Raw genomic sequence first — 144,179 nt, 5'->3', positions numbered from 1 at the left:
AATGAGGATAAACATCTCAAATTGTAGTAAAAGAACAAATAAGGTGAAGGAATCCAAAGAACAAGGTGACGCTATTTTTCTTCTAAATGTTTGCTAATCATAAGAGAAAACATGTTGAGTAGGACATAGTATGTAAGAGTTTTAGCTGGGCAGTGGTGGTGCACGCCTTCAATCCCAGCACTCGGAAGGCAGAGGCAAGCGGATCTTTGTGAGTTCGAGTCTAGCCTGGTCTCCGAAGCAAGTTCTAGGAAAGGTGCAAAGCTACACAGAGAAACTCTGTCTTGAAAACAAACAAACAAAAAAAAAGTTTTAATATAGATGACAATAACCATGTATTCCTAAATACGTTCCCCCAGAAACTGGCCTAAAAGGATTAACACTTATGAACAGAATGTCTTATTGTTTGGCATGCATGCTGTGATGGAAGGCGATGGATGTTTGATGATCGTGATTAGAGGAACCTTTATGTGTCAACTTACAAGTTTAGTTGAAAAGGAAACAAAAGGCTACTATGGTTTCCCTTCCTGTTGAACACACTTTTTGAAAGATTTTCTGTCAACTACTTATTGACTTTTTTATTCTTTGTGTATACCATTGCCATGTTACAGTAGCTGTGTGCAAGACTACATGTGTGATATATACTTACGTTGCTGTTCACTAAATGATAAATGAAAACTGCAAACTGCATCAGATAACAGAGGAAGCAGAGGGAGTTATTTGTGAGCTCTTACCTATGCCATGTAACTTTCTGAATGTGTAAGAATCATGCAGGCTCTAACTATCTATTTATTGTCTTCTGATGAAGGGCTGCTGTTTAAGCACAGTGGGTTGCCAGTTCTCAGAAAATTAAAAACAACAGGTTTTCAGGGAAAAAATAAACTAAGGAAAGGAGCTATCGTCAATGCCTGGAACTAGTAAGTGCTAAGCTGCACTCATCCTCTACCCTGTAAATTTCCGATAATATCTTTCATCGTTGGCCAGAGCCGCACTGATATAAAAGGGCCTCATCAATGGGTGTTTGCTGAATGTCTGTGCTTTGGTGAAATAACAGTCTTTTCCCATCAAACAGTCCTTAATTTCCTACCCTTCTCAGAACATGGACTCCTGTTTGGGGGGCCATGTTACTTAAAACACCAGAACTTAATCTAGAGCCAATATAAAACAGGCTGCATGCTATTAACTAGATTTTGCTAAATCCAAGGGAAAACAAAATAGCTATGAGACGATTTCTTTACAGAGAAACTGAAAATAAAACACGTTATGAAAAACAATATTCATTATTTTCAAATGAAAGTCAACCACTAAAAGTAAAAAAAAAAAAAAAAATTGTTTTCACGGCCTGCTATATTAAACTGAAAATTTTGAAGAATTCATGACTGATTCCAAGATTCTAAACATTTATCAAACTTACACTTAATTTCCTTTCAGCACAGTAAAGGAGTTCAGTACTCCTTGAAATTTCTAGTACATCTCTTTAGAGTTAGTATCATTTTAGTCAAGCAAAAAACTTTCATTTATGGTGAAAATATTGGTTTTTATATGTATTGATTTTTTTTACAAATTGACTTATTTTGTACAATATCTATAAATAATTAGCAAAACAGCATTAGTACTACTAAATCACTATTCTGAAATGTGGATAAAAAATTTGAAATATTATTCAAAAATGAATTTTTTTAAATTTTATAATTTGATTTAATTTTACACATCAGCCACGGATTCCCCTGTCCTCCTTCTTCTGGCCCCTCCCTCCCCCCAGCCCACCCCCTCAGTCCCATCTCCTCCAGGAAAAAGAACTCCCCTGGGGATTGAGTTCAACTTGGTAGAAGATTCAGTGCAGGCAGGTCCAGTCCCGTCCTCCCAGGCTAAGCAAAGTGTCCCTGCGTAGGCCCCAGGTTCCAAACAGCCAACTCATGCACTAAGGACAGGTCCTGGTCCCACTGCCTGGGTGGGGATCAAAAATGAATTTTCAAAGCGACTTCAGGATCGTGTTTCACTTCCACAGACCTTGTAGCTCTGCTCCTTGTCGAAACCATCTTCAGCTTAGAGCAGGAACACGTACCTCGTGACATTTCGGGAAATGCGTTTATGACTCTATTAGAAGGTGTTTTTCCCCAAAATTTGATTTATTTTTGAAGATGTCTGGTTTATGAACAAAACATAACCTATGAAGGTCTCTACTTACTTTAAAGAAGACTTCCTTGATGGCACGATGTGGAGGTCAATTGATCATGAGTAGCCCAGCCACAGGGGATACATCTTTTTCATGACTTACGCGTCTGTAGCTCAGGGACCATAGCAAAAGGGTGGAAAGAAAGATTGTAAGAGCCAGAATAGGAAGCCTGCTGTGAAACAGTTTCTCCTAGAAATGGCTGCATTTAAAAAAAAAAAAAAAAAAAAAAAAAAAAAAAACTGTAGAAATGACAATATCAATGGACATGTTGACATGGAAGGGGAAAACTTGGGGGCTCCCACCACTATACAAAGAACTGAAAATAACTGATAACCGATAGAGAAGGAGAATTAGCCTTCCCCTTGGACAATGACTCTTGTTAGTTGTCCAGTGCAGAGTGGCCAACCCTGAAATCATATACAGACAAATAACAAAATGATCTTAGTAGGTTTTATCTATTTGTACATACATATACATAGATATAAGTATGTAACAATAATAATCAAAGAAAGTAGACTACTAACTTGATAGTTGTGGTGGGACAAGAGAGGGGGTAGAGGTGGGTACCTGGGAGGGGCAGGAGGGAGAAAAACAGGAGAGGAGTGATTAAATTATATTTCAACTAAAAATACTGTAAAACATAACTTACAATAAATTGAAAAGTGCCACCGAGCAATAAAAACCAGAAATAAGGCATTGAAGGATGCTTACAAATTTGATAAATTCTAAGAGTTCACCTCATAATTTTGCCATCCAACTGGTCAAAAGAGACTCATTACAGGATAATCTTCTGAACAGGAATTTATATAAAAACACTTGCGGAGGACATAAACCCCCATCTCTTGTTAGCATAAGAGAAAAGCAGGTGAGAGTCGTGTAGCAGCAAACATTCACCCTTTCTGTTGGTTTGCCATCTGGGTCCAGGGGGATGGACTCTGTCGCTACAGTCAGCAGATGCAGATCAGCCAACTGAGATGGTTCTTATTCTTTGAACAGTTATGAGCCATTTTCAGTCTACTTCCACATGAAGACCTATTTCTTTTTGTCAGCTTATAAACCTACTGGGGACTGGAGTCACATCATTGTAAAGCAAAATTTACTTTCATCCAGAACAAATTCTCTTCCAAATAGTCCATCCTTTTTTTCAACTGCTCTTTCATGTGTTGCTCTGACCCATATGTACATCTGTCTGATGCTCTCCTTACTAAATTCAGAATGCTGGGTGTCTAAAAAGCCTGTCGCTAATTGTGTCTGCCCAACCTATAGGTTTCCAAAGACCTGTAAAACAAGCTTTCTTTAATCCCTCCATTTCTGTAATTTCTTTTTTATTTATTTTATAATTTAATTTAATTTTACATATCAGCCACAGATTTCCCTGTCCTCCCTCCCCCCCGCGCTCCCCACCCTCACTCCAGCCCACCCCCCATTCCCATCTCCTCTAGGGCAAAGATTCCCCTGGGGATTCAGCTCAGCCTGGTAGATTCAATGGAGGCAGGTCCAGTCCCCTCCTCCCTTAACCCAGGCCGAGCAAAATGTCCCTGAATAGGCCCCAGGACCTGTCCTTAGTGCATTTCTGTAATTTCTACATTGAGAAAGTGACTGTGCTTTTACTTGAAGTTCTTATGTTCAGGAACACTTCAGCTTACATTTACCATTGACTCTGTATCTCATTCTATTTTTTATTAACTAAATTTGCTTTTTGACAGTTTCATATACATATGTAATACAATCTGATTGCTCTCACCTTCTTTTATCGCTCTCCATTCCTGGTCAGGCCCCTTTCCCATGTTTTTGTCTTTTGTTTTGTTTTGTGACCTAATGGTTTAAGCAGATCCATCTGTGTTACCCTAAATATGTAACCTTGCTAGGCAACACACAAAGAGATTCTTGGCGTGTCTCATCCATAAGCTCTGACTAAAGAGAGGTTGATCAAGACTCTTATACTTTTTTTTCTGGCTTAAATAAATTAAAAGGTTGAAGGAGAAAAATCAAATAATCATTTGGGCACTTAAAGTTAGAGTTATTTGTGAAGCTTTCAGAGGGAACCGCCCTCTTATTGTCACAACTAAGGTGGTGTCAGCATGTAGTATCGAAGCATGCTACACCAGCTCAGAGAACATCCTCAGGAAACAGTGAATAGAATGGCGTGTCTACAAACAAAAGGATAGCTGACATTTAAAGTGTGGGTTGATCAATACCATACCATTAGGCACAGGGGCAAGGCCACTGCCAGGGAAAGGCAGTAGCAGAGTGACCAGATGGAGAGTTTCCAATAATGATAGAAGGCTCTGAACAATATTCACTGAAATCGCTGACAAGGATATTGTCGATAAATTACCAAACAAATGACCCTCCCCTGTCCATTTAAGCCAAGCATGCTGAGTAAGAAGGCTTCATCACTATTCTGTTTAGAACCAGTGCTTTACTCAGACAAGGGGCATTCCAGAGTAAATTTCCCACTTTAGTTACATCTACTGTAAGCATGGAGAGAAGTTTTAATGTAAGAAACAGAATTACAGCCTAAATGCATGAGGTCTCACTTTAAAAAGAAGAGGATGTACATATACTCATCAGTGAATTTGCCCTGTTTAAGTGAAATTCATATTCACAGTATGTGCCAGAATGTTCACAGCAAACCTATGAGGAAAATTCCCACACAGCTCATTGAACATAGAGAGGTCAAGCTGATGCCTGCATGAAGCCTTCACCCCTACATTCTGTCTCCTTGGCATGAGAAAGTACTGTGCAAGGTATGGGAAGAGAAACCCGGACATCAACCCAGCCACAAAACCCTCAACCTATAATCTGTCCTACCTACAAGATGTGCTGGGGCAATGGTGGTGCAGAACTTATAGGAGTCTGAGGGGCTGGAGGACACCAACAAAACATGTCCCACTGAATCAACCAAGCAGGGCTCACATGTGTTCACGAAGATTGAAGCTGCAATCTGGGGCCTTCAGGTCTTTGCACCAGGTCCTTGTGCAATGGCTGTTAGCTTGATGTTTTTGTAAGACTCTTGTATTAGTTAGGGTTTCTATTGCTGTGAAGCATGACCACAGGCAACCCTTGTAAAGGGAAACATTTAATTGGGGTAGCTTACAGTTCAGAGGTTTAGTACATTATCATCGTAGCAGGATATGGCAGGCATGGAGGCAGACATGGTGTTGGAGAAGGTGCTGAGAGCCCTATGTCTTGATCTGTAGGCATCAGGAACTGAAATGTTATACTGGGTGTAGCTTGAGCATAGGAGACCTCAAAGCCCACCCCCACAGTGACACCCTTCCTCCAACAAGGCCACACCCCCTAATAAGACCGCTTCCCTTGAGCTTATGGGGCCCAATTACATTCAAAATACCACAACTCCTAACAGTGAGAGGTGTATCTCTGATTCTTTTGCCTGCTCTTGGGATTCCTTTCCTCCTATTGGGTTGTCTTGTCCAGTCTCCAGATGAGAACTTTTGTGATGTCTTATTGTATCTTGCTCTTTTCTGAAGAGAAAATGGGGAGGCTGAGTTGGGAGCAGGTTGCGAGAAGTGGGGTTGGGGGAACTGTAGTAGGAATGTATTGTATGAGGGAAGATTCTACTTTCAATAAAAGTTAAAAGAAAAAATGTTTAAACTAAAAAGAACAGAAATGCTCATTTTCAGCAATAAATACCTTCTTTATAATTGATGGATACCCATTGTACAGCATGATGGATTCCATTAGGTCATATACATACATAGATCATGTGTTTTAATCTCATCACCTCTCCATCATCCACTCTTATTCCCCTGTTGGTCCATTCAACCTTCTGAAATTACCCACAGTAGTAGGTGTATTCTACATATTGCACACATGTAGAGTAGTGAAAACCAATGGTCCTTAATTTCACACATTAACATGAATAAAACTCAAAATTAATGTAGAATTGAAAGGGTCATGACCAATATTCCTATTAAGCAAATTCCCCAAATACGGTAACTGAAATGGTATATTGTCTTTATTTTACATTTTATTCTCATATATATATACAGATGTGTGTGTGTGTGTGTGAGAGAGAGAGAGTTTAAGAAATTTAAAAGAAAATAGAGACTAAAGAAATTAATTAATATAGAGATCACTGGGAAACAGAAGAGAACAGGACTGAGTTCTTAGGGGGAAAGCCAGTCTTAATGTTGCTGATAATTTCTTTTTTACCATGTGTAAGTACATTTATGCCCTTTTATTATGATTAGCTTAAAATATCTCTGACATATTCATGTATATATTTATACCACAGAAATGTAGCAGATTGGAAAACACGTGGTAGAAATGTACTGTTACATGCTTATATTTTTGTTACAGAAGTAATTTAGACTGATAGAAAAGTGTGAGATGTGAAATGAAAACACACAAACTGTCTGTGCCTCAGACAATTTGAGTGATGGACTTGGATTTCATTATTTGGAAAACCATCTCCCAGTTCAAGGTGGCTCTGAGCACACATAAAAACATATATCTGTGACTATGAATTACAGACTTCACTGTGCTAAGGGCCTCTCCAAATCATAATTTCTTTTAGAGTCTGAACAGCTGATGTTTTATGTAACATCCTAAGGACAGCTCTTAAGAAACACCCACCCAGCCTCCTTTCAATTATTGCCTAAATTTCCATGAAATTGCAAAATATCTCAAATGATTATCATATTAGAGCTGGCAAACAAGGGAACAAAACCAAACAACATTTTAAATTCATCACTTAAACTATGAATAAAACAGAACAAAACTGAGAGAAATAAATATATTTCCACCACCTTTCCTATCTTAATAGATTTATTAAAATGAAAGAAATTTAATATTCCCTTGCAAATGCTTAAAGGAAAATTGGTAAAGTAAAGCAAGAAGTAATCTAGTTTATATTAGTTAGGGAATTCTAGAAATATAGGCCATCGTTTTAAGACACTACTTAATTTTGCAGCATAATCCATATAATTCAATATCTAATAAAATAAAATCAATTTATGGCTGATCTCCTTTGGGCCTATTAATTTGGGAGATACTTTTCTACTTAAATTTAAGGACTTAAGGCCAGTTTAGCCAAAGGCTAGAAGATGGAATCCCAGGTGAATGATCTCACATATGAAACTCATAATTTAAAATTTAAGGAGGCTGAGAGTAAGGAAATTGAGGGAAGCCTGAATTGGGAGGATTCATCGTATCATTCATAAATATGAAACTGAAGTACTGTGCCAAGCCAACTGTACATTTTCACATAGTTCAGTGTTATTAAAGTTAACTCTACCAGCAGCACACCTGATCCTTCACAGGCAGACGCAGTATTGTCCAGTTTTTAGGACAACTGAGAACCAATCTCTCAGTACTATGTCAATTAACTGGACTCCACTTTCTCCATGCTCAAGACTCGGCTTTTTTAAGAACTCAGTAACCACATAGCAAGCACTAATGCAGAGGGGCAGTAGATGGTCATGATTAGGAATTGAAACTCTGTGGTTACAAATCTTGCTCCCTCAGTTCAAAGCCTGGAACATACTATTTATCCTGCCTTGACCCATTTTTACATGTGCATAAGTAAGTGAAGTATGACTTATGTATTTAATAGTTGTTTTCCTTAATATTTACTTACAACATGAGTACTTATTCTGCCTTGTACTAAATGAAGAGACACAATAAACTCTTTTTGAAGTTATAGTCCCCTGCATGCATTTCACAAGAGAAATAAGTTTTGAAACTTGATGTGATGCACAATGGGTGCTCCAGCTAGTAAAGACCTTTCTTCTAGGTCTTGTACTAAATAATTTTAAATACTGGATTAAAAAGATTCATCATTTTTGTCTTATAAAATGACATCCACTTTTTAATTTCATATCACTATTTATAAAAGTGAATTGATAAACATGTCTCTTCCCGGCATTCGAACAGAAATTCCTTTCTAGAATAAGAAAGTGAAAGTCATTTTTGGAACTCCCATTAAATCTTGTTCTTCACTGTCAGGGATGTCTTCCTCACACTTTGACCCTTTTATCCATTAGTCTTCTTCACTGGTGTTCAGAGGAGCAAACCACCTACACAGCTTAAGAGATGTCAAACCCATCATTTTAAATAGCTGAACAAGTAATCAAGCTTTGGGGAATATGTGTTGACTTTTTTCTGACTAGAGTCTACTCCAGGTTCACGACAGATCAACTCATTTATTCCTATTACAAACAGGTAGAGAAGTACTCAGTCACTTTTTTTTTAACAGCTGACTAAAAGTGTAGAGAAAGCAGGAGACTTGTTAAACATCACACAACTGATGAAGGGTGGAATGAATATTTGAACCTAATCGATGCAGCTCCAAGATCTATCATATTGTGTTACCTTACGTGCTGTGGTTAGACTACAAAGTTTGGATATTTCAAGGATGTGTGGGAATAATATATAGGCTATCCTGCTTAAGATCTAAATCAGACATCTCTGACTAAGTCAAGTTATTCTGTATTAAAGACTAGCTTACAATACAATGTCTGCTTCAAATGAAACTTTAAAAATAGTTTCCATGAGCCGCGCAGTGGTGGCACATGCCTTTAATCCCAGCACTCGGGAGGCAGAGCCAGGCAGATCTCTGTGAGTTCAAGGCCAGCCTGATCTACAGAGTAAGATCCAGGACAGGCACCAAAACTACACAGAGAAACCTTGTCTCAAAAAACAATAGTTTACAGTATGTTCAGCACTAACTAGAACTACAGTGTTATTAAAAATGAACAAGCATAAAGTTTGGAGGGTGTCGTAGCTTGTTTTTCTGTTACTGTGATAAAACATTGGCCAAAAACAACTTAAAGAAGGAAAGTGTTTATTTCATATTACAACTCCTATCACTGAGGAAAGTCAGGACAGGAACTGAAGCAGAGACCGTGTTGGAACAGTATTTACTGGCTTGCTCTCCACTGGCTGCTCATTCAGCCTGCTTTCTCATACAACAAGAGACATCTGCACAAAATATGCTCCATCCATAGTAGGCTGAGATACCATGTCAATTATAAAACAAAAAATGACCCACATACATACCCATAGGCTAATCTGATCGGGGTGATTCCTCAAACGAGGTTCCCTCTTCCAGGATGACTCTAGTTTATTTAAAACTGCTTAAAACTAACCATCATCGATGGGGAAACTTTGAGGTAAGATTGGGGAAGCTGGAGGGGGAAATATATATATAATATTTCACTGTATATATTTATGAAATTATCAATAATAAAGAAAAATAAAAATACTTATAACTAATTATTATTAATATGATACTTTGTGGTATAAGGTATAATGTTTTCTTGGATCCCACTTTCACATAGAATTCACTCTTAATCTGTCCAGCCATCCAAAGACTACAAGATGACAAGTGTTTTGTGTTAGGAATTCCCTAGTGAGTAACAGTGTCAGGTACTACCTTTCTGTATTTTATTTGCTATTGGTAATATTCTAAATTCCCATTTCACCCATTTTGAGTTTTTGTTGTTTATTTTATTGAATTTTTTGAGCTGGAAACTTTGCCATGTTGCCTATGATCCCAAACTAGACCTTGGACACTTGAGCTCAAATAATCCTCTTGCCACAGCCTCTTGAGTACCTGAGAAAATAGGTGCATAACACCTCATCTATGTGGTATTTTATTAAACCGAAATAATGTGTAGAGTCCAGAGTAGCACTTAGCCTTTTATTGTGGATCTGTTAAACAGCTAAGATAACCTAATCTGAGTAAGAAAATATAAGGTAGGAAACAGATCAACTGGGGTGTGAGAGAGCACGTCTTAAAACAAATTACATAATATGTATTTGCACGTTCCAACATGAAAATTCCCTTTGTCCCTAGCTACGGCACCTTAATGGAGTGCCTGTGAAAATAGTTGGCAGAAAATTCCATGAGATAGTGAGTGAAACCTGGAAATGGAAGGCAGGGTGACCAATGAGCTATAGTGGAATCAATGAGAGGGATGGTTACTACCAGGGTCTATACCACCTCTGAAATTACTGGCAGGGTCTGTACTGCTTCTGAAATTCTCTTAGAAACTGGGGACACTTTCAATATGTCTCTACAGAGTTATTAGAGGCATTTCTAAAATACCACTACCACTCCAAATCTCCTCAGCATCTTTTCTTGACAGTTTGCAAACATTAACTTCTATACCATATTCTTCCTGAGTCTCATTTTTATCTGCAAGGTCATGGTTTTGTGGAGTTATGACCAGATTTCATTTACCCCACGCACTGGATGCTTGTTGAAACCTCTATAGGAGATCAGCTCTAACCATGGTCATCCAGCAAGCCCTTGCTTTCCTGTCTCCCAGTTCTTCAAGGAATCTATCCTCAGAGTGAGGTCTGAGATAAACTGGATTAACAGACATCTATTGTAAAAGTCTCTTTGTATATATCCCAGCTACAATCTCTCATCCTTCAGTACAAAACATTCACCTTGAAGTAATAGACTTCCCTTGTTTATTTTGCATTTTAACCTTTACTACTTGTATCCGGCTTCTCAAGGACTCACACATATTTTTAATAGAACATTGTATTTAATTTTGTTTATATTGCATTAATTTCACTGAATGGAATTGAATTTTCATGAGGCCTGTGGATTAAAATGCAGTTCTTATAAACAGGATAACCTCCCACAAAAGTGGCTTGACTCATTAAGTCTGATGTATGAGATTGTGTATCATAGAGTCTCACACAAAATGCAAGATCTTTTTCCATTGCAAACAAACCTCAACTTTTGTCTGTCTGTTCTCTGTCCTTCACTGAAGAAATGCTAATAGCACAAACTGGGGGTATCTGCCTTAGGGAGTGGGAGCTGTCCTTTGGTCTTTTTACACACACACACACACACACACACACACACACACACACACACACACACACACACACGCACACGCACACACACACACACACACACACACACACACACACACACACAGCATCAGCTAGAATTCCCTCTTGAAAACAGTCTTGAGTCAATTTTGGCTTTTCAGCATGGTCAGAATTTTTAATCAGCTGTACACTCTGGTCATTAGAGAAAGCAGGATTTATAATGTTCCCTCATCTATAACCTCACAAGCAGTTAGAGCTTGTCAAGAAAGACTAGGTTGACCTCTGTCCAACATACATGCATGTATTGTCCAAATGCATTACAAATGTCTACCAGTCTTTCTTTATTCTGGGAAGTTTCCATACTTTCTTCAGGCCCCTTAAACACATATTATGAAATGAAAAGCTAAGTTTAAGATATGACATATACCCAACACCCTAATGGCAGGCGCAGCCAAATGTCTTGTGGTCATCTAGCAAGTGACAATGTCTTAGGTAATTTGAATTTAAATGAAACGTCAAGGTTGCATATAAGAAGTCATTATTCTCTATCTGGAGAACAATGAGTAGTTCTCCAATGACAATTGAACCAGTATAGTGACTCACATGCAGGTTCTCTTAATCCAAACGCCATGGACTGAGAGCACATCATCTACCCCATAGGACCAGTCCAGATAGTAAGCAGATGAAGTATAGCAGCCATGGACAGGATTTTCTGAGATCCTTAAATACCTCATTCTTGCTTCTATTTGGAGGCCTCACTCTATGCCCTAGGAGTGCTTAGTTGGAGTTCCTAGGGTCACACTAATGCCCCTTCCTTTCCTTCCCAATAAAATAACATGTGTTTGCAAATACACAGCTTTCTTATAATAAGTTAGGAGACTGAAGACCTCTGTAGTTTGATTTGTCTCTGGCTTTTGTGTTACAAGTAAGTGTAATTCTTTTTAAAAGCATTGTGGATTTACCCTAAATTGGTAAGTGGGTAAGTGAATAAGAAATCTCTCTAAATTAAATCATCCCTATGCTGGAATTTAACCAGTCACCATGTGATAAGATTCTTAGAAGCCATTTTGCTTAGAAGAGAGGTTATAGGAAGTAATTCTTAATGTATTCCTGAACACATTCTGCTGCTGAGAGTGTCGGGAAGTACAACCTTAAGTTACTCCAAGGTCTCCAAAAATTCAAACTTTTGTTTTGATACTTACTCTGTTGTTGTGTTTTACTGGAAGCACTCGGGTTTTGACCTGAAACCATGTCTTGTTTTCATAATCTCTTTTTTCCTTCCTAGGCAAGAATGAGAGTGGGAAACAGTTTTGTTTTGAGACTGAATATCTCTTGGCTCTTTTGCATTGCCATAAAAGCTGCCTAAATACTGAAAGCCCTTTTATTCACATTGTTCATTCTAAACCTCATCAGTCAAGTGAAAGAATGCAATTCATGTTTTGAACAGTCTGGCTGGAACTTCTTGACAGAGTCATAGAATCATTAGATAGCTTTTCTATTTTTGATGTTGCCACAGTGACAGTCTTGAGGATTTTTCTGCCAGTAAAAAGAACTCCCAGAGTCCCTGCTCTCCAACTTTCAACAATTTCACTTCATTCTCTCAGTCATACCAATAGCTGCTCTTTTAAGGGTATCAATGGTAATTCCTTTTCATACCATGACTCCACTTTTAGATATCAACTACTACAGGATCAATGACTATGTTCTTATTTACACAGTCATTAGTTTTATTATATATTCTAATAGTGATGAAAACTATTTCCTATATATCATCTGCTATCTTTCACATGTATCTGACAGCCTACAGCTGATGATGATGTTGAATGAGAAGATAAATCACAACTTCAATTCCAGAAAATACATTCTGGGTATTATGTTTTGTTTTGTTTTTTTTCTTGCTTTTGATGCTATCATTCTTAGTTCAATGTTCAAACAACTCCATGTAAGTAAAATAAAGCATGTTTGCTAAAATAAAACTCAGTAACTTAAAACTAACAGATAATAAAAAGCTCAACTCAGTTCAGATAAGTGAAAGTTCTCTTGAGAAATGCTTATGTGTATATGACATAACAAAAGCATGGCCACCCTACATGTAACATCTGTGATGAGTATACCTTACTTTTAAAATTATAGCTGCCATGAGAGAGTAGGAGAATACAAAGAGCCCCAGTGTTCAAAACAGCAATTAGTCAACTTTGTGAATATGGTGTTTGCTAAACAACTCTGATGGAAAGGGGAAAATGCAATTATTAATGTAAAATCTTGTCACATTTTCATCAAATCCAAGAAAATATTTAGTTATGATAAGCTTCCATGAGTTTATCTTGTGGAATTGTCACTTATATTATAAAATTAAAAGTAATTTTTAATTAAATAATTAGAAACTAATGTGTACAAAATAAAATTTTTAACATCATTTATATATATGCTGCATGGATTATATCTCAATTCTTCAATTTATTAAAAAGGTCACTGGAAGACACTATCTTCTATCTGTATTTCTATAGCATCATTAACCTCTAATCTTCAGTAGCTATCATACTGCTTAAGAATATGTTCTCTGTCTACATCCCCTGCTAGATGTAGTCTTCAAGAATTGTCACACCATTTTATTTACATTCCCAGCTCCAGTGTTTTATACAAAGAGTGACACACAGTAGATACAAATAACATTCTGTGATAAAAGCATAAGAAATGTCTTTCATAAGACACATGTTCCTCTTCTTAACTCAATGTTGAGATAGCCCAAATGGTAATTCCATGTTCTTCAAAATCACATTTCTCAAAAAGGGGTCGCTTATTGGATGCATTGTGTCCCAAAACTTGGAGAGACATTGTTTTTGCCTGAGATTCATTTCTTTTTCTGAGTTACTTCTAGTTTTGTCAAGAAAAGAACACTTCCGACTCCCTTTGCACAAAGAGCTGTAATCCACTAAGCTGTCTTTTTTGGTTTGGTGCACGTTGGAGAACCTACAGGCTTAGGAACAGAAAAACACATGCATTGGAAACTAAGTCCCTTCAAATCTGCCTTGCTTAAGACTGTCACTCTCTCTGGCTTTCACTAGCCTCGCAAGTGCATTTTATATAGTATAGGAATACTGGTTTTCTATTTGACATTCAGCAGACTCATTGAATATAGATATAGAGCTATGCCTTGTGCCTTGATTTTTTGATGCTCTAGCTAATGTGTAATAAAATGAATGAGGATGAAGGAAAAGATAAAGAAGGGATGGGATTGGTTTTCCTTTCATTGTTTCATATTTAATTTCTACAATTTAACTGTTCTCATAGTTGAATTTATAAATATACAAACCTGGAAAAATGTAATGCATTCATCGGTGGAGAAAATCACAAATAATAATGAATAATGCCTCTTGATTTTCTCTTTACTTCCAGGTCAGGATTAGCACTAAATGAGAGGGTACAAGAATATGTGATCCAAGAAGTAGGTCAAGACTTTATGCTTTAACATGAGTTGTACCTAACTTTCAGCTGAGCTGTTTCCTGTGATGAGGATGTTCCTGTCTCTGGTTTAGGTTTAAAGTCTGACCTCTTAACTATTTGGTCCTCAGCAGTTCTTTAGAAGATTGTAAAACCTTGAAGAAACAGAACTAGCCGAGGAGAAATGGGTCAATAAGGGCAGGCCTTGAAGTTTTACATCCTTGCCCTGCTTCCTGGGAACCTCTGTTTCTAGATTGCAGATAAAATGTGATCAGCCATCTCACCTGGCAGCATGCCTTCCCCCACTGTCAACTCTAAGCCAGAATTAAACCTTTCCCCCCTTAAGCTGTTCCTTTTGAGGTGTTGGATAACAGCAATTAGGAAAGTAAATCATATTGGATCCATCAGGTTTTTGGAAAACTTCCACAAATTTCTTTACTATCACCTTCACAAACACAAATTTAAAATGAACAGTATTACACCCTCGTTTGAACAGCCAATGGAAAGTACTTCCTTGCCGGGCTCACTTCGTCAGTCTTAGCATGGCATCAGAGATCAGCCCCTTTAGCTGGGACATATCTGACTTAGTACCTGTTTCAAGATGGAAGTCACTAGGATGCTCACATCCTCTTGATTATTCATTGTGAAGGGCTGGCTGCAACAAACATGGTCAGAACTGAGCAACTCAGAGAAACACTAAGTGCTGTGGCCCTAAAGGCCAAAAGTACTTGTTCTCTGTCCTCACAGAAAAAGTGTGCTGGGCTTAATATTATAGAAATAGAATCGAAACAGTGAGATCTAAACCACTTCACTTTTATCTACAACAGGCTTCCAAAATTTGCTTGGAACACATCCTCATTGAGTGCTGTGAACCTAGAAAAAGGGTAAGTTAGAAAGTATATAGGGCTGCCTTGAGCATTTCTGCTAGAACATTCAAGAAATATCTCCAAGAAGTAACAAAAGAAGATCGGATCTCTCTTTACATCTCTTTCAGGTAAATAATAAAAATGCCACTTGCTTCATATCTCTGTTATTTGCTTAAAAATTAAGATTTACATACAGTCTCTAAATTACAAACAAGTACCCACCTATGAACAGGTGATTGCTATTTATTAATTATTATTGCTCTTTGTATGATTGATAATCCCCAAAAGGAATATCAAAATAGTCACAAACACTTGTAGATGTAATTATTTCATTAAAAACACATGACACATGCCTAGAGTCTTAATTCTAACATTTATCACTCTCCCTTTAGGTGTAGTTTTCTCCACTGCATATTATTTTTCTTTTGTTTTAGTTCCTGGGATTTAATGTCACCCAAGTATTAATTGGCCAAATAGAACCATTGAAGAAATTCAAATTGATTCTGCCCCCAGAAATAGATGTTGAATAATCCAAGTTTAATGAGCCTCAAAATAGCATTTTGAGTACACTTTTTATAGACTTTAATCATATTTGTCTTTGGGGCTTTGATGTAGGAATATTCTGGGCTAACTATACTTGCCCACCTGACAGGTTTCCAAGGCTTGCCTGACTCTGCTCAGGGCAACATCAGCAGATATACAATAGAAAAGTGTGGTGATATATTGTGTACCCTAATATACTTGCTTGGGGATTGGAGGACAGAGCCAGCTACTAGATTAGACATAAAGGTCAGGCAGTGGTGGCACACACCCTTAATCCTGTCTCTTGGGAGACAGAGATCTGTCTGGATCTCTGTGAGTTCAAGGCCACACTGGGAACAGAGCCAGGAGTGGTGGCACACACCTTTAATCCCAGCATTTGAGATCTCATGTCTTTGCTTGGGAAGGACACACGCCTTTAATCCCATGGAAGTAATACAGCAGGACACAAAAAGGTATATAAGGCATGAGGAAACAAGAACTCAAGGTATTGAGACTGAGGATTTCGTAGAGGTAACAACTTGTGGCTGGCTTGTTCTGTTTCTCTGATCTTTCAGCTTTCACCCCAATATCTGGCTCCAGGTTTGTTTTTATTAATAAGACCTTTTAAGATTCTGTTATAGAAAAGGTAAAAAGAGATTGTGTAGAGACCAGTTTTGCCAATACATAGGCAACTCCATCCTGTGAACTTCTAAAGATCATCACATACTACTTCTCATTTGTGTGTTTGGCAAACATTGGCTAGCCATGTCCTGTGTACATCAGAACCTAAAGCCTCTGAAGAAGGCTTCTCACCAGTGAAATCTTCTCATGCATGAGATGGACAATACGTTATCATTAAGAAGACTAAGAAACTGTGGTGCTTAAGATATATTAAGTCCCAGCTAAGGTTATTCTTTTTTTAGTTGAATTTTGATTCAAATATTAAGAAATATAGTTTTTTCTTTATTTAATTCAACACATTCTCCTAATATATGCTCTTTCAGAGGAGAGGCTATATAGTTTGGGAAGCTGTGCCAGCTCTCATGGGATATCAATGTGACATTTAGTTTTCTAAAGAAATAAATTACTGGAGTAAATAGCATTCAAACGGGAAGCCATCAGAAGCCGATGGAACACAGATGAAACGATGACTCCTAAGCCCCACATAGAGCTTTTTCATTCTCTTTTATGAAGGCTGGATAAATACTACAGATACAAGCAAATGCTGTAATATGTGTCCTAGGGTGAAAGTTCACTCTGCCAGGCTGGTAAGGATGCACTTCAGTTTCTGCTTTCCCAGAGACAGGAAATTTACTGGTGTGTGTAAGGAGCAGACAATACAGAGCTCGTGCACTGATTGGAAGTATGTCTGAAACAGCAAGATTTCTAAGAAAAAGCTAACATTTTCCCGTTCTTCCCCAAGTTTCCATACCATCTCTGGGGACCTGTCTGGGTCACTTGCCACCGCTCTTGTCAAATAAGTATCATTCGTTAGCTCTACTGGGAGAGGTCTGCCCAGTTCCTGTCTGTATCCTCTTCATGATTTCTGTTTTGTACAGAAAAGTCAGCCAATAAATATTTGACTTAAAGTTTATACTGATTAATGTATGCTTGAAACAACGTTGATTCTCCGAGGAAATAAACTACTCAGCAAAGTGATTTTAGATTTGTTTAGGAGTTTTAATGACTCTATTGGGGACATGGAGAAGATCAAATAATCCCTGCTTTGTTCTTAAGTTAATAGAGTAATGCCTATAGAGAAGAGCTGATGAATGAAGTGGTTATTCCATACACTTTATTAAAATTAGCAGGAAGCCTAGATGTATCACATCATGTGTGAAACTTCTGATTTTTAAAATATGGTATCTCTGTTGCAGAAGAACTCCATGATGTAGATAATTTATTACCCCCATTTACTAAGGAGGATACAAGGATCTGGAAGTCACAGTTAAGCAGGAAATTCCAAATTTAAATGGGGATACAATGCCTCTGTTTCCCCATATGTTATATACATATGACTAGGGGATTATAAAAATAACTTCCTGCATCCTGTAGTCAAATTATTTGTGTGTTTTAATTTTGTATTAACTTCAATGTGGTTTGATGTGGATTAAATTCCAGGAGTAAATTTTTTTCACACAACATTGGAGTGCATTGTGGTGTTGGTCAAAGAAACATGTCAAGTACATATCACTGTCTAAGGTGCTGGTCTACAGCAGCAGTCATAAGGTGATTTCTGACTGGCTTAAGATTAGTGACCCACATTGAAGCACAGCCTGGCAAAGTGCCTTCTATACTAAAACTTATAACAGTACATTTGCCTTCTGGGATTTACTAAAGGAAATGATTTTAATCATGTGTACTATATATACAAACATATACATACTTAAAATTATATATATAGTATTATACTATATATATATGTATGTATATATACATACATATACTTAAAACTATATGTACCTGAAATTTTTCTGTGTCCCTCCTGGCCTACGGTCAAGACAAATCTCTCTCACCCTCCAGGCCTGCAGTCGCTTGGTCAAGTAAACACACAGAGGCTTATATTAATTAAAACTGCTTGGCTATTAGCTCAGCCCTACCACTGACTAGCTCCTACACTTAAACTCAGCCCGTTTTTGTTAATCTATATGTCTCCACATTTTCCGTAGCTTTACCTCTGTGCCATTACATGCTGGTGTCTCCTGACTCAGCCTTCCTCTTCCCAGAATTCTCCTTGTCTGTTTATCCTGCCTATACTTTCTGTTTAACTACTGGCCAATCAGCGTTTTATTAAACAAGTGTACAAAAACATTATCCCACAGCAATTATACATTTATAGTATTACTCGTGGCTTTGCTACATGTGTTCATGTATGTGAATATTTCAATTGAGTTTGATAATAAAGTGGTAGAATTGTTAATGGCAAAATTGCACAAAATTTATTTTAAAAAATTCCAAAATAACCTACAGAGCATGCACAGACAAGGTTTTGGAAAATTTGAAGCTACCAAGTTTCTCTCTATCTCAAATTAATAAATAAATAGAATTTACAGAGAGGGAAATGTGTAAATGGAATTTAAAGATGAGTATTTATTGCCTACTTCTCAATGCTCAAATCCTAGACGACAAAAGACTGCAAAAACTAAAATGCCTAGTGTACAGCTCTCAATCTAATGAGATAACACTCTGAAGTAAAGTGTCTTCCCTATTTCTCACACGCACCTCCAGAGCCAACACGTGGCATTTGTAATTAGCACATATATACCCTATACAAAAGTTAAAACTTCAAAGTTAACAAATAATGAGAAATAGCAGTGAGGGTGTTTGAGACAGTGTTGGGCTTTGCTGAGCTAAGCATAAAGAAATTCACTTAAAATGAAGAGTCTTAAAAAAAATTAAGAGTCTTGGGAAAAGCTTGGTTTTCTTTTTATCTTATATAACGAGTACACGTTTGGTTTTCTCTGCCATGGACCAAAACTATGTGTTTCCATCCTAGGTAGTTTGCTCAAATAGAGCAATCTATTGTTAGCCACATGGCTAATATTCTATTTCTTATAAGACTTTGTTTCTAGGTCAAGAGGGATTGTAAATTGAAGCTTGTGCTTTTAGTTGCTTTAAATAAGCTTCTTGTGGACTTTTTAATTGAAATATAATATTTGTATGTGTTTATGTGATGAAGTACTAGGAAATACAATAATTTGAGATTCTCAAGATTGTCTGGCTGGTAAAGGTGATTTCTACACAAACCTGACAACCTGAAGCCAATCCACAGAACCCATAGTAGAAGGGTACACCTGACTCCAGAAACTTTCTGCTGACTTCCACACATGTACTATGGCACATGTACTCCCAAACATGCATCATACATCCACAATAATAAATGAAATGCATAATAAATCTAATAATTTGATATGTATTACAATATATAATAACTTAATCTGCATAATTAATAAATCCATATCATGCAATTTCTATTTCTCTGTATTTATGACATTCACACTCTTCTTTTGTAGTTATTTTAAAGTTTGTCATAGCTTTCTGCAGACTACAACTATGTCACCTTCCTATACAGCACTGAAACTAATTACTACTTATAGGTTACACAGGGCCCATAGCAATATCACATATTTTCTTCTAGTTGTTTAGTATTGTCTGATCTTACAGGTAGGTCTTTGATGCACTTATGTATTTGCTGAGAAATAGCATGATGTGGTACCTTTTATTTAGACTTTCTCCACCCCATTCCCAATACTGGCTAATTATAAGAGATGATTTTTTTTTCTTTAAAGATTCCACATACAGGTGTGAGCAAGTAATATTTATCTCTCCTTGTTTATATTTCAATCCAAGTTCATGGTATTATGTACTTTGATTTTTTTTCCATATGAAGTTAAATAACATTCCATGTGGGTTCATGCCATGTTCTCTTTATTTACACATTCAACCATGTACAGATAGCATGGTTGATTTTCTATTTTGGCTCTTGTTAATAGTTCTGTAACAAATATGGAAGTAATTTCATTTCTGTGAATATATGCTCAGTAGTAGGACCACAAAGGTCTCTCATAGTCTTTGCAAATATGAGCTAACACAACCAAGTTTGGCATATCAAAATACTCCATTTCAAAGCATACTTCAAAGTTATGGAAACCCAAACTGCAAAGCAATGGCATTGTTAGGCCAAGAATATAGAAGAGGGATTCTAGAAATTAATCCATATATTTATAGTCAACTCTTTGTTGACAAAAATATACAGACCAAAGGACAGTCTCTTCAATAAATGATGGTAAAGAAATGATATTTATAGGCAGAAGAACAGAAGTAATTCATTGCCAGTCACCACATACAAAACTGAATTGAAACACATCAAAGACCTAATTAGAAGCCCTGAAAGTATGGAACCATTAGCAGAAAGCATAGAGTTAATACCTCAAGAAACTAATGTTGGCAATGATTTTTTAAAATAACCATTTTAGTGCTTAAAATCTGTTTGGGATGGTTTTTCTTTTTCACCAACAACAGTCAAACTCAGTTAAGATTTCCCTGCCTTTATTCCCATAGGCAAACTCTACAGGTTCAAAGTGACAGTTGTCCTTCTCCATATTTATGAATTCACTTTTGATAAACTAGATCCTAACCCTATCAACTCTGCAGCTCAACACAGATGTCCACATCCCATCAGGATGAACAGGCTGGTGATAAGTAACCTTGAAGGACCTGCCATGCTGCCAGCCTGGGATGCCCTCTGGCTTCTTAGCCCTCTATTCTAAGGCCGCAACCCATACCCACTGGTAATTCACTTCCACTAGCCTCTTTCAGTTCATAATCTCAAAAAAGAATCTATTTGAGCAATTAAGATCATTGAATCTGTTTCCCTTCTTATGGATATCTATATTTCATTGAGCTAAAAGCATTTATACAATGCAATAAACTACAGAGGATGAGATTTATGAAATCAATAGCCCAAAGACAAAACTGTATTCAATTGTTTCTGAGCTTTTCTTACTGACCTTGAATTGTCCAAAGTTTACTTAAGCTCAATGATGGGAAGGCCCCTTAAATTGCCCAATACTACAATTTATACATGAATGTTCTTCAGACATAATTTAGAAGGCACACAGGAAATGATGTGGAAAGATGTTTTAAAGACTAAATTCTGTTTGTATGGGGCTTGTGTGTTCATAAATGTGCACATGCATGAACACAGGTAGAGGTCAGAACATAACATCAAGTGTCTTCCTCAATCATTCACTACATTATTGCCTGCAGACAGGGGCACTCACTGATTGGAAGGTTGACCCATTCAGGTAAGTTTGACCGACAAACTTTCATAATGCACCTGCCTCTTTCCCCAATACTGGAGTTTCACACATGCACGGCTATGCACACCTTTTAGATGAGTTTTTTCCAGATCGCAGCCACGTTTTAAAAGACATGAAGCTTTTAGGAACTGCATACATTCAACCAAGTAAAATGTTCCAGTCTTTGTGAATATGGAATAAAGTCCACAAGTTTTCTTATTTATAATTGAGTTTTTGACTAATGTTCATACAGATATTTACATACCACTAATATGCTATGACCAATGTAACATATGTTTTGATTTTAAAATATAGATCATGGACAGAAAATATCAGTTGAAGCACATCTTGAATTTACTTGTTTATTCTATTCGCTCGCTTTATGTAGGAATATGTCTTGTCCAGTCATCTGCCTAAGACTTCACCAGATTCCAGTGATCCCGAAAGTCTTGCAAAAGTTTGTTGAGTGAATTTTAGAGAAGTGTTGTTTGCTGTAGGATTTGAGAAAAATTTATCTGAAAGGATTATATTATATAAGTGATTTGGGATGGAGTTATATGGGAAAACTAACAATAAAGTTAGTCTTTCTGAAGGAACAAATACACAATTAATTAATTAAACACAATTAATTAATGAAAGTATTTGATTTTTTTTTCTTTTTGTCATGGATATTTTAAGTTATTAGTTACCCTTCAGTCAGTTAGTCAATAGACACTTATGAAGGAAATACTGATTAAAAACACTAAGAACCCTGTACTCACCTGCAAACATCTATACTTATATACACTTAATTAAAAATAAAATCAAAATTCTTTTAAAAATCATTTATTTGTAATTTTCTGAGAAACTGCCATACTGATTTCCAGATTGGCTGTACAAGTTTGCATTCCCACCAACGGTGGAGGAGTGTTCCCATTGCTCCACATCCTCTCCAACATAAGCTGTCTTCATTGTTTTTGATCTTAGCCATTTTGAGAGATGTAAGATAGTGTCTCAGAGTTGTTTTGATTTGCATTTCCTTGATGACTAAGGATGTTGAGCAACTCCTTTAAATGTCTTTCAGCCATTTGAGATTCTTCCGTTGATAATTCTCTTAAGCTCTGTAGCTCACTTTTTAATTGGATTGTTCAGTATTTTACAGTCTAGCTTTTTGAGTTCTTTATATATTTTGAAGATCAGCCCTCTGTCAGATGTGGGGTTGGTGAAGATCTTTTCCCATTCTGTAGGCTGTTGTTTTGTCTTATTGACCATGTCCTTTGCTTTACAAAAGCTTCTCAGTTTCAGGAGGTCCCATTTATTACTTGTCGCTCTCAGTGTCTGTGCTACTGGTATTATATTTAGGAAGTGCTCTCCTGTGCCAATGCGTTCCAGAACACTTCCTAATTTCTATTCTATCAAGTTCAGTGTAACTGGTTTTATGTTGAGGTTTTTGTTCCACTTGGACTTGAGTTTTGTGCGTGGTGACAGATATGGATCTATTTGCAATCTTCTCCATGTTGACATCCAGTTATGCCAGCACCATTTGTTAAGACCCAGTTATACCACTCTTGGGCATATACCCAAGGAATGCTCAATCTTACCACAAGGACACAAGTTCAACTATGTTCATATCAGTGTTATTCGTAATAGCCAGAACCTGGAAACAACCTAGATGCCCCTCAACTGAAGAATGGATAAAGAAAATATGGCACATATACACAATGGAGTACTATTCAGCAGTAAAAAACAATGATATCATGAAATTTGTAAGCAAATGTATGGAACTAGAAAATATCATCTTGAGTGAGGTAACCCAAACTCAGAAGGACAAACATAGTATGTACTCACTCATAAGTGAATACTAGGTGTGAGGGAAGAGATGGCCAGACTGCAACCCACAACTCCACAGAGGTTAGCTAACAGGGAAAGACCCTAGGAGGGACACATGAATGACCCTGCAAAGGAGAAGTGGATGAGATCTACATGAGCGGACTGGGTGTGGGGGCGGTGGCAGAGGGCAAAGAGTGGGGGATGAGAACATAGAGAAATGGGAGGGTCAAGCTACAACAGGGACAGAGTGGGAGGGCAGGGAGGAAGATACCATTATAGATGAGGACATCATGGGAATAGGAAGAGGCAGGGTGCTGGGGAGGCTCTCAGGAATCCACAAGGTTAACCCCACCTTGCTACGCCGGCAGTGGTCCAGAGGGTGCCTGGACTGGTCTACTCTGTTGACGGATCTAGTGAATAACCTAGCTGTCATCATAGAGCCTTTGTCCAGTGACTGATGGAGGCAGATTCAGAGATCCAAGGCCAGGCACAAGGCTGAGCTCCAGGAATCCAATTGATGAGAGAGAGGAGGAATTCTGCAGGCAAGGGACATTGAGATCATGATGGGAGGACATGCAGAGATGACCGGCCACACTAGTGGAAGCCCATGAACTGTGGTCTGGTGGCTGTGGAGCCCCCATGGGACTGGACTAGGCCCTCTGGATACAGAAGATGTTTGTTTGGCTCGAAATGTTTGGGGGCACCCATGCAGGGGGATCGGGATCTGTCCTTGGTCTATGGGCAGGCTTCTGGGAATCCAGTGCCTATGGTATGACGCCTTGCACAGCCTTGGTGCAGTGGGAAGGAGCTTGGACCTGCCTAGGCTCAGTGTGCTGGGCTCTGCTGACTCCCCATGGGAGACCTCGATTTGGGGGATGTGGGCATGCAGGGTGGCTTGGGAAAGAGGGTTGGGAGATAGGAGGAGGGGGATCTCTGGATGGTATGTGGAGTGAGTAGCAAATTTCTTAATAAAGAAAAATGAAAAAAATTAAAAATAAATAAAAAAGAAAGAAATTTAAAAAAATCATTTATTTGTACTTCTTTATTAAAATCACACAATAAGAATTAAGTGCTCTGGTACTTCTCTCATTTTACAGATAAAGAAAACACCATGTCGACAGTTTCACCGCCTGGTCTATCTTTAGGTAGAAAGTAGAGGCAATACATCAACACCCTTGCTATACATCATAATGATAGCATGTGAACAGACATGGGATCACTGAAGAATTGCACTTAGGGATGGAAATGATTAAAATTTATTTACATGCAAATTGAAATGGCCCAGTAGAGAGAGATGGCAGTGAATGTACACTTTCCTCTTGCAAATATTTACTGCCATCATTTTAAATTGGAAAAATTAGAGGGGTTTATTCTCTAGAACTTTCTAATCATTTAATGAATTTCTTGTCAATTGCAATCTATTCCTATTTCAAATGATTACATGGACAATTAAAATAAAAATTTTTGTTTCTGCATGATTATATTCTTTGAGATTAATAAAAACCATTCATTTCCAGGACCTGATAGTGAAGGCTAAAGATGGGACTAGTAAACAGATGGGACTAGTTGTCAGTTGGTCACAGCTAAAATTCTAGATACAATGTATCTTTATGCAGATATCTACACAAATATTAGGCAAATGTTTAGGTAAAAATAAACCATGAGAGAGTTTGACCCAAATATGCAATATTTGAAAAAGACAGAATTACTAGAATCTGTGACTACCACTCAGTGTAGTCAGAAAAATTCCAGTGTTACCACATTTGAATATTTATAACAAATAAAACAGATCTTGCTTTGGCCAAAGTAAAACTAGAAGCATTACAGAATATTTAATTCAGCTGTTTTCATGATTAGCTTAAATTCGAGCCAATGGCCACAACACTTAATCAGTCTCCACTCAGTTTGTTCCTATGTGGAACCTGAACTACTGATTTTCAACACATTGTCTTAACCTGTACGTATGCAAATTCAGCACTGGGAGATGCTGGCCTTTACCCAGAATACTGTAAGAGCCTTACACGGAGTCCTGCAAGCTTAAATGGGGCATCTCTTCTCTTAACTATTTTCTTCATTGTATTTGTGAAAGATAAGGAGAGACTCCTGAGGGAGGAAGTCTGAGGGGTAATGTGTAGCTTGCCAGGGGAGAGTAAGGTTGAGGTCAGTCTGAGTTTACCAGAGATGGACACCTGGCTTTTTCCTCCTTCCGAAGCCTGAACAAACAACAGAATGGATTTCAACAGCTGGACAGTGGATAGCAAGAAACTGCTTTAAGTTTGGAAAAGATTGGAATGTTTGTGGATGGATTATCTTGTGAAATTTAAAATTTGAAATTTGATAAATTCAATATTTCTTTAAGTAAAGACTTAACTTTATCATTATCATGCCTTTTACATTTTCTATATCTGAAGTCTTCCAATGACATTTATTTTCATGAAATTTGTCTCATTTACATTCCAACATTCTGGATGAGAGTCTAAAGGCAGAGCATGACCTGAAGAATAGTAAGTACATCAAGAAACATTGAACTGTGTGTGACAGTCTGCAAAACTGTCCAATAGCTTCTTTTTGGACGAGCATGCTACTGAATCTAAAACTGCTGGGATTCTAGAAAATGAGTTAGTGGCTGGTGTTAATGTACTATAGTCTCACCTATTTACAAACAGCATAAAATGCAGAAGCTGCAACATTTGATTTAAATTTTATTTTATTGCTGACATCTTAAAGTAACTATTTCATCTCATGAAACTATGTATTTACTTGTGTTTTCAAAGCAAAGATAGCATTAGCATTTCCCTAGACTGTGCTCCAGCTGTGTGCTCTGTCAGGACTCACTCAACCACCAGGTAGAGCAAGTAAAAAGTTAGCATGTGTATTTTAAATATTTGTCAGTTGTTGTTTTAAAACTGAAGAAAATAAAGTCTTCCAAGTGATGTTTCTGTACTTTTCACTGAAAAGGAGAGAGAAAGAGAGAAAGAGAGAGAGAGAGAGAGAGAGAGAGAGAGAGAGAGAGAGAGAGAGAGAGAGAGAGAATCTTGAATTTAAATAAAACACACAGCATTTAGACTCTAGTCTTTACAGGGTCACACACTCTTTCCTATTCATGAACAATTTTGCATTGTGCAAGTCTATATGTCAGTGTTTTCCTGATTGCTCACACTTAAAGGGAGTGATATCTTATTTTGACATCTATTATGGTTACTTTTCATAAGATAGGTGGTTCAATAAATATTTTACTCACGACACAGTAATATTAGGATTTATATAATTTTCACACAATTAAACTTTAATTGATGTCCTCCTACATTTGTTTATGATTTTTTGTTTTGTTTTGGTTTGGTTTTTCGAGACAGGGTTTCTCTGTGTAGTTTTGGTTCCTGTCCTGGCTCTCGATCTGTAGACCAGGCTGGCCTCGAACTCACAGATATCCACCTGGCTCTGCCTGCTGACTGCTGAGGTTAAAGGCGTGTGCCACCGCTGCCTGGCTGTTCTCCTACATTTGTAGTCTCTGAAAATACATCTCAAAACTCAAAATATTTGAAATTTACAAATGAGTTGAGAAATAGATGTGTTCTATCCTATAGCTTGTTGCCATGACCTTCAGTCATTGGCATGCTTTCATTCTGGGGCTCACCCAACTGCAAAGCTTAATCAATTAGTGGGTTCTCATAGTCTGAATCTCCTGTCAAACAATGCTGTTTAGTATATATTGATAAAAAGAATACATCATTCAAAACCTTTTCTCATTTACTTTGTAGAGAATAAAAAAAATCAAGGCATAACCATAGCAAGGTAACAACACAATGTTATTTCATTTCTATTTATTTTATTTAGTTCAAAGTCATACCATATATTTCCCTTGAAACTTTCCTTGCAACATTTCAATATAATTATCCATTTATGTATAAATACATCTCTACAGAATTTGCACCTGAATACTTACATTAATATTTTAATGTACTGTATCAAGTGGAAATATACCAAAAGTCTATCAACTGTAAGGAAACACTATCATATACCCATTTATTAGTCTATTATTAAGTAGTAAAAGCAGATGAAATGGTGATACTGCATAATATGTGGAAATAGTTTTTTTTTTTTTTTTTTTGGTTTTTCGAGACAGGGTTTCTCTGTGTAGCTTTGCGCCTTTCCTGGAACTCGCTTTGGAGACCAGGCTGGCCTCGAACTCACAGAGATCCGCCTGGCTCTGCCTCCCGAGTGCTGGGATTAAAGGCGTGCGCCACCACCGCCCGGCGTGGAAATAGTTTTTAAATTACAATAAAGAATCCAGACACAAAGACAACAAATTATTTTTGTGTTTTATGGAAGTTTTATAATACCTAAGTCTTAGATACATGAAGTACCATTTTTGGAGAAAGAGAAGTGTAGAATATCTTTCCATCACCTTGTATCTTCTGTGATTTTCTATTTAATATCTTAAAGTTTTCATTGTAGCAAAGTCTTTTACTTCTTTGGGCAGATTTATTTCTAAATATTTAAATTTTGGAGTTATACTTAATGAAATATTTTTCCTAATTTCTTTCCCTGAGAATACACTGTTGGTATAAATGAAGGCTACTGTTTTTTGTTTATGTTGTCCTTGCTGTTGCTTTTTAATCCTGCAACTGAGTAAATAGTAATGAATGTTTACTGAGTCCAGTAATTTTGCAGACTTGATAGAGTCTTTAAAGTAAAAAAATCATGTCATCTACAAATATGAATAATTTGATTTCTTACTCTCTTTTTTCATCTCTTTTATGGATTTATCTTGTATAATTTCTATAGCTAAGACTGTGAACACTATATTAAACAAAAGAGGAGAGAGTGGACATCCTTGTCTCATTCCTTATTTTAGAGGAAATGCTCTCAATTTGTCTCTAGTTAATGTAAGGTTGGCTATAGGCTTCTTGTAAATAGCCCTTATTATTTTGAGATATGTTCCATCTAATCCTAACGTCTCTAGAACTTTTATTATAAAGTCATGTCAGACTATTTAAAATTCCTTTTCTGCATCAATTGAAATAGTTATGTAGTTTCTGTCCTTAAGTTTATTTATATATTATAGAGCATTTATTAATTTGTGGATGCTAAACTGACTTTGACTTTCTGATATGAATCCTTACTTGACTGCAATGTATAATCTTCTTAATATGTTCCTGAATATAGTTTGCAAGTATTTTACTGAGAATTTTTACATCTATGTTCATAAAAAAAATTAGTCTGTAATTTTCTTTCTTTATTTTTGGGGTGTCTTTACCTAGATTTGGTATCAGGATGATCCCTACTCTTATATCAAGAAGAATCCATGCCCTATTATAGAGTTACTTGCACCAGCCTGTCCATTGCCGCTTTATTTACTATAGCAAATAATTTGAATCAACCTATTTGTCCATCAACAGAAGACTTGATAATAAAAATCATGTTTTGTGACTATATGTATGTGTGTGCTTGAATACTATTCAGCTATAAAAAATTTGTCGGAAAAATGCATGAACTTAGAGTATGTAATACTAAGTGAGGTCACACAATCAAAAAGGAACGCCTACATGCTCTTCCTCATGTGCAGAATCTATTTAATATTATATGAATACAAGTAAATAAATGTACATTTGTGTATGGCATAATATACCATAGAAAGAGAACAAGTAAGGCTAAATATTAGGGGATGAGGAAGGACTGAGCACAAGTGATGACTATGAGTTATGAAAGAAGACATAAAGCTAATTGTTTTTCTAGTCTTATCTCTGTCATGGATATTTAATCTTTAGTGGTAGATAAGAGCATAAAATACAGTCATTAGTGAAAGTGTGGAATCAAATGTGAATTTCCACAGCTTCCATTTCAAATGGCTACTCTAACTGTGTAGATATGTATTAAGTCACGCAATTTTTGAATCTGGTTAATGTTGGTGTGTGATTTTTTTATTTGCAATTTTTTATAATAAAGTTAAAAATAAAAGACAAAAGAATGAAGCAGGACTTCAAATGGGTAGGGCATGGAGATGATAAAACCTTAATCTAAAATGATTTGTAGTAATGATTGAACACTCCCATGAATATGACAAAATCCTGAACTGAACATTCTAAATGGATACATTTTAAAACAATTATTTCTCAATAACAGTGTTCGAGTAACTTACAAAAAGAAAGATACATTCAAACGCCTCAACACAGCCGCATAGAAATGGCATTTGTGAACATTTAGGGTTTAGGAGGTTTTTCAAAGACTGCAGTGTGCAAAAACACATCCGATGCTGCCGACAGGCCAGTGAAGAAAAGCATCTACTGCTGTTCTGGTATTGTCTACTGGACACTTTCCTGCCAACGCTTATAGTGAAGAAATCTTGAACAGTATCATCAGTGATACAAATAGGCACATTGAGGAAGATCTGAACCCCGCTGTGATAGATTGAATGAGAAATGCCGGGCGGTGGTGGCGCACGCCTTTAATCCCAGCACTCAGCCAGGCGGATCTCTGTGAGTTCGAGGCCAGCCTGGGCTACCAAGTGAGTTCCAGGAAAGGCACAAAGCTACACAGAGAAACCCTGTCTCGAAAAAAAAAAAGAAAAAGAAAAAAGAAAAAGAAAAAGAGAAATGACCCTGTGTCGTCTCTGGCATTGAATCCTCAGTTGATGACCACGTTTAAGGAAGCTGATTAGGAAATGCGGCCTTGCTGGAAGAAGTATGTCACTGAGGTCTGGGGTTTTGGGGTTTCAAGAGCCATGTTCCTTTCCAGGACACTCTCTCTGATTCTGGTTTGCGGTTTAAGATCTGAGCTCTCAACTGTGACTCCAGCCACCTGCCTCCTACGACTTCTGATTGACCACTATGGACTATTTTCCCTCTGGCACTACGAGCCAATACCCTCTTCTATAAGTTGCCTTGGTCATGGTGTTTTAGTATGGCAACAGAAACTTTAACTAGTACACTTGCTCACCTGAAAATTTTCAGCCTCTCATTTTCTTGGCCCTGGCATGCTGAGAAATGGCTGTGTTCTCTTCAACTCAACGTGGTGCCTTCCTGTTTACCACCACCACATTGAAATTCTTTAGATGGAGTAGTACATTAGCCACTTGTACTCTCAGAAATCCCAAGGGAATATCCGGAGTAATGCTCTTTAATTAAGTTCTCTCTAGAATGTTTACCTCAAATCTTTGTTTCCTTTACACTTCTCAACTGCCTTTGCTTCCTTAGGTTTTTATCTAAAGTCTATTTTTTTTCCTGAGGCATATGGTTTCTAGGTTATTATACCAAAAGAAACACGTATCCATTGTTATCTTTTGGTTCTTAACTAAATTCCATTTGATTTTTATTCATATTGCTTTTTTATTCATATTCATACACTGTGGTTGAGCCTAGATTCACAGATGCTATATGGCAACTCTGTCTGAATGAGAAAATGGAAGCCCTGTGGGTTCACAACTGAATTTAAACAGATTGGGAAGGGCTCTGTGAACTAAACCAGGGCTTTTCTCCACTACCCCAGTGAGGCTCATGTCTGCACAGTCTTATTTGTCAATCCTGCCACTTACATGGTAAAGGCACAATAAATGCTCATTCAGTTACCACGTAATTTCACTCTCATAGAGGAATTAGAATCAGTTAATTTCGACTTTCCTTCTATATGTAGACTATGCGTACATGAAACTCAATAAATACTACAAAATATACACAATTTAATGAGCAATGCAAAATAAATTTAAGAACCACAAATTTTATACCTAGACTATTCCCTTTTTATACAGTCAATTTGTCATTATGATGAAGAGGTCCCACATTTGAAATAGAGATAATATACCCTGACACTATAAACCATACAAAGTTCCCTTCTGATTTACTGTTGTTCTTCACAACAGCTAAATATAGGCACAGTGCATGTCAACGTGTAAGTTCAATGTGTGTGTGTGTGTGTGTGTGTGTGTACTTGGTATTAGAGCTTTCTAACAATGGAGTTCTTTTTCTTGACCTATTATTTTTTCAACTTATCCAGCCTTGGAATGATTTATGAGAAACTGGTAAATAGTTAATGCACATTTAATAAATATTCATAGCATTGAATTTTCTACTTCTTTATTTTTGTCTCTTGTCCTTTAGTACTCCACATGCATTTCATCAAAGTCATTAATCCCTTTACCACAGTATTGCTCCCATCCAGTCCACTCTTCTACCTACTAAAAAATATAAAACTAAATTGCAACAGTCCTGAGTTACTTCGTCATCCCTAAATTGTTTCAGACAGTTTGAAACTAGTAGTGATGAAATTTAATCATATAATCAATGCATATATAAATAAGAGAGTAATTTAATTATGAGGAGCAGACAGAATTCAGGTGAGAGTATATTTTTCATTGAAAAGCAATAGGTGAATCTTGAACGTTTAGAGCTGAAACTTTGTGGAAATTAAGATAGAAGAAAAGCTGGGTGTGGCTGCTCGTGCCTGGAGTCCCGCCACTTAGAAGGCTGAGGTAGGACAATTGCTGTGAGTTTATGGTTAGCTTGGGCACATGGTAAGCTAAGCTTCAAGGCATCGTGATCTACATAGTATGGCCCTGCTTCTCCCCCCAAAAAAAATGTAAGACCACAACCAAAAAGAAAGTAAAAAATAAACAAGCCCTCACGCTCATGTAAATAGTCCTGGGTAAAATGGGTCACAAAATAACAATAACCTAAACAAAATGAAAGGATGAGGAAGACATATTGGGAAGACTAATTCATTGGAAGTTAGAGAAGCATAGGCAAAGGCAATCAGGGGAGAAAATAACTGAAATATGTTATATCCATGCCAAATGATTGAAAATAAAAATGAAAATTTAATAAATATTTGTGATATTTGAATTATCATTATTAAATAATTAAAGCAATAACTATTCAAATATCACATTATTTTATTGTGACAAATTCTCCTGGGATTGTACACATGGTCCACCATTCCCAAAATTATAGCATTATTAGGGGAAAAATTATCCTTTGATGAGGCTAAGTGGCATGTAATGTTAACCCATTGAGAACCTATAAAATTGAATGACAAATTCAAGAAACTGCAGTAAGTGTGATAAAAGTAACACAGTCCTCAGAATCATACTTACCATCATTTCTTTAAGAGTGAAAGAACCCATGGAATTAAAGATGAAAAGTACAGGTAATGGCTGACTACACACTGTGAACTGCTAATTAGGTTGCTCCAGGGAGGCTTGCTCTTTTCTCAATGGAAATGAAGGAAGAGTACATCTGGGGAGGGGGAAGATGGAGGAGATTGGAGGAATAGAGGGAAGGGAAACTGAGTTCAGGATATATTGTATGAGAAAAGAATTTTTAAAAAGGGATTCTTTCTTGAAACCTATAGGCAGCCCTAAGTCAGAACTACTTCTCCAGTGGAAGTGAGGCAAGATGAGTTAGAAATGTATCCAGAATAACCAATGAAATTAATATCAGTTGAGAAACTACTGCTAAAATTTAGTTTGGGAAATATAAAATACTACCTTAAAGTTTTGTTTTAGAGACAAAGGAAAGTTAATAAAAAATGTTTTAAAATCAACAAAAAATTAACTATTAAGGAGAAACTGGTGCAACTTCTAAACACAAAATCAATGCATCTGAGTTGTACTGGTTTAACAATAGATTACATGCCACAAACAGAAAAGGTTCTCAGTGTATAGGAATAGAAACTCAAACAGAAAAGAAACTGGAATAGAGAGATCAGATAATCCCTCTTGACCAAGACTGGAGAAGTTTAATCTTTGAGATGACTGTCAGCCTATTAAAAGAAATACAAACGCATACATATGCTATAGTACAAATTGTTCTTGACTCTTTTCAAAGTCCAACATGAATCAATTAATGTTTACTTTTAAGTCATATGTAACTGAATTTGAAACAGAATCTTGTAAACATCCCAGTGAGATAATCACATACGTGTCTCCTTTTAAAGTATTTGTGTGTGTGTGTGTGTGTGTGTGTGTTACCTTTGTGCATGCTTTAAACACTGTAACCTTCTTCTGATCCTCATGAATAACAAGGATCAGGATAATGAGAGAAAAATGTCTGCTTACATATGCACACACTTTTTGCACTTTTAGATAATGACAACCTGTGCCAAAGTCAATTTCCAACATTCACAAGTACAATCAGAAGCATTCACTCTAAACAAATTCATAGAAAGCTACAACAATTCACATAGTGGTGTTTGCCTTTAAAATTTAAAACCCAGGTTTAGGCATAACTGAAGTAAAAATAAAAATCAAATTTGAAAATTCACAAAGATTGATGAAAACTTTAAGCTAACCAGCGCAAAGCAGTCTGCTCCCATTGCAGCACAGAGAAGCCAAATGTTTCCATTTGCTTTGGAATCAATTTCATTTCTTTGTAAACTTTCTGCATGAAATATTGCTTTATTTTCTGGTTATGTCACTTTGACATTTGACAGAATGTTACTAGTTGAGAGTGTTCCCAGTACATTTGAGAATCTATCAGGAAAATAAAACACAATAAATGTAACAGTTTTGAAACTAACATTATTACTTCAAAGATGAAATGAAACACAAAATCTTCAATTTTCGAAGCAAGGCAAAACATCATTTTATTATTTATCTGCTGTAGGATGACCAATGTGAAGCGAAGTTTCAAGAACACTAGTGATACATATTTTATTGAAAAACTCAAGTTCAACAGCTTGTTTTTCAGTGCATAAATTTAGTGGTAGTCTTGGTCATAGCTTGATGCTTTTCCTGGTCTGAACATTTGAATGACATTGAGATCACCAATGGAAAGACCTAATAAAGCTCCTTTCTAACTAGTGAATTCTAAGCCACACCTCTCTTTTAATGTTTCCCTTTTTTTTCAAATAAATGTAAATTCAGATAGATAATAGATAGGTCTATTCATTGATACACTTCTATATATTCATGGTGAATTTAAAGGAAAAATCTATATCTTGTGTATTTTTGCCCACCAAAATACACTTGTTGGATATCTTCATTTTTGTTATTGTTTGGGCCCTTTGTGAACATTTTTATACCATTTTTCCATACTTGTCCCTAAGGAACATGGGTCACACACCAGAACACAAAGGCCATGAACACTACTTTAGGACTTCAGGACATGAGACATGTCTGCAGCATACTGTTTCCATGGACCCTGGGAGGGTTCTTCTCAAGGTAGCTACAGATGGGGAAAAAAAAGGGGGAAAGAACACAGACAGGAGAAAGCACTACCTTGTTAAGAATGAGTCAGTGTTCTTTTCTAGTTTTCATCAATGCTTTGCTATAACTACGAGGACTTTTCTTTATCCCGACATCCGTGACTGTGTAACTCAGAAGACCATCTACAGAGTCCTAGTAACTTTGGGAAACTAATGTAATTATCCCTTAATAGTTTTGAATTAATTTTATTTTGAATATCTAAAGTATATATCATGATGTTATGAGACACACATGGACGGTAAAGTGGCTACTATAGGGAAGCAAGATGACATCCATTATTATACCCTTAACCTTTCTTACCTGTAGCAAACCAAAACATTGAGTTATTTAGAAAAACCTCCAAATACAATACAATACAGTACTGCTCCACAATAGCCTCTAGACCTAATTTCTTCCCTACCTCAAACTTAACCTGATAACCAAGGAGTTTATCTTTACCTCTAGGTGTTTGAATTTTTTTTTTAGATTCTACATATGAATGAGGTAGTAACCTGGAAAGTGGGACTCTCAGCTGAGAAATCGACTCTATCAGTTGGTCTGTGGGCATGTTCATAGAGCATTTTCTTGATTGTTGATTGATGTGGGGAAGTCAGGCCACTGTTCTCAATGTCATCTCCATGTTGATGGGCCTGGACTAAAGAAGAATGGTACTTGGCAAACCAAAAAAAACAAGCCAGTAAGCTGTGTTCTGCCATGGCCTTTTTTTTAGTTCCAGCCTCCAGGTTACTGCCTTCAATTCTTGCTTTGGCTTTCCTTGGTGTTGGAGATCTACATAAAAGTATAAACCAAATAATCCCCTTCATACCCAATTTACTCTTGCTTATAGGGTTTAGCATAGAAACTTAGATCAAACTTGAACAGGTAGGATTCCCTTATTCACAAAGGCTGAATAATATCCTATTGTTCCTGTATGTATCTGTATTAAACAAACTTAACAGTTTGTTTACACAAGTTTATTGCAAATACTGCCAATATGAAAAATGTGCTACTGACCATGTTATTTATAAACAGAATTGTCTGTTGTACTACTACTGGTATGGTTAAGTAAACCAGCTTAGACCTTAAATCCAGCCTCATGTCCTTACCATGTTATACCAAAAATAATGCACTGAAGAATTTCATATAAATTCTATGTCCACTCAGGTTTTTATACAAGTAAAGATCTTTGCTAGCTGTATAAAAGTTATGAAATCAATAACTGGAGATCTTTCCATCCATCCAAGGCAGTGAAGAAAATCAATTGGCAGCTACAAGTAAAATACCACTATTGATTTTTCAAGTAACTTGTTTAAGTATTCATACTAAAAGATGTCATTCACTTAAGATAATCTAGTCATACCTAGACTATATTTCCTCCATTTTGTTTTTTTTCATATTTCCATATTCTACATTCTTCCAGAGAATTCCATATAATTCACATTGAGAAATGTATTGACATTGGTAATTTTTCAATATGATTTGACAATAATGTGAATTCCATTTATGGGTAGTATGTTTTTGAATAGCTGTTTGATTTATTAGATTATTGTTGTTATAGCCTTCATTGTTTTACTTCTCCCTATATGGTGTCAATACAAAAGCTACCACTCTCATTTTAAAGACCTATTTTGAGAGACCATGGCCCAAGAACAAAGATTTAGGCTGCCCCAAATACTGTGTTACAAAATGGAAGCAGCTTCATGAAGTTTTATAATTTTACAGAACAGAGAATGTCATAAATCAAGTCACATTTAAAATGCATTGATAGGTACATCAGAGAGGTTGGTACAGCAAGATGGAGGAAGCTTTACTACAGACCCAAGGTGTTCTTTGATGAGATTCTTAGCTTTTAGATTGGAACGCTAGTAGTCTACTAAGCTAATAGATTGCAGAGGTTGTAGGTATTAGTCACAGGATATAGTGGACCTTATATATAATGAAACAGTGTTTTGTTTCTGCCATAACATTTGAGCCACTGCTGCACCAGTATATCTTACAGGCAGGTTGTTGTAGTAGCTCCCATGGTATGTGGCTAGATGAGACTGATAACTAATTTTCTTTTACAGTAGTGTACATCACATGTTAGAGTACCATGAACACTAGGTTTGACATTTCTAGTTGAGCTTTAGCTTGAGTTTTAGCTTGAGTTCTCTGTTCAAATATATAAGGATGTGGTATCTTCAGCAATAGTGTTTTACTGTCAGATTATAATGAATAATCAATAGTAAAGTAACAGCCTGCAATGTTTTGGGGTGGTCTACAAATTATTTTCTAATGAGAAAAATGAAAAAAGTTGAAAGCAGTTTTGCATTTCCAAATAGTTCAACATGTATTATCCTTTGAGGGGGTGATTGTAAAAACTATGATTTCTTTTTCATTCTATTGACTACTAGTGAAATGGAATTAGACGTGGTTCATTACTGAATATATTTGTCATATTGACTCACTTAGACAAAATGATTTTTAATAATGAAAAAGAATCCATGAATTTTAAGGAGAGTAAGGATGAGTATAAGTGAGGTTTTAGAAGGAAGAAAGAGAATGTACTTATAATCACCAAAATTAAAAACAATGGAAAACAAAATACACCTCAGTAGGCTACACATGAAAGTATATAGGAATGTCGGGGGTGGGAAGTATTGTTAAGAAGAATGACTCCAATAAGGAAGGGAGAGGATAAGAGGTTTAATGGAGATTAAAAATAACTAAAGTTATTATATAAATATATGAAACTGTCAATAAAAATTTTAAAAATATGTAAAAAAATTCAGTTGAGTATCATCTTAAAATTTTCATTTTCTTACTGTTTAAAACTGTATCAAATCATTTTATTATAATTGTTTTAGTTTGCTTCCTATTTCTGTGTTACAACATCATGATCAAACGCAAAAGGATTCGTTTCACCTTGAAGGTCACAGTCCAGTACTGAGGGAAATCAAGGCAAGAACCTGGAGGCGGGAACTAAGGCAGAGGCAATGGAGGAACACCGACTACTGGCTTGCTTCCTATGGCTAGTGCAGCCTGCTTTCCTAAACGACCTAGTGCAATCTCACCAGGAGGGGTGGCATCACCCACATAAGGCTTGATCCTCCGCATCAGTCATTAATCAAGAAAACACCCTACAGATTTGCCTACAGGCAATCTGATGGAGGCATTTCTTCTCAGTTGAAGTTTCTCTTCCTAGGTAACTCTCTATCTGTGTCAAGTTGATAAAAAGCTAATCAGGAAAATAATGTTACTTAATGTTAACTGTATTACTATACATAAAGTTTGTTGTGTTTTTTCATTAAAAGGAGCATGCTAGGTCATTTTGAAACAAATTGGATACATCTGGAAATTATAATATTTAACAGTTTCTAGAAGATAAAAACATATTTTTGTGGAGTAAAATTATATATTCATACATAAAATCATGTATATATTTATTTCATGACAGAGGAAGTGGAACTGTGTCAGGGAACAAAAGGCTGTGAGACAGATATGAAGAGAAGGTTAGGAGAGTGTGGAGAGAAAAGCTCAAAGACACTGCATAGTCGTATGAAAATGTCTTTATGTAATGCAGTACTACGTTTGATAATTTTTTTAATTACTGCTAGACAAGTATTTTATACTACTGTCTTATAGTGAAAAGCAATAACTCATAACAATCCACCCCTTTGCAAAACATTACAATAAACCAGTCATTTTGTTGTCTGAGCAGACTTATAGAAAAAGAGTTCCTACACCTGTGATAAATCTAAAATTGTGTTGAAATCTGTCTCCTTATGAGTCAGCAATGCTCAAATATAAATTATCATCATACTGCCTCATACCTTCTCTATCACCTTTGTTCACCTCCTAAGTGATAATCTTATCAATAGGAGAGCAGAAAATCTTATCAATAGGAGAGCAGATAATCTTATCAATAGGAGAGCAGAGACACAGCAGGCCTTAGCACAGGCGTTAGAAAAGTATAAGGATGAATCAAATCTGGAGAAATTTATTTACTTCATCTCTACTTCATTTTAGATTATACTTGGCTATAATCTAAGACATGAACAATCAATGTAGATTATTTGTAATAATGAATATTTGCCCAATATTAATTTTTCCTCTTCTGTGGTACTGATGTTCAAATTCACTACAAATTCATAATGGTTGGCAAGTGCTGTACCACTGAGATGCAAAACTCCTCCATTCCATAATACCACATCTTAAAGGTATATTAGGTACTAGAAATTTATAATGAATTACTTTGTAGCATCCAAGTCTAATTTCTGTTATTAAGGTATTAAAATCTATATTTTTAAGACTTATATTCATATTGAATTAAAAGGAAAGTCTTGGGCTTGGGAGATGGTTCAGTCAAAAAAATTCACAATCTGCAGGATTTTTTTATTACACAGAGAAATTTAGAGTTATCATGAGCTGTAAGATGGTTGTCTGAAATTGTATAATTTTTCAAAGTAGCATGCTTCTTTGGGCATTATTTGTTTACAAAAGCAACAGTGTATTTTAGGAATTTTGCATATTGGTATGTACGGGTAGAATTCAGTCCTTTCCATTTACTTAAACATATTCCACCATATAAATAACTCATTTTGACAACCATTTTTCTACAATGTTCTAATCTTTTTTCAACATAATATTTTTTATTGATTATTTGGGAATTTCACATAATACATACTGATCACCCTCACTTCCAAGTCCTCCCAGGTCTAGTCCCAACCCTTGTGACCTTCCCCACCCCACAAAAAGAGAAGAAAAAAAACCTTACAAAACACAAGTCCAATTTGTGTTGCCCACACTCACTGGAGCATGGCCAAACCTCTAGTGGCCAGACTCTTAAAGAAAACTGAATTCTTCCCCAGTCACCCCCCCTCCAAATCAGAAGCCATCAATCAATCATAGATAGTATACTTCAGCATCCTTATCCCTATTTTTAAGAGCTCTCTTTGATGGCTTCCTGTCTAGGGTGTTCCTTTTAGAGGGAGGAGGTGGACTAGGGGGTGGAGTTGTCAAAGAAGCCTTCTATGACTTCCTTTCTCAACTATGAGTCTGCATTCACTGACACCGGTTCAAAAGTAGCTTCTTTGCCCTTTACAGTCAGCAGAAGCACAGATCATGGACTTCCACATGGTTTCTGTCAACAGCAAGAACCATGGAAATTCACATCCACTCCAGTGTCAGCACGGGCCACAGACCTCAGCATGATATAGATCATATACATCAACATGGTCTTCTGCCACAGCACAGGTCACGGACATTAACATGGGTCCTGGCTACAGCAGGACTTCCAACTCCTATGCAGCCCTCAGTGGAAGCACAGAACATCCCCATCATCATGGCCTCCTAGTAGTAGCATGACCCATGGACATCTTTATGGCTTCGATTAGTGGCACAAACCATAGACATGTGCATGGCTTAGTGGTAACACAGGCCACAGATATGAATACTGACTTGGCCTCCTGTGGTAGCACAGATGACAGACATCCACCTGGCCCACAGTGGTATCACACTGAAATGAAAGGACATTGAAATGACCTCCAGCAGCAGCCCAACCATGAACATCCACATGAACCCCAGCCTTCAACATGGCCTGGTGCAACAGCACAGACCACAGATACCAACATGTCCTCTGGAGGCAGCATGAACCATGGAGGTCTTTCATTCTTCATCTCGGATATCCTGGTGTTGCTCAGAGCCAGGGTGATCATACAGCTGGGTAGTACATTCAGGGGCTGAGACTGAGCCAGCTCCAGGCTGCTGCACACTTCCTTGCCAACACTTCTAGGCCTCATGTTCCCTCACAGATGATGACAGTCTTCTCTCACACCTGTCACTGCCTTTGAGTCTCTAGTTCTGCTTCTCTCCACCACACAAGCACTGCTCCATTCCTCCATCTTTCACACCTCTCCATTGCATAGTTGTTCATCATAGCGATATTGGAAACTGCAGTATATATATATATATATATATATATATATATATATATATATATATATATATATATATATTCTTTGCGCTCAAACAGCAAATATTCACTGCAACAAGTTGTTGGTTTGGTGCAAGGTTTCTTGTTTCTGAAGCACCATAAATACTGGACCATTACTGAGACTTGGTTAGGATATCCTACTCTGGCTAGGCAGAGCATCTGCAGGCAAGTACCCTGCAACTCCAACCTGCAACACACCTCCCTCCCTCAAAGTCAACTGCCTGAGGCTCACTGGGCTCAACCTTTGTGCTGGTAGCCTACAAGCAACACCACTGTCCCGCCTCTGTCTCCCAAGTCATTAGCTCACATGTAAGTGCTTTTTTTTAAAGGCAAAACTAAAGTGTATTCTTCACTGATTTGGCTTTTGTTGATGTTATACTGTATTGAAATCTCTCAACATTCTTTACATGGAAATTAAATCTTTCACCCTCTGAGTACAGGCTTGAAGTAGTGCATACTCATAAAGTTTCACTCTGTGAAGTTTAGTCTATCATGTAAATAAGAGTACAGATAAAGGAAATGTTTATAACTATTGAATTATAAGTAAGACATAGAAGTAAGCATAACTGGAAGAAAATGTAGTGAAATAATTTAAGCAAACAGAAATAATGCATGAATGCATTACTCTGGCAGTGCAATGTAGAAAGCTGGTGTTATGTCTTCTTAAACTACCAGATTAAAGATAATCACAGAAAAAGAAACTAAAAGATATGCTAAATATTTAAATCTTTTAGTAAATTTATTAAATACACGACTAAAAATCAAGTTGGGAAAGTTTCACCTACATTTATGTGTATAGACTAGGAGTAGCATAAATTAATGCTGGTACTCAACAGCAGTGTCTTTGTGCTAATTTACCATCAAATGGGAGGTTATCTGTGCACAGATAACCTGTAACACCTTTCTGTGGAAATCACCATCGGGGTACAGGAGCTTTGCTACTTAATCATTAAAACAAAGACCCATCTAAAGAATAGAAATTCTCACAGTGTGGTGGGGTCATAGAGTTTCTGTTTTGATGTATGGTTTGTGAGGTTAACCTATTTCTAATAATTATAAAATGTGATTTGGCTATTTTTTTTTACTGTTTGCATTTGCACTGATGGTTAGTTAATGAATGAGACATAATTTTCTTAAAATATAAAAAGAACTATTTGAGCTACATTTTTGTGGCTGTGATAAAAATTATGACCAAAATCAGCTTAATAGAGACTCTTCTTTTTCTTATGACTCCAGAGAAGAATTCATACAGCACAGAAGACATGGCAACAGGCAAGAATGGTGGCAGAAACACACAGGAAGCAGAGAGAGACAACAAGGCTGCAAACCCTTAAAATCTTCCCAAACTATGTACTTCCTCAGCAAGGCTGAACATCCTAAATGTTCAATAACCTCCCCAAATAGCATCACCAACTGGGGACATGGTTTAAAATACATGGAACTTTAGGGAATATTTTTCATTTAAACCACCACAGGTATCAAATTGTGATAATGGGAATAATTTGATCATTTATAATATAAATGTTAATTTCTTTTCAAAATGTACTTGAGGAAGTGATAAAATTATAAGTGTTACTGAACCATAATTTATGAATTATATTACTTTTTAATAATGTGTATAATGAAAGGGGGAATGTGCATGAAATACTTCCGCTGAATGCTGAATTATTGTGTGAAATTAATGATGCACCTTCCTTAGTGGAACACAATTCTACCTGAATTAATCAACTGTCATTCAAATTGCAATTATGTACCTTTTAGTAGAAAGGACACATATTCTCAAAATTCAAAATAGTCTATAGTTTCCATGAAACAACTCTCATTTGATGCCAGTGATAAAATTTGAGTTTTCAAACAAACACCACTGGGAGCCTGGCAGCTTCGTAACACGTACTTTCTGATGAAATCAGAGTGGACATTACAAGTGCAACTATTTACTGTTTTCTGCAGATGTATGCTGACATTTTGAATTGCTGAACAACCTCCCCAAAATGGAATTAGTATTTTGATAGTACAAAATTATACACGAGTGAATAACCTACTCAAAATGAAATATAGAAATATGGATTTTAGCCTAACAGAATATTAAATTTTCAATAGCTATGTTTCACATTCCACAACACAGCAAATATTTATTAATCTATTGCTGAATTTATTAAAATATTGAAGAGTACTCTCAATTTCTGAAACCAGCACACTTCATGTGTGCATGTATTTCTGGTGCAGAAGAATTTTCTCCAATTATTTAAACAAAAATAATTACTGAACATACTGGATTCAGAAACACATATTAGAATACAGCTTTCTTCATAAAAACCTGATATAAAATATATTTGCAAAATATCATCTTTGTTTTTAAACTCTCATAAATCAAAGTTGTTTTGTATGGAATATAACATTGAAAGTTATCTGTGTGTATTTATAATAACATATTGATTCCTTGTTATATTTACTGCTTTCATATATTTATGACATATTAATTTTATCTATAATAATTGATAATTTTAAGATGATGGAACAGAAAGCACTAGGAGGCTGTTTCTAGCTACACAGCAATTATACTGTTAGAACTTACCTGATAGGAGTATTTTGGAACATGGAGTCTCTTGAAAGGCATGCAAAATCAGATTAAAAACTTATTAAACTGCAGTTAATTTTAGTAAATGTCAGCCCCTTTTCTTGCAATCCACATGTGGACAGCTGTATGTGTTTCTGATGCAGTGGATACTTACTTCTCAGAACCCAAGATAGACCATAAAGTTCCCTTCTAAATGTTTGGCTTTCTGCTCCAATCACTCATTGTTACTTCTGATCACAAACGTATGTGCTGAAAAATATACGGGCACAATCGTTTTCTTCACCATCCCCATTGTTGTAAGCATTTTCTTAAAGCAACTTAAAGGGTGGCTATATTTTCATCTCTTCTTCTTGATGGCCAAGCATCAATGACTAGGATATTTAAAATCAATTGCATACAAAGAGTGATTTGGAGAATGACTATGCACACTCAGAGGAAAGTTCAGAAAAGACCTGAGAAATTCCTAAGTTTGGATCTCTGTGTGGTCCCTGAAACATAGAAAGAACAAGGCAACAGCAGTCACCAGAGTCAAAGATGAAAAACTCTCATAAAAGCAAAAACTCCAGTGATGATAAACATCCTCATTTCCAGAGTTAATACATTATCAGATTCAGATGTACCATTTTCAGCAAATGCCATGAGACTGCAGAAAACAATACATGCCAAGTTCAAAGGTAAATTAAACTATTTAGTCCTGAGAAGACCTAAGGAAAATATACTAGACAAAAGATAAAAGAGTTTTCTTAAATATTTTCAATGAATTAAAGGAAAATGTAGAGAAAGTCCAGAAAAAAATCAACAGAACTAAAATATGAATAAAAATAGAAAATCTGAAAAGGAATTTCCCTGCATAATAACTGCAATGAAAAATTCGCTAGAAGAATTCAAGGGTAGATTTGAGCCAGTAGAAGAAAAGAATTGAGAAACATGAATATGAGACAATTGAAGTTATCAGGTCTGAGACATAAAATTAAATAGACCGAAGTGTGAGTAGAGTTTAAGAACAAAGTTAAGCAAGGTGGGAGTCTCAGAAGAGGAGAAAAGAATGGCGTAGAGGAAAGATTTGAAGAAATAATTGCTGAAAGAGATTTCCATGTTTCACTTAAAAATCAACTGAACACAAAAGAAAACATTAAAACAGGAAGGAAAGGAAAAATTGTCTGCAAGACACACAAAAACCCAGCTGAACATAGGAATAATAAATACCCCAGATAGCCGGGCGGTGGTGGCGCACGCCTTTAATCCCAGCACTCGGGAGGCAGAGCCAGGCGGATCTCTGTGAGTTCGAGGCCAGCCTGGACTACCAAGTGAGTTCCAGGAAAGGCGCAAAGCTACACAGAGAAACCCTGTCTCGAAAAACCAATAAATAAATAAATAAATAAATAAATAAATAAATAAATAAATAAATAAATAAATACCCCAGACCAGTAATCACTTAAATTAACAATGTCATAGACTCTCCAGCCAAAAGATGTTGGAAGAATGCTTAGAAACACCCAATGTAACGGTTTGTTCCCAGCAAGAAACTGGGACTTAGAACCTCATACATAAATGGATTGAATGTGAAAACACAGTGAAGGTGACCCCATGGTTTGGAAAAACTGAAAGAGAGAATGCTGTTATTTTAATATCAGGCTGAAATACTTTTAAAAGCCAAATGAATATTAAGATGATATATATTAGTGACTGAATATATCAAGGATACAATAATTATAAACTCTTGAATACCCAGTGCTAGATCACTATCATATGTGGGTAAAAACTGATGGAGCTGATGGAACTGGGAGATAAACAGATATTTACTATTGGTGCAATTATTAAGGCCACTCCACATAGTTAAAAGGGAGGTTTATTTTGGGGGTAACTCACAAGTGAAGGGAGAGGTAACAGGGTCTGGGAAAGGTGTAGCACAGTCCGGCGGTGTTCTCTGGAGGACTCTGCTCAATCTACCTCCAGAGTCCAGGGTCCAGGAACCAAGATAGGCGGCCCATCCAGATCTCGGGTCTTCAGGGTCCTCTCTTGGCCCTGTCTTGGAGGCGTGACAGTTACCGAAGCCTCAATGGGGGTTGGAAGTTCCAGATCAAAGCTGGGATGCCTACCCACTACAATTTATGCAAAACAAATGGAAAATTTGAGTATTCTACACACAAGCATGGATAAAATGTCCCTTGTGAATGAGATTTCCTGGAATAGGCTGTGTCTACAGAGATGACTGACTGCTTAGAACTGGAATACTGTGTAAGACTGGGATATTGCTGGTCAATAGGCTAATTACCTTATATGGGGATAGTTCTAGCCCTCTAGAGCAGCCGCTCCTTGCCCACCTCTGTTTCTTTTCTTTAGCAATGCCACACCTGGTACGGCACTGCTAAAGAGCCCAAGATTTATATCTATAAGATCTCATTCTAAAAAACCTTGAGCAATCTCAAATAAACGACCTAATGGTGAACCTCAAGGCTCTAAATAAATAAATAAATAAATAAATAAATAAATAAATAAATAAATAAAACAAGAAACCAATCACAAACCCAGTGGATGACAAAAAATAACTAAGATTGTGGTAGAGATTAATGAAGTTGGGGATAAAAGAATAGCATCAACTAAACAGAGATGGCTCTTTGGAAATGCCAATAAGATTAACAAACCCTTAGTTAAACTTTCAAAAAAGAAAGAGGAAGACCAAATACTACAGACACAAAGAATGTGTTACAAGAGACTCCAATGACAATATCGTAGAGGAAAAACCCAAAATAGGTGGTTCATGGCAAATTATTATCAAGTTTTCAAGAAAGATCTAATATTAATCCTTCTCAAATTCTTCCATGAAATAGAAATCTAAAGAACACTGCCTAATTTATTCTATGAAGCCAGTATTAGCCTAGTACTGAGGTAAACACACACATATGCATGCACATGCGTGTACACACACACACACACACACACACACAGAAAGAGAGAGAAATAATGACTATTTTCTCTAACATAAATGCAAAACTTCTCAATAAAATACCTGCAAATAAAATTCAGGAGTGAACATATTAAAGAGATGTTCAGTGGCTTCATTTCAGACATGCAAGATTGTTGGCTTGTTTTAGCATATGTAAATCAATAAATGTAATAAATCATATAAACAACCATAAATCTCCTAATTTGTACCTTTGATATTTATTTTACTTGTACCTTTTGGATATATTTAAATCTGAAGACTAGGACTTAACTCAGATGCATGAACTGGCTTTTTGGAGCCCATTCCCTAGTGTGGGATACCTTGCTCAGCCTCCATAAAAGGGTGAGGGGCTAGGGCTTGCTTCAACTTGATATGCCAGACTTTGTTGGCTACCCAAGGGAGGTCTGACCCCCTCTGAGATGTGGATGGGGTGGGATGGGGGGAGGTGGGGGATACAGGAGAAGGGAGGGAGGCTGATCTGGAGATGGTATGTAAAAGGAAAACATTTAATTAAAAAAAAAAAAAGAGTTCGTGCAGCTCTTCCAGAAGGCATGAGATTAGATCCCAAGTACCCACCTCAGACTTCTCACCACCTTCTGTAATTCCAACTCTAGGATGTCTTCTGGACTCAGTGAGCACCCACATACATGTGACATACAGACACATGAATTCACACAACTAAAAATAAAACTATATTTTAAAGAAGAAACATTTGAATAGAAAAGAAATATCACTCCAGAACCATACACTGAAGCTTTCACTAATTATTTTCTATGTAATTTGGTGTTTTACATTTGACAATGTCAGTGGCAGTGATGTTATTGGCCAAAGTACTAGTATTGTTATAGGACAGATGTGCTTTGGTAGATATCTGTTCAGTCCTTGGAAGAATAACAAATAGACAGCATACATTTTATTGTCACTAGCTATTGTTTCTGTAAATGTTCTTTATATCCAAGCAATATATATATATATATATATATATATATATATATATATATATATATATATAAACTTGGACCAAGAAGCGTTCAGGAGTTTTAGAAAATAGCATAACACAGCAATGATATTAAAATTGGAAAATTATTCACACTTGGTTTTAGAAATTCATCAACTATTCCTACCTTTGATGTTTTCCCGAGAGATATTCTTTCCTATAGTTCCTACCTTATTTCAAGTTCTTTGCCCTGTCTTTATTCTACCCCCATCTCCTCATTTTGCTCTCTAGAAATTCATTATTTTTATTAGCCATGATAAGAACAACTAGCTTCAATAACATAATTTGTAAACTTCTGACCATACTCTGTAGCTTATACATTGTTTCCAATTAAATGTAGATGATCATATTTCAAAATCTGAAGGCAATTATCTACCAAAAAGCAATTAAAAATATGCTTAGCTTCCTCATACAGATGGCCATAACCATACCTGATTACTATGCTGAAGCCCCAGAAGGGTTTTTTCTGCCATGTCATAAAGATGTAAACATGAAAGCCTAAATGCTGTCTTTGTGGGCATTTATTTGAGTTAAGCTACTGTGCTCCTGAGTTAATAGTCAGATGCACCAGTATTCAATGCTCAGATGCATTTGTTAGTACTGAGGTGACCTTGGAAACATTATATAATTTCTCTATACTTCTGTTTCCCCACCGCTAAAATGAAGAACATAATATTGGTGTCATCATGTTGACATAGGATTAAATAAAACTGGATATAAGTTGTGATCTTAGCGCAGAGTCTGGACAAGGGATTTGCTTCCATTTTGGTTATCATTACAGTTGATTATCTTCACACAGGCTTGTCTGACCACATTTTTAATGATGAAAATAGTCACCGTAGGAAATAATTTAAAAAGGAATCTGCCCAGGCATGGTGCATGCCTAAAACCCAGGCACATGGGAGATGGATGCCAGAGGATGAGGCATTCACAGTCATCCTCTGCCTCATATGAGTTTGAAACCAGCCCAAGTTACATGAGAACCTATCTCAAAGAGTGTGTGTGTGTGTGTGTGTGTGTGTGTGTGTGTGTGTGTGTGTGTGTGTGTGTTTGAAGCCAGCCTGAGTAACATAGGAACCCATCTCAAAGAACATATATATATATATATATATATGTGAGGGGGGAGCAAATAAGGAAGGAAAAGGAAGAAGAAAATTGGTGAAGGATGAAAGGAAGCAAGAAGGCTACATATATTTAAAAATACTATGTTTATTAATCTACAAAACGCAAATTAGGATAATATGCCAAAATAAGTCAAAATAAATAAATGAAAGCTAACCTAAGAACCTTATAAACTGAATACAAATACAGAATTCATAGTTGTTTTTTGTTAAACTATGCATTTTATTCCAATTTGTCTTTTATCATTTTGTATAACTTCTTTTAATTTTACTATACTTTTGTTTGCCTAAAATACTTTGCCTAAAATAAAAATTTTCCTGGATCATGTGTTTTCTTGGCAACTAAAAAATACCAATATTTGTATTTTAGAATTCATTTCAAGAAATAACCAAGACAAAGTAGTCATTTTTAAGTTTTATAATGAAATGAGTATAGCTAGATATTATTAATCATATATAGCAGAACTTGAAATGAATCTTCATCAAATGTCCTATTTGAGGTTCTGATCATGTCTAAGACGATTTGTATGAAAAGTATAAAGATCATTTATTTTGGAGCAAGAACACTCATGATAGTGTTTCTGATTAATGATGGCTCTGCTAAAACTAACTCATATTGACAACTGCAGTAAGGCACATAAGTATCATATCCTTCAGGACCCTCTGGCTTCTATATATTATATTCCCCTTAGGGCTTATTTTATCTTCAGTTTCTGATGTTAGTATTAATAGATTGTTGCCTTCCAAAACTTTAATGTGGGCTGAAGAATGTTAAATTTTCTACTACCTGGTCAACAGAAGAACATAGGCACACATTTCAGAAGAGATTTCAGCTGAGGATAAACTTTCTCCACCACTTATCTCCACCTCCTAGTTCAGACTAGCGGGAAGGTCCAGGTCAGTGTGATAGGAGTTAACGTGTTTGGCTTCTCACTTGTGATTCTCAGGCATGAATTTACTGTCTTGTAGATGAGGATAACTTAAAGGACCAAGAGTAAAATAGAAGTTTCTAAAGTTTAGAAGAACTCCTACAAAGCTCCTAAAGAATTAAGGTACAATAGTGTTTAGAATGCAGTTAGGAATTATACCTGCTTAGTAAAGTGATGGTAGAAGATTCTCCTCTAAGATCCATACCTCAAGAATTCTGAATACCTGGATAGATTTGTACTGTTTCCCTCCTGTTGGGTGGGCTTTAAGTCTAATTAGACAACTTTTCATTATTACCAAGATATGTGAGCCACTACTGTACATTTAGGGATATCATGACATGTTGGTCATTATTGTAGTTCATGGGTTTCACAGCTGATTAGGAATATTGATTACTTGCTTTCCTTGGCAGTTTGTATAGTATATTATGCTACGACTAAAGTTAGTCCTCGAAGAAGAGGCATTCATGTCAGATCCCATTTGAGTTCCCTGAGTCCTGAGTTTGAAGTGCATTGTTACCATCAACCTGGGAGAGGCAACCCAGGGCAACAGTAGTTGAATTCCATTACCTTTATACTCACAGATAAGTAGAGCTGCCACTCCTCATCAAAGAAGCTTCTATTTGCAGCAGATACCATTAAACACACACACACACACACACACACACACACACACACACACACACACACACATACACACACCTAGTCAAAATGCCAAGAACAGTTGATAATGGGGTGCCCAAACTCAATGGGAATACCTGTAAAACAGCTCTTAGATGCACAGCTCAGAGAGCATTGTGGAAGGGAAGACAAAGCAATTGTAAGAGCCAGAGAACAATCAAGTTCGCCGTGAGATTATGTCCCATGGAAAAGACAGGGGAGCTACACCACTGAATCTCTTCTGTTGGCATTAGGAGGAAGGAAAAGCCTGTCTTATTTATTTGAGACTTGGCATTTTAAAAAGCCGTAACCAGGAAAGAAGAAAAATTGGGCATTATTCAGAAGCTACTTGCTTTGATGGCTTTGAGCTGTCCGCAATGACTTGAGGAAAAATTTACGTTCTGTCTCCCAGGAGGAACTAGGTAAATTCCAAGTGAAAGAAAAAAGAGAGACATGTTGGATCTTTGGTGCAGAGAACCAGTCTGAGGAGGACAGAGGTGGCAGACACCAAAGCATCATGGAGCCTTAGTAAAGGTAGCAGCTCCCACAGCAGCAACCTTAACAGTCACCTTGAAGCTGGGTCAGCTGACCTCCAGGCAAGCAAACTATAGACCAGGCTACATGCAGCCCACAACCTTTCTTATAAAATAGATGTCCAGATAAGTAAGGATATGTTTTACATTTTGAAATGGTTGAAACAAAATCAAAATAAAGGTAATATTTTATGATATTTGAATGTTATATGAGATTCAAATTCCAAATTTCATTGTCTGTATAGTATTTAGCTGGAACACACTCATACTCAAGGAATCACACATTACCTATGGTTGCTTTCAACTTAAGATCATAGGTCGAGGACTTATAAAAGATGTGGAGACCCCACAAAGACAAATACGCTCACTAGCTGGCTCTTCATGGAAAACTTAGCTTCTTATAGAGTTTGTCTTAAGAACAATTTTTTCCAATTAAACATAAGAAGAAATGGACATAAGACTCCCTGGACCAAACTTAGAAGAGATATATAATCTCTTACGCTTTGTTTTCATCCTTGTGTTCTCTTGCTTAGCTTTCTACCTAGACCTAGAAAGACCTAAGGAACTGTACACAGGGGAAATCATAGGACAGAAGGATCTTAAGGTAAGAATCACTGCGTGGAATTTCCATCCACTGGATTACACTGAGTAGAAATACCAGCCAGCACTAGTGTGCTGAACAAGCACAAATGAGCACTGACTTTACCACAGTGAGATTTTACAGTGGACTTTGTCACAGCAATGAAATTCTACAAACTAGTCTGGAGAGCTCCATTTTTAACTAAGAAGCTGGGCTGCTTCTATTTTGCCTCCAATGCCTATGCTTAACTGACTCCATCTCCTGTCTTATTATTTCTCTGTCTCTTCCTAACTGCTCCTTAATTGTGTGGTATTTTATCTCACGCTACACTGTGGATATTGAGATAAATAAATAATAATTCTTTTTATGAAACTACTCACAGCATATAAAAGGAAAGCACACATAAATTTAGGCAAATATAATAAAAGTGGTACTTGTATAGCATCAGTACTTTCCAGGTTCCCATAAAAATTTCTGTAGTTGAGGGAAATATAGCAACAGACATAATAGTAATCGTTTATTTAGTATAGGTAGCATATTTGGCCTACTAATACAAGGCCACCTTTGCTGAGCTCAGTTCTACATAACAATATCACTGGCCCTTTATTCTCAAGGAAGATATTCAGCTATCATATGATAATGCATCGTGCAGAAAAGAGTCATGAAATAATCGAGAATCCAGTCTGATCACCATATTCAGAATTTGCTTACCTTCTCTACAGGCTTTGTCCATGTGACTGTCTACTCGCTAGATGCAGATGACACCCACAAAGAATTCTATGTGCTTCATGAGAAATGTGCAGAGCAAAAGTCAAAGTGTAAGAGCACAATTTCATCTCAGCTGCAGACAACCTCAGACATTAACGAGGCTTACCCTTGTAGTCTTCATTGATTCATTCAGGAAATTAGGACCAAACTTCTTGCTATTGACAGGTTCTGTAGACAACACATAAAATTACATTTCCGATGAAGCATGCTTTGGTGTAATCACTTGCTGAGTGTGGGAAACAGAAAATTCTCAAGCCCAGCACAGTACAGTCATAGTGGAACCAGAAGCTGGGTTTGCCTGGTCCTCCTCTGCCAGGACTGAAATAATTCTTAATACTCTTTGGGAGTTGCAGAGGCTTTTCATGCTATAAGAGTATCTGCCATCAAGAGAAATTGGTGGATGAAAATTACATACACTAAATATACAGTGATATAGCAAAAAAATACTAACACCAAACTAGTACCCACCATTCCGATGGATTTATAAACATAGATGGTATTATATACTGCACAGAAAGAGTCATGTATCTTAGCCTGGGGCAAGAGGGCATGATTTATAAAAGAAGAAATGCCTGAACATTGCTCTAAAGTGAAAATACACAAGAAGACACAGAGAAGGAAATCTTAATAAATAAGGAGATATATTGTATTTTATGATGGTGTGCAAATGCTGCTGGGACAAAAACATAAGGCTGGAATGTCAGGAGACCAAACTGCAAGCTCAGAGCAGACCATGGTGTGTTGTGTGGTAATGGCTGGAGCTGCTGAGAATCAGGATTGGGTTAAAATGATTGTTGGAATGGATTGTTCTGATCACTCTATGTAGGCATTGGATCTAAAACTACAAAAAAAAATGGGAAGAAGCAAGTAGGATACAGTTTGAAAAATCCAGGAAGAACTGACTGCCTGAAATGAGACAGTGTTAGCAGCAAACGAAGGATGGATGCATCTGTTCTTCTGAACAATGGCAGATTTAATTCTGAGTTTCTAGCATAAGTAAGAAAGGAGGCAAGAAATGCCTCAAAAAATTTCCTCTGCAGCTTCACAGTCTAAAGTGGATTCTATAGTCAGCTACCAGGAACACGTTTTCATGATGTCTCATACTTGAAGTCTCCATGTGCTACATATTCCTAAGGAAAATAATATCACATGTAGAACAAGAGGGAAAGGAGAATGAAGTAGAGCTGGTGGAGGATGTGCTTGTAAGGAAATGTGCCAGCAAGCCTCAGAAGTCTGATGACTGCTGGCACAAATCAGGCTGGTGATTTTAGTGGCTATCTAAAGGACAGTTCCCTGTGGCAGTCATTCAAAGAGAGAAAGAACAAATGTAAGAAATCCCCCCGAGGTGTCTAGAAACGGGTCCAGCTAGAGCAAGCAAGATTGATACCCAGGAATATCTGCTGTAGATGGTGACAAAAGTTTTCATTTAGCATATTGAGAATTTGAATTCTCCTGGGCATAAACATCCATGTACATAATACAAAATTTTATTAAGGAGTCTGTACCCTAAGGCAATTCTGTAGCTGAAAGTTTTCCTGTGTCCTGCCTGGTCCATAGCCTCTCAGACCCAAATAAACACACAGAGGCTTATATTAATTAAAACTGCTTGGCCATTAGCTCAGGCTAACTACTGACTAGCTCTTACACTTAAACTCAGCCCATTTCTGTTAAGCTATATGTTGCTATGTGTTCCATGGCTTTACCTGTGTACCATGACATGCTGCTCCCTGGGCAGTGGGCTGGCGTCTCCTGACTTAGTCTTCCTCTTCCCAGAATCCTCTTTTTCTGTTTATCTCGCCTATACTTCCTGCCTGGCTACTGGACAATCAGCTTTTTATTTATCAACCAATCAGAGCAACACTTTCACAGCTTACAAAAAGATATTCCCCCGTCACAATTCTTTATATTTTAAACATGTTAAGTTACAAAAGTAGCATATATAACCATGAAAATGCATAGAGGTGTCCAAGGAAAGAACCCAGAATGAGAAGAGCAGCAAGTCAAGCACAAATCACTGAGTACCTTTTCATTCATCCTATAATTATCAACCCATGAAGCACATGAAGGAGAAAGTTCTTCTGAAGGTAGCCTGCAGCTCTACACAAATCCTGCAAAAATTTCACAATTCCATGAAGATACATTTTCTTAATACATATGTTATTTATCTCATTTTATAATCATACTCTTTTATTTAGTGATATATCAAATCATTCATCCAAGTATCATAAATTTGTACTAGTATTCATTTTAAAATATTTTCCATGTATATTTTTGTTTATATATATGTATGTGTGTGTGTGTATATATATATATATATATATATATATATATATATATATATATATATATGCATGTCTATGTTTATGCACACATACACATGTGAGGGTGACCCCCAAAGTCCTGGATCAGATGTTACAGATGGCTGTGAGCTACCCAACATCAGTGTTGGGAATATACCTCAAGTCTTCTGAAAAAGCAGTGTGCACTCTTAACAGCTGTACCATCTCTCAGGCCCTTGATAAGTGTTTTTTACTCAATACTGAGCTTCCCAGACTTGGCTATTAACTCCGCAGAAATTTTGGTGGGATCACAACATACCATAAGTTGAGACTCAAAAGGTTCCCGAGTGGCCAAAGTGCAATAATATTATATTGTCACAGGTATGCTGTTAAACATGTGATACAACTGGAAAGCGGTCAACATATCTTGCTCCATTAAAATAAAATAGCAATGCCCATTGTAATGGCATTGGTTTTGAATGTGGAAGACCTATGCCTTCATACCTGGCAGGAGCACATTTTCATGAAGTCTCAACCTGAAGTCTCCATGTGCTACACGTTCCTAAGGAAAATAATATCACATGTAGAACAAGAGGGAAAGGGGAATGAAGTAGAGCTGGTGGAGGACGTGCTTGTAAGGAAATGTGCCAGCAAGCCTCAGAAGCCTGATGTCTGTTAGCATAAACCAGGCTGGTGGCTTGCTAAGGGGCAGTTGGTCACATATGGTCATACTTTTGAAAATATCCAGTCTTTCCACAACAGCGTGATGCCTGGATTAGAAATTTCCAAGACAGTCCCCAAGTTAGATACCCATTTGCTAGCAACTGTGGTGAGCCTACTAAGACTTGCATTGATCTATTGCACGGATTAACTAAAACATGCCACATTCAATCATTTTCATCACACCATGTGTATATTTCAAACTCATTTTTACACTTTGGTAATCCGTTTGAAAGTTTCCAATAATAAAAATTACAAAAATTGAACATAGCATAAATTGAATATATGTGTGTGTGTGAAAATAAATGTATGTAAAAAAAAGAATAAGAAGAGTGCTATCATGTTCTAAGTGATCCATGGATTTTTCTGTGACTGATGCTGGGGAACATCTGCACAGGACTCTAATGTGTGTCACTGGAGGAAAGGGCAAGACAGTGAGTTAATCACAGGAAACAGAGAACTATCTCACTCTTGGATGTCAAATTTTGTGGACAGCATTTTAGTTTCTATAAACTGTTTTGGTCTTTCACCAATTTTAATATTTCAGTTAAAAAAATGGAGACAAAAATCTTTGTTCTTACTTCCAGTGGTTCTAGATTTGGTACTGGAATAGATAATAGAAGGAAAATGAAATCTAGTATTTATTTTGAATATATCAAAAAAGAGAATTCATTCACAGAAGATAAACTGATAGAAACAGTCCATCAAAATCAGACCTCTATAAGAATGAAGGTGTTGAAAATGTCAAATTATATGTAGATCAAATCTTTTCACCTAAAAGTATGAGATGGTGATATTTAAAGTATAAAACCTTTCCTTTATGTTTATCTCGACTGAGAGAGCTTATTAAAGAAAACCAACCTTGACACTATGATAGACAAGATGATTTAAGTCCCTGTTTTCCAATTCAAATAGCTCCTATTCAAACATTTTTCCCTATCTTAAAAATTCTGGAATTTGTGTGCAAATCAGGGTAGCTGAAAGCAGTTCAATTTTAACAATATCATTGTCTTTGTCACATTTAAATGTTGTTTCATAAATATCTCTTCCAAACACTTTATCCGGTACAAACTGTATTTACATTTCATCAATATTCACTAACGATACTTGATGGGAAATGACAGCCATAGTATTTCTTTTATCATTTCACCTATTTGTTAAAAAAATGTGTTCAAATTCTTTGAGCATTCAAATTCAAACTCTTCAACTCCATATGCCTGTCTCAGGAAAGCTCCTGTTCATCAGGCTCATAACATCCATTTTGACTACCCTTCACTGTTGCAATACTTGGATTAGGGTATAAGTGGAGATGTGGAATTAGAGATGTTGGTGGGATTTTCTGAAGTGTAAAATTCACAGATCCAACCTTGGAATGGAAATTCACAGCTGTTTAAAGTCCACCATATTGTCAGCCCTGTGCTAAATAACTTATTACACACCAAAATATTTTTAAATGTCCTAGGATTTGTCTCTTTCAGGTGAAAAAGAGTGAGACAAGATACATGTAACAGTACTTACAAACACATAGTTCTAGCATTACAGCTTGTGTGCTCTTTATAATAGTATCAAATTCATGGACCTCTCCTCAAGGCAGATCTGTCATTCATTCATCCTCTTATCTGTGTATAAATTCAACAGTTTTTAGCACTTAATTGAAATTTCTGATATCCGAGAGCTAATGATCTAGTAGAGAAGATTAATAACAAATTAATAAATTACATATCTATTATCTTACTATGGGAGATTAATAATATTCAAAGACAGAATCAGAGAATCTATATTTTCACCTGTCTAACTCACCAAAGAGGTTGTGCTTAGGAAGTTATGTGAATGGTGTGAGGAACTGGACAAGGAAAGATTAAAGGAAAGAAAGCTTCTATAAAAACACTAAGTGATCATGAAACTGGAATATTCTAGTACTATTCTCTGGAGCTGAAATGGACAGGGATAGTGTGATAGCACATTAGAGTGAAAAAATCCCTAGGGTTTTATAGTCTATGTAAAATCCTTTGAATTTCTATTTAACTGTGACTGGGAAGTGACGTGTCAAGTAGTGGTGATATGTGAGGAACCACAGATGTTAGATATATATAGCTCTGACTGCTGTGTAGAATACAGAAAACAAGAGTCCAAAATGGCATTAGAAACAGTGTTAGTTACTGTGAAGATGAGAAGATGTCATTTGTGGTTTATTTTTAGTGTAAGAGTAGCAGATTTCCTAATAGATTGGATACAGTTGGAGAAGTTAACTAAAAGGTTTTCTCTTAGTAGCTCAGGCATAAGACCATGAGGTACTGACATCATCCAATGCTCCTGTTGCTTTGACTTAGAAATAAATTATCCCAAATTTGACTGGCATGGAAGAGTTAATCATTGTTCTTGTGTACCCCATGGGGGAGAAATTTCCATGAGGAGTAATGATCTTCTTTGCAGTGCTCAAGGAGGGCCACAGCTAGAATCCCAAAGGCCAAACTCATATAGAGGTAAATTCAATCATATGACTACAATCTGACTCTATGCTGAATCCACAGTCCAAATTCTAGGTTAGAAAAATACTTACTCTGATATCAAATATCTTTACTACAGTTTACTAGAAATCAACCATTGGCCTTTTTCCTTCAAGTGTTGGACTCTTGAAATTGTTGGACTCTTCTAAATATCTGTAAAGACAAATGTAACAGCATCAGACATATAAAGGTGCTCAACTCAAAGTTACTGCTTCAGTATACATTAATGCTACTTCAAAACATTTGCCAATGAGAATGATTATTAGTGAATTTTCTCCCTAACCAAGAAATAAGGGTGACTAACTCAAATCTCAATTTTTCTCCCTTTTGGGTAATTAAAATAAACTGACAGGCTGATTCATAGGAAAGGGTTCTCCCCTGTTTCACATTGCTCACTAGTTGTTTTCAGACATGCACAGATGTGCATCAACCCAAGATATACACAAGCCTCCCTGTCATATGCAGTCCATCAATTCATTCTCTCCCAACAATCTTCTTTTCCATACAGGCAAGAAATTCCATTAACTGTAGCCACTAAATAAATCTCCGAAGCTTCCCCTCCATCCCATATTAATGTTCTAAGATCAGGGTCATTGTATAACAATCTTCTTGTCTTCAGTATTTGACCTCTTTGAATCCCTTGTTTTTCTACATTGCTATGAGAGTTAAATCACTGAATTGTAAACCATGCCATGTGTGAACAATGACTAATGTGAAACATCTTCATTATTAACATGGTGTAACATCCTGCATCTTATGAATAAATGAACAGATGATATCCTGGTCTAAGGTGAATTTTTATTTTAACTTAAAATGTTTTATAATTGAAGGTCACCTCTATTTTACCTGAAAGTGCCAAGCTAAATTTTCTGAATTTTTTTTGGGGGGGTGTGAGGGTTGGCAGGGTTTCACTGACCTTGAACTGACTATATAGCCCAGGCTGACTCTGAACTAACATCAATTCTTGTGCCTTAGCCATCTGAGAGCTAGGATTACAGAGGTGTGCCACCGTGGCTGACTAAGTTAACTTTTCTTAATGCTTTAGCAGTAATAGTTCACCTAAGCTTGCACACAGGTTTAAAAAGGAATGCTGCCAGTCTTCACTCTGAAACTTGCATACCTGGACTTTAACTTCAATTTAATTTACAAATTTGTTAAGTAATTCACAATCTATATAGAGCAGTTTAAATAGCACAATTTATTTCTTGAGGGATTTTTTAAAATATGCTTTTAAAGTATATGAGGTGCAGATTCTGGCTTCTTTACTGGACTCTCACCTTGACAGTCCTTATTTCTCAGAGTTTAATAAGATACATGCAGCTACTTACCTATGGGATTATTTTGAGCTGCCACTGCTTTGAGGTTTCTTTATTTTTTTTTTTGAAAGATGCCTTAAGTCATAGAGTTTACATAATTACACAGAAGCCTTCCGATTAGAGATTAACTGAACATAGCCATGGCAAAACCAATTAAAAGATTGCAGCATCCACGAACTCAGTATGCCATTTGTGTTTACTTTTAAATATATTTTTAAGGCAGGACGTTTCAAAGAATTCCATGGCAGAAACATATATTGTCCTTCACGAGTCCTTGACTGAGAAAGTTAATAATAAAAAAAAAAAATCCTGTTCACATTCCTGCAGAAAGACAGATACTTTTTCAGACAAAAGAAACATTCGTTTCCCAAAAACTGCATACAAATATTTTACACAGTTTCCTAATTTTCTCAAAGTTTAAATTGATTATAAATAGTTTATGTGCTTTTTCTGTATCTGAGACCTGCAGAACTCTTTAATGAAATCTTGCTTAAGCCTTCATCAATAAGCCTGACTGCATGTGCGGTACAGCAGTGCCCTCTACAGCCTTTTGGCTCTGCAGATTGATGCTTTCTAGCTGTTTGACATGATTAGAGCAGATTCCTAAAATCTAAAGAATAATGTGAATATAACAAAAGAATCTGCGTTTTATTTTACTTGATCTCATTGATGTCCCTGTCTACTGATCTGTCCAACACAGTCTCGAGCACATGTTGGAACATCTTCGTGAATCTAAAGGAGTGTTCTTTTAAAAGCATTATTTAGAGATTTCTCTTCATTCAGTTTTGAATCAAGATGCTTATCAACAAGGATGACTTATTGTCTTAAGGACATGTACAACAGGTGTATGTTCTAGCATTTATAAGAATAACAGTGTTTTAGCTGATGGACATCTTAGAAATTGTCTAAAACATGCTTGCTTCCTTATCTGGGTGTGAAGTCATCTACCCCGCAACACTGGAGAAAAAGCAAGCATTCAGAGAAGAATAAGAAGATACCCAAAGGACATAAGATATAGGAGGAGGACAGCTCTACTCAGGGTCAGGGGGAAAATTGTTTGAATTATCCCCAGAACAAAATCACTTCTGCAGGATTCCTGCGACTAGATTGGAAAATAAGCAGGAGATACTTATCCATCTAAGTCCTTCCTGTGTATGCACTAGTGTGAGGTCAGAAGTCAGATATTCCAAGCTGTAGGAAATGAAGCTGAGCGACATGTCATATCCCAGTTATGTTCCCTAAGGCAACGGCCTTCATTTGACTGTGGCCTCCAAGGCAGGGAAAGAGGTCTCCAGGGAGACATAGGAAAGAACTACAGTAAACAGCAACTTGCTAATGCCCTTTCCTCCTCAACTTTGACTATGAATTTTCTGTAAAGAAAAAAAAAATCTGTTTGTTTTGGCTTGAGGCTGCTGTAAGCTTCCTGCCTGTGTTAAAATACTGTCTTTCCCCTTGGGAATTCACAGTGTATCTATCACAAATCTGGCAGATAAAAACAGATTCCTTTTTCATGAACAATCTCAAATCACTATGTTTCTTATATTATTATGTCTATTTAAAGTCAAATAAACACATGTGTATTAAGCTATAAAAAATATTGATATTTTGAAATTTTTACCAAAGAATAAATAAACAAATATGAATTCTTGACATGTTAATGCAGGAATATAAAAGATTGAAAGATAGCAGCAGATTATTTAAAACTTGTTTTTATAGTACCCGATCATTTTAGTAAAGATTTGGATTACCTAAATAAACTAGAATAAAAATTTTGACAGTGTAGAAAACTTTTTCTAGAAATAAAAGAAAAGCAACTCAGTGAAAATGTAGCTCAATTGTGAAAAAGAGTTTGAACATGTCAGTCATGAAATAAAGTCTTAGGAAAGGCAGGGCCAGTGTAATGTTATAGCAAGAAAACAATTTAATTCTTTCTTGGATCGAGCCTATAAGCAGTCATTAAAACCAAGATATTCTAAGTAGGATATGGTGAGCAACATCTGCTTTCCCAGCACTTGGTTCAAGATCAGACCGGATTGGGGGCACAAGCTATGAATCTCAGTGCACTCATTAGGCAGAGGCAAGATGAACTCTATGACTTTGAAGCCAGCCTGGTGTACATAGCAAATTCCAGGATAGTCAGAGCTATGTAAAGAAACCATGGAGAGAGAGAGAGAGAGAGAGAGAGAGAGAGAGAGAGAGAGAGAGAGAGACCAAGATTTAGACACAGAGAGATACAGTTAGATAGAAGGTAAATAGATAGATAGATAGATAGATAGATAGATAGATAGATAGATAGATAGGTAGGTAGGTAGACAGACAGATAGATAGATAGATAGATAGATGAGTTTGTAATTAAAATCATTCTCAACTACATGTTATATGTGAGACCATCTTGGGTTACTTGAGCCCTTATCTCAAAAATATAGAAGGCTGACACAAAGGAGGAAGAGGAGGAAGAAGAGGAGGAGATTCTACAAATCTAAAACTCCATGGTGCAATTATTATATAAAGTACATTAATTGTCATATATGTGAAATCTGATTAAATATAGTTTCAAGTATGAATGAACAATTTCCTTGATAAAAGTTACTTTAAAACAATTGATAAAAAATGCTATTAATATGCAATCTTTGCATTTATTACAAGAAGCAAAATATAGTATTTTGATAGTGACACTCATAAATTGGGGGGATAACCAAAGAGCTATAGTGTTGAATTTACTACTTCATTCAAAAGTATCAGTAAGGATCTTTGACATGGGGTCAGGCAGACACTGATTAAAACCATAATGTGGAGCTCAGCACCTCATGAGGCAGACAGTTGCTTTTTCCAGTTGCTGTGAGAGCTACAGCATTGTTACCCTAGAAGCTACAAACACAGCTCCAAAGACAGAATGTAACTGCTTTCAATTTCTTTAAAGACAATAAGACCTACACTGTTCTCAAGCTAAATATCAGTTCCAAACCTCGAATGTTCTGATTTCACAATGCTGCATCTTTTTGTTTCCCTTTAAGTTGTTCCTCCTTGTTATGACTGTTTTTTTCTTTACTAAGAAATTTTTTATTCATTTTACATACCAACCACAGATCCTCCTCTCATCCCTCCTTCCACTCGCCGCCCCCAGCCTCTCTCCCAACCCACCCCCATTCCCTCCTCCAAAAAGGTAAGGACTCCCCTGGGGAGTTAGCAAAGCCTGGTACATTCTATTGAGGCAGGTCCAAGGCCCTCCCTCTGCATCAAGGCTGTGCAACGTGTCCCATCATAGACAGTGGGCTCCAAAAAACCAGCTCATGCACCAGAGATAGATCCTGATCCTACTGTTAGGGGCTCCTTAAACAGATCAAGCTACACAACTGTCTCACTATGCAGAGGGCCTAGTCCAGTCCCATGCAGGCTCCACAGCTGTTGGTCTAAAGTTCATGATTTCCCACTAGTTTGGTTAGGTTGTCTCTGTAGATATCCCCATCATGATTTTGATGTCCCTTGCTCATATAATCCCTCTTCTCTCTCTTCGACTGGACTCCTGGAGCTTAGCCTGGTGCTTGACTTTGGATCTCTGCATCTGTTTCTATCAGTTACTGGATGAAGGCTCTATGATGACAGTTAGGATATTCACTGATCTGATTCCTGAGCTGGCCTACCCCGGTAATCAGATTGGTGAATACCCTAACTGTCATTATGACAGGTTTTAATAACAACTACTCACAAGTTAGAATCACCTGAGTAGGGAACCTCACCTTGTGGAGTTCCCTTTTTCTCATGATCCATTGGCCACCAGTCTGTGAGGACAAAGGGACAGAAGTGGTAACAGAGAACTTTATACAACCTGGCAGAAATAGCTTTCCAGGAGCCAGCTTCAGAGTGAGGGGAGATATAATGGATGAAGACAGAAACTGGGGTATCACCTATGAAAATGGCTAGCGCATGTTGCTTAATTACCATGTGGGCAACGAGGGAAGAGCATTTGCAAGGAACTGTGTCAAGGATCATCCTTGAGATAAGTCAGGCATTTGGACCTAGAGTCATCCTCCAGACAAGGCTAGGTAGAGAGTAGGAAGCGCCTACTGGGAGGCAGTCCTCCATACTGTGCTGAGTCTGGGGAGAGCTGCTAAGCTATGGTAGACTGCAACCTCTGACAAGTAGGGCCTTCCAACATCACCAAAGACATGTCTCAATTTCTCTGATCTATATGGGATGGCTCATCCCATTGTGAGAAGCATAATCTGGTAGCAACCCAGAAAAAAATCTGTATGTCTGAAGAAAGATGACTCCCTTTAGCTCCATTGGCTTTCCGCCTTGGTGCTGAATTGTTTTGCCCTGTTGCTGCTGCTGCTGATGATTTGCTGACATCAGAATGAGCATTTCCAAGTTTTCATCATAGAATAGGGTCCAGCTATTCTCCAGGCACCTTTCAGGCTTCAGTCACAAGATTGGGACTACTGAGGGACCCTGCCTTGTGGACTGAGTTACTACAGGTTGTGATGTCACCACCACCACTACCTGCACTGAGAGACAGCAATCATGGGACTACTCCAATTACTGAAGCACTTAGCCTCAAGGACTGAATAAATACAAGGTTCTTAGCTTCTTGGGTGTGGTTTAGTTGTGGTTACTACTTTAAAGCTTACTTAGTAAATTCTGACAAATTATATATAGATATATAGATATATATATTCTTTATATTTCTATATATTCTTTATTTCTATATATTCTTCCCCTTGGTTTTGTTCCTCTAGGAAACCCTGGCTGATTCAGATTGTGATACCCAAAGTGGTTCTGGAGAAACAGGACTGTAAGGATGAATTTCTCTAGTGGACTTGTTGATATCTGAACCTTGTCTTTCAACTAAATACAAACCTAAAGTTCTGAAGACCCCTCTGATACTATGAAGAACACTCTCGGCACTTTGAGCAGCCAGGAATGGCCATAAATGAAAGTGAGTTCAGTGGAGACTCCAGCATGTTGGAGGTGCACATCCAAGGGATGAGCACCAAGAACAGCCCCACAAATGTAGAGTCAGGAGCTGACCTGAGCTCCTGAGACAAACTGTGATCTGGGAATAGCAGAATCAGAGAAGTGAAGATGCTCAAACCCGTGGAAGTCCAGAAGATTTTGAGTGACTCCAGGTTGTAGGACACTGAACGACAGGATTTAATTTATTCTACTAGAGTTTCCTTTGGCATTGATTTAGTTGTGGCCATGCTCTGGTTCATTTGATAGTTTATTATTGATTTTATAGGAGCTTACAGTTAGGAGGTTTCGGAGTTTTAAAGATAAATTGAGGGGTTTTTTCAATATAAAAAGTAAAATATAATAAGGTAAAACAAAAACTGTCTCATAGAGGTTGGACAAAACCAATCAACAGAAGAAAAAGTGCCAAAGAGAAGGCACATGTATCAGAGACCCACTTGTTTACACACTCAGGAATCCCATAAAAACACTAAACTGAAAGCCATATTGTTAATACTCTGAACTGACCCTCGGCACCTCCCAGTGTCCTGATGTAAAAGTCTCCTTTTAAGGAAAAACTCTCTCTCTCTCTCTCTCTCTCTCTCTCTCTCTCTCTCTCTCTCTCTCTCTCTCTCTCTCTCCTCTCTCTCTCATCTTTTCCTCTCACGAGGTGTGCACCCCTTTCTCCTTTCTCCTTCCCCCTCCATGTCTCTCTCTCTCTGTCTCCTTCTTTCTATCTCTCTGCCTCTTCATCCTTCTATTATAATAAACTCTCCATGTGGATGCAACGTCTGGGTTGTGTATCACTGACCACTGCCATGCCCACATGGCATGCATCTGTCCAGCATGTTTCCCTGCATGCACGGGATACCATTGTGGGTCCTCCCCCACCCCCAACGTAATAAATCATAACACAAACTGTATGTATATTCAGAGACCTGGTGCAAACCCGTACAGGTCCTGTGTGTGCTGCTTCAGTCTCTGTGAATCTGTGAGTTTTTAAAGAGGATTCAAATTTTTTTAATTTTGAAAACTTTACAGACTATAAAACTTTTACTGTTAAATTCTATGTTGTCATATTAATATTAGCATGACATCTTGCAGACAGTCAAGAAAGGAAAGAAAGTTGGTGGTGTAATAGTGATTTGTGTGTCAAGTTGACAAGGGTTGTTTTTGCTGTCGTTGGTGTTGGTTTTTATTTTTTTTATTAACTTGACACAAACGAGTCATCTAAAAAGACATGACATTAATTGATAAAATGTCTGTATTGAATTCCCTGAAGTTAAGCCTGTACGGGCGTTTTCTTGATTGATGATTGATGATTGATGTGGAAAGGTCCATCCCACTGTGAGAGACACTATCTCCAGGCGGGGAGTCCTGGGGTACACAAGAAAACAAACAGCACAAGCTGTGGAAAGCAAGCCAGTAAGCAGTGTTCCTCACTGGTCTCTGCTCCTGTTCTGTTTGTATTATTATTATTTTATTTATTTTACATACTAACCACCATCTGCCCTCCCTCCTCTCCTCCAATTCTGCTTCCATTCTTGCCTGTATGTTCCTGCCCTGCTTGAGTTCTTGCCTTGGCTTCCTTCAGCAATGGACTGTTACCTGGACGTTTAAAATCAAATGAGCCCTTTCCTTCTAAGTTGTTTTGAGCATCTGTTTTATAGTAATTTAAAGCAATTCAGATAGTCATTTATGATTTAGTTTGGCCCTAGAACAAAACATTTCATATGTGATCTGGAAACTGTGGATTATTTTGATTCTATTTGATCAGAACAAAATTCATTCTGGGGTTAAACTAGACTTGTTGAATCCATTCACACCGAATCCCCATTCTCCATTATTCCTTAGAAATTCAGAGAGTCACATTTTCATATCATTTCAGTACCTTGTGGTGCACTTGACTTAAGGTACTGTTTATGGGATATTTTCCTTCCTGTAAATAATTTATCCTGATAAGGTAAGAGGTGTATACTTGCACTTTCTAGCAATCCACTAATGCTGCCTTATCTGCCAACCAGCAAGGATCCTTTAACTTAGTTTTTAGACTTCATGGGTGTATTTATATATGATGCTGAAATGATATTGGAGATGATGTTCAGTCCACTTGTGCAGCTTCTGACAGAACCCTACGATTCCTATCTGAGGAACAGGAGAATAGGAAGCAGTTAGCATTCTCTACAGTACTTGAATTATTTTAATAAGTTTAACACTCTATGAAGATGAGTTTTTAATTTGATGCAGACATGAATAGGTGTGAAACATAGCCATAACAGTAACTAAGAATGTTACTACAGAATGTCTTGTTCAGGAAGGTATTTTTTCTGAGAAAAACTGCATTAATAAATTAGCTGTCATATTTTTTCATGAGTACTATTTTATGTCACTAATAGAATTTTTCACATTTTGCAGAATACCTCAAAATTTCATTCTTTAGCAACCTGGTTTATTATCTTCAAATACATTTGCTATTTATTTATTTATTCCCCTGATGGTGTGGTTTGAGCCCTAAGACATACAGTGGCAGCAAGGACCCTACCACTGAGATATTTCTCAATCCTATTCAAAAATAATTCTAGTTTGATAATAGTTTAAATTAACTCATTCTCATAGTACTAACAATAAATAGTTTATAGTGTTGGGGCCAGGTCTACACTTGTTATATGTTTATTAGGCAGGGTCTCACTATGCTGCCCAGGTAGGTCCTGAACTCACTCTCCTCCTGTTTCAGCATCTAAAGTCTCTGGTATTTTATAGACACATGCTAGGTTATAGATTATTGTCACAGTCTCTGACTTCCTCTATTCATTCTTAATGGAAAATTATTTTTCAAAAATCAATTTTGTTTTCCTACTTCCAGGCATTCACATAATCAAACAAACATGTTAACCCATTGCTGACTTTTGAATTCTGCCTAATTACATGCTTTGCATCACCCTTCCTTCCTTTTATTGAGATTATAGTATGGTTTCCTCCATTTCTTTGAGTATTTCAGTATCCTATTCAGTTTATTTTTCTACATGATACCAATTTAAGTTCACAGTAGCAATATTTTAATAATAATTTAATATAATTATATTCTTTAGTATTTCATTATGGGAATTTTGCATAGATTAAAATTGAAACATGTTAAAAAACCATTTTGTGGAAATATTGGAATTAATGGACACAAATAAGTAAAAATGATAATAGATTTTCTGCTTTGTAACTTATTTATGGAGAGAAATGAAAAAGGGGGAAATACCTTTATGAGATACACTTGACCTACATCTAATTACAGGAAGCCTTCAAAGGGTACAAAATTGCATTGGTAAGAATGCTTAGTTAAGTATTTTTGGAAACTTAGCACTTAACCAGAGACACACAATAAGCCTGGCAATCAAATCATCAACCTGAAAGTCAACATAAAACAAGTTCAAGGAGTTCTAAGGACACACGCTAACCTTAAAATATTCTGAAGAAAAACAATTCTTATCCTGAATATCCCAGAGCAGACATTTTCAAAGGCGATGTTTTATTAGAAAGATAAGAAGCTACAGTTCATTAAAAATTAGCAGTAATGCAATTGAAATATCTATTAGAGCAATAAGCTTTGAACAAAGAAGATTAATGTGTATTTATAGTTGGCTCTGATTTTATCTAACTGCAGACAATTCAGAATGAAAATGGAAAGGTTTTCATAATTAAAATGGCCAAGGCTTGATGTCTCTATGTATAGACATGTACACCACCACTCAGACATCAAAAGTTAGACATAAATAAGCAATAGGTCAAAGAGAAATCCCTAAAACTTAAATTTAAAACATACTTTAGCATCTGTTATTATAAAAAATAATCATTAATTTATTTCACAGATTATATAGAGGTGCATTTGAAGTAAAGAGGATGCTTCCATTTATATATTTCTATGTTTTCCCAAAGAGAATAAGGTGGAATTAAAAGAAGTAGAAATAGAGAATTTTGAAAAATTCCACTACTAACCACAATTTTGGAGGGGAAAGATGTAATCATGACTAGAATGATGATGGACACTTGGTGAGATGTTCAAAAGATCATACATGGTTTAGAGATTCATAACTGGAAGAAAATATTGGTAGATATGCTCATAGTTCTTCAATGGCTCTTACTCCAGTTTTTAATTACCAAATAGTTTCCATGTGTGCATGTGTGTGTGTGTGTGTGTGTGTGTGTGTGTGTGTGTGTGTGTGTGGTATGTTCCATCATTTTATCTTTTATTAATTTTATTATCAATTAAGAAAGAGAGGATGAGTATATATGATAATGAGATAGTATGTTGAGCTCAAGGAAACAGCAATGAATCTAGTCAGGCTGCCATGCTACTGGGCCCAGTCTGCTCACTATTGACAGCTAAAATAAAATTCACTGAACACAATGTAGCATTTCCAGAATAACTGGAGATGGCATGGCTTAAAGCTTTATATAAAGTGATAGGAAAAGTGTTCCTTTATAATGAAAATTTGATCTAGCAAATGGAAAAAAAGCAATTCATAGGAATTCCAAAATTATATTTAAAAAATTGTTCAAAAGCCTGTTAATAACCATACTGGGTAACTTTGGATATCAGTAAGACCAGAGTAGCTAATGTGTCAGAAACATAAATAATTGTACTATATCATGCCAATCAAATGAATTATAATAATCATTTTTATTACAATAAATATAGCAAAGTATTTAATAAGGTTTAATATGCATTTATGACATAATAACCTTAGGAACAAGGAATATAACAAAGGTCATAAATGACAGGCCCACAGGAACAGCATAGTAAATGAAGAAAAGATGAAAGTGTTTCCTTGGAATGCAGCAATAAATCAGAGGTGTCAACTTTGACTATTCATATTCAGTTCAGGGGTCCAAGTCATAGCCCAAGCAATAAGGGGTAGGGGGGAACATAAATAGATAGATAGATAGATAGATAGATAGATAGATAGATAGATAGATAGACAGATTAATGGCATCCAAACAGAAAAAAAAGAGATTTATATTATCTCATTGAAGATAAAATGCTTTCATAGCAAAAATCAAATATCTCAAAAAACTGAGAAGTTCAGTAAGCTTTCAGGTTAAAAAATTTATGTATAACTTGATAAAAAAATACATATGCATATAAGTGTGTGTGTTTAGGATAGACTTGTAGATGTTGAAAGATATGTGCTCTTAAAAACAAAATCAGTATTAGCAACGAATAAAATTAAGCACCATTGCAAAGACTACTCTTTAGTTCAAGTCCATCCATTGTCCATAGCAGAAAAACATGAGGTTCTAGAATTTCGCCAGCAATGGGTGAAATCACTTGTCTACTCTTTCCAATCAGATGTGTAAAAGTTGAACATGTTAAATTACATGTAAAGGATGAGCTATTTTTGTGTTTATAAGATTTTCATCTCTTGTGTGTCTTCTTTTGGATTGACTTTTCCTCTTCTGTTGTCTTTTTTTTCTCGTGTATGTTTCTATTTATTCCTTCTGTCAAAAAATATTGGAAAAAGACATCAAAGATTCTAGTCAAATTTCTCAATTTTTTCTTCATGTTTAGCATATAGTTCTGAGGTCTTTTCAGTTCTAGTTCCTTTACTGTCTACATAAACTCCCTGTGTGATAGTGGTTTTTATTTCTCACATTAAATTTCACTCTGCTGGGACCTAAGCTATTCTGAGGCCACATATAAGAAAAAAGAACGAGGCTTTGTGGCAGTTGATGGAAAGAATGATGAGAGAGAAACTTGCTGGAGATGACAGGCCGCTGGGATAAAAACAGAAGAAGTAGGGGAAGCAAAATTAGTGAGCAGGAAGGGGCAGAAATACCAGAAGAAGAGCAAGGGGCAAGAGCCCACTAGGGGATCAGCTTTCAATGGATGGGGATGGTTTCTTAACTGCTTCCCTCATATGGCACTGCTCAAATGACGAGTGGTCCCATTATGATGGAGTATTTCCAATCTTGCTGACTATTGGATTGTGATGTTAATTTCATGCACCATTTCCTCTCAAAAAATAAAACGTAGAATAAATAAATTTCACGGGAATAAAAAAAAAATCCCTGCACTCGACTAAGTATCTTTATTTTTCATATGTTAAATATGCTACATATATAAAACACTATCTCATTTGTATCAGTCCCAAGAGTATATTCTAGATAATGGTTTTGAAAATGGAATGCTTGAATCAGGCAATGTGTAAACATGGCCATCTTTTCTTGCTTTCTTTAACAGAATACATAGGCTATTAGCAAACTTTATTTTTTAACAAATATCAAGTATTTCAGTCATAGTTTCAGTGACCACTGTGTTATGGTTTTCTTTGTAGCACTTTGGATTTCTTTTGCTGTGCTTTCCCTAGAACATTGGACTTAATTTGGTGGGCTCTTATTTAATGCTCTATCATTTGGATTAGCTCATGTCCCTAAAGAATAAGATGGTTAATTCTTTTTACAGCTGTGACTGTAGAGGGCTAGGTCATCAAGGGATGCACAGCTGTGTTCTAGAGGAGCAAAGTTTTCAAAAATCTAATCTCCACATAAAGGAAGTGAGATTGTAACATTTTACTACACTTGTCCTTGCCTGACTTGGCATACAACGTCTTAAGTCAACATCAGTTCAACACCTGTCTCTCAAAACTACTTTATACAAGTGGGTATAGTGATATACACATTTAATCCCAACACCTAGGCGTGAGAAACAGGATGATCAGGAATTCAAAGCCAGCCTCACCTATGTTGGGAGTTCAAGCCCAACCTACTCTGTAATACCCAGTCTCAAAAATCAAATCAAACAAAAATGTAACTGCTTTTTGATGTGGAACAGTAGCTTTTCTGAGCTGAAGACAATTCCTCTGAGGAACATAATTTTTTTCCCAGTTCTGCTGACTAGTAAAAGATTATTTACTCATTTTATTCAATGGCTGTATTTATGTAAGCTAAGAACACTTTATTGTTTTGCTTTTCTAGAGGAATATTTACCAACTTCTCATTCACACTTAAAACTCAGTTAAATAGATATTTTTTGTACATTAACACGGAGCTGGACCTACTCATCTCTTAATTAAAACACCCAATCACTCATGAATTAATTGTGTGTTTAGTACCTGGGAGTTATATACTTATAATTTTGAAACATAAAATAGCTAATATAAGCTCATTATCATAGTGTTTTATTAACTCCATTGCAGCAGTTCTCTTACTAAGACATAAACACTTGAGAACTTAGCATATTTATAGTAGCTAGAAAATGGATAATTTCATGCAACAACTTTATTTTACAAATGCCCCATGACTACCTGATTATGAAACCTACTTCTATTCAAAATTGAGTGGTTTAAAAACAACTAGCCAAGAAAACAAAGGGAAGGGAAAAAGTAATGGGAATTGTAGTCCCTTTAAAATTGACTGTGCTAATTCTATGAGTCTCAACCAAAGCAGCACATAGAGTAATAAGATGGTTTTTAATAAATACCTACTTATGAGCCAAACCCTATTCTAAACGCTTTGTATAGAAATGTCTTTAATCTTCAGTGTGGCATTTCAAAGTGTGAAATCCATTGTCAGCCAAGTCAGTTGACATCCAAAAGTCATAACAACAGTAAAAAAAAAAAAGCTAATTATGAATAATTTCAATATATTTGTCTTCCTATTTTAGAATTGTGAAATATATTGTTTACATTTTATGCAGATTTTCTTTATCAATTTCTGATTGACATCTGAAGAAAATAAGCTCGTCAAAGAATACCAAGCTCTGAACACACTCTAGAATTTCTCTAAATATCTTTAAAATTTAAATGTTAAGTTCAGGAGTAAGGCAAGAGATCTAACTTAAGGATGGGATTACTTAACATCAGCTTAAGGTATTTTAGGAGCGTCAAAGAAAGCAGACTATAGTGATCAATTCTCGCAAAGGCGGGTTGATCCAGATTGGACCCATCAATATTTCTTTGAGCTTTTGGGTTTTTCTTTCTCTTTTCCATTTGTTGTGTAAACATGGACTACTTCAGTAGAGTATACCTGTAGGGGCAGAAGTAGGTACTGAAAGAAATGCAAAATGACATTTTTAAGACTATAAATGATATGTGGTCACAATCTTTGACATCAATTAATGCAGTAATAATGTATAAAAAAATACAAATGACACTAGTGACACTTAAATTTGGAAAAATGAACCGAGGAAAGTATTTTCGCTTAGTTTTGTTTTTCTGCAACAAAATGACAGACTACTTCTAGTAGGTTTTCTCTATTGGAGTCTTGGTTGTGAAATATCCCCAGTCTCTGGTGTCATACTGAGCCTTGACAATTTGACTTCTAGGTCAAGAAGTGCATTCTGTCACTTTGCCCTTTGACTCAGGTGTCCTTAGAACTTGCTTTTGCTTTTGCTACACAATAGAATTGACCCAGGGGCAGGAAAGCCAACCTTCAAGAGGAGCTATAGACTGTCACTGCTTTTTTAAAAAAAAACAAAAACTTGCTCATTCTTTGACAGTTTTACACATGTATGTAATGAATTGCAAATCATTTGACCTCTCATTCATCCTCTCTATTTTAAAGAAAATTTCTTGTTCCCAATAAGCCCCCCTTCTAACTTGTCTTTTTCATCACTGCTTTTGGTTTTTTGTTTCTTTTTGGTTTGGTTCAGTTTGTTTTTGAACCACTGAACTTAATTAGAATCACATGCATGAGGGTGGATGGGAGGTTACATGCCGGGGTGTACACAACTTTTCAGTGGTTATAACATCAACGAAAAAGATACCTGTTCCATCAGTAACCATTAACTGCCAATAGTCCCTCATGAAGAAGTGGGGCCCTCCTCAACCTGTGATGAACTGCTGATGGTCCCAGTCTTGTGCTGACCTTGGGAAGACAACTACAGCTGCAGTGAGTTTGTAGGTACACCGTCATATCATGTCCTGAAGACACTTTTCAGCACCTCTCTCTATCCTCTCATACTAACACCCTTTCTGTCCCTGCTTCCATGGTGTTTTCTGATGCAGGAAGGGGTTGATATAAATGTCCCATTTAGGAATAAGAACTGCTTTCTTTAATCCTTTATGACCAACCACGTAAATGAATTTTGTCTAGGCTGCTGTTCAGTGAGAGAATGAATAGGATGCAATGAGTGGTCCTCAGTGAAATCCAATTAGACCAGGTGAACTTCGGCAGAAGAAGCCAGCCTCATTGAGTCCAGGCAAAACAAGACATTCTCATATAAGCCCAGCCCAGATTACTGACCTGCAAAAGTGAAAGCTAAGTTAAATTTGTTGTTTTAGGGTATTTTTATGAAATGGCACTAGGTAAATAATAAATCCAACATTAGGTAGATAAGGATCCTGAGGTTCTTCTAGAACCTGGAAATAAAGAAAGCTTTCCATTATCATAGCACTGCATTCATTCACCACATGATTAATAAGTACTTGGTATAGACATAGTTCTATCTATTAAGACACAAATAGTATAAATTGAAGACTATAGCAACAATAAAGATTTTATGAAAAATCTTAAAGATGAAAAGAAATGTGGGATATTCCATCCAATATCTCTCTATAGCCAGGGAAAAGGGTTCACTGAAATATCAGTCTATATGCACTTTAAAGATAATATGGGACTTGATAAATAAAATTTCATAAATCAAAGCCCTTTCTTAGGAAAAATATAAAATATTATTTTAATAGCACATATTTGAAGTTAGACATTTTATTTTATTATTCTTTTGTTTGGAATAATTACCAACCAATACTTCAGAAAGCTTTAAAATAAGCAGATTTTTTTTGTAGAAGTTAGTACCCTCAGATACTACACTATTGTCAGTATTTACATTTAATAAGGACTTGTTTGCAAACCAACACACATACAGAAATGTTTCAAAAGCCAAAGGGACATCACCATTTGGTATAGGCATGGTTTTATCTATCAAGACACAAATGGCATAAGCTGAAGGGCATAGCAACAATAAGGCTTTTATGAAAAATCCTAAAAGAGAAAAGGAAACATACATCATCTTGAAAAGAAGAAGACTCTACAAGACAGTAAGCTACAGATGCAAGGAAAATGCCACATTAAATCAAATTCAGGATGTTATTCAATAGGACAATGATATGAGGAAAGAGCAGGCCAGCTTGGAAACAAAACAAAATGAGATGAGACATAAAGTCAATACGTGGAGATGAAAAAAGCATCTAAGTGAGATCGGGAAAGATTGCAATAAAACTAAAATTGCAGAAGTTTGGGTAAAATGCACACAAGATTTACTGGAGAGAGTTACTGACTTGAAAAAAAAATGGAATTAGGAGATAAAAACCTGCAGAATTTTTCCCAGAATGAAGAGGGGGAAATAAGAGGAGAAATATCAATAAGGTGAATTTAACAAGGACATTGTGGAACACTTGACCCATGCCAAGGTCTTCCTATGATAGCTCAGATTGTTATCATACCTCTATATTGCCCATGATGCCAGAACTGTCATGAGGGCAGAGAGAGACAGGGAGCCTCAGACACTGAACTGTGGGGTGGGAATATCAATAGTCAAGCTGCAACCCAAGGCAAGGTGGGCTGATTCCAAAACCCATGCTTTCAACACAGATGTGACGCTGCTGCTCTGCTGCTTGGGGAGGATCAAATATTAACAAGAAAGTATTCAGATGCTTTAGACAAAAAATTAAAAATAAATAAAAGTCTGTGTAAATAGGTTAAAGAAAATTACTCACTGAAAGATGAACGACTTTAGATTACTATAAGAACCGAGTTTAAATATAAGAATAAAACACATAATTGGATGCAATGTGTCATCACACACACACACACACACACACACACATACACACTGAAGACATGATGCATGGACAGAGATGTATTGGGAAGCATATTGCACATGGCGGGTGGTTGGAAGGAGAAAATGAAGCTTGGGTATGATCACATTTCATGCTATAGAAGTTTAAAATCCTCAAGGAACAAGAGGACAATAAAAAAGTTTATCTTCCATATAACAAAAATAGTATATGTTCTCCAACATTAAAAGGCTAACGAAAAGCAAGCAAAGAAGCAGAACTAAAACAAGCAGTGGTGGAGGCATGAGGGCAATGTGCTAAAATACATGCCAGATTTTTCATTCAGTTGTTATTGGGTACATGTCCAGTCATAGGAGCATGCCATTTATATAGCATAGACAATGTAAGCCAGCACAGTCGCTCAAACACGCAATCCTAGCACTCCAGGAACTGAGGCAAGAGAATTGAAGGAAACTCAAGGCCAGTCTCTTCTACGCAATGAGTTCTAAACTTATCTTGGCCAGTCCTTGAAATTCTGTCTCCAGATAAAAGCAAAAATAAAGCATAGATAATTTGATGAGGAATTTGTGATTTGAAAGGAGTGCTCACGTTAAACCATTAAACATGATGCATATTAGGAGTATTCCAACAAAGAAGATGTAAGTGACAACAATCTGAAACTGAAGATAAATAATATAAATAAATAGAAAACATTTGGAAATCCAAAGCTCAGACTGTGGATACTTAAAAATAAAATAAGACCTCCGTGTGTGTGTGTGTGTGTGTGTGTGTGTGTGTGTGTGTGTGTGTGTGTGTGTGTGTTTAGGCATAAAAGTAGAAAGTAGTAAAACTGCTTAAATTGTAAATATATAACACAGTAATTATAAAATCAACTTTGAAATAAACAAAGACATCATAGAAAAGTGTTAGAATACCTGACTTAGAATAACATTGAAAATTTCAACTCATATGAGATTTGAACAAGTAATCAAACAGACCCTAATAACAGTAGACCCAAATGAAAAAGTGACAGGGAAGATCATAGGAATAGATGCCAAAATTATTATCACTAGCATCCTTTCAGCTAAACCCAAAAAAAAATGAAAGAATACTTAAAGGCCAAGATAATATATTAAATTCACAAAAAATATCAAAACCAGTAATGAGATTCTGAGGAGATATGAAAAAGGTGCTGCTAAGACAAGACATAAATAAGGAGGGAAATTTTGTTTCTATCACCACTCACCATTATTACTGAAATTCTAATAAATGAAAATGTGCAAAACCATGAACAAGAAATATGTATGGTAAAATAAATACAACTTACAGTTATTTATATTTGTCTTATGTTAACTGTACCAATCTGAAATCCCCCATAAAACATGAGTTAATAGTACACACAAATAGAGTAAAAATTTTAAATATCACTACTAATTGATTGAAGGGTATTAAACACAATCTATTTGAATATAGGACAAATAGCATTAAAATTGGTAGGAAGCACCTTCATAAACAGAATACAAACCTATCTAGAAAAATTGCACCTATGATGCTGCTCAAGTTGTAAGAAGACTTAAATAGAGACCAAGAGCATAAATGCAGAGCAGAGCCCTTGTCTTGCCCAAAGGCACTGGATTTGAAAATACAGCTCTGGAGGATGGAGAGATGACTCTGCAAGTGATGATCACTTCCTCCCTTTTAGAGGACTCAGGCTTTGTTCCCAGCACCCATAAAGCTGCTTATAACCATCTGTAACTCTAGCTTAAGGGGACTCTGTGTCCTCATCTGGCCTCTATGGTCATCAGGCACGTACATGGCAGTACACGCACACATGTAGGGAAAACACTAATACCCATACAATAAAACTAAATAAATCTTTAAAACTGTACTGCTATGTCTAGAAAGGAGAGAGTGTCAAAGCAAAATTTCACCACTGATAGACAGAGGAGACTATTCAGAACTATGGGATAGAAGGAAGAAATTGAACTCCACTGAGATAATGATAAGGTGGTTTAAAAAAAGAAAGAATCTTAAGATCTTATGTGAGTTATTGGGAAGGAATTTTAATGTGTGGTGTCAGTCAATGCAATTAGTACATCTGTGTTGCTAAGTAGCAGTTATCAAAGATGACCTCCCACCCTCATGCCGGCACTGGGAAATGATGCACTCCTTTTAGTGATCACATATCAAAAGGATGTCCCCAGTAAAAGGTGAAGACAGTTAGCATTGACTATGAACTTGATGTTGAGACACACCTAGAGGTTTCGCATATCATGCTTTCTGAGTGTGACATTGAGAGCTTCTCCAGAAAACAGTAGATCTTGGGGGCTCTTTTCCAAAGATTGGTATGATGCATTGATAAATTTAAAATTTTAATGAATCTAAAGGTGCTAGACCTGTGGAAGTGGAGGCCTAGTTGAAGGCACAGGCATACGAGGAGTTTGCCTTTGAAGGATATGAGTTGGCTCTGGCCCCTTTTTGCATGGCACTCTCCTTCCTGATAGTAGAGAAGGGAGCAGTCTCCATCTCCACATATTCTGGCTGTTAGTATGCTTTGTCTCACCAGGAAACCATAAAAATGAAGCACACGGATTTTGTTCTGAGACCTCTGAACCTGTGAACCAGAACAAAATTTTCTTCTTTGTGTTGTTTTTCTCAGTCATTTGTCCCAGTGCAGGGCAGCATGAAAAACACAAAGGCAATCCCTGGCTATGAAAAATATTAGAGGACAGAAGATACACACCACCAAGAAATGATTTACACTTGAAACTTTCCTAGCATTCATGCTCAAAACAGGTTTTACGAAGGGTAGGGACGCTGATAGAAAGAAGCCTATGAAAAGTTTAAATAAGCTAAGGAAAAATTGGAACTCTCAGGGTCATAAGTTTATTTCAAGCACTAGACTGTCCACAAGACTGAGAGCATGATGGGGAGGGGTGGGGATTGAACCAATAGGCTAAGAAACTTAGGGTGGGAAGTAGAATTACATTTGTAACTTTTGGGTCAAATATCTGCTTCCATGAATGACTTTAAAAAAAGAAAGGAAATAACCTTGAGTGATTCTCCTCAAACATTAAACCGAGGTGGAACAAATATAGAGCCTCTGTACCAAAAGGCAAGTCCTCAGAAGGGTTCTTTTGTTTATCCCACAATAAATCATTATGCTAGGCACAGGCACATCATAGGCCCAAATGGTTCACAGCACCAAACTAATTGACTTTCATCTCGCCATTTGGTTAACTAAATGTTGATGTGGCAGACTACTGTGGTCCTGTCCTGGTTAGGAGTTCTGAGCTACAGAAGTATGGAGTATCATACACAGAAGACTGATGGCAAGTGCATGGAATTAGAAATAAGAATCTCAGCAACCCCATTAAAAATATTCCACAAGGTGAGTAGGCTATAAGTACTGAGACATTTCAAGATTTCTTTATAATTTGATCTCCATAAATCTTAGCAAGGTGAATTAGTATATAAAGGTAAATACTGCTAGACTAATGTTTGTCTGTGGCATTTATGTTGAACTTAGAAAAAGGATGGCATTTCTGTCGAATCTGGGGTAGTGCTGTTATTAGAAATCTGTTTCAGCTCTTAACTGTATGACCCTAGATTCAATGTCATACCATGCCCCTGTTTGCTCTTTATTATCCACTTTATCCATTTTAGCTGATGTAATAAAACACAAGGCCTCTCTGAATGTGTATTAAACAATGTGGATGGACTGCAGAGATGTCTCAGTGATTAAGAGCACTTGCTCTTCCAGAGGACCCAGGTTCAATGCCCAGTACCCACATGGTAACTCATAACTATCTGTAATTCCAGTCCCAGAGGAACCAATGCCATTTTCTTGCTTATGTGAGCATTTGAAATGCAAATGGTACACTGACATAAAAGCAGGCAGATCACCCAGACACTTATAAATTAATAAAATACAATAAATTTAAAATATATAAAGTCAAGGGACACAGTTCTCTAATTAGTAGTCAACTTGTTTTCCTATCACTCTCTCTTGTCCAGCCTGGAGGTTGCTTTCTAGCTGCAGCTAGGTTCCAAAGTTCCTTCCTGCAGGAAGTTTGCACTGGAGAGGCTCAGGAGTCTCCATCACAGTTAATGCATTTAATACCTGGAAGATAGCAGTGAGAAGTAAACACCTTTTGCATATTGTACCATCATGATAAATCCCTGCTTAGTCCTGCCCACAACACTTGAATCTGATTCCCACTATGTAAGAGAAAGATCATCTGACTGACTAGAAAAATGAATACACATCTCCTGGCTCACACATCAATATGTAGTGAGAATGCCAAGAGGTTCTCAGTGCAGTTTCAACAGTTGAAGTGACTGAGAAACATGACTTCCTAGGTCCTTTCTACCCTGACAATTAAAAGATCAATGTGTAGTTTTTCTACTGTCAGAGTAGAGATTGGAGTAATGATGTCTGCTGTGAGCCTTGTTGTCGTCTGTACTGTTTATCACAGATCTGGATGTGAATATTCTGGACAATTGGTAGACAAAGCAACAAGTTATAATCATTTAGAGTACACCAACTGGTTGTCCAGTGCCAAGTGGTGAGCCCTGAAAACATACATAAAGGTCACATCATTTTATATTTAGAAACAAATGTTTATACATATATATATGTATATATGCATGCAATAAGAATTAGTGATTAAAGAGAGACCACAAATTTGAGAGTGGGAGGGGTAGATGAGGGAGTTAGGAGGGAGGAAAGGGAAAGGAGAAATATTGTAGTTAAACACAGAGAGTGGAATTTGGATCAGCTTGAAAATCGAGTAACAGCTGACATTGAAGAAGCATACATGAAAAGTAACTGTCAAGTTATTAAATAGCAAAACAGAGACATTCCTTAAGGAGTAACATTTGAAAACTGAAATTGAAAACTGAAAGAGACAGGTAGATCATGAACTCTATGGATGGACACATGAGATATTTTAGGAAAGAGACTGAAAAGCAGAAGCCATAGCATAAAGTATCAGGTACATGGAAATGCGGGAGAATTCACAAAAATGATGAATAGAGAAGATTTTCAAAAGCAGAGAAATAGTAGTAATGGCTTGTTAGTTTCAATTAGCTTTACTCATGCCTTACAGCTAATGGTAGGAAATACTTAACACAATTTCAAGTATGAAATGCGCTACCTCAGATAAGAGATGGAAGTTTCCAAGTCAGCTGTCAAATCTGGGAAACCTGTAGAAAAAAAAATCTGCATTCCACTTTGTGCAGACTCAACTCAGATATTTCATTTTCTGGGAGAGTATGGATATTCACTGGATGACTTTTGCAGGGAGGAAGGTGATTTATAGAGACAAGTTTTTATGTACATGAGGCTGGCCTTGAATACTTGAATACTTATACAACATAGAAGGTAGCCTAGAACTCATGATTTTCCTGCCTCTAGCTCCCAAAGAAGGGATTACAGGAATGGGTCATCATGTCGATCATATGGAATACTTGAACAAACAGGTTCTTTCCCTGCTTTAAAAATTAATATCTCTGGGATTGGAGATATGATTCAGTGGTTAAGAATGCCTGCTGTTCTTTCAGAGGATGCCAGGTCGGTTCCCAGCACCTGTCAGGCAGGTCACAACTGCCTGTAACTCCAATTCCATGGGGACTGAACACACACTTTTGAACTCTGATAGCACTGTATTCATCTGTTTAACAACTCCCATGCACATCCATACATTATTAAAATAAGTCTCTTTTAAAAAATTGTTTGTTGAGCCTTGTTGAGTCAACTGGAAGGGAAACTGAGGATTGTAAAAAATATTAGTAGGTTAACTTAGTTGTCTAAATTTAAAATAATTCAAACTAAATAGCAGAGACAATAAAAATTAGGAGAAAAATATGAAAACAAAGGGAAGATAAACCCAAGATATGTTAATGTCACTGTAGTTTTAATGAATGACCAAGAGCCAGAAAGGAAATGACCTGCAAGAGACAAAGCTTGAGATTGAAGTTAAAGAAAGCCAACAAGGGAGAAATAGGGTTGGAAATTTCCAGTTGAGAGATTCATACGTCTCTCCTTCCTGCGATGAACCTATTTGCATGATCCTGGCTCCTCTAATCTCCCTGCCCCTAGCTGCACAGGCATCCGAAGCAACACTTACTGTTAACAGTAGGCTCCAGTTCTTACCTGTATTACATGCCCTCCTAGTTGGTAGTTCTTCGTGGCAAGTCTAATTACTACTGTTGCTATTGATGGCCACCTGTGCTCCTGTGCAGATCAGCATCGGGCAGTCTCCTTAATAACTTTACCACAGGAAGGATGAACCCCAGCCCCTTCTCTGTATGGTTAAGTGGGCTTCTTTTTCTTCTCTCCCTTTGTCTTTTTTCCTTTGTAGCTTAGCAATGAAAAGGAACTGGTGAAGCTGAAAGGAAATTGGAGCAAAATCCACAGGAGCCTCTTAAATGAAATATCAAGCACGAGTTCCTCGGTGTAAGTGGTTTCCACACAGCCATTCACTGTGAACCCCTACAAAGCTAACGCAAAGTGCCCAATGAATTAGACATGCTAGCCCTACATCTGAATCAGTCTCAGGGGAAGGATCCTGAATGCAAACACATTTAAGCATCAGAAGATTTTCCCCTTTTCCATTGTTTTTTTACTACCATGAAATATTTAAATCCCACATGTCTTCAGTTTGTGAAGGGCCAATGAGGCATGTAGCAGATAATAATAAAACTAAATCTATTTACAAAAGCTAAGTAGGCAATACATCAATAAGTATCATTTCATATTACAAATATACATAAATATTATTAAGACTAATAGCAGAGTGATTAAATTACTGAGACTCGGCAAAGTACTTTAGACCATGTGATTTACAATAAGTGATTCTCAGTTATATGATAAAATTAGAATATCCATTATTGAATCAGTCAAACATGTGAATAGTCAGATGTATGAATACATATGTGAATTTCTCTAGCTAATAGACCAGTTAGCTCTAAAGCAATAATCTTGATAGTTTTAGGAAGAAGAAATAAAGTCCAAAAGCAAATGTATTTCCACAGTAAATATATATATAAAGCACACATATACTGCTAAAATGATTCACCTCCTGTAATATGTAATTAGGGAATTATATGCACACACATACAGACTTGGCTGTGGAAGTAGTAAAATAGAATTAACTCTTAGTTAATGTTCTTTCAGGTGAGACAGTTGAATTAAAACCACAGCGACTTCTTTTACTATATAAGTAGTGATAAGTTTATTTAATATTCAATAAGAGAGGAATCAAGATAACATGAGGTGCCTTAAAGATACAGATAATCAAAAAGAATTTTGAACATTCATTTTGTATCAGTAGTTTGCTGGCCAACAGCTCATGACATTTACCATAAACTTTGCTTATGTCAGTTGCAAACATATTAGTAAAAAATGACAAGCAGAAAATTAGACCTAAGGGAAAAGAAAGATGAGGCTGGTAGATAAAGCAGATAAGTATTGTTGGAACCAAGGAAGTTTCTGGTGAGAATCTGAGACTCCTTATCACTTAGGTGTTTAGGGTTTTGCAAGAGTAGTTCTCACTTTCTCTCTTCACTCTTGCACCTTTTGCTCACACACAAACTAGCTCATGGCCTGCTGTTTTTGTACCTCAGACTTTGCTGAAATTACAAGTACCATGGCCAACAATGAAAACCTAAATGCTAAATATAAACCGGCATGTTTCAAGCTCCAACTATTCCCATCTTGTTACACATTTAACAATCTACAATCTTCAAGATACCTGCACTTATTTGTTCATGTAACCATTTTCAACTTGTTCTCTTGAATTAAACTATTTAATTTCTTTCTTTGAAAAATTGTATTTAACACAAAATATCCCTTAAATATGATATTTCTAAACAAGGCTTGGATCGAAGCTTGCATTGTAGTTTGAAATCACAATAATAATAATGATTTATCTGGATGTTACATAAAAAGCTTTAAATAATTGAGTTGTTCAGTTAAGATCTCAAGAAGCAGAGCTAGGGCCCATCATCAGCTTCCCAGACCCGGTTTTCTTGCACCAGATTCTCCAGACACACACAAAAGTCTATGAGTTAAAGGTTTATGGGGTGATCAACTAAAAGGTCAGATCTCTTCCCCCCTCCCTCTCCCTCTTCTCTCTCTCTCTCTCTCTCTCTCTCTCTCTCTCTCTCTCTCTCTCTCTCTCTCTCTCTCTTTCTCTCTGTATTTGAATTGATTAACTCATGTCATCATGGGTCAGGCAAGTCTAAAATACATTGGGCAACCTGGTAAGTTTGGAGTTCATCAAAGGGTTGATGTTATAGTCTTGAATCTCAATGCCATAGGATAACACTGTGGAAACCCAAGCAAGACTTCTTTGTTGAATTCTTATGAACTCAGGGCCATGTTTTTAAGGCCCTCAACTCAATGAATGAGGTCCATTCATACAAAAATATAATCTTTATTATAAAATTAAAATGTACAGACTTAAACATTAAACACATCTAACAACTATCTTCAAAGCAATTTATATTTTACTACTTAACTAAATTAGTGGACATTACAGCCTGACACCTACAACTAATTGTCACCAGCATATAGGACTTACTATATGATCCCCACACTGTACACAATATCTAAGGTGATTAATATCTTGCATTGATGATGTACAATTACAGTTACTGTTGCAGGTACTGTACAACTATTGATAATTACTGTGTAATAAAGGTTAGAAGGTTTACATGGAATATAGTTACTAGGAAAGGGGGAAAATGGAAGTAAAATAGGAAAATGAAGAGGAGAAAAAGGAGTGAGAAGAGAAAGGGTAGGAGGAAAAGGAACATGGTGAGAAGAAATAAGAGAAAGAAGAGTGGAAGAATGACAGAGGCCAGAGCATATTAGTGGGTAAAGCAAAACCCCAGACCTGTCACAGCTGAACCCTCAGCAGTAGGAGACATCAACACAGAGTCCTATGTACCATATCACAGGAGAAGCAGAGGACAGAGACAAGTTTTTCCTTTGCTTCGCTCATTCTCAACCTCTGACTCATACTCAGTAAAGTCTGTCCCAAAGGAATCTACTCTGCTCTTCCAAGATTCTTCCATGTCCAGCTCAACCAGACTTCAGGATCATGGAATTCTGATGTCTTGAGCCATGAGTTCACTGGTCCTGGACTCGTAGATGATGTCCTAAGTGCTTACTTGGTATAAGCACAATACTTCTGCAGTGAATTGGGAGCTAAAAAGTTGCTGGTGCTTGCTGTTGCCTTTAGAAATTCCCAAGAAACTCTTAAGTACAGGGAAGTATTTCTGGATGAAACTGAAGACCATAACGCCAGTTGACAAGATTTTGTTAGTTATTCTCCCAAGGAAAAAACAAAAACAACAACAAAAAAAAATGTATAAAATACAGTGCCTATTCATCATTACAAGAAAAATTAACTTACATGTATATTTCTGTCTGGGTATATCATGTCACAGTATGCAACTGTAGCACAAATCTTAAATGGTCTTGTTAAACAAAAAAACGTGGAGCCAGATATAGGGGTGAAAGCCTGAGAGATCAGGGAAATAGGGAAAGCAACAGCTAACCTCACTTCGCCAACTTCTCAACCAATTCTGTTTCCTCAAACTGGAAGCCTCTGAGTCGCCATCCAAATGGATCTCAGTTGTACTACTGCTAAAAACCTAAAAGCTTAAAAGCCTCTAGTTCCTGGTCCACACACCTTATATACCTTTCTGCTTCCTGCCATCACTTCCTGGGATTAAAGGCATGTGTCTTTCCCAATCAAGACATGAGATCTCAAGTGCTGGGATTAAAGGTGGATTTCACCATGCCTGGCTGTTTCCAGTGTGCCCTTGAACTCACAGAGATCTGGATGGATCTCTGCCTCTCGAATGCTAGGATTAAAGGCGTGTGCTACCACTGCCTAACCTCTATGTTTAATATAGTGACTGTCTGTTCTCTGACCCACAGATGAGTTTATTGGGGTACACAATATGTCAACAACATGCAACCCTCTGGTAACTACATTTTTCCTCATGTCTATGTTATTTAAAAGCTGGAATGAGCATACAAATCTTCATCGATGTGTACTTTAGTCAGAGAACATAAAGACAATTTCATTTATATATTACTTTAGTTCAGTACTTTTAAATACTAAATATTCATTTAAAATACTTAAATGATATATTAATTTCATGAACTAATGATCTCCCTAAATTACTCCATGGTTTGCCCATATATTTCACACTTTGTAACATACAATTAAAAGATCTAGTAGAGACCAAGTCTCAGTGTGCTTCATAATGATGTTTCTGCTCAAGAACCCTATATATTTCTCTGCTTATTCAGTAAACTACTCTGTAACTACTGAATGGGATCATTTATCACAGACCTGTGCTGGACACTCAGGATCCAGTAAAGAAAGAGAAAATGATCAGATACCTGAATTTGTATCTCAGACTTAAGAGAAATTATACAAATAATAAGTTGTTGCAGTAGAAGGTGTTGGTATTTTTAATAGAAGGACAGATGACCAAATACATAGGCTATGTGTCAAAACTAAACTTGAGACGTGTCAAGCAAAGTTTCCTAAAGAAAAATCATCTTAAATTAAGAAGTGAAATAAATACAGATAGCCATCAGTCAGGGAAAGTGGAACAAAGCAAAGGAGAAAAAAATGGAGTGGAGGATGAGTTATTAGAAATGAAACCCTTGGTAGACAAAACCATCTTAAAAATGGCTTTGAATACTGAAGGAAGGAGATTAAAATGGATAGTGATACCTAGAGAGGAGCTCAGAATATTCTGAGAAAGAAGTTTTGCAAACAGGCTCGTATGGTAGTATGGTCATATTAGAGAGAGTTACCATCAGAACTGAGACTGGGGTTGTTTTACAATCACCTGTAAAGAAGTGCTGACAAAAGTGAACTGAATCAGATATATGAACAGCCTTGGTGGTCGATAACAAGGGTTAGAGCTATGTGAAATGAAGACGTTTGGAAGATGTGCAAAGTGAATCTTCAGGGCCCATTGCATATCAGCAGTGTCATGGAACGCTGAGGGTAAGCTGATCTGACACAATGCAGAAAAATCAGGACTTTTCAACATCTACAAGATGAAATATTCAAAAGCTAGTGTCTATGAATATCCAAACTACTATCCCTCACAGTTTATATTGACATGAATTTGACCTTTGAAATTATAAAATTTCCAATTACCAATACCAGAGTTATTTCACACTTATCCAGGTAGTATTTGCTTCTTCACTCCAGAATGACCTCTGCCATCTAGAAATCTCTCTGCTTTTAGGGACTCAGATCCACTGGTGTTGCTGGTAAGACTTCTCAATGTCTTGATTCAGACTTAATTTCTTGCTTTGTATGTCCATTACGGCATCCTTTCTCACTCAGAAACTTACCTTCATTTAACTGACGTCATCCTTATCAAAAGCTTCTTGATCATGCCAGATTCAGTTATCTTTGCATAACTCAATACCTGGCATGTATCAGACACACAATAAAAATCTATGGAATGAATGCAATAAATGAACACACTGACACACTCTCCTTTCCAAATAGTCATAAGAGAAGATTTAAAATATAAAGCAAATAGTGGAAGTGAAAAGGAAATGGATGGCTTATGCCTGTAACCCTAGCAGTTAGGAAGCTCAAGCCAGCTGGTACCACATGGTACATTCTACAGTTTTAAATCAAGACAGCTGCCTCTCTGCTTGTTTTCTTAACTGGAAGGGACAAGTAGGAGGAATTGCTACTCCGTTTTCTCTAGCACTGCACCTCAGCTTTGGTGCTCTATCATTTCGTTCCAAATAAATCCGTCTTGTCTTTCCTGGGGATGTCTGAATACACTCAGAAAAACAAGATAGCCTATAGAGACATCTACAGGAGAATCCTCTTTATTGAATAGGGTTATGCAACAATTCTCTCTCAGGTTAATTTTTTTTTCCTTTACCTGGAGTACTGGTAGTTCTTTGTAATTTAATGTGCAAATTCATTGAGATGACTAATTTGCACATTGAAGGTAAATCCGCATTTCTTGTGGTGAGATGAAAATTACCAGCAGCACTCTTTTAAAGTATCGCCTCTGACTTCACAGAAACAAATGGTACATGAACTGTCTTCCACTGTCCTCCAGACACTGCTAGTTAAAGCCAATTATCCACCTTCTCACAGACAAGCCTTTAATAAGTGCTCTGATCAGTCAGTGCGAAATCCATTGTCTCAGTAATTGGGAGTGTTTAAAAACAAGGTGAGATAGACAGGGTTAGTTCAACGTGCACTGTCATGCATGTTGCCTTTGTCACCTTAGCATTTGATATAATTTGTTTTCTTTCGATATTTGATGCATTTCTGCAAAAGATTACTCTACACAAATAAAGTACTTCCTATTCCAAAGTTTTTGTAAATGGAAAACAGTATACCAAGCGTTCCTAAAATTAATGAAAGACATCTTAATTTGCATCTTTCCTTAGAATTTACATAGAAAGAGAATTAGGGCACTAAGTGCCTGAGTTTGTTCCTGTAACACAATAAAGTTTCAAGTAATTTATGTATGGATGATAGTATAATTTTCTGTTGTACTTGTATGTGTGTGTGTGTATGTATATGTACTTTTTCAAATATTCCAAATACAGTAACAACTTTATTAGCTTGCTTCTCACAGTCAGAAATTGAGTCCTCATATTCTGAATACAAAATTATTGTCTGAGCATTTCTCTAGCCTTTGAAATTTAGAATGAGTATTTACATCATTAGTTAGTTTTTTACACAGCTTTATGAAGCCTACTATCTTAAAATAAATCATTAAAACCACACAGTAAAAACAGTATGGTTTTCTCTCCAAATAAATGATTCTTTTCTCGTGAGAAGCCTGCCACTCTGCTATCTCTCCTCAGGTGAGTGATGGCACTTGAGGCTGTCATTTCATGACCCAGCTGAGCAGGAATGTTAAATGGATGACTGTTTATTTCTGGCAGTTATAGTCTACTAACATCTTATGCAAAATGGTGATATAAGTTTATAAGCTCAACTTTCCACTCTCTCAAGTTGGCAAAGACATTTTTTAAAAGGTCAAAAAAATTGAAAAGAATTCTATTAAGGATTTCAATAAGATATCATCCAGATAGAACCAGATGGAGAGAATTTTTTTTCACAGCATGAAATTTCTAGCTTTCTCATCAGTAAATGATATTGTTCAATCATTCAAATGTCTGATTCAGTAATGTGTTTCCATTTTCCCCCATGGGATATATTCTCTCTGCTTTCTTCACCTTGTGTGGTACCTAGAAGGCTGATTTGTATGAGCTGCAAAATTTCAGCTTTTGGCCTCTCATTTCCAGAGCAAGTTTTTCATTCACTGTTCTCTATCTTTTGGGAGCGATTTTATGGAGGCTGAATTCCTCTCTTCAAAGCCATGGGTCCTATCTGGCAGTTCTTCTTCCCATGCCTGTATCTTGGTCTACATCACAATCATTCCATTTGCTTGCCCTTTCAGGTCTGCTATTCCAATCCCGGGATACTTCCTCATCTCTTGTTGATTCTCTTCAACTTTTCCAACTTGAAACAGTTTGCTCATTAAACTCACTTCAATTACCCTTTCTGGATATACCATCTGTTTCTTGACAGTTCCTGACTGATAGAGTCCTTATACCTGAAACCAATCACAAATTCCTTTGGGGGACAAACCAAATTTCATATGAATCTTTTTACCTCTGTACTTTCCCCCCAAATATCCTCCTAGTTAAAGTGATAATCTAATTCCCTTACATTGTTTTAAGGGCCTCCAGTTAGTTCTCCTTTCCAAACCATTCTCTGCATTGAAACTAGAGTGGTAATTCAAAAATAAACAGAATATTGATTCTCTAATTAATTCCCTCCTTTAAGCCACTGACAACTTGACTTTTCTTCAAAAGGCAGTCAATAAGTTTCTGCACAATGCAAGCCCTGCCTGTTTCCTAGGATTCTTCTGTACACACACACACACACACACACACACACACACACACACACACACACACACTATACATACTACTTCAGCAGCCTCCATGCCTATAGTGATTAAAGTCAATTGTTAATTTGACTGGATTAAGAAGTACCTAGGGCATTAATGACACTCACCCCTAGGCATGTCTGTGAGGAAATTTCCAGGAAGGATTACTTGAAGAGGAAAAACTACACGGTCCATGTTCCAATGCTGGTAAAAGACGATCATGGGAGGTGTGGGAAGTTGAAGAGATTGCAAAGAGTTGTAGACTGTCAAGACATGTTTTGTTCATTCCATGTGAGGGCTGCTGCCAGGCACTTAGGCATATATGAATTGTACTGCATCAGTAGTAGACACACACAGTTCTGCACATGGCATGAAAGGAAATAGGCACACAGACCTATAGACAAACACACATAGTCATGCTGGCAAAGTTTAGACACAGGCTAAGGTCTCTAACCTCAAGGCCATATTTACACAGAACCCACATAAAACTGGCATTCTGCCAGGAATGGTTACATAACAGATTATGTCATTGTTTACTTTAGGATTTTTCCCAGGTGTCAAGGATTGGTCATTTTATAAGGACTCTTATCCCACTGGATGTCCAGTGCAGGCCTTGGTTTAGCTGAGTCATACCTGATATCCATATCACCATCGCATTGTCTAAACTTAAACTTTCCCTTACAGCCTTCTGTTTCCAAATAAAGACTCACCCTGAATGTAACTAAAAAACTGATGAAAAAGTATAAAGAGAAAGGACATGCCCACCTGAGCACCAACATTCATCTCTCACGGATGCCTGTCAATATGGTGTAACTAGATGCCACCTGCTCCCAGTGACACAGAGCAGTCACATGTTCCCTCCTTGTTGGACTGGATTTCTTTCATCCTATCAGCCAAGTTAAATTTGTCCTGCCTTAAGTTGCTTTTGACAGGCATTTGGTCACAGCAACAAGGATAGTAATCCATACACTAACTACCACATCACTTTTTTGTGTGTGTGGTTTTTTGAGAGAGGGTTTCTCTGTGTAGCTTTGTGTCATCTGCCTGCCTCTGCCTCCCAAGTGCTGGGATTAAAGACGTGTGCCACCACCGCCCGGCTGTACCACACCACTTATAACATCCTATGCAGGCTACTTCCTTTCCTCGTAGTCTTCACCTGGGGTGCATCACTAAACAGCCTCCTCAGCCCATTTTCCTTACCAGCTCTCTCTAATCTTCTTAGGATTTAGTGGAAGCTTATTAAGAAAGTCATTCCTGACAGTGTCAGAAAGAAAGGAAGAAAAAAAATAGAAGAAAAGAAGGAAGGATAGAAAGGGAGGAAGGAAGGAAAGAAAGAAGGAAGAGAGGGAGGGAGGACAGACTATATCTTCTCATCTTCAATTCTATCAGAATAACCTTTCTTCACAGCTAAAAGAATAAACATTTCGAAGTTCCAGTTCATCTTTCAAACTACATGGTTTCAAATTAATTTCTATGATTTTTCCTGATGATCATGAGTAAAGGTATTAGGTGTCTGTTCATTCATCTGTAAACTTAGGTTAATAAATATTATTTATGTGTTTTTATTTGTGGGAGAATTTTACTATACTATTTTAGTATATATGAAATATTAGGAGGAGTTCTGAGTCTCCAGGCAACATATTATGTGATTTGCAAGGACCTTGTCTCCTAAAGAAGAAGCCCTTGTTTCTACTAGTCACATAATCATCTTGATTAGTAAATTTCTACCACAGAGAATAAACTTCTTAAGTCCTCTTTGGTCATATACATGAATGAGTGGTATGCAATTGACTGAATTTCCTTCATTCTTGAGTCTATTTTATTTACAAATAATCTATGATAAGGTACTGCCTGGGTCTAGATTTCTTAAGTACTTTCCACAAAGTGACTACCCTTTGGAGTTGTTAAGGATCTGACAAATTTCCTTAGGGCTAACTTTTCCTGGGGAGATGTGAACAAAAATCTATTCATCCTAGATAGAGCATCGATGGATGACAGAGCAAAGTAATGGTTCCTCCAAGGTCAAACTCAGTTAACCAAGGAGTTTGATGAATTGACTTACAAAACATGGTTGGGGACTATCTACAAGTGCACTAAAGCAACTGTGTCACCACCAGGTCCCACCCTATCATGGATTATGAGTTCATGGAAGCTGCACCACAGAGTCCAACATTTAGTTAGTGTTCTACTCCCTATATACTCTAGCACCTCCAAATATCATCTGTAGCTGGTGGGATGGTAAAAGAAAATAATGGCTGTAATGCACGTGAGCATCCGCTGAACCAACACTTCCTTTCTTCTTTCTGCTAGGACATCTCAGGAGTTTTATTACCATCACCATAAATATGGCCACATATGTGTTATATACCATCACCACATATGTGTGTGTGTGTGTGTGTGTGTGTGTGTGTGTGTGAGTGTGTATGTGTGTGTTAAATACCATCACCACAGATATAGCTACATATGTGGTACACACAATCACAATAGATATAGCTACATATGTGTTTTCCTCCTCAATTACTTGTCATGCCTACCTGTCTAAGATAGTCTCCACTTCAAGAAGGCAATCATGGTATGTATACTTTTTTGTGTTGAAAAAATTAAAAACTAGATTATAATGATTGTGGCTATATAACTTATCATCTTCTAAAAACAGTGAGTTATGAACTTCAGATATCTGTTCTCTATGTGTGTGAATTATATCTCAATAAAGTAATTAAAATATATTATGGTCCAGATTAAAAGGAAAAACCTCAAAATAAATTAAATGTACTAACTGTAGATTTTTAAGATCTACAATGAGGCTATATTCAAATATAATATAAAGTAAATAACATATGTATGCTTAAAATAAGTTCAAATTCTTGTAAAAATATATAAATATGTAAATATCTACAGACTAACAAGATGTCTTGGTCTTGTGGGTAAAGGCATTTACTCTAAAGTCTAATGAGATATGTTGAATACCCAAAACCCACATGAAAAATCCAGATGCAGTGATACAAATTTTGGAATCATAGCACATCTACTTCAAGATGGGACATAGGGACAAGAGAATCAGCAGGAAGCTCCTTGGTCAGAATCTGGAGCACTCAATGTAGCAGAAATAAGAGAGACAGTGCCTCAAAAAAAAAAGGAGAGAACTGTCTCTCAAATGTTGTACTGTGAGCTCCACATGCTTGTAGTGCCATCTATGCACCTGCATTCATGTATACAAATCACACACACACACACACACACACACACACACACACACACACACATACATACACGTGCACACACACACACACACACACACACATACACACACACAGAGATAACTAGGATCCACATGTTACATGTACATGTGACCTATGTCTCTTGTTGCCTCAATTAAAAGATATTCACTCCATTATTTTTCCCAAATCCATACCAATTATTATTGAAACTTGTTCCTTACCTTTACACTAAACTGAAGATCCTGCCAAGTAAATGTCTTCATTTATGTTTAGTACTTCATCACTGTTGTAAAACTTCCATACAGTTGTGCTTATAGAGCAGAATTTCTAAAAGTCACATATCTGAGGGAGCCTGTCATTCTTGTTAAGATTTTGGGGTCACACAATCATCTGCTGAAGGCCTTAGCAAAACTTTGAGCTCCATAGTTGCTAGTTTCACGTAACCCAAGGAATTATGGAGAACTCATTAGATGGGTACAAGTGACAATGAATAGTATGACTGTCTTGGTTCCAATCAGAACCCTCCAGTACAACTGGAAATGTGACCTCTCAAGATGGCGTTCTCTAAGCTTGCTTTTGATTGGCATTAGCAGATGTTATTCAGACACAAATGGATTTAGAAATTTTTTCTAGGGAGAATTCTAGCTGTAATAGTGCCTGCTTCATTATTCTGTACAACTCAAAAAGAATCATCATCTTTAGTGTTTTGGAGAGATAATTAATCAATATGTATACAAATGGGTCAAAGCCCAGTTTTGACAATCTTGTTCCTTAAAATAATTTGGAAATTTCCATTCTATATTATTTTAATATTTCCTCATTTATGGTATCTAGAACAAAAATGAATTGTGACTTGAGGCTAATTATAAGATATGACAATTATCTGTACTTAATCTGTGTTTGTCTATGGTTAAAGTTCAGTTGCTTTCTCAGTGACCATCTCAGAGGTTGCTGGGTGACAACATTTGTGTTTCAATACCCTTGTTTTGCTCAATAATTACACGCCCCCCCAAATAATGCTGGAGGTCATAATATGCCAAAGAAAAGGATTAGTGCTGCTCCCTTATGGGAAAAGGCCAAAGTACACAGATATTTTGAGAGTAAGAGGTAAATCATGTCTATATAACTTTTACTACAGAATGTTGTTTTAGTAGTTCATTAGTTAATGTTATTCACCACTGCATCTAACGTATTAAATGAAATGCTACCAAATATACATGTGGATAGGAAACACAACACCTCTAGAGATGAGTACTGTCAGAGATTTCAGGTATCTATCAGGAGGCATGGGTTGTACTCCTTCCCCGAGGATAAGCAAGATCTGCTGTGTGTGAACTTCTCCTTTGGGGATGAACTTTGCATAATATCGTGGTGAACAGTTCTGATTTACAAGTCTCTGCGCTGAGTTCTTTATGCATCTTATTTCATGGAACACTCAGCATAATTCAGCTGAAGTAGACTTTCTAAATTAAACTTATTTGCAAAGAAAGAATATAAAGCCTAGAGTTGTTGCATTGCTTGCTCAGAATCACACAACCTGTACATAGTAGTGACAGGATTTGAAATCATCTTGGCTGACTGGCTTTCACATTTAACACCTACACTGCCTTCTGTGTACTTAAAAATTGAGTCTAATATGATGGCAGGACATCACATCTTTTAATTGCCTTATTCTGTCATCTGTTATAAATAATATCTTCACTCCAGAAATAAACAGTTTATTTCAAAAAATAAAATAAAATTTTTAACATCAGAAGTATAGTTAATTTTCTCTAATACATTTCTATCACAAAATTATACTGAAAAAAAAAACATGTGGCACAAACAAAATTGTGTTGAAATGGCAATATCTTTCCTTTATGACTTCAGTTTTAAACATACAAAGTAGATTCAGGAGTATTTGAATTGCAGAAAAATATGAACATAAGTAATGAAAGACAAGGATCTCTGAAAAAAAAAATAAAACCAGACATTCAGCTACACAAAATAACCTGCTGAGAATTGATTTTTTCTTTACAAGCCCTGCTCCTTTTAATTTCCAGTTAATATTCTTAGAATGTGTGATAATGTTGCGATGTTTTAACAACAGTGAGTTTCAAAACAGTGGTGCAAATTAAAGTATATGCACTAATTAAGATAACACTAATTACACTAACAAAGAGGAAGGAACTGGGGATGCAGAGCCCAGTGATGAGTCATGTATACACATCTGTTTTCTCTCTGAGGCATTACCTCATAGACTCTACTTTATCAAATCATCCATATCCAATCACCTCATAACATTGACTTATAAGATTAATTTTACTTATTATGAATCTTTTTCCCTCAACATATGCTATTCTAAGTCATATACTTAAACCTTGCTGCCTACTTTGTCATAATGATCCTCATCTCACCAGGGGAAACATAAGAGCATATAGCCTTGCTTCGGTTTAATGTGGCTGCATGCAGGCATATGGCTGTCTCCTACTGTAAAGTTCAGAGTGACAGTTTTAGAATACCAGTGCCTTATGCTAGGGGAAGTGTATGCCTCTGACTATTAATTATAGGATTAACATTTTTAAACAGCCCATACTTTTTAGTGTTCCATAAAACAATTTTATAAATAGTACCATAAAGGAGTATTTAAATGCCATACATTAAAAGCAAGAAATCTTTCATTTTATTTGATACCCTGTCTGTGTATATTCTCAGTGTGGTTAAAGGTTAACTCTGCTGAGTAAATTACAAAGCTAGAAATAAAAATGAGAGGTTTTACAATGAGTTTTGTCTTGAAAAAAAAGCTATGATATATTTGTTTTTCACCATAGCTAGAATATGCTTAACAGGCATATTATGGCACTATGAATTTATTGATGCAATTTACAATAGGTGACAGAATGTCAGACATTCCAGAGTTAAGACAGTATAAAAACAGAGCATGTGCAAGATTCTTATCAAGTGATTCATCTCCTCTCCTGAGAACTGATGGTCCCCATCATCAAAAGGACTACACAAAAAATGTCTGCATTTCAAACTTGTAATGTTTTGCTTGGGAATGGCTCCCATAGGCTCATATGTTTGAATGCTTGGTCCCCAGTTGCTGAAACTGTTTGGGAAGAATTAGTGTGAATGGCCTTGTTGGAGGAGGTGTGCCATTGGAGTAGGGTTTGAGAAGCCCAGGCCATTCCCAATTAGCTTTCTCTCTTCAGAGTGTTTTATTTTATTTGTTTGTTTGTTTAACCACGTTAAGCTTTCCACTGCTGCTCCTGTATGCCTGCAGCCATGCCCCCCCCCTTTATGGTTGTGGACTAACCATCTGAAACAGCAAGCAAGGCCCCCAATGAACTCTTTCCTCCCCAAGTTGTTTTGGTCATGGTGTTTTGTCACAGCAATAGAAGCCCTAACTGAAAGGATTTCAGAAGCCTAACAATTTCTTTCTTTGAAATCTGAGTTCAAGGCTAGATATTTACTGGTAAGTGACAGCTGCTGAAATATTAAGATAATAAGCTAGAAATGAGTGGGGTGGGAGTTAAGGGTGGGGGATGAAGGCAGACAAAACCTCCCACTATCAAAGAGAGGATTTCATTTTTGAAGACAAAGGGAAGCTAAGTTGTACAGTCGGCTCGGCTCTGCTCTGTGGTCGATGGTTATGTCCTCTAGCATGGAACACTGCGCTTGCTATAAGCTTTCTCCTCATCCTAGTGTTTTTATCTGTGACCCAAGACTTAGGAGACGGAAATCAAAGTTTCAGCAAGATGATACTTTTTCCTAGAGGTCCAGGAATACAACAAAAGTCTTTGTCTTTTCCAGTTCTTAGTGGATTGTGGCTTCCTTCACCCAATTTCAGAGCAAGCAATGTTGGGTCTTATCTTTCTGATGTTGTGCCACTTATGTTATTCTTCCACCCCCCTTTTTTTGTATTCATGAGCCCTTGAGTGTACACATAACTCATTGAAAAATCTTGGGATAATCTCAATTTTTTAAAGTAGTTCCCATCAGCAACCATAATTCTCTTCATAGAATTTATTCTGCCTACCACATGATCTTTGATCATGTCTTAGGGCACAGGGATGGCCAGAGAAAAAAGAAAATTTATCACATAGACATCAGGTATTCATGAAATTGAGGGCAATATCTGGAACCAGAAGAAAGGTATTTTGCAGGGCCACAGGTCAGGGAACCACGGAGAGATTCCTGCAGAAACAGACAGGTCTACTCTGCACTATGAAACCATACTGTTTATATATCCAAATGACATGATTCAGAGTCCTCAGACAAAACCTCAACCTGCTCCCTGTGCAGAGATAGGATGAATAGGACAAAAGCAGCACCTTTCTTCATGCTTCTAATATTAGAACTAAATTAAACACATCAGTTAGAGATGCACAAGTAGCCTTGTTCATTTCTACTCAAGAATTTTAAAAAACACAAGAGACCTTTATAAAACATGTGCACAAGAAGTCACCCACTCACCCACTCCAGAGAGAGAGAGAGAGAGAGAGAGAGAGAGAGAGAGAGAGAGAGAGAAGCCATTATTCTTCCTTAGTCACTTCCCTTCCCTTCCTCATCACTCTCCTATTCTGTTTTCTGTCTGAATTCCTTTTTAAAATTTCTTTATATTACAGTAGAGTTTAGCAAAGTTTTTTTGTTGACTTTTACTCATAACACAAAAACATTTTCATAAAGTTATTTTTCCAGCTGGGTGGTGGTGGTGCATACTTTTAATCCCAGCACTTGGGAGGCAGAGCCAGGAGGATCTCTGTGAGTTCCGAGGCCAGCCTGATCTACAGAGTGAGATCCAGGACAGGCACCAAAACTACACAGAGAAACCCTGTCTCAAAAAACCTCCAAAAAGGTTAATTTTCCTTTCTTGCATTCAATTTAGCCATTCACAAAAGTACTACATCAGTGGTTCTCAACCTGTGAGTCCCTTTAGGGATTGAACAGCTCTTTCATGGGGAGTCGAATAACAGATATCCTGTATATCAGATATTTACATTGCAATTCATACCAAAATTACAGTTATGAAGTAGCAATGAAATAATTTTATGGTTGGGGGTCACCACAAAATGAAAAACTGTATTAAAGGGTGGCAGCATTAGGCAGGTTGAAAACCACTGTACTACGTGGGTAAAGTAGTATCTTAAATGTACATTTAAAAAGAGCGTTTCAGTAATTAAATTTGTCTCATTTGTCTTGAAAGCAGAGTATATGCAGATGGGATGAGACTAAAGCTGGAAATTCAGGAGTGAGCCATGCTTACAGAAACCAAACGTGAAACTTAGTAGTAAAGATTTTCAGTATGGGAAAGAGTGCCATGACCAGAGCTATGCTTCAGAATGATGGATCGGAAAGTGGAATATAGAAAGGATTAGAGAGGGGAAGGGAAGGTGATGCGAAAATAACTAGAAAGTAAATATAGCAGGCTAGAAAATAGGATAAAACCCTTATAACCCTAATGACTCCTAATAATTCAAAAATACAGCAGAAATTTGTGTTCTGGCTGCAGAATGTCGTATGTTTTCAAAGACGTGCCAGCCTCAGTCATGCCATCATCCTTTAAGGTATCCTTCTGTAAAAACAAAAAATATGGTTCTTAAAAAGTAAAATCTAAAATAACAAGTCATTCTGAAGTTACTTTTGTCTCTCATTCGCTGAAGCATCTTCTGTCCCCTATGTTTACAGGAAACTGACACCAAATGCAATAACATCCTCATGTTCACAAACAATATATATAAACACCTAGAGCAAGGAGGATCCGCTCTACAAATGGTTACAGTCAAAAAGATGGCTAACTAGCTGACCATTTGTTAATGCCTATGGATGTGCACATTGGGAAATCACGACTTATCTGTGTTCCTGCTTCAACACTAAATTTCTCATGTCACAATTTCATTCCATACACACATATTTACTTCCAACATATCTATTACACATCATAAACAAAATGAAAACAAGAAAATTTATTAAATGCTTCTTAACATCCTGTAGAGCTATTGAAATAGTACTAGAATACACATTAAAACTAGTGAAAACTTGTATTTTATAGGCACAGAAACAATATCCAAAAGAGTACAGTGATGAAAGTAATCTACTAGGTTAGAGGCAAATATAGAAATGGAACACAGTGTTTATTCCTCAAATCAAATTGATTATTACAGCATGTATTTCTCAATGTCTTCTAATGCCATCTTAAACTGGCCATGAGATACCATGTTCATGCACACCTTCCAGGGACATGATGTGACTGGGACTGATGGGTACACACAGATAGAAAAGCTGGGATTGGGTGGTCTGACTCTCTGATGGAGAAACCTCATCACACTGGAAGCACAGTGTATTCGTTATATAGACTTGGAGTTGAGACTACTACATACTGCTGAGCAAAGATCCAGGGTTACTACATACCAATAAACAAAAAAGTCAGGGTTTGTGATGTATAGCTGGATCAATAAGATAGGGTTAGCTAATCTTTGCAGGAGCAGCTGCTATAGGGCAACAGTCTTTGTGCCATGAACACTGGGATAGGAGTAACTATGGTGAATATTTTCTGCACACATTATTAGTACCTCCCCATGGGTCAGGGGAAGTCTTTGCCATTTTCCCTTGAGTCTCACTGGGAGGTGGAGGGAGCGCCATTCTTCCACGAGTCTGAGGCCCTAGGTTTCTTTATATAGCCCAGTCAGTCCATGTTAACACCACACATTCACTCAGGGCTTCACTCATTTGGGGCTTGCTCTACTCTGTATGCTCAGGAAAAATTATGTTCAATTGCAAATGATTGAGATAACTCCATAAATTTAAAGAATGATAGTCATGAACCCAGTTGTTGCAAATTATCTGTAGATAAATACAGTTATATTTGACTATAGACATAGAAACATAATTTGAATTTTTCAATGAACTTGTTTCAATGAATCAGTATGTTGTAAATTGTCTTTTTAAAGAATGTTTTCAAGAAAAGTTACTTAGAATACCTTATACCAGTATCTATGAAATCACTTTAAGTGATAATTTTTATGCAAGAAAAATTGGCATATTATATTTATTTTTAATATGTATGTAGATGCAATGACCAATAAAAATATGGTTAAAGACCCATATATAGTTTAAATTTATATATGCTGTCCTATAAAAACAAAAATGAACAGAAGAAATTAACTTTAACACAATACTTAATTTAACTTGGTATTTCAAAATAGTACTATCAAACAACAAAGATACCAATGAAACAATTTGTATTGTTATTTTTTACACACAATCCTTAGAATGTAGTGTGTACCTTATATCATAATTCAAACCCATCATGTTTCAAGTGTGTCTAGATGTCTTAATTGCTTTTTGTGCTGGGTAGCAGAAGACCACAGATGCAATAACTTGTAATGAATAAGAACGCACAGACCGACCCACCATTCTGGAGACTGGAAGTTTAGTATCTAGTTGCTTCCATCTGACAAGGGCCTTCAGCCAGCTTCATGCAGCAGAAGGTAAGAAGATGAAAGGTCAAGGAGAGGACTAACATAAACTTTCCCAAGGAGAAAAAAATCCCAGCCATGAGAGTGAATCCTACAACTTAGTGCATCTACAATAGAGCACTGTCACAATGGTAAAGATACACTTACTCATACTATAGCACTCCAGATGTCACAGCAGGCTGCAAAGTCTCATAAGATGAAAAGGAAAATGAAAAGGCCTTGACAGTAGTAAAGGTATTTCTACAAAGGTATGGGCATGGGAAGATGAAGAAACTCTTCCACATGACATTTTGGAGTAGGATGTTAGAAGATAGACCAGTTGACCATATAGAGTACCAACCAAGACACTGGTTCACATTATTTACTAAAACAGAAAACCTCTTTGTAAAATGTTCAGACCTCCTTTCGGATCTCATTGCAGGAAGTATACTTATTATCTGTGTACCAGGAAGTGAAATGCTGCACTGGAATCTGACTGCCTTACAAGTTTCCTATGCTAATGGTTCCAGAATCATTTGTTAAGTCCTTTTCTTTTGCTGCATGCCCAGAGTGTTTTTACATTTGTATATTCAGGTCTTTTAAACAAAAATGGGCAGTGAACCTTTTCCATGAATCTCTCATCCTACCACTGATGTGTTTATTCATTTGTAGATTAAGTGAGAGGGATCCATTCACCCATCTCTACTCTTCCTCTGCCTTGCATCCTTGTTATGTGCTAAGTGCTACATTTAATACTGGTAGCAAACTGGGTAACAAGATGAACTCCCTTTTCTTTGCCCTCTGACCTCTTTTAAGAGATTAAATCAGTAAAGAGGAAATGGCCAAAATATAATACAACTAACAATATGAACTCTGAATGAGAATGCTGTAACAGTAAATAAAAGGATGGAGTGTCCTGAGAGTAGAGAAAGACCTGTTTAGACAAGTCTAAAGAAAATGTCATTGAATCCAAATCCAAAGATATAAGTTGCCATAATTTCAAAAAGCAAAGAAGAGTGTTCTTGAGAAAGAGAACAGTGATAACATGAAAATGCATGAATGATGTTGTTGTTCACTGCTAAACCAAACTATAATGAAAACCTCTTGGAATTTAATTTATTTATCTCATTTTTTTAAGGAAACCATTGCCCTTTGTCTCTGAAAATTTAGTAGTTTTATGGCCAGATGTTAAACATAATAGCTATTTTTCTTAGTCACTGAACTCTGTACTCATTCAAGGAAAACACTACTTTTTCCCTCTGAAGAACAGAGCAGCAAATAAATTAAATTAAATACCACATTTCATTGATTTATATCTTAATACAGTTTACATTTTTTTTTTTTTTTTTTTTTTTTTTTTTGGTTTTTCGAGACAGGGTTTCTCTGTGTAGCTTTGCGCCTTTCCTGGAACTCACTTGGTAGCCCAGGCTGGCCTCGAACTCACAGAGATCCGCCTGGCTCTGCCTCCCCGAGTGCTGGGATTAAAGGCGTGCGCCACCACCGCCCGGCACCAGTTTACATTTTAAATAACTGTAGCAGAACCATGGTAACACTTTTGCATTATCCTACTTAAAAAAATGGTAATGATCTGAAAGATACTATTCTCTGGTTAACTAGAGGAACCAGTGTAAAGAATTAAAAGGGGAAAATGGATGCTATGAGAACTGACCAACAGCAAAAACTAAAAGCTACTGTAAATCTGACTAAAATATAATTACACCACAGGAAAGCCACAGCATTATAATGACAAGAGCTAATTGAGAATGTGTGGCCTTTGAGAAACCGGTTTTCAAGCAGGTATCCTTTTTTAATGTGTGACTGGCCTTTTACAGGCAAAACTAACAGAACCTGTAGTAGAAAGTGGCAACATGTCCTTATTCATAAATACAATTTCATTAATGAAACTGGAACGTACCTGAGCAGAAAGACACACACACACACACACACACACACACACACACACACAGAGAGAGAGAGAGAGAGAGAGAGAGAGAGAGAGAGAGAGAGAGAGAGACAGAGAGAGAGACAGAGAGAGAGAGAGAGAGAGAGAGAGAGAGAGAGAGAGAGAGAGAGAGAGAGATCCCCTTTTGTTAGGAGCATCCTTTATGTGAAATCCATCTATTCCTCCCTTCACATATCCTTAAACCTACCTCTCAACACTATGGAGCTAAAGATTAAACTGACAAGCACATGCCTCCTGAGTAATATGTTCAAATCACAGCAGAGAACTAAGAAATAGAAAACAGGTGATATTAACAGGTAACGTTTAGTATTTTGTACTTGATACACATTGTGTACACAGATGAATTTTCTTTTTTAACCCATATAACAATTCTGTGAATCATCTAAAGTTTCATGAGTCAAAGTTTTGGGGTTTTGTTTTGATTCGTTTTTGTTTGTTTGTTTGTTGGGGGGGGCTCTTTTTGCCTCCAAGTATCAGAAAGCACTAAATAAAAAAAAAAAACAGCACTGTCATTGTTGAGTGTAAAGTACATGCTGGACTTATGTCAAATGATTACAGGGACACTTCTTTTCATTTGAATAAGAAATTTGCCACATAGGACAAGGTATTTGAACACTTGGCTCCAAGTTTTAGTGATGTTGTTTGTGAGGCTATGGAACCTTAATGATGTAAGGCCTTGGTGGAAAAAGTAGGCCCTTGAGGGATGGTCTTACGGGTTTGTACCCTTACCCCACTTCCAGTACCCTCTCTGTGTTCTCTTGTATGTGGTTGTTGATGTGATCTGTCCATGTTCCTACTCGAGCCACTTGCTGCCATGTCTCTCCCACCACTATGGGCCTTCCCCCGGAACCACAGGCTAAAATAAACTCTTTCTTAAATTTCTTGTGGTCAAGATAGTTTATTGCAGCAACAAGAAAATAACTAATACAGTCCCCAAAGGAGTAGTGGAAGCCAAAGCGTTCTTGGGACTTTCTTCTGGTCCTGTTTCCACCTTCCTCCCTTATCCAGACTGACAATGGTTTTTGAATCAGTGCTGTAGAAGTACTCTCCTATGGAAGAGCTGAGTCATGCTTGGGTGGACCCTAGGACAGAGGTACAGATTGTCAAGTGTAAGTGAAAAGATGCCCTTTGCCCAATAGTCAAAAGTTCATGATGCTGACCTGGCTGATGAGACTCTGCTTAACACTTTACCTTACACATCAAAACATATTGTCCAAGAAAGACAGAATGTGCTTGAAGTAGCACAAAATTAACTCAATAACACTTAACATATCAATCTTATAAAAGAAAATAAGTAAGCATGTAGCATATACTGTACAGAGATCTCTTCATAAAGCTGGAATGCAAACCAAGCTTTGTTTACTGACAACAGTTGTTTTACAAATGCTGTACATTTCTATTAAAGTCTCAAGTAAAAAGAGAGACAAAGGGTATCTTGTATTCTCACCTATATGTCCTCAGGACTCACACTCAGTCTAAGGCAGAAGAATGTCAAGTTCAAAGCCAGCATGGAATATATGTGAGACTTTTTTTCAAAAATTTAGTTAAAAAAAGATAGATCCTGATCCCCTAGTGCATGAGCTGGCTTTCTGGAGCCCATTACCTATGGTCAGACTCCTTGCTCACCCTTGATGCGCTTTTGGGGGGTGGGGGGGCTTGGCCCTGTGTCCTACCTCAACTGAATATACCAGGATTTGCTGAATCACCATGGGAAGCCTAACCCTTTTGGAGGAGGGGATGGGGGAGCTGTCTGGAGGAGGCTGGAGGGGAGTGGGAGAAGGGATGAGAGGGGGAATCTGTGGTTGATATGTAAAATGAATAAAAAACATTTTTAAATAAAATTAAATTTAAAAAAGAAAGACCACAACAAATCCTAAGTCTATAGACATTGAGACAGTGTCCTCTGCATTGACAGGTAATAATTTAGTCATTCAGAGGTCTGAATTGGTGGGTTAACTCAAGAGTAATTTCTCCTAGCAATTACTGAAAACTTATTCTATCAGATTTCTTTTCCTCTGTCTTTATGACAACAGATAGATCCCACACCTTTCAGGTTTCTGTACGTTAGAAAACTATAATCTAGTTGACCCACTTTAGCCAACATAAAACATCGGCAGCCTCCTCTACTTGACAATGATGCACTTCTTCCCAAGAGCCAGAGTTGGATTTGGATAGGAAAGCTCGGTAAAAATATCAAGAGCTGTATTCCTTAATTGGTTCACACTCATACAGCAAACATATATCATGATTGCATGCTACTGGGTGGTTTAATGTAGACCCCTCACCTTTCACTATTGTAGGTTATACACCATGAAGATTCCCTTGCTCTAATTCTTCAGTTACTTTCAGGACTTGCCTAGCAAAAGGCACGCACCATTTCTACCCTTTTGTCTTCCCACTCCAGTATGTCAAGGGCAAACACAGCCACACGTTAAGGCAGTGAAAAGAGACTTTATTTAGCAAGAAGTGCACCCAGCAAAAGAGTTCCACTCCATTCTTACATGTTCAGAGGAGTGGGCTTGTGATTGACACTTTAAAGGGAAAATGAGAGAGAACTCAAATATGGTCAGAGAAGTGAAAAATCGCCAAGGATCGGTCACTGTAAATGAGATTAGGCAGCTGTGTCTGCAAGCTGGCCATTAAGAGAAGTCAGGATTCCACCCTCCCTCAGAAACTAGGAGATAAAGACCCTGTGCTACTTGATTATTACATTTCAGAGGAAGGGCTCTCAAGGTCTTGAAAAAGACACTTCTGAGTTATGGGAGATGCACACACAATCTCAAAGGGACAAGAAAGGGATTGATGATTGTAAGCTGATTTTAGTAAATGCTCTGAGGGAGGTCACAGGCCTGCATTTGGCTGTTGGCCAGAGCAAACAGTAAATTTCCCTAGCAGCCTTGATCTTTCTCAGGCAGGCAGGCTTTTGCATGGGAAGAAAAATGGGGCAGATGCAGCCGCCCTAAGGACACAGTCTGGTCCTGTTTGTGACTGTGTTGGCACGTGATCCTCACCTAGTTCAGAAGTTAGGATGGGGACATCTGCATAAAGTCCTGTGGTTCTCAACAATGTGTTGTGTTCACCCAAGAGTTCCTCTCTATGAACATATTTCCCTCTGTTGGCATATATTCTCCTCATCAGAGTACTGAGAAATACTTCTGGAGACTTCTTTACATTGTTTTGGGTGGGAATAAAACATACCACCATCTGTCTCTCCTTTGAAATCCTTCTGACAAACTCCCCTTTATAATAAATCTCAAGCTTTCCCTCACACAGATTTTGAGAAGAGTGTAGCTGTGCCCATTAGTAGGCACTGTCTGGGTAAGTTTACTCTCACTCTTTAGAAGAAGAGGGAATTATCACCCATGATTTACAGTTTGGGGAGTTCAATAATAATTTTGAGAAAATAGGAAACATTCTTATAGGTTTGTTATTAAATGAACATAAAGGTACAATACATGTTTACCAAGGCAGAAATGAAGCAATCATATCTTTTTCTTGCTGCTGCCCATTCCAAATAAACACATTAACTTGCTATTAATGGCAGAGAAGATTAAATTATTTTGAGGGAGTTCTCATGTGTAACCAAATTCAGAAACTCTTGTGTCTCCTGCTTCCTTTGAACATGTGCTTTGATTCTACAATACAAGGTTTGTGAGTTTAAAGGTGAATTAAATCATTATTTGTGGAATTGCAAGTCTTTCCTATGACTTCAGGAAAATCTGAAGTGCGGTGCAGATTTCTCGGGTCACATGTTTGAGAAGCATAGATTGACTGGGGAAGGCCAGGAGAGAAGATACAATATAGTATTCTCAGCACACCCATTATTAGAGATGTTGCTTTAGGGAATTCTTGGATCTTTTGACCTTCAATTTCTCTGTCTTTGAAGTGTCAGAGTTGAAATCAATTTGAGATTTTTAGCTCTGAAATATATTGACATTCGGGTTGGATCACTAACATGAACTCTCTTGGGTTCTATTCAGCCATTTCTCTGGAATTTGAACTAAGTACAGCTGCTAAAACTGTTCTTCCCCCTCAGACATATTTCTCTTTACCTTGGCAAGAAAGCATGTCAGTAAGTTTGTTTCTTATTTTACTATCCAAGATTTGCAGGCTGACTTCCCAGAGAAACAAAATCTCAGACAAAGATTATACTGCAGAAAAATTCACTAAGAGGGGATTCAAACCCACCCACATGTGTGGGGAAGAAATCAGAAGATTATGAGACAGAGAATGCTTAGCGCCATCTGCCAATCCTGTGTACATCATTAGTTACTCAAGATTTTCTCATACACTTTTCCATAATAAAATTAAGAATAAAGAAAATAAGATTATTTACAATTGGTTGAAGTATAGTGGTATATTGAAACTAATGAGGTTAAATTTTCAGAAAATTGTTCAAAATTCTTTAATTATTGAGATTTGTTTCAAAAATTGCACACACGTGCACACACACACACACACACACACACACACACACACACACACATACACACACACACACACACACACACACCCCACATCCATATAAAGTAGGGTAGGATACAACTCCTGACTAAAAGATTTGTTTGACTATTGACTTTGTTATTAACAGAGACTATGACTTCTTTACTAACACAGGCTATTACGTTGTTACTAACAAAGACTATTGACTTTGTTACTAACACGCTTCCATTAGGTGAATAATAATAATAAATTCCTTGACTGTTATGTGATCCCCACTGATCAGCTCTACCTAGATGCACTTCATTGTCTTAGTAGCTTTTCTACTCTTTGGTAAGACATCAGGACCAAGGCAACTCATAGAAAAGTTTATTTGGGGCTTACAGTTTCAAAGCAAGCAGGCAGGCACGGAGCTATAGCAGTAACTGAGAGCTTACGCCTTGACTCTAAAGCACAAGGCAGAGAGACAACTGAAAATAACATAGTGAGCTTTGAAACCTCAAAACTTACTTCTAGTAAAACACCTCCACCAAGACCACATGTCCTAATCCTTCCCGAAGAGTTCCTCCAACTGGGGGCCAAATATTCAAATGTATGAGCCTTTCTCATTCACCTTGCTACATTCATTCTATAATGCTAATTAGTGGTTGTATTTAACATTTACTCACAAACTTTATGACATCAACATATTAAGCCCATGTAGCTATTAATATTCCTCCATAGATACAGGGACCTATAGAAATATATCCTGTAGGATATGCATCTTCATGGACAACACGAAATTGTGGGCCTTTCTACTGTTCTAAAGGAGAATGGAAAATGCAAACTACAACCAACCAGCGCTTTAAAGATACCACAGAAGAACTGCTGTTTAAACATTTTAGTTACAATGTTGTTTTTGTTGTTTTGCTTTGTTACAAATTTTCAGTATCTGCCTTAAGAAAGACCCTAAGAGCTCTATCTTTTAGAGGCTCTTAGGTGCAACACATCCCATGTATCTTGGGAGAGAATGCAAACAAACCAGTTGAAATAAGCTCCCTTCTTCAAGAGCTTAACATGTGCAGTCTGCCAAAACTGTGTTCTGGGAGGTAACTGCTAGCATTTGGAGAAATGCAATGGACTGAAACAAAATGAACATGAAGGCAAAAAGCCAAAGTGAATTTTATTTTTTACACAATGAGTTTCTTTGTATATCTTCTTCCCTTTCTAGGTTGAAACTTAAGAACAGTACACATTTCATGTTGAGTTGATTTGTAATCCTATTTTGTGGAGGTGATAAAAAGGCATTATGTATGAATACCCAAGCACATTACTGTGTAATCACTTGAAAATAGCCAGCATTGAAAATTGCTAAAAATGATGAATGTGTGACTCTGGACACAATTAGAGTTTGTGAAATCAACCATACCATTGTTCAGATGTTTGAACATATGTTTGAAACCCCAAAGCATAGCTGTGCAGAATGTCTCCCTGCTGTAAAGTAGTGTTCCCTTCATCTTAAACCTATTCATACTATAAAAATACAACTTAATTTACATTAATTTTTTTGAATTACTGTTTTTTAAAATATCCTATATGTTTCACTCTTTACGTAATTTAACACATTAGCACAATTTTAATACTTCATAACTCTCTGGATTAGAATATTGTGTAACTTCTTAACTAAAAGCTAGAAATGTTGGTAAAAATTGTGACATTCCTGCTGACTCTAGTCAAATTAGGTAGAAGATAGATAGATAGATAGATAGATAGATAGATAGATAGATAGATATAGAGGTTATATATCTATGTTTGTGTTTGTATTCTATGTATTTGTATGTATACAGACATGCATATAGGTTTTGTTTATTACATTGAGAACCTACAATACTGCTTTTATTTACCCACAAAAATAATACTTCTTAGTCTTGCAGTCATCCAGCTACATTTTCTAATCTCATCCATATGGATCTACATCAAAATATTAACTTGATTTGAGAATAGCATATGCTATCAGACCCTCTTGAAGTTTGCTGATGACCACATTTCTGTTCATCCTTCAAGATTCTTCTCTGGCTTCTCATGAAACAGCTAGTTCTATTCCAGACTCTTCCCTAGTTTTGTGATTTGTTTCTGAACTTTAGAAGGGATTCCTCCCTAAGGCACCGCTCTCTGTCAAACACATTACAGAAAAAAATAATTATTTTCTACAGACTTGTGCCCCTCACTTTGGGAAAGAAAAGTATGACCTCAAAGCTCAGATAGCACCCCTTTCTTGTAAGATCGTTCTCTCTGCCATCACCCCTTGTCTTTCATTACCAGGTGCTACATGTTGAGCTTCCTGAGACCAAGATAATCCAATTACTCTTTCTCCACATATTTATATTTCCTATCATGTGGCTTATAGATGCAAAAGTAAACCTATCCTTTGCACTAATTCTCTAACTAACAAGTTACCTAATAAACATCAGTGAGTCCACAAACAGGGATCTATGATCTTCCAGTAAACCGTCTCTCCAGAGTGGCAGTTGGTGATTTGTCTATCAATTATCTCTGAGGCAAATGACTCAAATGCAGCTATAAATAATAATCATCACCAAAGCATTTACATATATACAATGACAGTGCTTCTAGGCATCACTCATATTTCTCTGATAAGTACAAGATTATGAGTTCAATTAGATTGGCCGACAAAGCAGACTGTGCAGGGAACTCTGAGTATCTACCTGGATGTCAATCTTACCTTTATTTTTAGCAAAAATTTTTCTTTCATTAAGAATAAGATTTTTTTTCATACAACATATTCTAATTATGGTTTTCCTTCCCTCTGTCTTTCCTAATTCCTTCCCACCTCCCCTCCTATCTGGATCTACCCCCATTTCTGTCTCTCCTTAAAAAAACAAATGGGCATCTAAGGAATAATAATAAATATGGTATGATAAAACAAAAACAAACGCATCATAATGAGACAAAAATAAAGAAAAAAAAGGGGACAAGTTCAAGAAAAACACAAGAAGTGGATAGAGATGCAGAGATACTCATCCATCCACTAAATAATCCCATAAAAACGTTAAACTGAAAACTATAATATATAAGTAAAACCTGGGGGTAAAAAATAATTAATTAACTAATTAATTAATTAATAGATAGATGATAGAGAGATAGATGATAGATACAATAAATGTAAAACTAAAAATTAAATTTTTAAAAAATCCCCATTAAAACATTATGAGACAAGGAACTTCCAAAGATGCCATTGAGTTCATTTTCTGTTGACCATCTCCTGCCAATCATGCAGTCTACCCTTAAGAGTAGTTTATTCCTTAGTGAGGCTTCCTTGGAGAACGCTTATCTTCCATTTGCAAGTGATTATCAATTGGAAGCAGCTTCTTGGTTAGAAATGGGGGATCCATCCACTCCTCCTTTTGTCTCTAAGGCCCCCATCTGGTGCAGACCCATGCAGGCCCTGTGCATGCTGTCTCAGTCTCTGTGAGTTAATATGTGCAACAATCCTGGTGATTTAGCGAGCCTTGTTACCTGGTGTTCTCCATCCCCTTTGGCTCTTACAATCTTTCTGCCTTCTCTTCCACAGGGTTCCCTGAGTCCTGATGGGAGAGAATTTATGGAAACCTCCCATATAGGGCTAAGTGTTCCATGTTCTCTCAATCTCTGCAGATTGTCTGACAGAGGATCTCTGTATTTGTTCCCATCTGCTGCAGGAGGAAGCTTCTCTGCTGATGGCTGAGCAAGGCACTGATCTAGGAATATAGCGGAAAGTCATTAGGAGTCATTTTATTGCTGTGTTTCTTTAGTAGAACAGTAGTATTTGGTTTTGCCCTTGTCCCTGGGATATCTAGCCTCAGGTTCTTGGTCATGCAAGTGCTGTCAGATATGAGTTCCATCTCATGGAGTGGGCCTTAAATCTAATTAGATATTACTTGGTTACTCCCAAAAACTCCATGCCACAAACTGAAGGGTTTATAGCTGGGTTGGTGTTTACATTTCCCCTTTGGTAATGTGCAGAGTACATTCTGGTACCAAGAACACTTGCAAAGTAGGGGTGAAGGCTCTGTGTAGGCACCAGATGGACTTCTCCACATTGAAAGAGTTGTGTGGGTGTTATTCTCAGCAATGGGGCCTTGCCATCAGTTTGCCAAGGTTTTTAGGGGACTCCTTTGAAACTCCTTTGGCCAACAAGTTGATTAGATGTATCTCATTCCTAGTACTAAAGTTCATTTGGTAAGAGATATCCAGTGGGGGCTTTGTCTCCCCCAGTATTTGGCAATTTAATTTAGATCACCTTCATATATGTATACAATTTAGGAGGCTTCTACTGTATTAGGTTTCCATACTGCTCCTCAAATGGCCCTTAATTTTAGCTGTCCCTTTATGTATTCCCTCCCTCCTCCCCCTCCCTTCTCCCCCTCCCTCCTACCCCTCCTATTTGCTCTCCAGTTCCAGCCCCCACCCCATTCATCCATAACGATCTATTCTATTTACTCTTCTTAAGGAGATCGACCCCTCACTTAGCATAGATAGCAAATTAGTTTCATAATTTTAGTTATAATTTCAAACTCTTAAGAAACATGGCCTCAAGAGGTAGCTCTTAGGGTAAAATTTGAAATTACGCAGAATTTAAACTGTTAAGTGAAATTTGAATTCCTTGCTATTTTTATGGTCTTCTAGTTTATTTGTCTCAGAAAAAAAAAAATGCACACCAGACTAAAATGTCTGTGGAAAGTGAGAATTGTTAATGAAGGACAGGAATAGAAAATGATGATGCTAAAGAGGATGGGCCACCCCTGCAAGAGAATATTGATATCATTGTTCCCTGTAATCATGTCCCCACTATTCAAAACCACTTATGGAACGTCTCATAATAACAACTACAATGTTGTATGTACACAAAAAGATAACAATATCTGTCAGTTGTGATGTGAATTTTACCCGTTTACTTCTACTATCCTTCCTTCCTTATAATTATGGTCATAAATGTAGCAGTTCCACTAAATCCACAGTATATTGCATTGAAGATTTCTTAAACCATGGATCGTGAACTCCTATGGAGAAAAGCGAAGTATAAATATAAAAAATGGTATTAGCACACTCCATAATCTCTGGTTTTTATATTTCAAGTATTAGAGAAATGTGTGACCTTTAAAGAAAATTTTACTTAAAATGACTTCTGCTTAGGGGGAGTGGCTTAGACCTGCCTCAGCTTAATGTACCAGGCTCTGCTGACTACCCATGCCTTGCCTTGGAGGAGGTGGGCATGGGGGCAGGGGGTTAGGGGAGAAGGCTTGGGGGCAGGAGGAGAAGGGGATCTGTGGTTGGTATGTAAAGTGAATAGGAAGGTTTTTAATAAAAAATGACCTCTGCTGACTGGATTGTAACTTCTGGGGTTTTTTTATTTATAAGCTCCACAATACACCCCAACTTTGTTCCTTTTCTGTGGCTAAGTCCTCCAGAAAGGAACCAGAGACAGTCAGATATCTTAATGAGTAGGAAATGAGACAATTTGAGTTCACACCCTAATATTTACTCCTCTATAGTACAATGTGTTCTTCAGCTGTGTAATAATGTAATAAAATATACATTTAATATTCCAAGAAAAGCTTTGCTGTAATCCAAGACACATAAGTGACTCTAAAAGTCCACATAATATTGTGGGCAACAGAGGAAGAAATCAGAGAGACAAGTCACCTACTAGGACTACATGTGGCTACATGATCCCCACAGCAGGAATAACAGAGGAGTCTCCCAAGATGATTTTGAGACCACATGAACAACAGCAGTGAGGTAAATTTGGTATTCTCAAGATGACAGAAGAGGATAGTTGATAAGAGATCTTTCCAATAATGGACCTTTACCAACAACATTATATTGACCAAGTGTTTTCACAGCTTAACAACAAAACAATAGTTAAAAGTTGGGAGAATCTTGGCATATGAATTCTTAACAAATTCTGTCTATTTTTACAAAAGATAATTTTATTCTCCCTATGTTTTTCTTTTTTCTAGTCCCCAGATTTCATAGTCTCCATCAGATGCTCAGGTTGAGGAGACTAAAAGGCTAATATGTAAGTTCTACATATGTTAACCATCCTCTATCAGTAATATCAATCATATTTAATTTATGTTCTGGTTTTGTTTGCATTTACAGGTCACAATCCATCATTCAGAGAAGTCAGAGCAGGATCTCACACAGAAACTGTGGAGGAACTCTGCTTACTGTCTGGCTTTCTGGGTGGCTACCTTGCGTATGCTCAGTTAACATTTTTGTTTAGCACAGGCCTACCTGCTTAAGAATATAGTACTACCCACAGTGAGCTGGGCCCTCCCATAAGTCATCAGTCAAGAAAATCATTTACAGACATAGCTACAGAGTAATCCCTCAATTAAGGCTCCCTTAAACTATTTCGGGTTGACAGTTATAGCTAATACAACTACACTTAATTTCTATAATTAATATATATCCCAAATTAACAAAATAATTAATATACATTAATTGATTTGCCAAACATGTTTTTGGTTAAATATTCAGTAATCAAATTATCTATTGGGTGTCTACAGTCAGTACAGAATAAGACATCAAATCCTCATGATATGAAATTATTGGCTAGTTGAACTAATTGCCTTTAATTCATCCTTGCATAACATATGATGCCAGGCACAGGCTTCATCTTGTGTAGAGGGACTTAAATCCAATCAGAAAGTGGTTAGTTACTCCCAAATGTTCCTGCCACGGTTGCTCTGGTGGGTGTGTCTAACCATCCTACCTCTTATCATAGCTCATGGGCTTCACAGCTGTAATTCCTCTAATACTATGCCTAGCACCTATGAGCACTATGAAAACTAGACAGTGGAATGATGCTTACAGGTCAATATCAACTTCATTTACCATGTTCTAGGACTCAACTATATGGTGTCTTCAGCAATATGGTCTTACCACTACATTCTTGGGGATAACCAAGAACATGGGCAATAGCTTATAATGTATTGGAGTATATGGGACCTTGATGGAAGAGAAATCCAAAAGATATTCCTAGCACTGGCTTCTTATTTGTTAGCCTCTAGTGTCCAGTAAGCACACCTTATAAAAGGTAACTATTTTAACGCACACAGACAAACACATACACACACACACACACACACACACACACACACACACACACATACACTCGCATGCAAGCACATGCGCTCATATGGCTTTTAAATTTTAGTCTATTTATGTGGTAGATTATGTTTATTGATTTACACACGTTGAACTATCCTTGTATCTCTGGAATGAAGCCTACTGTATAATGATGGACAATCTTTTTGTGTGGTCTTGAATTTAGTTTGCAAGCACTTTATTGAGAATTTTTGTGTCTAGGTTCATCAGACATATTGACTTACACTTCTCTTTGTCTGTTGGTTCTTTTCTGGATTTAGTGTCAGGATAATACTGACTTTGTAAAAAGAATTTGGAAATGTTCTTCCTTTTTCTATTTTGTGGAATAGTTTGGAAAGTATTGGTGCTATTTCTTATTTCTCATTTTTTTTTTATTTTTGAGATGACAACATAATTACATCAATTCTCCCTTTTCCTCCACCTGAATCCTCGAATATACCCCTTCCTGTGCTTTGTGTGTGCGTGTGTGCGTGTGTGTGTGTGTGTGTGTGTGTGTGTGTGTGTGTGTGTGTGTGTGTATTCCTAAATATAATTGGTTCAGTATGTTTTCAGGACTGACCATTTTGTAGTGAATAACCAGTTGGTGTCCTTTTTCCTGGAGAAGACTATTTCTCTCACACTCAGTATTGCTTAGTTGCTTGTAGTTCTTTGTATAGAACTGAGGCCTCATGGTCTTTTCCCCATTCATTTTGGCAGGTTTATAATATTTATCCTTGTTCAGCTAATGTTTGGGTAGTCATATAGATGAGACTTTATGGGTGGATCTTCTGACATTACAATCTCACAGCAAATGTCCTGATCTTCTGGCTCTTCTAATCTTTCTGTCCCTTCTTCCACAATGTTCTCTGAGCTTTGGGTGTGAGAGTGTTTTATAGATGTCTCCATGTGTACTGGGCTCCACAATTCTGCCTTTTGATTGGTTATAGTTTTCTCTAAAGGTCTCTGTCTGTTGCAAAGAGAAGTAGCCTTGATGAGGAATGGGGACAACACTTATTTGTGGTTATAAGAACAAATGTTTTAAAAAAAATTCTTTGGTTGCTTTGTTTTTGTTTCTGTATCATTAGTTACAACCCTGGTTTTGATTACCTTTTCTTGTTTACTTTTTGGGGTGTTGCTCCCCGATCCGCTTCAGGTGCATCATGACACTATTAATTTGAGAGCTCTCAGTTTTCTAATGTGGGCATATAGTGCTATACGTCTTCCTCTTACCACAGCTGTCATTGCGTCCCGTGGACTGTGATGTGGCATGTTTTCATTTTCATTTAACTCTAGACATTTTTTAACTTCAAGTTTTTAATTTATTTTGTGATTTTATTTGTGTAGATATTTTGTCTGCATGTACGTGTGTGTACCATGTATGTCCCTGGTCCTGGTACCCTTGGAGGTAAAAGGGGGATTTAGAACCCCTGGAACACAACGTGTTTGTTGCAAATGGAACCTAGGTTCTCTGGAAGAGCAAGTCCATGTTTATAACCACTGAGCCATCTCACCTGCCCATTAATTTCCTTCCTGACTTCTTTGTTCATTCAGTTTTGGTTCAGTCATATTCTGTTAAGTTTCCATGAATTTGTGTAGTTTTGTGGGGTTTGTTGTTGTTGTTGATATCCAACTTTAATCTATGACTATTAACTGGAATGTAGGATGTGCTTTCAGTTTTCCTATATTTCTTGAGACTAGATTTGTGTCCTAATATCTGTTCAGTTTTTAAAAAGGACCATGGATGTTAAGAAATTTTGTTCTATAGTGCTTGGCAGAATGTTCTGAAGAGATCTGTTAAATCCATTTGACTTATGAAGCCATACACCACCAGAGTTTCTCTATTTAGTGGTTTTTATTTTCCCTCTGATGACCTCTTTATAGGTAAGTATGGAATATTGAAATCATGTAGTATCACTAGGTGAGGGTCAATATGTGGTTTTTTAGCTGTACTAGTATTTCTTCTATGAACCTGGATGCCCTTGTGTTTGGTGCATATATATTTAGGATTGTAATTTCTTATTGTTAGATGTTTTCCTTTAATGAATATAGAGTATCCCTCTTTACCTCTTCTGATGAAAACTGGTTTGGATTTTTTTCCCAGAAATTAGAATAGCTATAGCTACTTGTTTCTTAGTTTCATTTGCTTTGAACACCTTTTACCTAGTGTCTATCATTAGTTGTGAGGTATGTCTTTTAGAGACAGCAAAAGATGAATCTCTTTATTGGGAGTTGAGACTATTAATATTTAAATTTACTAGTGAACAATGTGTGTTGACTCCTGCCATTTTGTTGTTTTTTAGTGTTCTGTTAGCCCGCTTTTGATTTAGTGTTCTAGAATTAATTATTTGTCCCTTGTGTCTTCTTGGGTATGTTTAAACTTCTCTTCAGACCTAAATATTGTTTCTATTGTCTTCTGTACAGCTAGCATGATGTTCACAAATTCTTTAAATCTGTTTTTAAATCACGGAAACTTTAGCTCTCTCCTTCAGTTATGACTAATAGTTTTGCTGGGTGTAATCTCTGGGCTGGCATCTGAAATTATCAAATATTAGTCCAATCTTATGGGCCTTTTTTTATATGTGACTTGATCTTTCTTGCTTGCTGCTTTCAATATCCTTTCTTTATTCCGTACATTTAGTCTTTTGATTATAGGATCCCAGAGTTCCTGTGTGTTCTGTTTCAACATAATTTTTTTTCAGGGGGTATGGGTGTCATTTTCTTTGACTAAGTGATTCAATTCCTCTACCTTGTGTAAGATTTGAAATTCTCTCTTCCACATTGTCCAATCTACTGATGAGGTTTTCCTCAGAAATTTTTGTTTAAATTTTTAAAATTTCATCTCAAATGTTATTTCATTTTGGCTTTTTTCCCAGAGATTTTATTTATTCATTAAATTCTGTTTCCATGTTTTGAAATGTTTTCATCATTGTATTGAGTAAAATTTATGTTTTTATGGTCTTCATTCTGGCATTTATTCATATCCCCTTCAAATTCTTTGATAACATTTATCATTGTTACATTGAGAACATTATCTTATGTCATCTAACTTGCTTTTTTCATGGGACATTTCAATGGGGTTACTAAATTTTGGTGGAGACTTGTTGCTTTAGCTATTCTTTGTGACATGGATATTAGAACTTACATTTTTAGGTCAATATTCTTTCTAAACTACCTTGAAAATATTGAGATGCATTTAAATGGTGACATGTAGGTCAGTGATTCAGCACAGCCTAATGCTTCACATCAGAGTATTAGCCTACCATGCATCAGGAGCCTAAGAATAGAAATATCCTAAGCACATGATATTCTTGCACAAAAGTACTACCATAAAATTGAGGTTAATCAATCTTCACATCTACCTCATTATATTCTGGTTAGTGAAATGTCAAAAGGTAGTACTGTAAGGGCAAATTTATCATTTCACTCTCGCATGATGTAAGCTTTGCTTAGTAGATGTGATGTGAACAATTCTAAATCTATCAGGTTGTCATCATCTGGCTAATGACTCAACCATTTACAACAAAATATCATACAGCATAGTTTTTATGTGTAGACTGAACTGATTACAAAAATCAAAATATATGACTCAATTTTAATTTAATAACACAAAAACAAAAATGAATATTACAAATAGAACCAATTTTAATAAACAAATTAAATATGTAATGAAATAAAGTTATGCAAATTTTTTTGTTTCTATGGAAATAAAATACTTTTAAATGGTTTCAAAGAAATCCTGCTGAGATTATTAGTTAGAAAATGGAAGCATGAGCTATGAAAAGTGACTTTAATTTTGTTTGCTTCATTTTGTTGTGAAATTTCAAGCTATAGAAGAGCCAAAATCATTTGAACACCTGCATTAACACAAGCTGAGTTCTATTGTGAATATTTTACACAAGCCTTTTCTTCTGGTGCTATGCATCTAGCACAGGTCCTCAGGATGTGATGTGATTGCTCTTCCACAGAACTGCAACTCTATCATATATGTTTAAGGTATACCTATTTAACCCTCTGTCAGTGCATCACCCGTTTATTAATTCATTTGAAATTTGCTATTGTACACTCTGGCGGTTTGCACCGTATTTCCCCATAATCTCAGGCATTTGAACACTTGCTCCCCAATTGATGGTGCTTTTGAGGAGGTTTAAACAGTGTAAACTTGTTGGAGGAAGCAGGCCACAAAAGCTGCCTTTGAGAGTTTATAGACCGTTGGCATTTTGAATTTTTCTTCTCTGCTTCAGGCATACAGTTCAAAATATGAGCCATCAACTTCAAGCCCCTGATACCATGTCTGTTCCACTATTATAGCTTCTCATCTTCTGAAGGCATAACACAAAATAAACTCTTCCATAAGTTTTCTTCATGGTATTTGTCACAGCAATAGAAAAAATTAATTAATACATGCACTATATTTAAAAACACTATAGCATATATGATTTCAGATTTCAACACTTACACATATTTTATTTCATTGAGTTAAATTTTACAGAGTTAACTCTGAGTTCTAGCCTTACTGACTGTCATGCTGACAAACACATGCACCTTTTGTATACAGTATGTTATCAAACTTTAGGATGGTCCCAGAAACTCCATTCTGTACTTGTTTATAAGAAATCTCTCAATCCAGTTCCTACAGAAACAGCCAAGGTTTGGGAAGATTAGTTGTCCTTGTCCTTGAAATTCAGATAGACGGATCCATATATAATATGTACACTGGTACATAGGTCTTCCCCTCTCTGCATGCTTTGAGATTCACCCATATTCTAATGATTAAGTAGTTCATTGATTTTTTTTTTTTTTTTTTGAGAAATGCCTCAGCCTCTGTGCCCACTCTTTATTGATGGGAAATACTTAGTTACCACAAGGAAATATGCTGTGACATTTTTGAAAAAAAAAAACAAAACTTGGAAAATGTCTTTGTTACTTTTCTATTGCTGTGATCAGACAACTTATGAAAGAAAACATTATTAGGGGCTTACACTTTCAGATGGTTAGGGTCCACATCATGGCAGGGAACATGGCAGCAAACAGGCAGGCATGGCTCTGGAGCAGTAGCTTAGAGCTCACATCTTGGGACACAAACACAAGATGCCCGAGACATGCTTTGGCAGGGAGGTTCTGGTTCTGGTCCCAAAGAGGATGGGGGGGGGATACAAACTGAGTGTGAATCAGGTTGCCTGCCAGTAGCATTTAGTTGAGAAAATATTACACCTCTTATATTGTATAGTTGCACATAAGATTAAAAGGGAGACAAGGGGCATGTGAGTGGGGGTGCGGCTTGAGATCAGGGGTTGAGGAATCTAGCATTGACCTTGACAATAGGCACCAGTTATATGTTAATGGAAAGGCCATTATCTCTTGCTAGAGATAAGACGAATGGCTGTTTTATCAAGCAGGAGGAACTTTCCTCAAGCTTCCAGAGGAATGGAGATCCTTATCCAAATCACTGACCTTGGGAAAAGGACTGCTGGGGAGCAGACACTGTGTCACAGTTTCTTAGTCTTATTATGTGAGTCTGTTCCTCCCATAAGACTCCTAAAAAGGAAGGTCCTGATGTCTTACTATTTTCTCATTATACTGTAACATTCTGATTTCACCATATTTATTAACTGAACTCTTACCTTTAATGGCCTAAGGCTCTGGATCTGAATTATAGGCATTTCATCCTTGGGATCAGGTGTGTCTAGTAAATCTCTAACTTTCCTGTTCTTGGTGTAATTAGGAGAGCACAATGGAATTTCTGATTCTGTAGTAGCTGGAATTTTTTCCAGAGAATTATTTTGTTTAGAGAGGCTACCGTTGTACACATTTTTATCCTTTTACCAAAGCCCACACAAATTCCCATAGGGAAAGGCATTATTATTGAGAATCATTAAAAATGAAGTAAAAAGGAGCTAGAGAAGTGTGGTCTGCAGTGTTGAAAAGCTAGAACTTTGTCAAGCAGCAATGATTGTTATTTACTAAGCAACTCAATGTTATTCATTAATTGGTGCTGTATACCACTCGAGAAAAGCCATGGGGTACAACAAAACCCACGATAAGAGTTTATTAAGGGAAAGGAATAGGAAAGATATGCATAGGCCTATGGAATGACCGTGCAGGAAAAGGGGGAGGGGAACCCGATTTTATAGGTTACACACACACATGTGCATATGGGCTTTCATAGCTATGTCATGCATGCACATAGATTATGTGATCATGCAACTCACAAATTATGTGATCACACAGCTCACAGATTATGCAGGATGTAAGGCCCTGGGATGACTAAGCATCTTGCCAGCACATGTGAGGTCATGTAGCTGGGGGAGTGGCTAGGAATTCTAACAATGGTCACCATATAATCCATGCCAAAAAGACAAGGGAATGCCATGGGCTTTTGAAACCTCAGAGCCCACCCTCAGTGACATACTTCTTTCAACCAATCTATATGTCCCAATCCTTCCCAAACATTTCCACCAAGGGGGAACTTATATTCAAATATATGATCCTATGGAGGACATTCTTTCAAAACAGAACAGAGAACACAATCTTTATTTTCATTTAAGTAAAATCCTACGTGCAAAATTATATAGTGAAGGCTCATGTTCAACTTTAGAAGAAGCTGCCAAAACTTTCAAAGTGATTGCGACTGCTTTCGCATTTAAAATAATAGCAAATATTTGAAAATGGTTGGATACTCCTATGATCCTGCCACTATTGCAACAATGGCATCTTTCCAGGCCAGTCACTATGACAACTCATGGAATTCAGGGCTGAGTGTGTGTTATTATTGCTTTTCTCCATCCAGAGAGATCATGCATTCAAGAATATTTAGAGACCACAAACTGATCTTGAAGGACTAAAAAGAAACACAGTAGGTAGGGAAGGGTGAATGAATTGACAAAAAGTTGAGGGAGGGAATGAATATAATCAAAACATATTGTATGACCCTTCTACAGAACTAATATTTTTAATTAAAAATTAAAAAGAAAAGGTTTGAAGAACACTGGTTTGAAGTAAAAACTTCCATAGCAACATGAAAATCATAAGAACTGCAACCAGAACAGACAGACAGATACACACACACACACATACACACACACACACACACACACACACACACACACACACACACACACAGAGCAAACAAATAAGCTACTCTTAGTTTCTTTGGATTATATGCCAGGGCATATTAAAAGGTAACAAAACATTTAGTGTTAAGTTATTTGCCTTCAAGCCATTTTTATGTGCAGTAAAATATGATATAATTCTTAATTTAAAATGTATAGTATAATAAATTCAAAATTCATAAAATTTACATAGGATATTGATATTTGTTAATATAAAATGACAGCTATAATTGTTAATATCATAGCTTCTATTTGGAATTTGTAAATTAAAGGCTAAATAACAGTTTTGCTCTATCTTTTCTTCCCAAAGAAATTATGTATTCATGCATAAATCTCTTATCTATTCTAATTAATTTGTGGAGCCATTATTATGAGCCAAGTATTGTTCTATATCTAGAATAAGGCAAATATAATTATAGTTTTATATTTAGTTTTACTATTCATCCATTATATTATTCAAAAATTTTAACACACATTCTTCTTGTTGTTTTTAATTGCCTTCTTGTTTTCTATCATTTGTAGTTAGAACACATTCAACCTGAAAACTTCAGTTCAGAAAAACTTTACAACAGCAACAGCAGAGACAGGGAAGGGAAATGGCAGAGTCATGGAAACTCTTACTCTGGCAAATCCATTTGAGTATGGTCTTCTCTGAGAAACTTTGTTTTGAACCCCTCAAAACAAAACAAAGGCAAGAAAAAATGCAAACCTTATCAGAGGCATTGATTTCTACATGATACTAAAGACAATTATGCATGGGCCACTTTGTCTTCCAATCAGTTCAATGCTCACTGGACTTGAGGGACCCAATTGCCACTCTATCTGCTCTGGAGGCTGCTTTCAAATGTCTCATCCAACTTTAAATCCATCTGTTCTGTTTTTTGTTTGTTTGTTTGTTTTGTTTTGTTTTATGTTCTTATCATTTATTTTTTATTTGATTTTTTTATTTATTTATTTTAAAAAAGTTGTTTTCATTTTATGTTCCAATCCCAGTTTCCCCTCCCCATCTTCCACCCCCCCCCACCTCCCCCATCTCACCCCCAATCCACTCCTCAGAGAGGGTAAGGCCTCATTTGGGGAGTCAACAAAGTATGGCATACTAAATTGAGGCAGGACTAACTCCTCACTCCCCACCCCACCCCTGCCATATCAAGGATGAGCAAGGTATCCCACCCTAGGGAATGTATTCCAAAACGCTACTTCATGCACCAGGGATAAGTCCTAGTCGCACTGCCAGGGGCTTCCCAAACAGATCCAGCCACATAACTGTCACCCACATTCAGAGGGCTTAGTTCAGTCCCATGCAGGTTCCTCAGCTGACAAGCCAGTGTCCGTGAACTCCCACCAACTTGGGTCGCCTGTCTCTATGGTTTTCTTGATCATGATCTTGACCTCACTTGCTTCTGTGATCCCTCCTTCCTCTCTTCAACTGAAGTCTAGAAGCTTAGCCCAGTGTTTGTTTGTGGATTATTGCATCTGCTTCCATCAGTTACTGGATGTAGGTTCTATGATGAAAATTACAGTAGTCACTAATCTGATTACAGGGGAAGGTAAGTTCAGGCACCCACTCCATTACTGCTTAGTTGGTGTCATTCTGTTGGGTTACTGGGAATTTCCCTAGCACCAGGTTTCTCCCCAACCCTCTAACAGTTCCTACCAAGATATCCCTTTCATTGCTCTCCCTCTCCATCCCTCGTCCACTCAGCCATCTCAATCTCTCCTGTTCCCATTCCCTATCCCTACCCTTCTACATCCCCTCCCAGTTTACCTGGGAGATCTTAACTATTTTCCTTTCCTCTGTGTGTATCCCTTATAGAGTCATCTTTTTTACCTAGATTTCCAGGGTTGTGGATTGTAGCCTGGTTATCCTTTGCTTTGTGTCTAATATCAATTTAAGAGTGAGTACACACCATATGATAAAACCACATGTTCATCTCATTAAATTCTGAAAAGGCCTTCAACAAAATCCAACACCCCTTCATGAAAAAGGTGTTGGAGAGATCAGAGATACAAAGAACATATCTAAGCACAATAAAGGCAAGCCAACAGTCAATGTCAAGCTTATGGAGAGAAACTCAAAGTGAGTCCATTAAAATCAAGAACAAGACAAGACTGCCCATTCTATATCTATTCAATATAGGACTTGAAGTTCTAGCTAGAGCAATAAGACAACAAAAGGAGATCAAGGAGATACAAATTGGAAAGGAAGAAGTCAAACTTTCACTCTTTGCAGATAATATGATAGTCTACACAAATGACCCCAAAAATTATACTAGAATCTTCTACAGCAGATAAACACTTTCAGTAATATGGCAGAATACAAGATTAACTCAGAAAAAAGTCAGTAGCCCTCCTATATACAAATGATAAATGGACTGAGAAAGAAATCAGAGAAACATCACCCTTTACAATAGCCACAAATAACATAAAATATGTTGGGGTAACTCTAACCAAATAAGTGAAAGACCTGTGTGACAAGAACTTTAAGTCTTTAAAGAAACAAATTGAAAAAGATATCAGAAAATGGAAAGCTCTCCCATGCTCTTGGGTAGGTAAGATCAACATCATAAAAACGGCAATCTTACCAAAAGCAATCTACAGATTCAATGCAATCCCCATCAAAATCCCAACAAAATTCTTCACAGACCTTGAAAGAACAATACTCAACTTCATATGAAAAAACAAAAAACCCAGGATAGCTAAAACAATCCTGTACAATAAAGGAACTTTCAGAGACATCATCATCTTTGACTTCAAGCTCTACAATAGAGCTATAGTAATAAAAACAGCTTGGTATTGGCATAAAAACAAACACATAGATCAATGGAATCAAATCAAAGATCCTGACATTAATACAAACACCTGATTTTTGACAAAGAAGCTAAAATACAATGGAAAAAATGAAGCATCTTCAACAAATGGTGCTGGCATAACTGAATGTGGACATGAAGAAGAATGCAAATAGATCCATGTCTATCCCCATGCACAAAGCTCAAGTCCAAATGGATCAATCTCAACATTAATCCAGCTACACTGAACCTGACAGAAGAGGAAGTGGGAAGTAGCCTTGAACGCATTGACACAGAAGACCACTTCCTAAATATAGCACCAGTAGCACAGACACTGAGAGCAACAATTAATCAGTGGGCCCATCTGTTCTAAGTTTAGTTCCTGAGCATTGATTCACATGTTCACAGAGGGTATTACTTACTAGCCATACTCCTTGTTCTCCACTGGAACTTCAGTAGCTGTGTTTCATGGTAAAAATCATATAATTTCAGGCATTGGTTATAGACCTACTCATTCCCAAAGTGACATCCAAAGAAAGTTGCTGCCCTTCAATACAAATACCTAGCACATTATGGAATTGTTTCTGCCATTTACACACATTCCTTCAAGTGGCCTGGAATTATCAGATACATTAGTCATACATTTCTTAAGATGACCAGATCTAGAAAGAATACTGACAATAACACTTTAGCCATCTCATATCTTTCAGGTCTTTGACTCCATGTTATTATCCTAGAACTATTTTAATAAACTCAGTAGCTTGAATACACCAGATATTTACCTCATGATTTTAGAAGCCAGTAGTACAGGCATGGGCATTATGGTAGTTTGAATGACAATAGTGTGCTTGAATATTTGGCCCCCAGTTGGTAGAACTGTTTGGAAAGAATTAAGAGGTGTGGCCTTGTTGGAGGAGGCGTGTCCCTGGGAACAGGCATTGAGGTTTCAAATGTCCATGCCATCCCTAGTGAATTTTCTCTGCCTTATGCTTGTATCTGGAGATAAGAGATACTGCTTCAGTGCTATGCATTTCTTCCTGCTGCCATGTTCCCTACAATAGTTTTATGGACTCTAACACTTTGAAACTTTGAGCCCCAAATAAACTCATTCTTCTGTAACTGGCCTTGGTCATGGTGTCTTATCACAGCAATAGGAAAATAACTAAGACATTTTTCTTCTGCCTAAAGGCTATGAAAGAACTGGGATTGGCCTTCTCAGTCACTGGTAGCTCCAAGGCATTCTTAATTTAAAATTATAACTCTAATGTCTTCCCCCATTTTAATATCACCTTCCTGTCCATATGTTCTTTCCCTTTCTTCTTTCCTCTTTCTTCTTTGTATCCAGATTCAGCTCTCCTGTAAGATGATATTGTCTAGATTTTACCATCATTTACATCTTTTTCAAAAAAGATTGTTTCCAGGTGTGTGTGTGTGTGTGTGTGTGTGTGTGTGTGTGTGCGCGCGCGTGTGTGTGTGTGTGTGTGTGTGTGTGTGTGTGTGTGTGTGTGTGTGTGTGTGTATTAGAGCCAGATAGAGGCCAGACTGGATTCAAACTCACAATTCTCCTGCTTTAGCCTCCCAACTGCAGGGAATACAGGTGTGAGACATTCTGCCAACTGGCATGTATATATTTGGCAGACTATAATTGACTCCATTACAAGCTCTGCCAACATTCTGTTATAGTCTATTATTCTTCTGATAGTCCTCATGTATTTCCACATTAAATAAAGAATTTTGCCAAGGTTCACACAACTTATTCTCTGATATCTTTTAGACAATGTCATTGAAGTATAAACATTTTTCATTTATTTCTTAGGTAACACTATAGTCTTTGACTTAGTGATCACTACCATTAAGTGGAAAGTTGAGGAAATAGAACAAACACACTTTTATTCATCTTTCTACATCAAATTTTTAGGGGTTTCTTAAAAACAGTCTAGGGTAACATTTTTATGGACCACTAGGGTTTTACCTTCCTCTCATGAGACTTATATGAGCAGTTGACCTTTCAAATGAAATAAAAATAAAGGAATGCACATAGAATGGACCTACCCATCACTCTGACTGCACCCTATCAAGACTCCTGAACTTGCAATCTGAGAATGAAATAAATAGGGGAACTGAAGTTATTAGTGTTCCTTGATAGACCTCAAGCCTAAGATCTATACATTTTATATTCATTTTTACTAGGTAGTTTCCACTCAGGTGTCTCGTCCTTTGCTATTATTCTTTTTGGGGGATTCCTCCATGTCTCCCAGGATGCTTGCAGCCTATACTCGCCAGTGCCAGGAGTACTGCTTGAGATATAACAATAAAGCATCTCCAGACATGCACACAGTCCCCAGGGCAGAAAGCCACTCTTGGTTGAGAACAGCTACTCAAGTTGAATACTATTAATATTTATATATGCAAAAGTACGTTCTATTACTTTAAAGTTATGAAGTCATTTTCTGAGAAGCAACTGCTTTCAAGTTAAAAATAGTTTAACATTTTAAATTCTTGTGGTCTTAATTTTTTCGTTCAGTGTACTTTTAGATGAGTACAACATCTATTTCAGCTTTTGGGGGAATTGTTAAAATTTTTTCAGCTTAATAGGGTTATTTGAGGCTCTTATATTTCAGGTCATTAATTTTAATGGTTAAGACTGTGTTATATGGCATTTTCTGGAGGTGAAGGTGCATACTGATAATTCTACTCATGTACAAGGAAACATCATTTTCCTAGATAAAGACAAACCATTACTTTAAATTCAGAAACATTTAGATTCTAAGGCTCTGCTACCATTTCCTTTAAGGGACCATTAGCCTCAATGTATGGAATAATAGTTCACCATTTTGTTCCCTCATATAATTCATTCAGAGAAATAGAAATCTGCTAAAAACATATAGCTGGATTTATGGGTCACCTGTTACTGTAATGCAATAGGAAGAGTTTCTAATTAAACTGGAATAAAGAGAAAATAAAGGAACTTATGAAACAATGGCCCATTTTACATTTCAGATAGTACCAGAAAGTTACCTAATTATTAACATTTCAGATCTGTTCTTCATGTGCCAAAACTTTTGGCACATGCCAATAGATAAGCCAAAAGCTACTCAAGCCACCCAAAACACTGAAGCCAATTGTTTTTCATATTTTAGATCCTAAGAAATTCTGGAATTTGGTGATTTCTTAAGATGAAAAACTCAATTTGAGCAGTTTCAGTCCAGAGAGACATTTGAAAATATGAGAACAGAGTATATACTAAGTGTAAGTACTCCCAAGGCATCCCTTTTGGTATGGTGTTCACTCACATATCCTTCCTGGCCTTCCTGTGGACTCATGCTTATATATAATTTTAAGGAAGATAACCTTTTAGAAAAATAATAAAATTGGTAAAATGATTTATACTGATAATCAAGAAGTAGATCCTTGAAAATGAGGAGTCCTGTACCTTAGCCTTCCTACCCACCAAGGTTGCTCTACTGTCATCATAATCCATCCTTCCTCTGTCTCTCAGACATTCCATACTGAAGCACCATCAGTTGTCTGAGTCACAATATATTCTTAGTCTGATAATTGGTCTGCAACAGATCTGAGGAAGTGGTGAGATATACAGATAAACTGGTGCTCTTGACTTTGTTGTTTCCTTTCTTTAGATGTATTTTTTTAAACTGCTTATTAGAGAACTCTCATATGATCTTTGCCTGTTCTAGACAGTTTCCACTTTTACTAGTACTTGCATTAGTATGGTAAATTTACTATAACTGATGGACCAAAACTAATATATTATTATTATTAGCTGAAATGGGCTTCATACTGACATTTACCTTGTATTATATAGTTTTATAGATTTCAAACAATGCATAAGGTCATGAACTACTGTTAGAGTCCAATAAAGCATTTTTAATTCCAACCAATAATAAATAAAGTTCCACAGCCCAGCTAACACTGGATAGCCCATGTTTGGGATTGTAGCCATTCTAATTGGCTTGTTTCAGCTCTCTTGCTGTTTCCTATCAATATACAGTGCTGAATCTCTCCTGCAGCATTGGTTACCATCTGTACATGTGCATTTTTAGAAAGCGTCTATCTCTTCAGAACTTTTGAGACAGTTGAGTTCCCAGTTTAACTTACAGCTATGTTTTAGGTGTTCTTTATATATTTTAGATGCAATTACGTTATCAAATATGTGTTCTACAAATATTCCCTCCCTTTTCATCAACTTATTCACTTAAAACTTTTCACAGAACAGAGTTTTTAATTTTAACAAATTCCAACTTACCAATCTTTTATTTTGGTGATTATTCATCCTGCCTTATATATTAAGAGCTCACTATTGAACCCAAAGTCGTCGAAATTTTTCCTGTTATCTTCTTGAAAAATGATAAAGTTTATGTTGTAATTTAGATCTAGAAGCCGATTTGTGTGTTATCTCTCTCTCACTGTGTGTACATGTGCGTGCGTGTGTGTGTGTGTGTGTGTGTGTGTGTGTGTGTGTGTGTGTGTGTGATTGATAAGGTTTGTATACTAGTCTGTTTGTACTGTCATAATGAAATATTCTAGACAACAGGAATTTTTTGTATTCATCTCAGAGTTAATTTAAATATAATCAAGTTTCTGGTTGGGGCATGATTTTCTGGTGAAGGCTCCCTTCTTGCCTTACAAGTGACAATTTCTTACCATGTTCTCACCATGACAGGATTCTATTGGACTAAGATTTCACTTAAATGACTTTACTTAACTATAATTACCTCCCAAAGACCCTGTCTCTAACTGTAGTTAGATGAGGGATTAAGGCTTAAGTCTGGAGATGTAAGCCTGGACATCTGAAGGTATTTTTACTGTAGGTTTTGACCCATAGTTTCAATGTCCATCTATTCAAATCAAGCAGAGAAAGACTTTATAAGGAAATATTCCCATGGAAGTTCTCTCTTTCCTCTACCTTGTTGGTTTCTACCTGATACACCTCCAAATACTTGATTGCTGGTTACTTTAGCCTTTTTATGCATGCTGGAAAAGCAAGTGTCATGGTACAAGCATAGTTATTTGTTTTAAACTCCTCTGCCTAGAGAATTTACAGCAGCAATTTCTAGGAAGTGAGTTGCCTGAAGAAGGCTGACTACCTGTCTGACTTCAAATTTGCCTTTCATACAGATTTTAGACATGAATTTGTTGTCACTGTGAATGTCCAAACAAGGAAAATCAAGTGGCAAGAGACAAAACACCAACATTGCTAGTCTGGACACAAGGATTCTGAGTCAAAGAAAGATATAAACCATCCAGGAGCTGTCCATCCCCTTGGAGGATAACACAGCACCCAGTGTTGTACCTATCTTGCTAGCCTCAGAAACCAAAGCTAGGCCTTAAGCAGCTTCTGATCCAGAAAAGATAGGAGTACTGAGAAGGACAGATTAGTTCTCAGATAGTGATGAGGTGAGCATGATGTTATATTAAGGAACTAAAATGACCAGATCACAAAAAAAATGTGGAATAGCAAGAAAGAGAAGCAGGGAAATAAAGGGATTTTTAGTGGCTCTTCTTACTGATTCCAATATACAAAGGTTTCAAAGAAGTATATGTATGGGAGACAATGGATTTTCTGTTAGAAAAATAATTTCACACATCAGTACATGCTGTGGGATGGTCTGTATGTCAAATGTGTTGCTGATTGATCAATGAATAAATCACTGATTGGTCAGTGGCCAGGCAGGAAGTATAGGCGGGACTAACAGAGAGGAGAATTGAGAGAACAGGAAGCTGGGTGGGAGAGACACTGCCAGCCGCCATGATGAGAAACAGCATGTGGAGATGCCGGTAAGCCACGAGCCATGTGGCAAGGTATAGATTAATGGAAATGGATTAATTTAAGCTGTAAGAACAGTTAGCAAGAAGCCTGCCACGGCCATACAGTTTGTAACCAATATAAGTGTCTGTGTTTACTTGGTTGGGTCTGAGTGACTGTGGGACTGGCAGGTGAGAGAGTTTGTCCTGACTGTGGGCCAGGCAGGAAAACTCAAGCTACAAGTACAGAAATATGCATAGAGATAAAATCTCTAAGAAAATAATATGTGGGAAATTATAATAAACTTTCCAACCGACCAAATGAAACTTTGAGCAAATGTGAACTTTATAAAAATCAACAAAAAGAAAGAAAAACAATAAAATAATTGTGTAAAAATAAATGAATAAAGTAAAAAGAGGAGAAGTTTAAAACAATTGTATGGATAAAAAATTTAACTAGTTGAGTTGCTACCATAAACATGTGTAAACCAAATTTTCCGATTTAGATTCAAAGCACAGCTATATGATTACTTTACTATTTTTATAAGAAGCAAAAGAGTTCTTAAAAAGTAGAGGCTAGTAAGTACCTGGCAGATATGGTGAAACTGAAATCTGGGCAGGCAAAATTAATACTAAATGAGACTGAATTTTAAGTTTAGACCATGAATAGGTGGAAGAGAGATGGGATGTAGTATAACGACAAGGGGTGCAGTGCATGTATTTTATGTGTGATCATCATTAACCTTAAACCATTACTTATGCGCAGATTAAGCTTCAAAGATTCAAGAAGGCATCAGTTTGTCATAACCCAATGAACTAGGTATCAGACTTCCACTTTAAAACTAGGAATGCCAGAGAAAAATAGTAGGACATTTCTCTTATATTTCCATTCATTTTTTTAGCATGTATTCATTGTGCAAAATACTGAGTTTCATCATACCATTTTGCCCCACCTTGGCCACTATTCCCTATCCTCTTCTCAAATAGGATCCCTGCTATTTTCATGCTTTTATTAAAACACAGATTCCACATCTAAATACAATGGGCTATTTCTGTTTTTGAACCTAGTTGATTTCACTAAACACAATGATTTTTGGTAACATCTCTTTTCTTACCAAAAAAACATATAAAAGAAAGAAACTGAACACAAGTCAAAGACTAAGTGAATGGGATATTCCATAAATACAACAAGGAAAAATATATCTCTACTATCTAGACAATAAATAAAGATGAGGAAGCATTTCTGGAAGACACCGATAACCGAGATATCCAGGCATAGATGAAGCAAAAATCCCAAGCCTCCAGCATATAAGTAAGCTAGAATCCCAGCTCAGACTGCACACACTACCCACATATCACACCACACACACACACACACACACACACACACACACACACACACACACACACACACACACACACACACATACACAGAGGCAGGGGAGGAAGGGAGAGAGAGAAATAGCATAGAAAATTGCCTATCAAAACAGTATACATTTAACATAAAAACAAAGTATTTCACAAAAATTCATAACCATTTGCCCATCTTTATACATTTCCAACCCAAACTAACACTATCTGCATGGTATTTGAAGAATTTCAAAGCAAGAATTGCTGATAAATGTTTGCAAATTGTAAATGCTCTGAGTCTCTGATGACATGAGGCATATTATTTTTGAAAATATTTTTAGGAAAGAAAAACATTAAAGATAGAAACAACAATTATAGTAGCAAGCCCCTATTTGCAAAGAAACAACAAAAAACCTCTAGTGAAGACAAGAAAAACCATAAAAGATACAATAATGTTCTTAATGATTTCAGATGTTAGAGTTATTAAACCCATAAAATAGTGTGGGTTATTAAGTTTATAAAAAAATTCAGACGGAGTGAAAAAAATAATATGAAGCAAAGAGAGTGAGCTGGTTAGATTTTTGTCAGCTTGACACGAGCTGGAGTAATTTGGGAAGAGGAAATCTCAAATGAGAAAATGACTGAGTCAGATTGGCCAATAAAGCAAGTCTGTGGGATAGGGCAAGATCATGGCAATGGAGGCAGCGCCACCTGTAGGTAGGTGGTCGTGTGTGGCATAAAAAAAGAAGCTCATGAGTAAGCCATGAGGAGCAGCCCAATAAGAAACATTCTTCTATGTTCTCTACTTCAGTCCCCAACCTTAAAGTTCCATCATGAGTTCTTGCTCTAACTTCCCTCAAAGACGGACTGAACCTTCCAAGTGCAATAAATCTTTTCCTTCCCAAGTTGCTTTTGATAATGGTCTTTATTACAGCAATAGAAAAGGGAAATAGGATAGAGACTTCATATAATTTATTAAATCTGAAGACAGCCAAAGGTGTAATGTGGACAACAATTTATTTATATATACATTCCCATATGTACACATGAATAAGTGTGCATGTTTCACACAGTACTGATACTATACATTACAGTCTAATTACAGAACTTCCAAACAATTTTATTAAAGTATTTTATTTATTCGTTGATAATTTTGTATGTGTACATACTATATCAAGAGCATTTCCAACCCAAATTACCCCTCCCACTCTAGCTGAGCCCTCTTCTAAATGCTTCTCTCTCCTGCCTTCATACCTTCTTTAAAAAATTATAACTATAAACTATCTAGTGCATGCACATGTGAGGCCTTTCATGGAAGCATGGGAAACCTATCACTCAAGGAAAAGTGGCTCTCCTAGCAGCCATCAACTGTCAATACCTGGGATAGAACCACATGACTCTCTCCCCAGTGCATGATGGGATACTAACTGAATCAATTCTATGCAAGTCTCCCTCAGGTAAAGACAGCTGTTTTGAGTTCATGAATGCAATAGCCACAAAACATCCAGAATATGATATTTTACAGCATCCTTTCCCCATCCTCAGACTCTTGCATTCTTTTCTGCCTCCTCCTCCATATTCATTGGACCTGGGTGCAAGACATTCATAGAAATGGCCCATTTAGATCTCAGCACTAAAAGGCATTTATTCTTTGCACTTTGACTAATTCTGAGTTTCTGTGTTGAGTGTTCCTCACTGCATAAAGAGACTTCTCTAACTAAGTTGAAAGAACTAACCTATGGGTAAAGACTTAACTATTAAAGAAGGAAGTTTGACAACATATCTCTCAGTAAGTTCTTTCCTAGGGCATATAATCTCTCCATTCCTGGAATCCTAGCCAGGTTTAAAGTATCAGGAATTAATTCCCTCCATTGGAGTAGGCCTCAAATCCAATGAAAAGGTGTTTGGTTACCCCAAACGGCCATTCTTACTATAATGCCAGTAGCTACACATTGCCTACCATGTAGGTATTGTAGTAGGCAAGGTCAACCACTGGGTTTATCAGTGGATAATCTTTCTCCTCTAGTAGCTTGTATAGCACCTTCTGGTACTACAGCTTTCTGGATGGTCAACAAGGAGGGATAATCCAAATCACTTCCAGCTCAAATTCTTGATATCCTATAACAAAAATGTGTAGTGGCTTCAACAATAGGGTCTCACTTAGCTAGGCTGGGCAACCAAAATCAAAGACTTGGTTTGGGGAGGCTTCTGGGGTCTTCCTGACCTGTGACTCCTAGAGAGGTAAGTCATGATTGGCACTGGGACTTTCACTTAATGATCCATGTCTTTTAAAGAAAACGTGTTATCCCATGCAGAGTACCTCCACATAAACTACTTTAAAATATATATTCGTTTAAGGCTTTTTTTTACACATCCTTAGTTTTTATTGCCCCTGCCATCTCCCTCATATTCCCAATCCAACTTCTGTTTAAATCTTTAGCCTCCAATATTTCCCATCTACTTTTATATCACACTTTCAACTAATCCTTCATTCATTTCAGGCTCATTTCCCTCAATGCTTTCATATTCCCTCTCTAGCTTCCTGACACAGAAACACTCCAAATTAAATATACAAATATAAAAATTTTGAATTAAGGTTTACATATGAGAAAGAATAAGCACCATTTTTCTTTCTGGATCTGTTTTACTTCCCTTATTATGTTGTGTCAAGTTCCAACCAAAAATAATCTCATTTTTTTACAGCTGAATAGGATTCCATTTTGTACATGTTGAACATTTTCATTATCCTAAGTCCTATCTGTTGAGAACTGAGCAGTAATGAACATAGATGTGCAAATATCTCTGTTGTAGAACATAGAGACATCTGAGTAAAGTATGAGGAGTGTTATATAGTTGGATCACATGATAATTCTATCTTTATATTTTGGGAAACCAATCAGATTTTTAAAGAAAAGAATATAAATGAGTGAAATTTATTATTTTTTATCAAAAAAGCAAACTAATTTGCTACCAATAAATCTCTGCAATTTTTACTTAAATTTATTTTAACCAATAGTTTAAGACATTTAAAAAATGTACATATTTGTTCTGGTTAATTTCATGTCAACTTGACACAAGCTAAAGTCACCTGAAAGAAGGGAACCTCAACTGAATAAATGTCTCTGCTGTAGGGCATATTCTTAATTTAGTGATTGATTGGTGAGGGCTTAGTCCATTGTGGGTGGTGCCATCCCCAGGGAAGCTGGCTGAGCTAGCCATGAGGAGCAAGCCAGTAAGTAGCACCCCTCCATGGCCTCTGCATCAGCTCCTGCCTCAAGGTTGCTGTCCTTCCCTGTGTTCCCACCCTCACTGCTTTTCAAGATGAACTGTTAGATGGAATTGTGAGTGAAGTAAACCCTTTCTTTAGGCCATGGTGTTTCATCACAGCAATAGAAACCCTAACTAAAACAATATTAAATATATTGAAACTCAGTATTCCACAAAATGTAATGGTAAATAATCAGGTTATCAGGTTATAAATTTTGAGATACTAGTCAGTAATTAAGCTATGTTGTGTGTAAATGCATGTGTGTGTGTGTGTGTGTGTGTGTGTGTGTGTGTGTGTGTATATATATATATATATATATATAAAGGAGGAGAGAGAAAAAGCACAGATCCAAAACAATGTAGAATATACATTACCTCTAACCATATATTGCATTAATTAAAACTGGTATTATGCCAGTCAAGAAGTAAGCCTAGTTCTATATAGATAAAACAATTTTTAAAAATCCACTTCTGATATGACATAAGTGAAGGAAGAAACCACGATTGAAATTCCAAAGCATTTAGAATTCAATAATAAAATTTCTATACATAATGAAAATATACTGGTGCTTGTCTCACACTAGCATTCAGGATGCTAAAACAAGAGAATTATCAACCCAAAGTCCTGCTTTGGCTACAAAACAAGACCCTGATGTAAATGAACAAAAACAAATACAAAAGGAAAAAAACAAACAAACATGAGTTTCACTGCCTTCAAAACTCAGGAGAATTTTACCAGCAAATAATACTACATTCATGGAGGGGAGATTTTAATGTGTAAAGCATTTGGCAGGCAAGGCTGGCACTCTGATTTCAGCTCCCCAGAACCCTTGAAAAAACCAGATCAGTAGCATAAATATCTTCAATCCCAGTTTATTCCTACTTACCTTGATATGAACAGTGCAGACAGTAGAGTCTCTAAAAGCTAGCAAGGAATGGAAGTGAGCTAGACTGGCTATAAATAACAATAGAGATGGTCTCAATCAAGGTAGAGGTTAAAGATTGGCACTGACTCCCACAAGCACACCATAGCATGCATGCATATACCCAAACCAATATTAGAATATAAATATGAAAATATGCACACACACACACACACACACACAAACACACACACACACACACACACACACACACACACACACAGATAGAGAGAGTTAGAGAAATAGAAATAGAGAGCACACACAGAGCAAGAGAGAGGGAGAGAGACAGACAGAGAGAGAGAGAGTTATAACATTCCCTTAATAATTTTTCTCTCCTGCTTCATTTAAAACTAATTTTCCTCTAACCCACAGTTATTTTCCTGGAAAAAAAATCTCATTGTGGGTGCATACAATATATGCATAATGTAGCTCTTATGTTCGTAAGCACCACAGATGGCTATGTTTCCTTTCTGAAGTCAGAAAACCCACACCCTTTGATATACATTCACACATAGCAACTCGTAACTACTGGTACTTCAAAAGTTTTAGTAGGTTCCCTCCTCCATGATATAGGCTGCCTTCCTTCATCCAGGCAAGATCCTCAAGGCTAGGAAGCATGCAAATTTGCTTGCCTTGTGGAATTGCATGGCATCCAGGAGTTCTCTTTAACCTGGAGTGATAGAAAGGTTGTTGTAGGTATCTGGGCCAGCTTCTCCAAATAAGGAAGCTGTGACTACAATCTGTCAGATGCACTAAGGGTTAGAAGACATGCATATTAATGAATGACACATCTGGCCTGCAGTAGCTTTTCTATTTCGGGTTTCTTTAAAATGAAACTTCTGGGTCTTCACATTGATTTTAAAGTAGCTTCACAGGAAGGTGCTGGCTCTTCAAAACCTTGTAATTATATATATTCTTTATTACTGGTTGCAAAAAAAAAATCAAACAAAAAACAGCCAAGAAGATAAATTGAGACTACAGAGACTGCTACTCAGCAGTTAAGAGCTCCTGTAAAGGACTCAAGTTTGTTTCGGAGCTCCTCTCTGTAACTCCAGCTCCAGGGTATCTAGCGCCCTCTTCTGGCCAAAGAAGACACTGCACTCATGTGCACAAATACCCCATGCACACAGGGACACACACATATTTTAAAACCCCAAAAGCAGAAATGAGAAGCCTCCTTATAAGCTGCTGGCCAGAGGAGTTCAAAAGACTCCCAAGCTGTTATTGGCTACTGCTGCTGCCCCTGGTTTTTTCTCAGAGGTTGAAACAGATTCTTCTCTCATACAATATATCCCAACCACAGTTTCCTCTCCCTCCACTCTTCCTAGCCACTTCTTCTCTCCCCAAGATTCACTCCCGCTCTGCTTCCTCTTCAGAAAAGTGCAGGCCTCCAATAGGTAACAACCAAACAGGACAAACCATGATACAATAAGACAAGGCAAAAGCCCTCTTATCAAGGCTGGACAAGGCAACCCACCATATAGGTGGAGAAAAGTCTCAGGAGCAGGCAAAAGAGTCAGAGACACATCTGCTCTCACTGCTAGGAGTCTCACAAGAACACCAAGCTAACAGCCCTAACATACACACGGAGGACCGGGTAAAGACCCATGCGGGCTCGTGTTTGCCACTTCCGTCTCTTTGAGCCCATATGAGGCCTGCGTAGTCGATTTGGTGGGCCAGGTTCTCCCAGAGTCCTCCATCCCCATTGACTCTTACAATCTTTCCTTCTTGTCTCCTATGGGTTCCCAGTCTCCAAGGAGAGCGACCTCCAATTTAAACACTCTGCACAATGTCCGCTGCTGGAGGAAGCCTCTCTAATGACGACTGGACAAGGAGCCCAACCTAGGTCTCTGGACTATCTGGTCTCCGGTTTCTGGCCATCCAGGCAGTTGTAGGGCATGGACTGCATCTTGTGGGGTGGGCCTCAAGTTACACAAAACCCTGGTTGACGACTGCCACATGTTCTGTGCCATCATTGCCCCAGCGTATCTTGTAGGCAGGAAAGATTGTAGGTGGAGCGTTTTGTGGCTGGGTTAGTGTCTAGATTTCTTTTCATAGCCTCCAGATAACTGCTGTGAAATACTGAGACTTTCAGAGTACGACTTGTGGCTTAGAGGAAAGTTATATTTTTTTCCTTACAAAAGTGAAATGGGAACAGAAAATGCTAGCTTTCTGGTCACGACAATGGGAGGTGCACTTACTGTTCTTTGCAGATATTTTATCTGACTTGAGAATGACTCTCTTCCTACAAAGGACCGGGAGATAAGTTCTCACACATGAACTTTATGATTAAAAAAAATGAATCATTTACAGAGGAAAATTGGCCAAAAGTAGGCGAAAGAGTAAGGAAGTCAGTTGGTTTGAAGGCTTGGGTAGTTTGTTATTAGTGTTGATCTGTTGTTTTAGTCCATTTAAATAATTATGTAAAGTGAAGTGAAAAACAGCATTGTATTTCCCTTTGGTTAAAATAAATCTTTTTGTAGTGACATATTAATATATATATAGAAAGAATATTAAAAATAATATAGCCAATACAACTCTAGAGTAGGATAAATTGCAATTTTGTTATTGCAAATGGGTTTCTTGCATTTGGTATGCAATGGTAATCTGTGTGCTTACTACATGCGAGAGTGTGTGTGTGTGTGTGTGTGTGTGTGTGTGTGTACTGTGTATGTGTGTATTTGTATATGTGTGTATTAACTCATCTCCCTCTGCTCTTCTCCATTTATTTATTCAAATGCTACTATTTCTTGACTTACTGCACACTGGCATTTCCTGTGTTATATACCAGAAAAACCGTGATGAATAAGATCATGTCCTCATCTTGTAGATTGCTTCATCTCTTGGGACAGGCTGTGGCAATGTACACACACAGGAACCCGATGCTAGCCAGGCCAGAAGACGAGTCTCACAAGAAGGTGGTTTATAATCCAGAGGCTACAGTATGGAGGCAGGCAACCCAGAATGGGCCAGGGAGCAGAGGAGTGTGTGGGGAGACAGCCCAGAGAAGCCTGAGCAGCCCAGGAGCACTGGTGTGAATTCTTGGTAGAAGTTCATCAAAGGACTGAATTACAGATGGCAGGAAACAGAAAGGAAGAGCTGAGGTAGTCAGTTTACAGCAGCCTCGCTGAGGCATCTGGTGCAGAGAGAGCAAAACAATTAAATCACTGATGGTTCTGGAGCAGAGAGAAAGAATAGTTAGGTTCAAGATAGCCAAAATGGGTTTTTCTTTTTCTTTAAATCTGGTAGTAAAGGTACAGTAGAAATAAACACTTAAAAAAGTCATTTGCAAAGAACAGCAGAAAAGATGCTGGAGTGAGGTTCTTGGATGTACTGGGTCCGTGAACCCTACGGCCTCTCCAGCTTGCGAACTCTTCCTCGACAGCAGCTTTGGCTTAACAGAATCACGCAACTCAAAACAAAGCCGTGATGCAGTTTCAAGGATCGATAAAATGTGACCAGCCAACAGAGATGGCGTGACTGAGTGAATTTCAGGGGCAGTATGATTTCAGCACTTACACCATATTCTGACTTCACGCAGAAATAACAACTTAAAAAAAGTTTCAATACAAACTGAAAATTTACATATGCCTGAAGAATATGAAATATAATTAGAAGCATTTTGAAGACAAGGGGAAATGTTATTTTGACTATAAATCTGCATGATTTGCTATATTATAATTCAGTGTATCAGTCAGGGCATTGTGTAATCAAGGAAACGATGTGTCTTTTGGTCAGTTAGAGAGTGGTCATATTGCATGTTAATGCAACTATAAATACACATGGGCAGGCAAAATTTAAATTCCAACAGATCAGAGTTTAAGGCATAGAAGTCCTCTGCCTTTTCCTACTAATTGAGAATATTGGTAACAAAAAATATGGATTGTTTTCAAAAGCTGCGACCCATTTAGCAACTAATTTTCTAACCCTTAGAAAAATCTGTCATTTAAAATAAGTTGAATGCTACAACCTATGCAGTAGAAATGACAAGTAATTGCTTTTTAAAAACCAATCTGTGGCATTTCAGAGATAAAAACACATCTTTGTTAGTAGAAGTGAAATTCTACCATTTATTCTGTTGGTGGTAATTTTCTGATAATTAGGTAATCTAGTGAAATGTTATGTGTCTCCTCGGGCTCTGTGAAAATGCAGTATAAATCTTGTTCTCAAAGGTAATTCACTTGCATGTCTCTATGAGAAATTTTAAAAAGTAAGCAAATTTAATCAGAATTCAGTCTGTGTTCATGCATGATAATTGAAATTTCTTTATTTTTTAAAAGAATAAACTTTGGCCTTTATCCTGTTATAGAACAGTTTCCTTGAAATTAATAAATATATTCAGGACATAAACCATTTGAAGAATGAAGTAATAATTGCACAATACATCAACTACTTTTATTATTTATTAAAGACTATACTGAAAGAAACCTTACTGAACTAATTTTATTATAAACTAATGATTTGATAATAAAATGGATGCACCTAGACTGTTGCTTCTAATCTGAAATCTTTAAAGCCCAATGAAGGATGATGTCTACACCATAAATCATTATTTGATTAAAGGCAATTTATCATTTGTAAAACATCACTCTGTGTTTGAGAAGTAGTTCCTGCCTTCCTCTCTACTTGTCTTCACAACGTGTCTCCTTCAAAATTGTGTATGGTCCATTTGAGCAAATACCTGCGTTGGGATCTTTCCTGGTACTTGCAACAATCATCTAAATGTTAAACTGTGGTGAATACTTACTGAGCTCAGTTATTACTCCCATAAATTTAAACCTAATTTTCCTCAATTCAATTTTGTTTCTAATGCAATGCTTGGTGTTATCATGATGAAAATTTTAGGATAGAATAATCATTTTCTTCTCACATAATTTTAAAACCTAGGAGTACTATTTATGAGAGGAACATAAGCATTCTCAACAAAGTTGCCCACAAAATATAAAACTATTTTTTAAGCTCTGGCATTTTGCATTACATTGTTGAGGGAAGGCATTAATCTATCAATTTTAATTTTTGAAAAAATATTACTATAGAAATTTTCAAGATGATAGTATATTGGTTGTTTTAATGGGGTAATAGTATTGTAATAGTCCTCAAACTGCTTTGTTTTCTGCTTTTAACTTGTATTGCCACATGTCAATTGTAATACTATTGAGACCAGTGTAACATTTCCACACTTAGAGCTTTAGATCTGCCCAGTCCCATTTTCTTCCACTTTGGTGTATTATTGTCTTTATTGGTACAAACATTTTCTGTTCATTTTACCTTAACTCAAGTTCCAGGTTTCATGACATCTTCCTGATGCACTGGTGCAACATTACCTGTGTGCACTTGGAAAATCAATCCTCCTTTCTGCTCTCTTCTCCATTTGTAAATTTATCAACAATCCTCTGTGGTCTCTCCCTGAGCATGCTCACTGCATTGTCTGGGGAAAAAAAATAGGCAAATGTTACTGCTTTCACAAACATTATACCATCCTACACTTTCCTCGGTATTTTAAGAATCAGTACCCCTCTTCCAGAACCAATTTTTGCCTAAAATACAGACCAAAGACAGAAGAAAGGGAGATAGCCAAGTACTAGTGAGCTTCAAGATTTTATGATAATTCACTTGGTATGGAGAAGGCTTTGAAAAGAATTTTCTCTGTCTTTCACTCAAGCGTTAATTCAACATTTGATCACATTTACTAAGTATCAGATCTTTAGAAGTTCTTGGTATATATAATATTGAACCATAGATACCAATCTGACATTATATTAAAAAATATTCATGAATTTAAATCTTGAATTTCATCACACAGTTGATATTTTGCTCATTTCAAAATTTTCAAAGTTAGTTTGGTGGTTTATACCATGATTTAAAATCAGCGTTTTAGACCTTTTTAAAAATGCAATTTCTTGAGTTTCATGCTCTGGCAGTTTTAGTGTGGAATTAGCCCAAGGTAGTTTTACAGCAATAAGAGGTGTCTTATTGGAGAAGGCTTCTCATATTTTACCACTTATTTTTTTATTTCCTACTCCAAAACAATTGAAAGTGTAGAAAAGAAACTACACCCAAGGGTATAGCTCTCAAGTTTGATCTGAAACTACTGGGATATACATTCTTTAGTTTTTAAAAAAATAATATTCCTTCTGTTCTCTCACTAGAAAACCATTGTGTTGGTTATAAAAGGAATTCATATGCACCTAAGGTTTTGAATTGTTATTTAATGTGAAGGAGATGTCTAGCTGACTCTCACAACTTTATTGCCACCCTGTGAGTACAATTCCAAGTTACAAGGCAAGCATAAAAGCAAGGAACAGGGAGGAAGCCAGCATTGTGGCCTAGGAAGACAATTGTGGAGTTGCTTGCAAGTCAAATGTGTCTTTTTAATTTAGATTTCTTGGTAATGGTGATTTAAAATTGTTGTAACAGCATGATCATAGACCAACCTGTGTCAGGAGTAAAGGACTGTGTATTATTTATGTCTTTTTTATTATGGATGCTTTTTATTCTACCATATGTGAAGTGCTTTTAAAGTGTGCTTCCAGCAATGTTGAAAACTCTATTATGTGCTACATCAGTTCTTTCCTTCAGATGAGGAACATGAACAAATGAGGTGATGGGTACCATAATTCACATTTCTGTGATATACGGAGAATGATAACACAACCTAAAACCTCCATCGTGAGCCTCACTTTTATCTATGAAGAAAGTATGAAAACTCTTGCCATGGTATTGGCAAGCGAATGATATAATTTGCTATGTAATGGTTAGTTGACATGCATCCTAACAATGTAAACTAGTTTTAATTAAGTATAAGATTATATTATCAGCAGCAATTTAGACTGGTCAATGATTCTATTGTCTCATGTAACAAACAAAGAAAAAGAATTTGGTGTAGTGGTGTTCAAAGATGATCAGCCCTAAAGCTGGAAATATCAAAGTAGATTTCCATTGAACAGTTCTAAGCCTTGGAAGACCAAGAACTATAAACAAACAGCCCCCCCCCAAAAAAAAATAGGCAACAAGAGTTAATTAAAATTATGACTGAAACTGCTGAAATAGAATGGAATATATATAATTAATGAAATGAAGAATTAGTTCTTTGAAAAAAATTAACAAGATTGTATTGGCAAAATTATTAAGGCCACTCCACGCAGTTAAAAGGAAGATTTATTTAGTGGGTAACTTACAAATGAAGGGATAGGTAGGTTGCGGGATCTGGGGAAGGTGTATCACAGTCCAGCAGTGTTCTCTGGAGCTCTGCTCGGTCAACCTCCACTGTCTAGGGTCCAGGAACAGAGAGAGCACTCCCCATCTTGATCTTGGGTCTCCAGGGTCCTCCCTTGGCCCCGCCTTGTAGTTGTGACAGTTGTCGAAGCCTCAATTGGGGGTTGGAACTTCCAGATCAAAGCTGGAATGGCTACCCACTACAAGATTGATAAACCTTTATCTCCATTAACAATAATAATAATAATAATAATAATAATAATAATAAAGATAGTATCCATATTAATAAAGATACAGATGAAAAGAGAAACAATACAACAGACACTGAGGAAATTCAGAGAACCCTCAAGACAAATACCTCTATAACATCCAATGAGATAGACTCCTTAATTAAAAAATCTCTCAACTAAAATAAAACCCAGGACCAGAGAAATTAACGCATTATTCTAACTGATTCCAAGAACTAGAAACAATACTCCTGAAACTATTCCACATAATAGGAAACTAAGAAACATTTCCAAATACGTTTTGCAAAGTCAATATTATCATCATATCAACATTAGACAAAGGCCCAACAAAAGAAAATTACAAGCCAATATCTCTGATGAACATGGATGCAAAATATTTCAACAAAATACTTGCAAACTGAATTCAAGAACAAATAATAAAGATCATTTACCATGATCAAGTCCACTTCAGTCGAGAGATGCAGGGATGGCACAACATATATGTAAGTGAATAAGTGAAAGTGACTACATTAATAGACTCAAAGACAGAAAGTACAGTTATCTCATTAAATGCAAAAAAAAAAAAAGCCTTATGACAAAATCCAACATCTCTTCATGATGAAAGTACTAGAGAATCAATGAATGCAGGTGACATACCCCAACATAATAAAGGAAATATACAGCATACCCACAGTGAATATCAAACTAAATGGAGAAAAGCTCAAATCATTTCCATTAAAGTGAGGAACAAGACAAGGAGATTCACTCTTGCTGTTCCTGTTCAACAAAGAGCTTAAGGTCTTAGCTAGAGCAATAAGACAAATGAAGAGATGAAGGGGATACATATAGCAAAGGAAGAAGTCAATATACCCTTTTTTTTCTTCAATTCTATTTCAGTAGTGTCAGCCCTGATTTTGATGAACTCTTCTTGCCTACCTTTTAGCTACTTATATTGTTCTTTGTCTTAAGACTTTGGATAAATCATTAACTTTTTAATCTGAGATGTCTCAATTGGTTTTTTTTGTTTGTTTATTTTAAAAATTTTTATTCATTTTACATGCCAATCACAGATACCCCTCTCATCTTTCTTCCCACTCCCCCACTGACTAATGCCCCCAGACTTATCCCTCATCCCCTCCTCCAAAATGGTAAGTTCTCAGAAACTTAGTGCTATACATTTTTCTTTTAGGACTGCTTTCCCTGTCTCATATAGGTTTTGTTCTGTCCTTTTTCCATCTCCATTCAATTCTAGGAATCTTTTTTTTTTTAAACTCTGTCATGAATTCTTCCTCGACATGGCTATCATATAGTAGTATGTTGCTTAGTTTCCATTTATCTATATGCTTTCTATACTTTCTACTATTGATAGCCATCTGTAGCTGTATAAAACATAGCGGGGTGTGGTTTTAATTTTCCTATATTTGTTGAGACTTTCTTTATCTACTAATATGTAGTCAATTTTGGAGAAATTTCTAAGGGCTCCTGAGAAGAATGCATATTCATTATGCTTGGGTGGAATGTTCTGTAGATACCAGTTTGGTCCATTTGATTTATAATGTCACTTAACTCCAGAGTTTCTGTATTTAGTCTTGTTTTTCCCAGATAATGACTCTATCAGTGAAAGTAAAGTATTTAAGTCACCCACTCTCACTGTGTTGGTGACAATTAGTTTTAGATCAAACAGCATTTCTTTTATGAATTTGTGTGCCCCTGTATTTGGTGTATATGTGTTTCAAATTGCATTATCCTTTGTGGATTTCTCCATTAATGTGGATAGAATCCCTTATCTCTTCTGACCATTTTTGGTATGAAGTTTACTTTATTTGACACTGAAGTAGCTAAGCTTGCTGGTCTATTTAATTTAGCTTGAATACCCTTTTGAATCTTCTTATATTAAGGTGATGTCTATGATTGATTGTGAGGTGTACTTCTTGGAAGCATCAGAAAGATGGATCCTGTTTCTAATCCAATCTGTTAGCTCATGTCTTTTTATTGGGGAATCGAGACCATTACTATTAAATTAATCATGAAAGATTTTTATTAGTTTCTGTCATTTAGATGACTTGTGGTGTTTTCTCAGATCTCTTTTGATTAATTATCCTGGATTTTCATTTGTTCCCTGTGATCATTTGGGTGTGTTTATCCATCTCTTCAGATTGAATTGTTCCTTCTAATATTGTCTATAAAGACAGACTAGTAGTTATACATCCTTTAATCTATATTTATCATAGGCAGCTTTTATTTCTCAATTCTAACTTTTCAATTTTAATACATAGTTTCTCTGAGTTTAATAATCTGGGTTGACAGTCATGGCTTTGCAGGACCTTGAACGCATTTTCCCAGGCCTCTGTCTATAAAGGTTTCTGTTGGGTAACCCAGGGTTACTCTAATTGTTAGCAACACCTTCTCTTTATTCTGTGTGTTTAATGTCTAAACCACAACGTTACCTAGAAATTGTCTTTCCTGTCCTTGCCTGTTTGGTGTTCTATAAGCATCTTTTGTTTTGTTTGGTTTGGTTTTGGTTTTGGTTTTTTCAAGACAGGGTTTCTCTGTGTAGTTTTGGTGCCTGTCCTGGATCTCGCTCTGTAGGCCAGGCTGGCCTTGAACTCACTGATCTGCCTGGCTCTGCCTCCTGAATGCTGGGATTAAAGGCATGTGCGACCACTGCCCAGCTTCTATAGGCATCTTATATAAGGCAACAGCATCTATTTCTCTAGCCTTAGAAAGTTTACTTCAGTGACTTTGCTAAAGATATACTCTATGCCTTTGCTGTGATGTTATTCTCTTTCTACACCCATAACTTGGAGATAAGATATTTTCTTGGTATCCCCAAATTTCCCCCATGTTCCAGTCATATTTTTTAACCTCTCATTGATTTTTACTGAGTGATCAAAGGCCTCTGCTATGTCTTCTTCCGTGACTCACTCTTTCGACATGACTCATTCTGTGGGCAAGGGCTCCCACTGAGATATTTTAATTGATTTGTTAGGGCTTTCATTTCTAGTATAGTTTCTGTTTGGGCTACTTTAAAAATCTAAACTATATTTTTATGTTTGGAATGGCTTCCTTGTTTAATTCAACTCTTTGTCATCTTTAAATTGTTTAACCACCATTATAATCATTCTTTTGAAT

At 36.8% G+C, this 144,179-nt stretch overlaps 1 long non-coding RNA gene across 2 annotated transcripts; it reads right to left on the bottom strand.

The window, feature by feature from the left end:
* Nucleotides 1-68,114: 68,114 nt before the first annotated feature.
* On the bottom strand, nt 68,115-133,941 carry LOC128114889 (uncharacterized). 2 transcript variants are annotated; one of them, XR_008219932.1, is made up of 5 exons: nt 133,570-133,941; nt 80,385-80,619; nt 79,387-79,435; nt 72,217-78,350; nt 68,115-68,951 (listed from the first exon to the last, which is right to left on the bottom strand). It is a non-coding gene; the product is annotated as an uncharacterized LOC128114889 (long non-coding RNA). The 2 variants fall into 2 exon arrangements; XR_008219933.1 differs by lacking the exons at nt 68,115-68,951; nt 72,217-78,350; nt 79,387-79,435; nt 80,385-80,619 and adding an exon at nt 105,628-109,010.
* Between the last annotated feature and the right edge of the window lie 10,238 nt (nt 133,942-144,179).

Source organism: Peromyscus californicus, unplaced genomic scaffold, assembly GCF_007827085.1.
Source record: "Peromyscus californicus insignis strain IS unplaced genomic scaffold, ASM782708v3 Scaffold_19__1_contigs__length_69161282, whole genome shotgun sequence".
Classification (NCBI taxonomy): domain Eukaryota; kingdom Metazoa; phylum Chordata; class Mammalia; order Rodentia; family Cricetidae; genus Peromyscus; species Peromyscus californicus.
The sequence above is the reverse complement of the archived record's forward strand: the minus strand, read 5'-3'. Positions and strand labels throughout refer to the sequence as shown.